Source organism: Lutra lutra, chromosome 10 (assembly GCF_902655055.1).
Source record: "Lutra lutra chromosome 10, mLutLut1.2, whole genome shotgun sequence".
Taxonomy (NCBI): Eukaryota; Metazoa; Chordata; class Mammalia; order Carnivora; family Mustelidae; genus Lutra; species Lutra lutra.
Window position 1 is genome coordinate 48,923,092 of NC_062287.1, and position 144,179 is coordinate 49,067,270.

At 36.0% G+C, this 144,179-nt stretch overlaps 1 long non-coding RNA gene across 1 annotated transcript; it reads left to right on the plus strand.

The window, feature by feature from the left end:
* The first annotated feature begins 5,529 nt into the window (after window positions 1–5,529).
* Window positions 5,530–116,676, plus strand: LOC125080005 (uncharacterized). The gene is made up of 3 exons (XR_007121191.1): window positions 5,530–5,708; window positions 104,258–104,348; window positions 116,554–116,676. It is a non-coding gene; the product is annotated as an uncharacterized LOC125080005 (long non-coding RNA).
* Window positions 116,677–144,179: the final 27,503 nt, after the last annotated feature.

A 144,179-nucleotide genomic window follows, 5' to 3' on the forward strand; every position in this document is an offset into this window, starting at 1 on the left:
CTTATTAAAGAGGTATTATTCAACAAATGGGGGGAAAAACAACAAAAATTCAGACTCGATATAATAAATGGGTTAATAAAAATATATCTCTGATAACAAAATTAAGGATAACATATTGTACCAAGTGAACTAGATGTAACTTAAAAAGGACTAGAAGCCAGTTTTCTAAGTACAAACCCAGCAACTGTACTTTCTAAAATGGCATGACACCTCCAAAACTATCCTCAATTTTTGTTAGTTTCATTGCAGTAATGACCTGTGTGTGCGCATGTCTATGTGTAAAATGTAAGACTTGATTATTCTCGTATAGTTCATATAGTTTCCTTCTTTTCTTCCTACATTGGATATTGGAAATGCAGTTAGATTGAACACTCAAAATCATATTCAGTTGGTGTTTAATACGAATTTATTTTTTTAAAAAAGATTTAATTTATTAATTTGAGAGAGAGTAAGCGAGAGAACACAAGCAGGGGGAGACAGAGAAGGAGAAGCAAGCTCCCACTGAGCAGGGGGCCCAATGTGGGGCTCCATTCCAGGACCCTGAGATCATGACCTGAGTAGAAGGAAGAGGCTTAACCAACTGATCCACCCATGCTCCCCTCACTTCATTTTTTTTTAATATGTGAAGAAGAAAGTCCAATAACATAAATACACAGATAGATAATATGTAACTATTGTCCTCATGGATTTTATCATCTTATAGCAATAGGGTGAGTAAGGAGGAATTGTTGAGAAAAATAGTTATAAAGAAGTATACTACTAGGAAAATTAGACATTCAGCAGAAGATAGTCATATGAACAATATCTAGTCATAATAACAATACCTAACTTTATGGTTTAAAAGGTTTTGACATATATTACCTTATCATTTCATCTTCGAATTAAAAACGAAAGTTATATGGACATTCAGGGTCTAAAATAACCCCATTCGACTGGGACAATCAAATAGGTCTAGGTGTGTCTATAAATGGATAAAGTTTGGAGAGCTACAAATGTGGGCTTGTGTGATAGTTTCCCAAAAATGCCTTTGATTAGATCATTTCTTTAAAAAAATTTTTAAGTTTTTCATTTAAATATTTCCAACAACCTGGCAGTTAGGCAAAGTGATTCATATATGGATCAATAAGGGAGAAAGTGAAAACTATGAGAACTTGAGCATACACCCTACCCTAAGATATTTAAGTACATTCTAAAAAAGAGGAAGTTGTTTACTGAATGGAAGCTTGCACTCTGTTTGAGATAAGTTGAAATTCCCTAAACCTCTATTCTTTTTTGTCAATTTTACCTCTTAGTATGTTTCAAAGATATAGTAAGAAACTAACTGGTTTTGGTTTTCGGTCTGGTTTTGACTTTAAACTGCTGTATGATCTGAGATCAGTCATGCAAATTCTTTGGGCTTTGGGAAAGCATGATGTTTCTTTCCCAGCAATTAGTACAAGGTTATTACCAGTGAATGATTACGGAATTAATATTGTACATGAAGATTCCATTCTAGGTAAGCTTTTCAAAAAATTAGCAACTTACAATTCTTTATGTAAGACATAAATTAGTTACCTAATATATATTTGCTATTGGGTAATAGCAAAAATAAGTAAGAAAGCCAAGGCCTCCAGGTCTTAAACATAATCATGTAAAATCAGCCAACAAGTCTCAAGTTTTTCCCTTCTTAGTGAAAAATGTACTTTAAGGCTCTTATCAAGCAGATAAAAAAGAAACTTTCAGGTGCTTTATTTTTTTTATTTTTTTTTTTTAAGATTTTATTTATTTGTCAGAGAGAGGGAGAGAGAGCGAGCACAGGCGGACAGAATGGCAGGCAGAGGCAGAGGGAGAAGCAGGCTCCCCGCCAAGCAAGGAGCCCGATGTGGGACTCGATCCCAGGATGCTGGGATCATGACCTGAGCCGAAGGCAGCTGCTTAACCAACTGAGCCACCCAGGCGTCCCTTTCAGGTGCTTTAAAAGCTGAAACCTGACAAGATTAGATGAAAGTTGTTTATGTGATTCCTGAATTTTAAAAATTCTTCCTATCAAGAACTGGAGATGGTGTATATAAATTTTTCATATATATAACATACATAATTTCTGTCTAAATTTCTGTTTTATTCACTCCTAGTCCTACTTTCCTAGCAAGACAATTGCTGATAATATTTGCTATCTACTCTTACAGTTTACTCATTCTGAAAAATCAATGATAAAAATCAATCCATGAGCAAACTGGATAGAGTAGAACACACAATTAGCCTAAATAGTAAGCTAACTTTCTCAGATCTACACTTTCTATATTCCTTTGAATTCTTCTTCCTCTTGATCACAAGAAGTCCAAATATGCATTTAAAATGGAACAAAGGGGCACCTGGGTGGCTCAGTGGGTTGAGCCTCTGCTTTCAGCTCAGGTCATGATCTCAGGGTCCTAGGATCGAGCCCTACATCGGGCTCTCTGCTCAGTGGGGAGCCTGCCCCCACCGTCTGCCTCTCTGCCTACTTGTGATCTCTTTTTCTTTCTGTCAAATAAATAAATAACATCTTTAAAAAATAATAAAATGAAACAAATATTAACTTAAAAAGTGAAAGCTAAATATTGAGTGGGAAGTTACCAAGGGTCCAATTTTGAGCTGATCTTATATAATTATATGTTTCCATTTTTTGAGTTAACTTGCAGTGTAAGTTTGATTTCTGTGAGGCAATTCTTTAAGTCTGTGGAAATATAAAAACAAAAAATATTTATTTTTCTCAAAATGTAGTTTCTCTATAAGCCCCCAAATTAGAAATCAGGATGATCAGACTCTACTCTTACACAATTACTATGTACTTTTTAGAGCCTGGGGAACTTAGGCAAATAAAAATATAAATATAATTTTAAGTAGGTTATGTGTAAAGAATGCATGTTTATGATAATAATCATATTTGATAAATAACCATTGGCAAAAATGTGACTTTAGGCCATGGTTATGTTTGCATACATAAAAGGAGGGCAATGCTAAATTGAGGTAAATAGTTAATTCATTTGAAAACTGCCATGTAAATTAGATCATTTAATTATTTAATATTAAGTTGACCTATTTACACAAAGGTATTTACAAATATTTCTAATAATGTGTATTTAATGTCCAAAATCTAGCTTTTAAATTAAATTTCACATGGAAAACATGCATACGCATACACATTTTCCAGATATGTAACTCATTTCAAATTATTGATACTCACTTATTTAATCTGACATTTATTAACCATTTGCTGTGGATATTCTCGTATATCATGTTTTATATAGATTCATTTACCATGCCAGTATCCTATTTCCCTAGGTGTTTTTTTTTTTAAGATTTTATTTATTTATTTGATAGAGAGAAAAATCACAAGTAGGCAGAGAGGCAGGCAGTGGGGGCGGGGGGAGCAGGCTCCCTGCTGAGCAGAGAGTCCACTGTGGGGCTCAATCCTAGGACCCTGGGATCATTACCTGAGCCCAAGGCAGAAGCTTAACCCACTGAGCCACCCAGGTGCCCCTCCCTAGGTGTTTTTATTGCTATTATCCTCACTGTACAAATAAGGGAATTGAAGTTTACAGATGTGAAGTCATGTGTCCCAATATCATGTAGATAGAGTGTCTTAGAGCTGGGGATTGAAATGTAAGAATATTTGGCTTCAAAAGTTTAATTTTGACTGAACTTACTATATACATATAACATTTTAAAAGTTAGATTTATAGCTAGCTTAAGAGTGGGTTTCAAGTGTCTATAATATATTATAAAAAAATTTAACAGAAGTCAAAATCTTACAAAGTTGAATGTGTCAATTATTTTTTCTTTTATTTAATGCAAGTGTTTTTCAGCAAATTCTATAGTGTTGCCCATCTGATCCAATTTCTTTATTCCTATCATGAAGAAATATGCCAAATGGAACAGGTTCCTCATTGGCCATCACTAACATGCCTTCCATAAGCTCTTTCTTGCCGTCAATATACTTAAATATTTTAAGTAGATCTACATTTAGGTAACGGGATATAAGTTACTAGCTTTCATGGCTTGAATTCTTAACGACTACTTCCTTGCAAAGAGGTTGATAAATTCTCCAACCCCCATGTGTCTTAACAGCTGGGTATTTCTCCATGTTCTACCTCTAGCACTCTCGAATATCATGAGTGTGGGACAGGTGTCAGGCAGCCTAGATTTGTAATCCTGTTTCTGCACTTGCCAATATTTAAAGGCTAGTTGCTCTGTTCATCACTTCGTCTTTGTTATATCATTGAGTGTTGAGAGCTTGTTTGGAGATTTTGGCACGGGAGCACACCTACGTATACTTTTGACCAAAGAACCATCCTTCTTTATCTGGGAAGGTCGTCGTCTTTGACCAATCATGTGGCTTCAGGAGGAATCCACATGGAGCCTAGCCAGCCAGATCAGCGGAATCAACCTTGGTGATTCGTGAGGTTACAGATGTGGCAGCCAGATGGACCTCACATCCATCTCACTGGTTTTTTTATGCCCACCCTATGATGGACATATTATTGTTAAATCTAGTTTACAGGTTAGGCTACTGTGAAGAGGTTATGGTTTCACCACTGATAGCTAGCATGCCTTCGAATCTGGGTATAGTGTTGTTCTTTCTACTAAAACATATATTACATCTTAATTTCCTGTCAGAAAGTAAAAACCATCCTTCCCAGTTTGGCTAACAGTCATAAAGTAGCTATAGCATCCCAGTCATAGAATCAGAGGGATGTGAGTGAGCAGCAGGACTGTGGATCTCTGCTTTACCTTACTTAGGTTTTGCCTTGGATTTGCCAAGTCCATTTTAGAAGAGTGGAATAAAGACCAGCTTTGTAATCAGACAGACAGAATCACTTTCCAACTCTTTGCCTTTGTTAGCTATGTGACCGAAGCACAGTTATGGAGGGTTTTTTACTAGTTTATTTCTTAATGGAAATTTCTATTTGAAAGGGTTTTGTGAAGATTAAAGAACACATATTTAAAGAACCAAATGCAGTTTCTGGTGCATAGAAAACACTTTTCATGTTGTGTCTATTAACGTATTATCAAACACACATTTTTGTTATAATGGGTTCCTTGAAGTTTAAAATTAATGAAATATTTTGTTGATAGTGATAAATATCTCTTTAAAAGGTACAGTTTAAATAGTCCACAAAAAGTTAGTTTAATCCTTATATACTGATTCATATTGAGATATTAAATTTCATAGTTTATTACAAAATTCTTTGGCCTTCAGTATAGTTTCATGTTGAGAGATGCAAAGCTTTTAGCTTAGGAAAATGAACACATCATTTAACTCCTGTAAACCTCACTTTCCACGCCTGCAAAATTATGTAAATAATAATATCTACATTAAGGGAGACTTGTGAGGATTAAATAAGAAGTTACTTGATGTACAGTAAAAAGACCTCTTTTTAAAATCCTATTTTACCCATGTTTGAATCTAATAGGTTACAAGAAACAATTGTCTCACCCTAACAACCAAAGTAAGGTAGATAATCTAGAAAATTATACCTTTTATTTGTTTGTTTGTTGACATCCGGATAGAAACCTGAATGAAATAATCGACTAAGCTCCCGGAAGAGACAAGCCCATTGTATGAGATAGTAAGTCCATACCTGCTGTTATCCCTGGCTGAAGAAGGAAGAAGGATCTGTCAAAGATAAAGAGAATCTAACCTATCCTGTGACAACTTTTAGCAGCGATTTATTGACAAGGCATGACAGGTGAGGATCCAAAAGAGTAGAGAGCTAAAGACTGAATTACTCTCCTAGATTTTCTTCAACAGTATTTACCAAAGTCTGGAAATAATATCTAGGAAGCAGGGATAGAAAGGAGAACAAGATGATTCACTTGGAATTTCAGCTTTAAAAGATGGGGAAGGAAAGTTAAGAACAAATCTTTGTGCACTCAAGACGTTGAGTTAAGTAGAAGTGTGTGAGGGAAAGGAGAGATGAGATATACGGCCCCCCTATCCCCATCAGATACTTCAGACTTTCAATTCCTGATGATGTGGAACAGGGAAGAAGAACTGAGAGAAATTCCTACAAAGTAACCTCAGTCTTCATGGAAAGCAGGGAAGTGGCACCCAGAAGAACAAGACAGAACACTGGAGATAGGATGAGGGAGAGAGAGAGAGGGGGAGAGAGAGGGAGAGAGAGAGATACAGAGAGAGAAAGAGAGAACTCCAAAAAATGGTGCCCTAGATATAAGGCAAGGAGAGATCTTCTGTGGGATGGAGACTAGGCAGCTGGGATCTGAAATAGATGCAGACCTCAAAAACCTTGCCAATGCTGAGATCACAGGCTTTGCTGAAAGGAAATTTTTGGTCCCACTTTTGAAACTGAATCAACCTAAATTTGCAGCAGTTCTCAAACAGTTCAGCCTGGCTCTGCATCAACTGAGCCTCTACTCCAGCAAACAGTCGAAAAAGAAATAGCACTTTCTGAGAACTGAAATTATGTACTTCAATATCTACTGAGTTGTAATAAAAATTTCCAGGCCTCAATTAAGAATCATCGTACATAGAAATGTAATAAATTATGACCCACAGTCATAAAGGGAAACGGTCAACAGAATAGACAAAGAGATGACCCAGATGTTATGATGATTACAGGATAAAACCAAACAATGAAAACACTACTGTAAAACTCCTTAGGGATGTAGTGGAAAAGAAGGTGGATAACATGAATAAAGATACATGAGAATTTTAGCAGAGACATGGACACTTCCTTCTCAAGCATTGTAGTTTGCATCTCTAGTTTTTATATAGTTCATGTTTATTTTTTTACCCTTTAAACATGTTTAATACAGTTATGTTATTGTTTTAATGTCTTTATCTAAAATTTCTAACATATGTGTTAGTTTTTAGTAGATTTCTTCTTGATTTTATATCATATTTATCTGTTTCTTTGCATGCCTAATACTATTTTTATTGAACACCAGATGTTGTGGATTTTATTTTATTCACTGCCTGATATTTTTGTGTTCCTAATTTTATTTTCTGAGGTGCAGTTATTTGAAAACAGGTTGAAAACAGGTTTTTTTTAATATGTGGGATCAGGACTATCATTAGTCTAGGGATAGACTAGTCTAGGGATAATCATCCTGTATCCTGTACAGGATCCTCTATATAAACTATCATAGTCTAGGGATACTTATCCTCTAAAACTGCAGCAAGACCTTTCTGAGTACTCTAACCAATGCCCTGTAAACCATGTAGTTTCCTGTCTGGGTAATGCCTGGTGCTATTCCTGGTCCTGTGTGAATGCTAGGTACTATTCCCTTTAATTATGTATAGTGGTTATTTGCTTTCACTTGGACGTTTTTCATTCAGACACATGCTTTGATTAGTACTCTGCTAAATAAATGAGGGAAACCCTGTGTAGATCTCCCAAATCCTGTCTCTGTGCAGCTCTATCCTTTCTGTTACTATGCCCTAAAAACTCTAGCCACTTTCATCTTCCTGGACTCAACACTTTGTCCTTCATTCAAGGAGACTTTCCAGCTCTGCCTGGGTTCCCCAGCTCTGTGCAGCATCCACATTTCACTTATGACCATAAGCTAGGGCAGTTCTAAGACTTACCTCATTTGTTTCCTATAGCTCAGGGATCACTGATCTTCATTGCCAGATGTCCACTGTCATATACCTCCCCTTCTCTCCCATATATTTTATGTGACTTTTTACTTCCTTCAAGTGGGAAGGTAGATCCAATCCTAATTCTTCTTCTTTTTTTTTTTTAATTTTTATTTTAAAAGATTTTATTTATTTATTTGACAGAGAGAGATCACAAGTAGACAGAGAGGCAGGTAGAGAAAGGGAGGGAAGCAGGCTACCTGCTGAGCAGAGAGCCTGATGTGGGACTCGATCCCAGGACCCTGAGATCACGACCTGAGCCGAAGGCAGCGGCTTAACCCACTGAGCCACCCAGGCGCCCCCAATCCTAATTCTTCTTGACTAGAAACAGAAGTCTGTGTGATTATGTTTTATGAAATGTTTGGATGACAAAACAAATCTATTTGAAATAAATTAGGACAAGACTACCTGTGGGTGCAGACTGACTGAAAGGGCACAAGTAATTATTCTGTAGTGATGTAAAGGTTCTATACCTTCTGTGGGTTGTTGCCAAAACTCATGGAAATTAACCCCTAAGATATGTGTTTTGGTTTTCTATAAAGTTCACCACCAATATATAGAATAAAAAGCCCTATATTTGATCTTACCTGAACTATCTCTGACCTTCAAAGAAATGGGCCAAGCTGACTTCTAATTCAGGAACTCATTTCTTTTCCTCTATTCCCCTATCACCCTCCAAACACCTTGTCCCAGTTTTGGGCTCATTGACATCACAAAAGAAGCTTGCCTCTTTAATTTCTACAGAGACCTGAGCTCTTCAGGTAAACACTAACATAGTTTTAGGTTATATAGAAATAACAGTATTGGGCCCCTGGGTGGCTCAGTGGGTTAGAGCCTCTGCCTTCAGCTCAGGTCACAGTCTCAGGGTCCTGGGATAGAGCCCCACATTGGGCTCTCTGCTCAGCAGGGAGCCTGCTTCCTCCTCTCTCTCTGCCTGCCTCTCTGCCTACTTGTGATCTCTCTCTGTCAAATAAATAAATAAGATCTTAAAAAAAAAGAAATAAAGAATGGTATTCACTCATGTTTTTAAGAAGGGTTAGCTCAGTTAGCCTAGTCTTTTTTCTGGATAACAGGTAAATATGTTCCTTTTCCTCCACCTGTTTATTTTAAGTATCTTAGCAGTGACTTCCACAAAGTTGGCCTTTTTGAAAATAGTATTAACCAACTCCCTGGTTTTTATGGGATAGATTTATTACCACATTAGTTTTAATGGTTTCTGAGTTGTTGTGATTTTTTGTTTCAGGGCTACTGCCCCTCAATTGGGTTTCAGAGCTTGGCGGTTAGGGCTCCTTAATTTATTATTATGAAAGTTATGGTTTGCAGACTTGTTTTCAATCCATTACCCCCCCCCCTGCTAAAATATCTTACAACCTGTCATTATGATAAACAAGGTAGAGTAGTAAAGACAGCCTGAGTTTTTAGAAGATTCCTTGCTTGCTCATATGCATTTTAAAAGGTGATATAAAATAAAGTCAATTATATACATTGGCTATGGGTTTGATTTCTAGGGTGATGGTCAGCTAGTATCTGGAAAATATTTATATTTATATTTTGGGATTGGGAGCTAATATGACAAATAAAATCTTTCATTTGGTAGAGTGACACTGAAATTTTGATCAAAATGTAGAGGCCTGAAACCAATGCCTCTAGCAAGATAGAACACATTACAAGGAATTAGGAGACCAGGCTCTGGTTTTTCTGCTTTTCTTTGCTAATATCCAGCTGGAGCAAAATATATCTTCCTGTGGCACCAAAGGAAATAAGGTAGCATTTATAAAATTGCCTAGTAGCATTAATTGTGCAATATGTACTTCATTTGTAATTAAAGTACAGCACTGAAGCATTGGCTATCCCTTCTTCAAGGGATATCTTGCTTTCATGAAGACTGCAGGCTCTCCAAAGGATCATCATGCAATATTTTTTGAGGACTCCCTGTGACCCAGACACTATGCAAAACGCTAAGGATGCAGATAAAACAGATAGTTTGTCTGAGAATTAAATGTAATTCAGGCTGCAGGATTCCTTCCCAAAGATCTTGGGAGAATGATAGAAAGAAGCATGGAATCAAGGAAGTAATATCAACATCAAAAGCAGCATCAGTAGAAGCAAAATAAACCCTAGAAACACCGGTAAGACAGAAAGCTGTTGGAACTCAGGAGTTTGTAGGGTGGGGAGGAACTGCTACCTCCTGAAACAGTGAGACAATTACCTAGAGAAGAGCGCTTGGAGTCCTGCTCTTTCTTGTCTCTGTTGCTTTTGAGCTAGCATTATTTACCTCCCTAGTGGTTCAGACTTCTGATGTTGATAGTCACAAAGATAGGATAAAAGCAGTCAAGAAGGCCTTTGGTATGAAAAATTAGGAAAAATGATAAGAAACATGTTTATCCATCCTTGTCATTCGCTCTTCTACCTCACTCTTCGAAATATTCAGGGCTGTTGGATTACATTCTATGTAGCCAGCAACTTCTCAGTGCTTCTTACATCTGTAAAACCAAAGGTGATACAATTACTCTCATTAAAAATGAAAAAGAACATTAAAAATGAAAGAGAACAATTATAACGATATACTGTAATGAAAGCTATGTGAATGGGGTCTTTCTCTCTCAAAATATATTATTGTACTGTATTCACCCTTCATCTGATGATGCGAAATGATAAAATGTCTGAGTAGTAAGAAAGATATGAAGTGCATGGCATGGGCATTATGATATAGCGTCAGGCTACTATTGACCTTCTGATGTATCATGGATCATGGAGGATAATCTGCTTCCAAACTGTGGCTAACCACAGGTGATTGAACTGTGGAAAGCAAAATCATGGGTAAGCAGGGAGTCCTGTATTAACTTGTCATGTTGGACATATTGAACACACTGGTAAACTTTTACATTTCTATTGTAGGTTTTTTAAGGCTCTAAGTTTCCTTTGATTTAGAGACAGCCTGTTATATATATATATATATATATATATATATATATATATATATATATATATATATATGGAATCTTACAGAAAATGGTATATAATCCATGAATCCATTTACATATAGTTCTAGAATAAGCAAAACTTATCTATGGTGAGAGACATGAAATCAGTGATTGCTTCTGTGAGAATCTGCCTAAAAAGGGGTACAAGAAAAATTTTTAGGCAATGGAAGTGTTCAGTATATTGATGAAGTATATGCATTTGTCATATCTAATCAACCCATATTCTTTAAAATCTATACATTTTACTGTATAGAAATTTTAAGAAAAAATGGAAAAATAATAAGAGAATGGAGTGTAGAGCATGGAGATATGTATCTACCAACGTATGTAGAGCCTGTTTCCTCCCTAACATTTCAAAAGTCCACCCAAAATGTGAAGAGGAAATACATAGTTCAGAAATGTGACAGAATACAGTATTGAAAAAAATGCTCTGTACAAGTAAAATAAATCACCTGTTAATTGTTAAAACTAAATGATGACTCTAGGTGGTCTCTAATGATAGAAAACACATTTTAGTAGTCTAGTTCTATAATTTCCTTCCATTTTCAACTACCAGTTCTCACAGTCACTTATAAACCTATCTCCATTCTTAACAACAACTGTAGAAGGCAGAGAAGTACTGTTTTCATTTTGTGATTCATGTACTGAGAATCAACATAGTTAACCTAGAGATAGTGACAGATCCAGGTTCGAATCCAGGTCTTCAAAGTGAGAACTCTATTCTCTTTACATTTCATGGTTCCAGATAGTAATCCTCACCAGTCCTCTCACTTCTTTAGTTCTGATGGCTAGAACCCAGTTTCTTCCTAGGGTCCAGCCTTCTTCATTTAACTTTATAGGCCTGATGATTCTTATTCCATATCCTTCTCTCTTTTCTTCTTAGAAGTGGGCCTTTTGCATCCAAACATAACCCAATGCTTTGAAATTTACCACCGGTTCAAACATCTTGCCTTGTAGACCTCAGTGTTCTTTCAGACTCACAGAGTTATTCATTCTGTTCTTATTGTACTTTCTCCTGGCCTGTGTCCTGGGCATTGCCACTCCTTCATTTGTTCAATCTACTTCCAAATTTTGGTCCCGTCTCCTTTTTCTGAAGCATAACCACAAGAATATACTTTAGGGGTTATGCATATTAACTTCCAAATACCCATTTTGCCAATAACTGTAGGTATTTAACTTCTTTGAGCTTCAGTTTCTCATTGTTAATTAGAGGTAACATGTCTGCTGTATACTTCTATTTGAAAGGTTACATTCAGGGGAATTAGGTTAAGAAAATTTCCTAGCAGAATGCCAGTACCACAGTAGATGCAGAATAAGTTGTGACTATTACCCTCATTGTTACAGTATGATTTTATTCACGTATGATTTGAAGTTGCTTAGGAGAAAAATTAAGTGTCCCTTGACCGATGTGTTTTAGCATCCCTTCTTTGATATAAAAGTAATGTAGGCATATTAATGGTATTGAGATATTCTTTGGTAAGTTTACTTATTCATATTTCACATAACACAGTATAAACTTTGAGAAACCTTGTCCTCAGAGAAGTCATTCATTGTCTTCCATTTGCTCTTCTGAATATGGAATTCATGCCACAGTCACCAATATTCTATTAATTTATAGTGGCACTAGAAGTGACCATAAAATAAGTGCTATGGGTCATACTAGTAAGACATGTCTGTTCAAAGTCAAGAACACTGACTAATGATGAAATGCCTAAAGCAAACATGTATCGATAAAAATCATTTCAATTTTAGAACATGACAAGTTTCTTAAATATTAAATGAGGTATTGCTGGAAGGTAGAAAGTCAAGTTTTATTAACATTTATTTTTCCACTGGAAAATTTTCTGATGCTGACAGTACTGAACCAATTGATAGGGACATAAACTTGTTTAGCTTCAGATTCAAAGACAAAACTACTAAATTTTCTATTATCTTTCTTTGTAGGAAGACAGAGAAATTTCCCTAAATACAAATTAGACCAAGTTTCTCTCCTACTTGAAAATATCCAATAGATTTTTTTTTTTTTAGTTTAGCGTAAGACTCATATTCTAGAATTTGTTCCTTATTTACCTCTTCAGCTGAAAATCCAATATGACCCTTTATTTTTATTTACTATGAACACTTAATGTTTTTCTGGGGTAATACATCTGGCTATACAATACCTTCATATCTTTCTATAGGATTTCCCCCCACTATTTGGAATGTCCTTTTCCCTCTTTATTTCCCAGCAATATTATTTTACTTCAAGCTCTACTTCCATTAAACCCTCTACAATTGCTGAAAGGCTTTAGTATAATGTCTGACATGTAGAAAGTATAGTGAAGTGACAAAACACAAGGTTTTGTTTTGTTTTTTTTAATAAGAATATGAGAGAAGAGAATAGGAATCTCAGCTCTTGCCTCTTCTATGTGAACATGAATAAGCGGATTAATGTCTTTGAGCCTTGTTTTCCTATTTAAAAAAAAGTGATCTATGGGAACAATGCCTACCTTAAGGATCTTTGTGGTGGTTAAATGAGATGAGCAAATGTCCCACATACACAACTTCACTCTGATCTCTTGGGTGACAAATGTTACCTCTATTCATATTATGCTTTGGGGTTGAATATAATGTTTGGCATACTTTTGTCATTTTAAAATGGCTATTTTTAATGAAAATCATGGTGCTTTTGATAGCAGTAGTAGTTGTCATCACCATCATAGTTATCATTTATATGAGAATAGGATGGAAACTGAAAGAAAGTGACTAGAATCCAGTTTTTCTAAAATGTGCTAGGATATTGGTGTATTTTATTTACCCTTCTTGGAATTCCTTGTACTTACTACATTTAATAAAATATTGTCTCTATTAAATATGGAATATTTTCAATAAATACCTTTCTAGATATTTCTTGGGCTACATTATCACTACTTATTTTTTCTAAGACTTCAATGAGTTATATGTTAGATTTTTTTCACTCTATTCACCCTATCTTTTTTTTTTTTTTTTTTACGATTTTATTTTATTTATTTGACAGAGAGAGAGATCACAAGTAGGCAGAGAGCCAGGCAGAGAGCCAGGCAGAGAGAAAGGGGGGAAGACCTATGCAGGGCTCAATCCTAGGACCCTGAGATCATGACTGAGCCGAAGGCAGAGGTTTAATGCACTGAGCCACCCAGGCATCCCATAATGTCCCTATCTTTTAAGTCTTGTTAAACATTTTGATATGCCTAGGACTTTCCAAAACATCTTACTACTTCTTAATTTTAATTTTTTTTTAATTTTTTAAAATCTTAAATACATTTACTTCAGATTCAATATATACTAATTATCTGCAACAACAGTAGTTTGTTTTTTCCAGTCATTTTGCTAATAGTGACTATTGTGATTTGTGATTTTTTTTTTTAATTGTTAACTAATATTCCATGGAATTTGTGTTTGGGAGTAATTTCAGTCCTGAGTTTAATGTATAGTCAGAGATGTGCATTTACTCTTTTCATGTGTAGGAGGACATTACCATTCTGAGATCCCTTTAAACAAATTTTTATTTTTTTTATCAGGCCACACAGGTAGTACAGATTTCAGCCAAAATCTCATCTGTAGGTTAGTTAATGGTTCGAAATTCTTGGAAGGAATTTTTTTTTCTCTACCCAATTGAGGCCTTAACAAGCATGTTTCTTTATAGTCTTCCTCTACAGAGGAGAACGAATCAGGTTAGAAATTCCTGTAATGTGTTATGTCTTACTATAACCTGGAGGTCATTTTAAAGTGCCACGTACATGACTACATACCTGAACTATTGCATCAGACAATTTTAGAAAAGGGAGTTGGAGAGCTATATTTGTTTTTGTTTGTTTTTGGTTTTTGTTGTTTTTAAAAGATTTATTTATTTGAGAGAGAGAGAAAGAAAGAGAGAGCGAAGGCACAGTTAGGAGGGGCAGAGGGAGAGGGTGGGAGGACCTCAAGAAGATTCCTTCCTGAGTGCGGAGCCCAACAATGTGAGCCTCCATCCCAGGACTGGGAAATCACAACCTGAGCTGAAACCAAGAGTCAGAAGCCCACCCAGGTGCCCCTTTCTTTGTTTGTTTTTAAGTAAACTTCTTATATAATTTTGAAACAGCTAACATTTAGATTATAGTTATAAATAGTCTAACATTTTCATTGTAATGGATCTCTTATTCTGTTACTTTAGATTTGATCATGTCTCAGGATTTTAAACTGCTTTTGATCTATTAAATCTTAACATGCATCGTGTGCCATTTTCCATAATATCTGGTTAACCTTTAAGACAAAGGCTGGTTTTGATTCTCTCAACTTTTTCAAACTGTATGGAAGTACTGGGGTTAGTATAGGTTTTCTTGTTTGTTTTTAGAGTGAAGACCTACATGAGATGGATGAAGGCAAGATTTTTTTTTTTTCTAAGAATATAATGGGAAATTTACCTTGAAAAACAGATGTTACATTATCATCTTTTTATATTCGTAGGTTAAAGGTATCTAAAATTGTTTCTGTAACATCTGTGTATGAAAGTGATCTGAAGGGCGCCTGGGTGGCTCAGTGGGTTAAGCCGCTGCCTTCAGCTCAGGTCATGATCCCAGGGTCCTGGGATCAAGTCCCGCATCAGGCTCACTGCTCAGCAGGGAGCCTGCTTCCCTTCCTCTCTCTCTGCCTGCCTCTCTGCCTACTTGTGATCTCTCTCTGTCAAATAAATAAAATCTTAAAAAAAAAAAAAAAGAAAGTGATCTGAAAATAGAGTCAGTATTTTGAAGAAGTCTTAGAAAGTTCAAGGCTTCTGTGTTAGATGATGAGTGTCACTTGGCCACTCACCACTAATACTCCAACAGACAACCAGCCAGCCAACTATCATAAATGCCATTGAGTACACCCAGCACTAGCTAATCCTCTTCCAACTCACTGACTTATTCACAAACTCAACTAAGACCAGCTAAGACTGTCCTAGACCAGAAAAATTGCCAAGCAGAATTATGAACCACATAGATGACTGCTGGTTTAAGATATTAAACTTCAGGGGTGTTTGGGTGGCTCAGTGGGTTCAGCCTCTGTCTTTGGCTCACGTAATAATCCCAGGGTCCTGGGATTGAGCCCCACATCAAGACCCACATTGGGCTCTCTGCTCAGTAGGGAGCCTGCTTCCCCTTCTCTCTCTCTGCCTGCTTCTCTACTTGTGATTTCTGTCAAATAAATAAATAAAATCTTTTTAAAAAAATTAAAAAAAATAAGATACTAAATTTCAGGGTTATTTGTTTTGTAGAAATAGGTTAACTTATATGCCAAGCTTCATTACTTTTTAATTACTGTTTGCTATAATTCTGGCTATATTAATTTGGGTTCTGCAGAAACATTATCTGTTCATAGTATACCTGGTAACTTTGCTAAAATTGCTCATTAATACCAGGACTTTTTTTAGTCAATACTTTCAAATTTTCCACATAGATAATCATTTCATCTACGAACAAAAACAGTTTTATTTATTTCTTCTCAATCATATACATCTTATTTTTTTTTAATCTGGTCTTATTGCCCTAGCTAATAACTTTCAGTACCATGTTGAAAGGAGTGTTGAGAAGGTCCATCCTTGCTTTGTTCCCAATCTTTCTGGGAAAGGTTTGAGTTTCTCATCATTAAGTATGATGTTAGCTGTAGGGTTTTGTACATATTCTTATCAAGTTGAGGAAGTTCCTCTTCATTTCTAACGTACTGATAGTTTTTATCATTAACAGTGTTGAATTTTGTCAATGCTTTTTCTGTATCTGTTGATATGCTCATGTGATGTTTTTGTTTGTATCCTGTTGATATGATGGACTACATTAATTGATGTTTAATTGATAAACTAATCTTGTATACCTAAGATAAATAGAACTTGGTCTTGATGTATAATTCATTTGATTAACCTTTTATTAATTTTATTTTATTATTTGTTGGACTCAATTTTCAATATTTTATTAAGGATTTTTACATTTATGTTCATGAGAGATATGGGTTTGTAGCTTTCTTCTAATGCCTTTGTCCGCTTTTGGTATTAGGGTAATGCTAGCCTCTTCTAGACCTCTAAGGAAGACATGGGAAGTAAATCCCCTGCTTCTGTACTCTGAAAGAGATTATAGAGAATGGGTATAAGTTCTTTCTTCTTCTTTTTTTAAAGATTTTATTTATTTATTTGACAGACAGAGATCACAAGTAGGCAGAGAGAGGGGGAAGCAGGCTCCCCACCAAGCAGGGAGCCTGATGCGGGACTCAATCCCAGGACCCTGAGATCATTACCTGAGCTGAAGACAGAGGGTTAACCCACTGAGCCACCCAGGTATCCTGGTATAAGTTCTTTCTTAAATGTTTGGAGGAAGTCAACAGTGAACACATCTGGACCTGGTGCTTACTGTTTTGGGAGATTACTGACTATTGATATAATTTCTTTCATATACATAGGCCTATTTAAATTGTTTATTTCTTGTTGTGTGAGTTTGGGCAATTTTGTCATTCAAGGAATTCATCCATTTCACCTAGGTTATTAGATTTGTGGGGATAGTATTTCTTTATTAGTCTATTAATGTCCATAGGATCTGTAGTGATGTCCCCTCTTTCATTTCTAGTTGTGTCCTCTCATTGTTTTTCTTAGTTAGCCTGGCCAAAGGCTTATCAATTTTATTGGTCATTTCAAAGAACCAGCTTTTCAAAGAACCAGCTCTAGGTTCCATTGATTTTCTTTATTGATTTCCTATATCAAATTTAACTGAAATTAAAGGATTGTTTCTACTCTAGTATTTCTATGCTAATTCTTATTATTTATTTTATTCTGCTTCCTTTGGATTTAATTTGCTCTTCTTTGTCTAATTTTTTAAGTGGAAACTTAGATTATTGATCTTAGATCTATCTTTTTTCAAATATATGCATTTAATGCTATAAATTTTTCTATAAGTATTTCTTAGCTGCATCCTACTCGTTTTGATAGTTGTGTTTTCATTTTCATTTGTTCAGCATATTTGTTAAGTTCTGTAGTGATTTCTTTTTTGACCAATGTGATATTTGAAGTGTGTTGTTTAATCTCCATGTAAAGAGAATAAAAAAGAATAAAGAGAGTAAAAGAGTAAATGGCATAAGAATTCATTTGCTTTTATTTGGCAGAATCTAGGAAACTTTCTGAAGGAAGTGACACCTATGCTAAGCCTTGATGAATACATACAATTTGAATAGGAAGAGAAGTACAGAAAATACATACCTCATTGAGTGCATATCTCAGCTCTTTTTATGTGTATCTGAGAAAAATTAACTATTTTTCTCTACTCACACTCAAAACACTTTTGATACCAGATGTGTGGATTTTCCACACTGAGTAATTCTGATACTAACTTCCTAGAGTTAACTCATACTTCCATAAGAGTAAGAGCTTAATCCCACAAGACTGCCTTCCACTCACTACAGATGTCAATTACAAGTAGTGGGTTCCCAGGTTACCCACAATTTCTGCTGAACCTGGCTACAAACTGGAGACTTCCACAACCTCCTCCTCAGGTCCAATATTTTGCTAGAGAGACTCAGGGAATATAAGAAAAAAGTTTATTTACCATTGTGGATTTAATACAAAGGATTTTTTAAATTAATTATTTTTATTAACATATAATGTATTTTTTGCCTCGGGGTACAGGTTTGTGAATCATCACACACTTCACAACACTCACCATATCGCATATCCTCCCCAGTGTCCATTACCCAACCACCCTCTCCACACCCCCCTACCCCAGCAACCCTCAGTTTGTTTTATGAGATTAAGAGTCTCTTAAGGTTTTTCTCCCTCCCAATCCCATCTTGTTTAATTTTTGCCTTCCCTATCCCACAAACCTCCCACTCTGCCTCACAAATTCCTCATATCAGAGAGATCGTATGATAATTGTCTTTCTCTGATTGAGTTATTTCGCTCAGCATAACATCCTCTAGTACCATTCATGCCATTGCAAAAGGCAAGATTTCATTTCTTTTGATGGCTGCATAGTATTCCACTGTGTATGTGTGTGTGCATATATATTATAAACACACATACACATACATACACACACACCACATCTTCTTTATCCATTCATCTGTTGATGGACATCTAGGTTCTTTCCATAGTTTGGTTATTGTGGACATTGTTGCTATAAACATTGGGGTGAGTGTGCCCCTTTGGATCACTGCATTTGTATCTTTAGGGTAAATACCCAGTAGTGTGATTGCTGGGTTGTAGGGTAGTTCTATTTTCAACTTTATTTTTTTTTTGAGATTTTTATTTATTTATTTGACAGAGAGCACAAGTAGGCAGAGAGGCAGGCAGAGATAGAGGAGGAAGCAGGCTCCCTGCTGAGCAGAAAGCCCATTGTGGGGCTCTATCCCAGGACCCTGAGATCATGACCTGAGCCAAAGGCAGAGGCTTTAACCCACTGAGCCATCCAGGTGCCCCTATTTTCAACTTTTTGAGGAACCTCCATGCTGTTTTCCAGAATGGCTGCACCAGCTTGCATTCCTACCAAGAGTACAGGAGGGTTCCCCTTTCTCCCTATCCTCTCCAACATCTGTCGTTTCCTGACTGGTTAATTTTAGCCATTCTGACTGCTGTGAGGTGGTATCTCACTGTTTTGTTTTGTTTTGTTTAATATTTTATTTATTTATTTATTTGACAGACAGAGATCACAAGCAGGCAGAGAGGCAGGCAGAGAGAGAGGAGGAAGAAGGCTTCTTGTCACGCAGAGAGCCCGATGCAGGGCTCCACCCCAGGACCCTGGGATCATGACCCAAGCCAAAGGCAGAGACTTTAACCCACTGAGCCACCCAGGCGCCCCTCACTGTGGTTTTGATTTATATTTCCCTGATGCCGAGTGATGTTGAACATTTTTTCATGTGTCTGTTAGCCATCTGGATGTCTTCTAGGCAGAAATGTCTGTTCATGTCCTCTACCCATTTCTTGATTGGATTCTTTGTTCTTTGGTGTTGAGCTTGATAAGTTCTTTATAGATTTTAGATACTAGCCCTTTATCTGATATGTCATTTGCAAATATCTTCTCCCATTCCGTCAGTTGTCTTTTGGTTTTGTTGACTGTTTCTTTTGCTGGGCAAAAGCTTTTGATCTTCATGAAGTCCCAATAGTTCATTTTTGCCCTTGCTTCCCTTGCCTTGGGTGCTGTTTCTAGGAAGAAGTTGCTGTGGCTGAGGTTGAAGAGGTTGCTGCCTGTGTTCTCCTCAAGGGTTTGGTGGATTCCTGTCTCACCATGAGGTCTTTCATCCATTTTGACTCTATTTTTGTGTGTAGTGTAAGGAAGTGGTCCAGTTCCATTTTTCTGCATGTGTCTGTCCAATTTTCCCAACACTGTTTGTTGACGAGACTGTCTTTTTTCCTTTCGACATTCTCTCCTGCTTTGTCAAAGATTAGTTGACCATAGAGTTGAGGGTCTATTTCTGGGCTCCGTATTCTTTTCAATTGATCTGTGTGTCTGTTTTTGTGCCAGTGCCATACTGTCTTGACAATGACAGCTTTGTAATAGAGCTTGAAATCTGGAATTGTGATGCCAACTTTGGCTTTCTTTTTCAACATTCCTCTGGCTATTCAGGGTCTTTTCTGGTTCCATATAAATTTTAGGATGATTTGTTACATTTCTTTGAAAAAAACTGATGGTATTTTGATAGGGATTGCATTAAATGTGCAGATTGCTTTAGGTAGCATAGACAATTTCACAATGTTTGTTCTTCCAATCCATGAGCATGGAATGCTTTTCCATTTCTTTGTGTCTTCCTCATTTTTTTCATGAGTACTTTATAGTTTTCTGAGTACAGATTTTTTGCTTCTTTGGTTAGGTTTATTCCTAGGTATCTTATGGTTTTGGGTTACAAAGGATATTTTAAATGATACAAATAAATAGCCAAATGAAGAGATGCATAGTGCAAGGTCTGGAATGTTCCCAAGTCCAAGAACTTCTGTTTGTATGGAGCTGGGGCATGCCATCCTCCTTGTACCTGAAGTTGTTCACCAACCTGGAAGCTTTCTGAACCCTATACTTATGGAATTTTTATGGAGACTTCATCACCTAAGCATGATTGATTATTAACTATTTTAGCCCGCCCCGCATTCTGTGGAATAAGTTTCTAATCATGGCTTGATCTTTAGATTGACCAGCTCCTATCCAAGAACCCACCACCAAGAGTCACCTCATTAATACTAAAGATACTCCTAAAGCCCAGAATCTCTGTGTTAGACACTTTTATCACTTACGATATTAAAAAGGCTTTAGGAGCACTCTACCAGAACTGGGGTCAAAGACCAAATAGAAGTAGGAATGGGGGCAGGGAAAATATATTTCTTATTATTGCACAACAGAGTATTCATTAAATAACTTTTAAAAGTGAATTGGAAAATAATCCCAATTTTTTAAAAGTAAGAAATACCAATGCTTATTCTAAAATGATTGTCTCATATGTATCTCCTTAACTTCTATGTGTTTTTTGACATCAGTAGGACATTAAAATATAATGAATTATTCTGCCAGGCATGAGTATGACTGAACACTAAATAAGACAAAGAAAAAGCAAAATTTCTTCTATTTATAATGGCCCACTGCTGATAACTTCAGATTCAGCCTTTTTCAACTTTAAGACATCCAACATGGCTTACCAACAGACAGATATGCATAATTTCTTCAGTTACTCTGGCTACCTACTGCTTGATATTATACATAACTGACAATGACTCAAGGCATTGAAATTTTTTCAGGCTATAATTTTTTAAAGGAGTTTTTAGAAGAAAAACATGTCAACTAATCATCTTCTCATTCATCTTTTAACATGCCAGAAAATCATTTGGAAGAAAAAATAATTGTAAAATCCCCAGGATCTCTAATTTCAGTTGAAGATATTTTTCATACTGCTTAAATGTTTGTCACTGGGAATTTCTCTAACAGTTCACATATTTAGGGCAGAAACTCTAGTATGGATTACAAAAAAAAAAAATCTGACTAAAACAATAATTAAACAATATAGTGGGATGTGAACGTTAAATTTTAGAATAATAATAGTAGATAATATTTGGATATTGTCTTTGCCTATTATGCTGTTGCGAAACATCCAAGACTTTAATTTTCACAATAAGGAAGTAAAATATGTAAAGGAGATGTTAGATTTTCATTTAAAAATGAGGGAATTGAAGCGCAGCATAACAAATACAAAGGCCAATTTCACACACAATGTTAAGGTCTTTTTGTCACTAGAGTGATAAGGTTGAAAGCCCAGTTTTTGGGTTCTCTATAGAGACTTAATTTTGAAATCTGAATCTGCCACTTGCTAGCTGTGTGACCTTAGTTAGCTTTGTTTACTTCTACATTCAATTACTATATGTGTAAAATGGGAAATATAGAATTTAGTTTGTAGGTTTCTATCTGTAGGTTTTTATCAATGTTCATTATTTTCAGTTGTCATTGTTACATACAATTTCACTAAAAGTATAGCTATGTATTTTCTGTATATGTGTTTACATAGAAGAGATGAATATAGAGAACTGTTAATAAGCCTGAAATAAGTTAAAACTCTAGCAAGAACAAGAAGGACCCATCAGAGTTACTGTTAACAGACGGAAGTCACAAAAGTTGGATTAAGCAGGTGTGAGGAAGTGCTGATTGTAAATTAGATCAGCTGTTTCTTGAAAAACAAATCTTCTGCATGACCCTACTAATTATAACAGGATAGTAATAAAGTATAATGAAGGAAGTAAATCAAGGAACGACAGTCTGTGACCCAGATTTGAGGAGGAAGGATAGGAATGGCTCTGGTTCAGGAAGAAGAGATGAAGAGGTCTTGGAGTAATGGAAGAAATAATATTCTTTGGATGTAAGTCATAATTTTCTTTCAAGCTTTGAGCCATGCCCAGGATTAAGCTAGTTCTCTTGAGAGGAATGAAATGAAGAAAGTTTGTTATTGGGGAAGATTTCATATGACAGGTGAGGCGCCGAAAGAACCTTTCTGAAAATATTTGATGGGATATGAATAGCTTCATTCCATGAACCAGTGAGATATTTGGCTCAAGATTATTTGCCAGAGTATAAGGTAGAGATACTCAATATATTGTGAGAATAAGATAATGCATTTAAAGTACCTGACACATGTTAAGAACTCCTTAAATAATGGTCCTTTAATTATACTTTTCTCCTAAATTTATGTTCCTTCTAGCACACTTCTGCTTCTTGCTTGTATGAACTCCTTGCCTATACATCAACCTGGCATATCTTTTCACCAATCCTCTAGAAGTTAATAAATACATCTATAGATACCCTAATAGTGTTTTACGTGAGATATAGAGATAGAGAAAAAAATGAGGTTAGGTCATAAAAAGTCTTAGTCATTTTATAGAGTGAAGATTTCACAAAATAAAAGGACAATGAATCATAATCAATGAAAAGGTCCATTCCTGAACCCAAAAGAGGTCTTATCCTCTTTAAGCAGTTTGGACCAACTTCTTCAGATGTCATCAGTCCACTGAAATAGGTCATGTACCCCCACTGCAAGGTGTCATGAGCCCTTCTTTGGGACCCTGAAAGAAACAAACTGACATAAAAACAAACTGGTGTAAACAGACAGGAATCTTCCAGTGCCACTCTTATTACCATTTTTTGAAATAGAAGTAAGATTATTGTTAGAATTGGAGAGCCTGATTTTAATAGCTAGTTACTTAAATACCACAAGCTTCCATTTTCTCATTTTGAAAGGATAAGAAGTATCACCTTAAATATTTACTATTAGAATTCAATAGAAGGGGTTTAAATCAGAAATTTTTAAAAAGATTTTATTATTTATTTGAGAGAGAGAGAGTGAGAGAGAGCATGAGAGGGGAGAAGGTCAGAGGAAGAAACAGACTCCCCATGACCAGGGAGCCCAATGCAGGACTCGATCCCAGGACTCCAGGATCATGACCTGAGCTGAAGGCAGTTGCCCAACCAAATGAGCCACCCAGGTACCTAAATCAGAAAAATTTTACCACATTACTTGCTGTTCATAACTGTTTGCTGATTTTGAATATTAAACCCAACAACTGTATAAAACCAACTAATGCCAAGTGTCAACTTAAAAGAAATAACATTTGAAACTGTGTTTGTAAATTAACTAGAACCAGACAGAAATAAATTCTTTTGCATCTTTGTTACTGATGTTTTGGAAAGAGAGTAATGAGTATAAGTCTTAATAACCTAAGTGTGACTCCCTTGGGTATGTCTTTGGAATTTTGGATAAGATTTATTTATTAAGTACTTATATGAATAAATTATCTATCTTTTGAATCCAAAAATTTTTTTCCAAATGTCTGTAGACCAGGACTCACTAGGTAATGTTCTGTCTAAAAATATTTTTCCCTTCCATTTTATGCAGTTTGGTTAAAGGTTAATATACAAAGCACAAAAGCACAAATTACGTATGAATAGCTGAGTGAATTTTCACAAAGGAAAAATGCCCATATAGTAAGCACCCAAACAAAGAAGTAGAAAATCAGCAGGACCCTAGAAGTCATACTCTTCTTTCAGTCATTTACCCCATCCCTTTTATGGGCTGTTTGTCTTTAAGTAATCAATTGTATAGTTTTTCATATATTATAGAAAATCCCACTTTGTCAGACATTTTTTTTCAAATATTTTCTCCCTCACTATGACTTACCTGATGTTTATATCATCTGCAGTTGTCAGATTATAGAATCAGAGAAAAATGCCTGAAGGCTGCTGAAACTTTAGTTGATTCCTTGAGCCATGAAGCCAGAACAGAAAGGGAGAGACAAATGGGCTCAGGACAGAAAGAGGCCATTCCAGCAATCAGGAGAAAGAACAATAGTGGTGAAGAGTATAATTTACCTGCAGAATGGGTTGGACAGGAAGTAAAGAGCTTTGAGACACCAGAGATGTGACAAGTGCCCTCAGGAAGAGCATGTTACTGCTGGGGGTAAGCAGGTACAAAGTGCCACTTCTGATGGGTCTCACCTAACTTAGCCTGATTTTCCACTCTTCCCGTTCTTTGATGACATACTCAATTGCCACTTTTTGGGCCTCTACTCTGAATGAGATGCAGCCCTTGCCCTCTAGCAGCCTGTGGTCCAGTGGGGGTGGCAAATGTCAAAAGAGATGGTGATTTTAATGCAATGTGGAATGTTCTGTAATAGAGGTTCAGACTGAATATAAAGAGGAAGGAGCGTGTAGACAACATCATCTGCCAAAAAGGATAGATCGGGTTAGTTGTTGTCAGGGATCAGAATGTTTGGAATTAAGGACAACTTAATTTAATAGTGCAGCTCAAGGACTCTGGATATAGACTACTTAGATCTCACATATCCACCTCAATACAGAAATCATATAACAGAGATGCTGTCAGGAGAACATGGCTTCACATGTTAATGAGTAGGCTTTTAGTACAGTATAAATATAGACAAATATCCTGATGGAATTGTCCACTCTGTTAGCTCACAACTTATAAATTAGAGTTTGTTAGACTAGAATTCCAAAGCCAATTAGGTAAAGGTGTAGCAACTGGCTTCGCTGAAATCTCTGGAGCACTGATGTAGGTCTATAATTTTCTTTTTCAAGTGTGGTAATAGATCTGTATTTGTGTACTCTTAATGTCAGAGTGTGTTCAAGAGGCTTCTTAGCAGTCATTACAGTGGATTTCTCCAAATGGTGAATCTGAGTTCACTCCTGCTTTATGAAGGTTCTGAAAGCAAAGCCCCAGAATTAGGGAGAGGGATGGGTTTATTTAGGGAAGTTCCTTATCCTATCCCTCCCATGTCCTGTTGAAATCTGAGCTGATGACAAGACACTGTGAAACTACAACATCCCACTGGTTTTGAGAAACCCAACTCTCCTGATTAAAATAATTAAAAGACTTCCTTCCATATTGCTCTTGGAATAAAAATGAAATGCTTTATCTAGGATTACAAATTTCTTTGTGATCTAGTCCCTGCTCATTCCTCATCTTCCCCTAAAACCAATTTCTTCCTCATCTATATGCCTTCATCAAATTAAACTATTTTTTACTTTCAGTATGGATCCAGGATTTGTCCTGTCTGTCTGTGTATTTGCTGTTCGTGCTTAGCCATTTCTGCCTTTGCCATCTTCATCTTGCTCACTCCTGCTGTTTTGTTCAAGCCTCACCTTGGGCATCACCTCTTCTGAAAAACTTGTATAAAATTCTGAGAAGAGTTGAGGTTTCTCTCCTTGTAAGTCCATAGTGCCACCTCATTGATTATTTTATGATACCGCTTATCTGTGCTAGAATTGAGAGCCCTTATTTACATGATTCTCCAGTGTACTAACTACTTGAAACCAGCAACCTTAGTCTTCTAACCAGTTAACCTCCCCAACTCCTGAAACATTACATGGCTCAGCATAGATGCTCAATAAATACTGAAATATCAAAGAGATGAATGAATGAAAAAGTCCTATTTCAAGCAAATTTCTGTCCCTAGCTTTTGTAGTTATTTACCCACTGCTTACCTAGGAACTTAACCTCTTTGTAACTGATGACTGACTTCTTTGTAAACAGGCATTGTTCATTTTGTAGACTGAATGCATTTCTGATAAGATTTATTTTAATAATTCTTTGTGTGTGTAATTTGAATTCTAGTTTCCCTGAGATGTTTCAGATTGTTCAAAAATCTCCCACTACTTTTTATATTTTATATTTTGCTGAAATGTTGCCACTACTCTCCTCACTCCTTACTTTTCCCTAAACTTTGAAGTCAGGAAATGAGTCCTTATATGCATAAAGAAAACACATTTTTAAAGAAAGTAAAGGATGAGTAAATGCCTAATACATATGCATTCCATATAATTTCTTGCTGTATTTGGTGATTTATGAATTTGCCTTTCTAACATATTTGATTTAATTAATGGGAAGCTTAACTAAAAGAAAAGAAAGAAACAAGTGTGTTTTTCATTGTGTAAGTTTAAGCCTGAAACTCATTTGTATTAAAAGTTAAAAGGGAATACTTGAAAAATAAAACTATCAGAGTTATGGAATAAATAATGACCACTTTTCTTCTTTTCCTTTTTGGCCATTTAGTTCCATTTGTGCATAATGGGTAAAGAATTTTCTTCAAAAGTAAATTGAAAAAATAAAATCATTGTATTTCATTATAGACAATTCAAACTTCCTTGGGTTGGTATATTTGTGAGCCTTCTCTTTCCTCTGGAGACTGCTCTTTAGCATCAGGGGCTGAGAAATCAATCGAATGGGGACTGTGACATTCACACTGTCTGTCTCTTCTGTCCTGTTCTTGGAACTTAAAAGAAAGTCATTTATTCTCTTGTGACTCTTCTGCCAGTACATGATGAAGGCTTTGAAAAGCATCATTTAAGTGGGACATCCATCACTTAACAGCCTGACTCCTTTGCTTGCGGAAGACTCTCACACTCCAGTACCTGGGATGTAAACAAAGATAATGCATTTGATTTTCACATTGATCTTGTCTGTCTTAGAGCCTGGCTCACTCCATGCGGGCTCTTTCAGACCAAATGGCCTTCCACTGACCTCACCTGCCACAGCCCTCGATCTGATCTCTACTTTCCTAGTGTTTCCTCTATGGGTGAAAGTATAGCCCCTCATACCTTCCCTCCTCCTCTTCCTTGTCCTTCTTATCTCAGAAAATACAATGAATAATGACTCCTTAATTTGGATGACATCTTACAGTTCATAAAGAGACTTTATGAAAGAATACAATACATTTAGTAGGTAGAGTGGGGTGATACAAAGAACTCAGATTCTAGAACCAAAAGTCTTAGATATTTGCAACCAGTTTCTAACATTTTGTTCCATACCCAGGGAAGGCTATTTAAATTTTTATTTTCTTATTTATAAAATGAAAATAAATTACTTAATATTCTTGATGTGAACACTTATTTGTTTGTTGGTTGGTTTGCTTATTTATTTAGCAAGTGTTTATTAAGTGCCAGATCCCCTTCTGAACACCAGAAATACAGACAACACTGAGCACGTTCCTCTCTTGCATAACTTTCCTTCGAATTGATGAATCAGACAAAATAGTTATAAATATTTTATAATATTGGATAAGTGACATTGTACATGTCAAATAACTGGGACAGAGTAGGTCCCAATAACTCGTGTCTTCTTTTTAATTTCTATTACTATTATAGATACTAACATTTTAATCAGTTTGTTTTCCTTTTTCCTTTTATAAAGGGAATGTGATAGCTTTCTGAAGTGTCAACATGGTTGCTCTGAAATACAGTCTCCAGCATTCTTTTTCTAGCACAAATCCAGTTTGAGTTGGTTACAGTGATATTTTTCCAAGAGAGATAGAAGATGGAAGGGAGGCAGTCACATTTTGTACCCAACACATAGCTTCTCCAGTTATTCAATCAAATACTAACTTAGGTACTGCTGTGAGGGGATCTAAAGATATAATTAAAATCCTAAATCAATACCGTTTAAGTTATCAAAAGAGAGAGTATCTGGGGTGGGCCTGATTTAATCCATTGGAAGCTCTTTGAAGAATTCATAGGCCTTTCCTGAGTTGATAGACCTCAAACAGAAGCTGTATATGCAATTTCCCTCCCTTCCCCCTGACTCTTCCTTCCTGCCTGCCTTCTGTTAACAACAAGATTCAGTTCATGCCTGTGGGGTACTAGTCTGCTCTGTCTTCCCTCCTTGCAACCTATCCTAAGGGCTTTAGGCTTTAAATAGAGAATTTTAAATATATTTAATATTATTGGAATGTGCCAAATATATATAGTACTAGTTCTGCTTATTGAACTCTGATAAAGAAATACATGCTCATTTTCAAAAATTTGCTAAAATTCCAAATAGAAATAAATAGAAATTATCATTGTAAATATTTAAATTCATTTTGTTTCACTAAAAATATGACATGTGTTTTTCTATAACATTACAAACTTGTTGGAAACAGAATTGTATTTGCTTCATAATCATTATTAGGTCAATACCTTTAGAATAATTAGTCTATTGCATTACTGTAAACCATGTTGTAATAAATACCTTTGTGTATAAAGCTCATTTAGTATTTTGTATGGTTATTTAAGCACAAAGTCCCAGAGGTGGAATTGTTAGGCTAAGTGGCATGTGTGTTTTGTGGTTATCAATAAATAACAGTTTCTGAAAAGACTATAACTTTTGTATTCCCACCAATGATATATAAGAAGCAATTGAGATTTTTGCCTTAAATAATAGCATGCACAACCAAGTTAGCTAGTTCTCCTTAAATGGCCAAAATCTGCAAGTAGCATATAGTGGAGTTCTGGTACAGTTTCAATTCCTGTTTTTTACTGTGAAGTTTGTGAAAGCCTTATCAAAGTTTATGTACGTATATTTTCCTGGCTTTGGTACTGTTTGGTGTCTGTTATTTTCTTTATTATTTTTTTAAAAAATGTACTACAGTACATATTAAATGTATTAGATGAGTTCTTCATCTAATTTTTACTTCTCTGTACTAAAAGAAAATTGCTCTGTTTTTTGCTATAATCGCTCAAAATTCATATGGCCAGTATATGTTCTTTCTTGATTATATACTACTCCTATGACTAATTTGTTAACTGAAAACTGTTCTACTTCTCTGTAGAGCATTGATAAAATATTACTATACCTCTCTATCATTTCCCTTCCTTTTCCTTCACGCAAAAAACATTTCTTGGGCACTTAGAGAAGCAAGCTCGGTCTCTATTAAGAAGGTGATTAAAAATGTAGCTAGGGAGACAGATAATACACAAGTAAACAAATATAATTAAAGTTTGGAAGCACAATAATGGAAAGAATTGCCATGCAATCATAGAGAATTATGAATTCATATGTATTTAGGACACATCTCACCTAAGCTGGGTGACCAGGGAAGGCTCTCTGTGGAGGTAACATTAAGTAAAGGACCTGAAGACTAAAAAAGGTTGTATGGAATTTACTGACAGAGGAAATGTCTATGGCAGAAAATATGAGATCCTGAAATTATCTGTTTAACTGACTAAATGTAGGTCAGTGTGAAACACAAGGGGCTAAGTGTAAAGAGACATAGGGTAAGGCTAGAGACATCACAAGAGATGAGCCTGAGGAAACCAGAGAGCCACGTATGAGTTTGGATTTGTTTTTGCACATAATGGAAAACCAGAAAAGGGCTTTTAGCAAGTGAGTAATGGGATCAGATTTTCCTTAAAATGGGATTTTTAAAAAAATCTGATTTATTAAAAAGTCCATTTTCTAAGTGCTTTACATGTATTTGCACCCCAAAGTGATATTATCAATCTAAATTTGTGCATGAGTAATTGGAAGCTAAAGTAGCTGAGTAATTCACTTATGGTCATAGCTACTAAGGGAGAGAGCCATGATTTAAGCTACTATTCTTCCTACTACCCTAAACTGTCCAGGTTTCTGAAACCAATAGCAGTGCTTGGGAGTAAATATCTGTTGAAGAAGTTTTATTTATTTTATCTGTCTTTCTTTCTAACACCTTCTATCCCTTTCTTCATTTTCTCCTCCCACACACTTATCTGTTTATTTCAGCTCCTGTAATTAGGTCTTGGTTTTAATGTCTAGCTTTTAAGTGATTAACGTGGCAATTCTAACACTATTATAAAACTACAGAAGGGAAACATGAATCTTCATTTAGAGCTATTGTTTGGACTTTTTGTTTAGTTTTGAAACTCTGGATTTAGATATTTATCTAAAACCAATTTACATGCTGGGAATCCTTTCTTAAGGCTCAGATACATGAAAAGAGTGGAACTTGTCTATTACCTTTTATAAGCCATTCCACTAGACAGAAATTAGTTACTTTTAGCCCAATTGATAACACTGAAAGTACAAACCTATTTCCCTAAGACTGAATCTCATCTTAGCTATCTTGACTTCCTATAACAATTACTTCTATCTCCATGATTAGGCACATACAGGCATTTCTATTTAATTAGCAGTAGGTTGTAATACAAATGACTGAGCAAATGCATCTTTAGTATGTGCATTACGCTTTTGAAGTAAGCCTTCCATGAGATTTAATCTGAGATATTCTGAATTGGACATTCTCTGCTTAATACCCAGAATGAACCTTTAATAAAATTGCCTGCCATGACTTTGCTATAATTTAAGACACAAATCTGCACATTATAATATTGTATTTCAGTGTCTGAAACTATCCTAAGAATTTTAAATTATCAGCTTTATATGTAGCCATAAAGAAGCAATTTTATTATTTCATTTATCTTCTGTTCGATTTTGTTGTTGTTAATAATCACTCAACAAAAAAAGTACTAAAATCTGAATAATGTGGTAGGAGCTAAGGATACCTAGAAATCTAAGAGAAGTTTTTCATTCTCCAAGGTTAACAGTTTGGAGAGAAAACAAATCACAATCACTACAGTGACACTTTAGCAGAAGTTTCTAATACCAGATGCTGTAGGGCTCACAGAAGAGGTTAAAGACTTCATTAAGATATTGAGCTCTGAGCTGAGTCTTGAGATGGGGTCTTCTAGCTATAGAAGAGAGGCTAAGGGAAGTCCCGATAGAAGGAAGAACATGAGCCCTAAAGAACCATGACTTATTCATGGAATTGGTAGCATTTCCTTCAGAATATTAATTGAAGCCCAGAACATAGGAAGGAAACAAGAATTTGAAACTTGAAACTAAGGCAGGACCACATGAAGACGTTTGGCATTGAACACTCAGGGAACAGGAAACAATTAGAGTTAACAAGGGAATAAAATGTCATTTGTCCTTTTGGAAAATTGAGTTGTAGTTTACAGTACAGGTTATGCACATTATTTTACCCAATGAATATTACTTTCTGCAAAGAAAATACCCATTCAGAAACTAATTTATACATTGATTTATATGTGCCACAATCACTTGGGTATTGTGGTACGGTACAATTGTAAGATCATTCAAAATTGACCCTATATATCTCAACCTCTTGGATTCCTGGACAAGTAGTAGATGGACTCCCTGAAAGCTCCCTCACTTTTCACAGGATTTCAGTAATACGTAAACTCAGCTTCCCACAGCAACCAGAGGTCTAGATGACAGGCAGCTGTCACTCCCAGAATACTCCTATAACAACTGACATCTAAACTCAGAAAGACAAACTGGGCTTAGGTAGTATTAAGAGAAGCTGCTTGAAGAATATCAAGAAAATATAATATAACTGCTTAAAGAATATAAAGTTTTGTTAGCATGAGTAGAAGAAAAGAGAGGTGGCTCATTTTAGGCAGAGATGGCATTTCCATCAAAGTCATGGAGGCAATAAGGATTGTGATAAATTTACATGATTTGAAAGCATATGTAAATGGAGACTATCCAATTGATACATTGAAAAAGAAGTTATGCACATCAATATTAATTTTTATATAATATAACACTTAGAAATCTGCTTCTCTGAAGATACTTCTTAGTAGCTTTAGACACATTAAATACCCAAGTTACATAGATAAATTTTGCATCTTTTTGTAAATTGATCATTTTAGTTCTTTATGTGTTTTCATATTTTCACTCAAGTATTTGTTGAATGTCTATTATGTTTCATAGTCTATGAAAATTAAAAGATAAATCAGATAAATCAGAAAATTGAAAGATAAACCTGAAAGGTTCAAGGTTCATTAGACTAAAATAAGAAATTCATAAATAAATATATTTAACTTATTGTAATCATTAAAGCAAGAAAGTCACGAAAAATAAGAGTGTCTAAGTCATTACAGAATAAAAGAGGAAAAAATTATCACCTATTTGGAAGGTTGTCAGGACTTCATAGAGCAGGTTACTTTTCAGTCAGGTCTAGGAAGATCAGTGGAAATTTCAAAGGTAGATCATAGAAAGGAAGGTCATTACAGATAGAGAATAATTTTAGACAGGTCTGGAAGATATTTATTTTTAATAATTGAAACTTGCTAGATTCAACCTGTAGTCTTTTTTGTTTTCACCATACCATAATGTTAAAAGTAGAGGGAATACTGAGGTAGGCCCTAAAATAATATGCTGTGAAGAATGGAAGCCCATGACTTGAATCTTATTTCTTTTTGAATTAGGCGTTGAAGAGTATGTCTGTATTCTAGATTCAGTTTCCCTGGATGTAAAATAAAGTTAATAATGTCACCTATTTTATAGGGCTATTGTAAATATTAAGAAAGAGGATACAAAGCTCAAAGCACAATGCTTAATACCTGTTAGCTCTTTTCAGTATACTTGTCCTACATATTCTTGGTTTAATCTAGCTTCCTAACAACCAACCAGTTTGTTATGTTTTCCTTTGGTATAATTATTAAGCCATAGATATGACTTTTAAATGAGGAAATGAGGTCCATTGGCAAAGTTTTGGGCTACATCACTAGAAAACTTACTTTAGAGGACACTGATTAGCTAATAAAATTTTATTTTAATTATTCAATCTGTTCCTAATCAGACATCATTTTAGATTCTGCTCCATGCATTTCTTTGCCTCTTCTACAGGGTGGTCAAAAGAGGTTACTTCAATGGTCTTGCTAATGTCCAGTTACTCTAGGCTCCTCCTCCGTCCCAAATGCCTCTGCTTCACCAGTTGTCAAGAAAGAATCATTAGGCCTTGGGAATATTGCTTTGTAAGATATGGTATGCAACCATTTAGAAATACATCATTTCCCTCTAATACTGGTAGGTATTCTTTCTTTCTGACAGTCCCCAAATCTTGATGTCTACAAGTAAGATTCCTTTCAAAATATGCAGAAACACCAGAATTTTGGGAATGATTTCAAAGAAAAAACGAATAACATATCGATTGTCTATAAACCTTTATTAAGCCAAGCTACATTTCATTATTTTCTTTATGTCTTCAAATATTTTCTAACTCAACTATTTTATTTCATGATATCACCATTCTGATATTTTGGAAAGGTGTCATTTTGTCTATAATGTAAAAGTAATTTTTGTTTATATTTATGGTCCATAACATAACATAAATATAAACATTTTGCTGTAGAAGTTTTGTAGTTGTTGTTGTCGTCACTGTTGTTGTTTTTAAGATTTTATTCATGTATTAGAGGGAAAAAGTACAAGCTGGGGGAGTTGCAGGCAGAGAGAGAGGGAGAAGCAGGCTCCCCATGGAGCAGGGAATCCAATGCTGGGCTGGATCCCAGGACCCCAGGATCATGACCTGAGCCAAAAGGAAGATCCTTAACAACTGAGCCCTCCAGCTATAAAAGTTTAATAGGTAGTATTTAATAAACAAATATAAACAAAAAACCCTAAAATCATTCTCTGATGAGAACTCAAAAAAATTTAAAGTTATATTACCTGTGGACCAATTAACTAATTTGTCTTTCTCTTTTCCATATAAAATTCAATGAAGGCAGTATATATTTTTAAAGACAAGTTGACTTTATTCTCCCTTCTTTTTGCACAAGAATCATCTAGATTACATTAGCATTTCATACAATAGAATTTGGGACTTAAGACTCACAGAAAGAAATGTAGATAAATTATTCACATCTGAGAGGAAAGTCAATTGGAGAAATAAACATTAAAATGATTTGCAATCTGCAGTTATTCAAGACAGGCAGAATCATCAAGTGCAAGAGAAAGATGAGAACACGAGGAAATAAATGGCTCAATTGATTTAAGGAATGTTTTCACAGTACCCAAATTTTGAGAAAAGGCCTGGATCGATCAAAAAGTCCCATTAATGTCTTTCATATCTAAGACGGTGAAATTACATTTTATTACCATTTTGACTTATTATTGAATCAGATTTTCTCAGGGGCTAAAATCATTCTCTGATTAAAACTCAGAAAAAAATTTAAAATTATATTAACTTTGGAATAGCTAAGATACAATTTAAGAAATTATCTTTCTGGTTTCCTAAATCACAAGGAACTAAGGTCCCAAGAGTCTCAACTATGTTCAAAATGGCCCAAGAAAACCAAGGAATTGTCTGCGAATGACAAGAACATGACTTTGTATGTCTACAACATAACCTTCATTTCCAGAAGGAAGTGAAGCTGCTAAGTATAGCAAAAAGTATGTTGGCCTTGAAAAATCAAAAGAATGTGATCTAATTCTGGCTGGATCCTTGGCCCATGAGCAAGTTAGTAAACTACACTAACCCTGACTCAAGAAGCACAATGAAAAGTAAGCTTTCTGATATTGAGCTGTATGTAAAGTATCTAGGACTTTGCCTGGAGCAAAGCAAACACAATCAATATTTGTTTCCTTTTTTTTTCCCCTACCTCTCACTAAATGTAGTAGTAGATCAACCTCGCAAGTAAGATCACATTTCCCCTTAGCATTCCCAGTCAACATGAATTAAAACACCTAAATGCATGATTATCTTAGCATTCCCAGTCAACATGAATTAAAACACATAAATGCATGATTATATGGGAAAAAAGCTGTTTATATGGATTTCCAAATTGGCTAAATCAGACCAAAATGAGCCTACATGAAGAAATACAATTTAAATTACAAAATGGTGTATACATGACAGTTATTGTTTCATGATGGTGGTGGTAGAAACAAAGTGACGAATCTGATTCAAATCTCATTTTCCTACCATTAGAACAAATATTAAAATGCCACAAGGAATTTATGTCAAAAACTTGCCATCCTTGGGTTCTTCCACTGGGAGAGCAGATCTTATAGAGGAATCTTGTAGGAAGTGATTTCACTCCTTCCATAATGGTGATCTTCCTAAAGAACATTAGTTTTTTACAGCTTCTAATCAGCAGAAATCAGGAATGAAGTCAGTTATAGAGCAACAGGGTTACTGTGGTCTGTGGAACTTGTATAGTAGCATGGAAATAACGTGTAATTAGGAAGAGCAGATTTAATGATGGTGCAGCAGGAGATGGCATGGAAGAAAGAGATAGGAGGGAGAGTAAAGGGGGAGAGAGGGAGAATTACTCTGAGAAAAATCCACAAGCAATGGATAAGATGGATAGAGGGGAGAGTCTCGATTCTGTGTGTGGTAATATTATCTTTATGAGGATATGGTGAATATTGATTGAAATAAGGCATGCAAAGTGCTTTGAACAATGGCTGACACATAATGAGTATTTAGGAAACACTAGGTATTACACTTACCATCAATGTTGCTGCTGTTGTTGTTATGATTATAATTAGAAAAGACATGAGGCTCCTGGGTGGCTAATTGGGTTAAGGTCTGACTCTTGATTTTGGCTTCGGGTTGTGAGATTGAGTCCCCATGGCAGGTTTCATGCTGGTCATGAAGCTGCTTGAAATTCTCTCTCTCCTTTACCCTCTGCCCCTCCCAGCCTCTAAAAAAAAAATAAATAGGGGCGCTTGGGTGTCTCAGTGGCTTAAAGCCTCTGACTTCAGCTCAGGTCATGATCCCAGGGTCCTGGGATGGAGCTCCACATCAGGCTCTCTGCTCAGCAGGGAGCCTGCTTCCTCCTCTCTCTCTGCCTGCCTCTCTGCCTACTTGTGATCTCTATCTGTCAAATAAATAAATAAAATCTAAAAAAAAGAAAAGAAAAGAAAAAAAAGTACATGAATAATTTTAAAAAATAAATTAAATAAAATTTAAAAAACAGGTTATGTGAAAGGCTATTTATGTAGAAGACAAAACAAAAGAAGGGAGGAAGGAGAGGTAGAGAGTGAGGCAGGGAGGGAGGCAAGAACTCCAGAGAGGAGAGCATTCAACACTAAAAGGAAAACAAACAAACAAAGAAAGTCTTTCAGGAAGGGCAGACTTGAAAGAGTAGGTCTTAAGTACTTGCAACAATGGTAAAGTTTAGTCCAAACGAACTTGCATACCCTGAATATCAGGGCCTTTGCAATTTGCAAGCAAGTATTCTCAAATACATTTTCTCATCAAGATCTTCCAATGGATCTAAAAGTAGGACTGAAACACTATCCTCATTTTACAGATAAGGAAAAGCATGAGGATGGGAATGGTATTTTTCTGAAGTTTGCATAATTAATAAGAGTTGGACCTTAGACTGAAACTCAGCCTTAAGGCTCAACCTCCACAATGCTGTCCATCATGGTGTCCATGCCATGTTTCCAAATTGCACAGAAGGGATGTGTATAGAGTGTAGAATAGTTTCTCAGATGCAGAGGACATGAAAGTAGGTTTGATTTTGTCAAAAACTGTGAAGGGAAATTAATATTTTCTATGCAAAACTTCCACCTGCAAAAAATATCCACAATTTTTAGTTCATGCAGAATGTAATCATTGATCTGATGTTTATAAATTCTGTGATAGTATAAACATATTATTTTCACATTACCACTTTGATTTCAATTTCTAATTAACAAAATTTAATTAGTTCTGGTAGAAAAAGTAGGGACATTAATTACAAGACTAGTGTCCAGGAGATTTTAATTTCTACTGAGGTCAATCAAAATGATCAATTATGGGTGTACAGGTATTTGTTCATGTTATCGTCTGTTGAATAGCAAGCCAGTAATTTGGGAAGGAATAATTGGGTATGGTATTGCTCTTTTCATATTCTTAATTTTCCTAGACTTCTAATTTTTAAAAATTATATCTATCTTCATTACAGGAAAATAGTGTTTCAGAAATTAGAAGTCAAGAGTTACAAAATTTCTGGAAAAAGAAGGGTCCTTGATGGCAACCGTATCTGAAGTCCATACTTTACTAAATGTCTCAACCTGAGCATGTTATAATTTAACTTCTCTAGAAACCTTGTTTCCTCCACTGTGATATGAGGATAATAATACAGAGAGTTATTGTGAGAATTTAAGATAAAATATAAAGCATCTACTACAGCATTAGCTATTGTTATGCTCCTTCTTCTCATTATTATTATTTATATTTATATAAATGAGAATAACAGTCATTGCTGTTACATTCTAAGATATATTACCTACATTGCTTATAAAATATTTTTCTGGTGAATATTTTTATTAGGACTTTTTAATTGTAGTTTTTTTCTTAGAAACAAGTGTAGAAAGCTATAGACAGACATTTTCCATTGCATTGTCTTTATTCTCAGTAGCTAATAAAGGAAATAGGAAAATTATAAAGCAATTAGTGTATGCCTACTGTATGCCAGGCATTCAATTTTCATTACATTACATGAAACAGGTATCATCCCTGCTTACCAGATGATGAACTCAAATGTCAGAGGCATTGGTTATATATACAGCATTGGAAGAGTTGGGATTGGTACATACTCAGATTCCAACATCCAGGCCCTTTTCTAACACTTTCCTGTCTCCTAGAAAAAGTGTCCCTCTCTACAAGAGTGGTAGAGAGACAAAAAAAATACTTATTGGTCACCCATTTAGAGCCAGACTCTAAAGAAGATATTTTATTTTCTTTATTTTATTTTTTTTAAGTTTTTTTTTAATTTATTTGACAGAGAGAGATCACAAGTAGGCAGAGAGACAGGCAAGGGCGGCAGGGGAGGAAGCAGGCTCCCCACGGAGCAGAGAACCCCATGCAGGGCTCCATCCCAGGACCCTGAGATCATGACCTGAGCCAAAGGTGGAGGCTTAACCCACTGAGCCACCCAGGCACCCCTAAAGAAGATATTTTAAACAAAGACTTGGTTTGTTCCTCAGAGTAAGCTTACATTTCTATTATATATTCCTTGGAAAACTAAGACTTTGTTAGATTAATTTTTGTGATTATCACATCACTAAAAAAAAGTGACAGGCAGAATTCAAATCTAGGAATGTCAAGCATGAAAACCTAGACCCGTAGTAAGGCATGATGTTGCCACTCTCTGTGGCTGATTCTCATAACATTGAGTGGTGCATTTAAGAGATGATGTCCACATTCTCATCATAAGAACAGTCAGTATAGAACTCCCTACACGGTTAGCAATATACTGTTCATTTTAGTATAGGAGAGAAAGTTCTGGACTTAGAATCTGAGGTCATGGTTTATTTCTAACACTGCTACTTATTGCCTTCATTGTCCTTTTTATAAATTGCTGATCATGTCTAAATCGATTTCTTTATTAAGTAAAGCATGAGAGGTGGACTGAATGATATATAGAGCCCATTCCAAATTTACTATTGTATCATTCTAATTTCTCAGATGATCTTTTTATTTCTGATAAATATCTTCCATCTACCCAAAACCAATAATATCCTCCCTCCTACTGTGAGTTTCTGATCCAGACATCCATAACAAACCAAAGCCAATATTATAGGGCTGATTCTGTTTATTTTCTATTTTCTATGTCCTTCCTATAAGAGCAGAATAGATATGAGTATTTCCTAGTATTATAATTAATAATAATGATCACAATAATAATAAAAAGGCTATCATTAAGCAGGGAAACTATATAAACACAGTTCTAAATCCTTTCTTCATGAAATCTTCACAGAATCACTGAGTCTTGATATAAAATTAATGTTTGAATAGAAAATATTTGTTGAGCACCTAAGGCATTGTGTTAAGTAACATAGTAGATATAAAGACAAAAAAAAAAAAAAGCAGTATACCAGTCTTTGTAACTTTTCAGCAAATTTAAAAATTTTCAAAGTAAAATTTGCCTAAAGAAGACAGCATACCAATTGTTAAGAAATGTATTTCCTAAGGATGCCTGGGTGGCTCAGGCAGTTGGGTGTCTGACTCTTGGTTTCCACTAGGGTTAATAATCTCAGGTGGTGGAATCAAGCCCCATATTGGAATCTGTGCCAATACAGAGTCGGCCTGAGAGAGTTTCTCTCTCTGTCCCTCTCCCCTTCTACCCCTCTTCCCCACTCAATCACTCTGTCTCAAATAATCTTTTTTTTTAAAAGAAATGTGTTTCCTAATATGTATACACAAATTATATGCAGTAATAAAGGCAATCTATAATGAATTCTGTGTGAAAGCATAATAAAGATTTTTAAACCTTGAATATTTGATATTACAATTTCTGAAAGGTGAATCTGAGACAGAAAAGGGAGAATGGGGGGTGGGGAAATTAAGAAAACCATGATTAAGGTTTGGATCTCGACCAAGCTTTGTTCCTCTTAATTCTTCTCATAATTCTCTGTTTTGTTTAATAGTGTCATGCTGTAGCATTCAGAGCTCTGTAAGAGAGTCTCTTTCTCATAGGTACTCATTGTATTTGGGGGAAGATAGTTACATAAATCAGTAATCCAAAACCTGGATAAGAAGTCTCATAATAGAAGTTAACACAAGAGAGTAACATGGAATAATATGAAAATTTTTTTTTGTAAAGGTAGGCAAATGTAAAAGCATTTTGTGTTTGTAGAAGAGTAGGAGGTTTATAAAGCATACAAAGCAGGTACGGTAGTGCTATTGAAGTTACATGTGACAGGAAAAATTGATAATAATAGGACTTCCATTTCTCTTAAGAGCTTAAACTTTGAACTTTTACTTAAACTTCATGTAGAAATTCTTAGAAGAAGATTTTGGAACTTTTTTTCTTTTGTTTTATTTTGACTCTCATTCTTTAAAATAAAAATTAAATTAATATGAAACTTTGTGCTTATTTTGATAACAATAATCTATTAAAAAATTAAACAAATTTATCAAAATGTTCCTGACATTGGCATTTTTAGATATCTGGATGTTAGGTTAGATGCTCTGGTACAAGTGTCCTAGTAAATAAACTATATACTTTAGAAAAACTATGGCGACCCTTTACATTCTGCCAATATCAAGAAAACTTTGAAAGCCAATGGAAGAATGGTAAATAATAACAGTGATAGCATATCCTGTAAAATTCTAAGAATTCTATAGATGCTTTATTCAGTGTTACTGCAGTATGTGTTTCTCAGTATTGGAGGCGTGCACATGCATACCAATGCCCACAGTTCCAGGAGACCACAAGCTTCCTGAGAGCAGGCTCTGTGCTTGGTTCATGTTTGTGTGCTCATTACTTAGGGTTGAAATTGACACTGGATGGAGATTCGTGGCATTTAGTATTGATGTGTGGAAACTTTTTTTTTTTTTTTTTAACAAGAAAATGTTTTTAACAGAGGTAAACATGTTTCTGGATCAGAAAACCTCTCTCTGTCACCAGGGATATGTCCCTTATTTTCCTTGATTTTCTTCTTCTGATCCTTCTCCTGAACAGTCTCACTGTCTCCCTAGTGTATAAACTTGGAAACATGTTGCTTCTTGTTCTTGTTAAGTTGTTGTGAGGACTAGAAATATACGGAGATACATAGTATTTAGGTATATCTTTTATATACATATAAAAGAGCAAATACTAATCTCAGTGCCCGCCATAAAGTATATGTTTCATAAATATTTATTAAATAAATAAATAGTAATAAATAAAAATAAGACATTTTCAAAACGGGAAATTTGAAAATAAATATAAAGAAATTATGGTACCTAATGGCATATGAGGGACAGAGTAAAAATCAGATACTGAAACTACTAGGAAACAATGAAGACAAAATGAAGACAAAAATATTTTTTGTTTTACTTCTTCTTAAAGATTCATTTATTCAAGGGAGAGAGAGAAAAAGAGAGTGTGCATGTGCGTACACGCATGAGAGTTGGGGAAGGAGGGGGAGAGGGAGTGAGAATCCCAAATAGACTCTATCCTGAGTGTGCAGCCCCACATGGGGCTCGATGCCATGACTCTGAGAGCTTAACCCAAGCCAAAACCAAAAGTCCAATGCTTAACCAACTGCCCCTAAGACACCCCCCCAAAATTTTAATTTTTTAATTTAAATTTAATTAACCAACATATAATACATATTTTTTATGTAATAGTCAATGATTCATTAGTTGCCCAAAACACCCACTGCTTATCACATCACGTGCCCTCCTTACTACCCATCACCCAGTCACCCCAGCCCCCCATCCACCTCCTGTTCCCAAAAATTATTTTTAAAAAATAAGTAAAAAATTATGCTATACCAAACTTCAGAGATGGGCCAGTGCAGTTGAAGGAAAGCATGAGAGAAGCAAGAAGAGAAAGATGGAATGTGACAGATAAGCTGCTTTTTCCTGTTCAACATCTTTTTCTATTAGGGAGAGGCAACTGCAGCCTGTTTCCATCTGATTTGGATGGAGCTGGGCTACCACATTCTTTGTCCCATGGGTGACACATTGATCTTTGTTTGGTAAATCTGAGAACCCATTTCCCTAGGCATTTCCTTTTCAATGTTCCACAGGGCTATTCAGGCCTAGGGCTGTCCTCCTGAGCAGGAGAAAAAGGGAGTCTTTGATTTTGCTAGCTGTGAAGATGTAAACCTGGGGCAATTCCTGGCCACCTCCGCCTGAACCTACTTGAAAGTGAAGGCAAGCTAGAGCAAAGCAGAGCCCAGAGAGGAAGTTCAGGAGTCCAGGTGATGTCATTTGAACTCTGACCCAGTTGTGTCTTTTAGAAAAGACAATGAGTTTAAATTTGTTTTTAGTTTGAGTTAAGTTTCTGCCTAACTGAAAGAAAGATGTAGAAAATGATACGTGTTTACTGTCTTGTACTGAGTTGACATAAACTTACAGCACATTCAAGGATCTGAAAAAGGGCCATGTGGCTAGAATAAGAGACTCTGATAGGCTGTAAGTCAGGAGCCAGGCAAGGGCCTGTGTTAAAAATGTTCTTCTTTATCCTAAGAGTGATGGAGAGTCATCATGAAGTTTTATGAGGAAGAGCAAGATGGTCAAATTAAATGTTTTTTATTAATAAGCTAAGGGTCAGAATAGATATTTCTGCCACTGAAAAGCAATGGAATCTGGGAATATTTGGGACACTTACACCATTGATCCTGTATCCATGTTCTAATGCATCCATTCCCCAATGGTCACTAGGTTGATTGTGATAATTGTCTGCACTGATTTTAAAAAGATACAATAATACAGGCCGCTTTTATCTGGAAAGGTATGAAGAGAGGAATACAAGTGGCAAACGACAGATGAGTGGGGGAAACTCATGTCAGTTCCCACCCAAGGACCCAGAAGTTCAACCTGGGCCCTTTCTAGGGGTGAGGGTGGGCAGTCTTTTGCCCCCAAGGTCATTATCAACTGTTGTATATAGCCAGTATATCTATGAAATAACCTGCTGGTCTGACATACCCAGGTACAAACTATAAACTGGAGATTCTAATTTACAAGTGCATGAGGCCTAGGAATAACCATAGTTATTTTTAAGTGTTTATTTGTGCCAGAAATTGTTCTAAGTTATTTATATGTGTAATTCATTTAATCCTGACAAAGACCCTATAAGATAGGAGACATGATCATTTTCCATTATACAGATGAAGAAACTGAGGCACGGAAATGTAAATGACTTGCCCAGGATCCCATGGATTGAATACAAGCAATTGGGCCTTAGGATCTGAGCTCTTAATCAGCAAGAGTTACTGTCTCTTGTCACTCTCACCAGCAAGGGAGATAATGTGAGCCATTCCCAAAACATTGTTTAGTGACTAATATAGAGGGTCAATATCAGATTATCTCAGGAAGAACTAAACTTCATACTGACCTTGGAATTATCTAAAAATGGACTGTAAAACCATATAGCTTCAAATGAGAAGCACTATACACAGTTTAGCTGTGTATAGTGTATATATATATGTACATATACGTATATATATAAATATTTCATTTCAGGTCATTCTCACCAGAGAACAAAGCAGTTGTTACAATTAACCCACTTTCCAGATGCGGTCCTTTAATCCTCTGAAAATGCTTTATTTTGAGTCATATTTTATCTCCAGCCCATTTGTGGCCTGAGTAAGTTTATTATTTCATACAACAGGAATTTACTTGCATGTCTTTCTTCTCATTAATGGAATTAAAAACAGTGGAGAATACATTATATTTGAGCAAGAACACAGAGCACAATAGTTCTTGGGTCATTTGAAATATATAGGTTCTGACAGCTTTCTTTATAGTAATTTCATTTCCAATTTTGAAAGAACAGGGAAAATGCCTTGGTAAATAAGACTTCTTGCAATTTCCATCTGTAGTTATGCAATTGCTTCTCTCAAAGGAATGAAGACTGTTCCTGTGTGCTTGATTCCTTTTGCTTTCTAGTAATTTCAACATCACATTACTTTACATCATTTGAAAGGTATTAGTTTAGAGCCAAGAGCAATTGTATGAAAACAGCTAAAATTTTAGGGAGGAAAAACAAAAACAGAACAGCTTCAGGTAGATGAGTCCTGATCTTTGTGACTATTTTCTTTACACAATTTCTAGTTTTGTTTTAACTTTTTGTTTTCATGTTTGCAAATTAAATGTTATGATCTACTTTTATAAAAAATAGAATTTAAGGAGTAGAATAAATACTTTTTCTATATTTGTAGATGCACCCTCACAAATACCTTTTTCCTGCATTTTCCTAATTATCTTAGAAATTAAATATTAGTGTTCCCATTTTATAGATATGAGATTTGGAAAAAGTTTGGTAATTTATAAGGTCATGCAATCATTAAATGATAAAATCTGAATTCCTTCATCTGACCCAAAGCAAACTTTTATGAACTCTAAGCCCTCATTATAGATCATCAAGAAGTTAAACTTTTGGGCACCTGGGTGGCTCAGTGGGTTAAGCCTCTGCCTTCAGTTCAGGTCATGGTCTCAGGGTCCTGGGATCAAGCCCCACATCGGGCTCTCTGCTCGGCAGGGACCCCGCTTCCCCTTCTCTCTCTGCCTGCCTCTCTGTCTACTTGTGATCTCTCTCTCTGTCAAATAAATAAATAATGTAAAAAAAAAAAAAAGAAGAAGAAGAAGTTAAATTTTTCTAAGTTCATTGACATAGGGCAGAAAATTTGTAGAAATTGGTTCTATGGTTTAAGCTGTGTCTCATATATGATTTTCCTTTCTCTAGTTACTCATCAGTCATTACTTTGACTATTAAAAAAAATGTTGATTTTATAGCATTCTACTCTCCTTTATGGTGTTTGTTTATCTATACCCAGATATAAGGAAACTCTTAACTATGTTTTTATTAGTCATGTTGTAAAAGAAAATGTAATTCTGGTAGACAAATTAACAACTACTCAAGTATATCAATAAATGTTGCTCTCTGCTTTAGCAAGGAAAGAGATCTGGAGGAGGGGCCTCAGTGGAACACTCTAATTAGTGATGCCTCACAATCCGTGATGACGAAGCTTTGGCCATATCCTTGGTCCGCTAGAGAGGGCTTTAATGATTTGGTAGTAGGGCATGTAGATAACTTCACTGCAACAGAATATGGGATAAATTGTCTCTTTCTTCCTAAGGTACAGGGATCAGAGCATAGGAAAAGAATAAAAAAGAAATAAAGAAGTGAGAGGTGGGTGGGTGGATGAATGGATGGATGGGGAGAGAGAGAGAGAGAATATCCCAGGACTTCAGATATTGGATGTATCAGAGCCAGAACTGAATAGATAGTTAAGGAATTTCTTTCTTTCTTTCGTTTTAGGTTTTTTATGTTTGTTTCTATAAAAGGGATAGCTATATTTGATATTGAAAGGTAAGATTTTATTGTTGAGAAAAGCCCTCTATTTCCCTAAATCCAGTCAAATTTATTTCACACTAGGATAAGCAGCATCAAGACTGAAGAAATAAATCAAAGTCTGGGTTTCTAAGCTGGACCAATTTGGTGGAGAACAGAGATACCCCATATAGAATGGTCAGGCCATCCTTTCAGTGAACTGTCTCCGTGGAAAGCAAGTGTTGAGCTGGAGTTGAGGTCAAAAACCAAATTGAAGGGATTTAAATTTCCTATGCATTGAATTTTTGCAATGTATGGTCAACCAAAAGATGCTATAAGTGAAATAGATCAACCAGTGAAATCACTCCTTTTCTGACTTCCTTTGCCCCTTGGGAATCCGAACCAGGTCATCTAACCCTTTGTCAGTGGAATCTTTAGCTCAGTAATTGTCTAGTCTTTCTGCCACGCCATCCTTAAAGCACCCACGTATGAAGCAATCTGCTCTCTCTGGTCCTCTCTGTTGACACTATAAATTGATGACTTGCAGTGTCAACTACAACTTGCTTATATGTTTCTGGACACTTCCTTTTTTTTTTTTTTTTTTTAAATTCCTGGTGGCTTCCTACAAGGTGATAGGAGTTTTTCATTGAACTGAGGGATAATAGAAGAATAAAGGGAAGTAAACATACAAAGTAGGTGAGAGAATGTCTAAGTCAGAAGAAGCACAGAGCAATATCCAAAACTCAACTTAGAATTCTATAAGCTGCCAAATAGAAATGAAAGGAAAAGAAGACGTTTTCTTATGTACCAAGACTAGTTGGCTTTAACACCCACAGTCCCTCACTAAAAGAGTTACTAAAGAATATACAATGACAACAAGAGAAAAATGCAGAAATAAGGTGTGGGGGGAAATGAGGGCCACATAACTTAATAATATGCTAGTAAAGTCAACTAGAGGCTTCATAAAAAAGTAATAGCTATTTTTTAATAATAGCTATTTTAATGAGAAAAATTAAATTAAATTAAAATTAAAATTAAAATTTTATATATCAATAACAGAGGGTGTTTTAAATGTGTAATCAAAACATATAAACCTCTCATATTTGGGAATGTGGTAGAAACATTGACTTTCATAAAATTTGTTAGAAAAGTTTGAAGGCAATTTATATCTTCATAATTTCAGGGGAGAAAATCTAATACAAAGGTAGGGAAGAAGAAAGAGAGAAAGAGAAAGAGAAGGGAGAGAAGGAAACATACAAAGCAACCTAGTTTAAAAATAAATCTGAATGTGTATAAGTTATCAAAATATATTTAAATTAATTTGAAAAGAGAGAGTAGGTAGGAATATATGTTGAAAATCCAATTTTATTATGTGTAAAAAAATAAATAAAAGTAAAATCCAATTTGTTATTATGTGTATAATTTATCAAAATATATTTAAATTAATTTGAAAAGAGAGTAGGTAGGAATATATGTTGAAAATCCAATTTTATTATGTGTAAAAAAAATAAATAAAAGTAAAATCCAATTTGTTATTATGTGTAAAAGACACATTTAAACACCAGCAAAGCAAAAGACAAAGACAGAGATAGAGAGAGATTAAAAATATAATAAAAGTATATCACAATACTACTAATTAAAAGAAACCTAGTATCTGGCTTTGGAATAGCATCATCAGGCAAATACAGTTTAAAACCAAACTCTTCAGTAGGCAATAAATAACACTAAAAAGAATAATTAACCAAAAAATAATGGACTTATAGGCATGGAATAATGTCACTGGAAAATAAATATTGGTAAATAATCAGAAAATTATAAGCAAAAAAACAAATTCACAGTGATAGTGGAAATTTTAATATACTATAACCAAAATTGATAAGTAAATTGATAAAAAGAAATTAGAATAGCTGTAGAAATGTGAGTGCAAAATTAGCCTCGTAGTCAAACCAAAACAATAGACAAAAATATGTTCTTCAAGGATACCTAGGACATTTTAATTAATATTTCATGCAGTAAGCCATGTAAGATAATACCACGCTTCAAAGAATCAACATATTACAGAAATCCATGACTCAAACAAATTATAAATTGAAATGATAATATGGAAAAATAAATAGAAACATTTTTTTCAGAAAAAAAATCACTTCTAAGTAATTCATGACAGAAAAGCCACATTTGAATTAAAAATGCTTTTATTAGTAAGGAGATAATAAAATTACTATATATCAGAAACACAGCTAAATTAGGGAAGGACTAAAAATAAAATAAATATGGTAAAAGAAAGAAAAGGCATCCAAATTGGAAAGGAAGAAGTTAAGTAATCTCTGTTTGCAGATGATGTAAACTTATATGTGGAAAACTCTAATGACCCCCCCCCCCCGACACACACACTGTTAGAACTGATAAGCAAGTTTAGTAAAGTTGCAGTATGCAAAGTCTACATATAAAAATCAGTTGTGTTTCTATACATTAACAAATAACTAACCACAAAGGAAATTATGAAAACAATTTCTTTTACCACAGCATAAAAAAAAAGAATAAAATACTTATGAAGAAACTTAATTTTTAATGAGAGACCTGTATACTGAAAACTGTGATGCATTGATAAAAGAAATTAAAGAAGTCACAAATAAATATAAAGGTATCCTGTGCTCATGGATTGCAAGACACTATTATTAAAATGTCTATACTATCGAATTCATGGAATCCCTATCAAAATTCCCTCACAGGCATACAAAGAACAATACTAAAAATTATATGGAATTACAGAGGACCCAAAATAACCAAAGAGTAGACTAGAGAAAAAAACTAGAGAGAAAAAAAAGAATCCTGATTTCAAACCATGTTACAAAGTTATAGTAATCAAAACAGTATACTACTGACATAAAGACAGATACGGAGACCTGTGGAACAGAACAAAGAGTGTACAAATAAACCTAAACATTTATAGTCAGCTGATCTTCAACAAGGGGCCAAGATTACATAAGGGACGAGGTCTTGCGCCTATTTTAAAGCAGCTCCTTCAACTCAAAGCAAAATGGCAGTTACCAAAAAAGGTGCTCAACATTGCTGATCATCAGGGAAATGCAAATAAAAACCACAATGAGACATCACCCCACAGCAGGCAGAATGGCTATTATTAAAAAGACAAGATAACAAAAGTTGGTGAGAATGTAGAGATAACAGAACCCTGTGTACTCTTGGTAAGAATTTAAGTTGATAGTCATTATGGAAAAACTCAGAGAGATTTCTCAGAAAATTGAAACTAGAACTACCATTTGATCCATCAATCCCATTTCTGGGTATATATCCAGGGGAAATAAAATCAATATCTCAAAAAGATATCTACACTCTCATGTTCATTTCAGCATTGTTTATAGTAGTCAAGATGGAGACAATCTAATTGTCTTTTGATACATGAATGAATTAAAATGTGTAATTTTAATTAAAATTTAAAATCCTATATAAATAATGGAATATATATCTTATAAAATTATATAATGAAATATATTTCAAATAAGCAAACTGAGAAAGAAAAATACTGTATGATCTCCTTTAAAGGTGGAATCTAAATTAATTTAAAAAGTTGAACTCATAGAGACAGAAATTCTAAGGGTGGTTGCTAGTGGCTGCAAACGAGGGGTAGGGGAGGTATTAGTAAATGGGTACAAACTTTCAGTTATAAGATGAATAAGTTTCTAGGACCTAATCTACAGCATCGTAACTATAGTAAATAACATTGTATTGTATGCTTGAAATTTGCTGAGTGTAGAACTTAAATGTTCCCATCACACACAAAAAGATAATAACTATGTTAGGTGGTACCTTGTTAATTTACTTGATTGAGGTAATCATTTCACAACATGTATGTATATGAAATCATCATGTTGTACATTTTAAAAATACACAATTTCATTTGTCAATTACACCTCGATGAAGATAGAAATAATTAAAAATAAAAAGGTGATGGAATATAGGGGTTGCGGATGACCTGTTAAGTCCAAGAGTTTCAGTAGAACAAGATTTAGTTGTCTTTGGGACTCCTTGTCCCTAATTCTCAAGTTTTGTGGTTGAATGAGGAGGAAGATTAACGTAGTTGGGAGCCAGGTTAAAATCTGGGTATGTTGTGGGTTACTCTGCCCTCTAGGAGAAGAAAGAACCTAGATGCACTAGCAGGTTCTGCCCAGTCAGTGTGGAGCCCTTTGGTGCTGAGTCTGCTGCCAGAGGACACATTGTTAACAGACAGACACATTCCAGCTTCCTAAATTAGGCCAGAGGCAGGTTCTCAGAGACTGGAGTTGGTTCACTTAAAAGGCAGGCTAGCCATTAGCCTAGAGATGCCCCTGAGGCTCAAAGAGAGGCTAAGAAGGAGTCAATTTGTCCCTAACCCCCTTGGCATGTTTTACATTTTGACAAAAAGGGCTGACATTGGGGCACCTGGGTGGCTCAGTCAGTTGAGCAGCCGACTCTTGGTTTCCACTCAGGTCATGATCTCAGGTTTCCTGAAATCGATTCCTGTGCCCAGCTCTGTGCTCAGTGAGGGGTCTGCTAGAGATTCTCTCTCTCCCTCTCCATCTGCCCCTCCCCCCACTCATGAGTGTTCTCTCTAAACAAACAAACAAATAAGATCTTAAATAACAATAATAATAAGTGCTGACATTTCCAGGGTGAGTTCCTCTCATGGCAATAACACCCATATGCTGTTTGGAAAAGGACTTCCTGGACAGCCATCTGGGTTCATAGGACCAGCTTTGGGGAAGAGAGACAATTCCATTATATAAAAGGATGAGATAAGAAAGTCTTTTGGAAGCCTAGGCTGGCTTTGAAGGAGGGACACATGTGTCCACTAGGAAGGGCACTGGCTTGCAGAAGAAGGGCCCTCAGATTTGCAAGCAGTGGACTTTGAGGCCATCCTGGAAAGGTGGAGGCCACAGAAGGTCCTGGCTGTGGGGTGGGAGGTCTAATTGCTATGGCAGGTACTCTGGATTCCCATGCAAGAGTGGTTCAGATTTCCTTGAACAGGGTATCTTAATGACATGACCTGTCCTTTTTAAGAAAAGCCATTCTTTTTTTTTTTTTAAGATTTTTTTATTTATTCATTTGAGAGAGAGATAGCAAGGAGGACTATGAGCAGGGGTAGAGGCGGAGAGGGATGTGGACTCCCCATTGAGTAGGGATCTCAGTGGGGGACTGGATGCAGGACTTGATGTAGGACTCGATCCCAGGACCCTAGATGCTTAACCCACTGAGCCACCCAGGCGTCCCAACCGAAGTCATTAAAGAACCTGCTTCTCCCATCCTTCACATCTCTCATTGTCTACTGAATCTGTGACCCCTCCACTGGACAAATTTTTTCAGAAGTAAAACATAGGGCAGATATCTCTGGACATATAAAGAGGAGGGGGAAAAGAAATTAGTAACACAACACACACAAAGAAAATTAAATACAGAAATACAAAAGAAAATAATATAATATAAAAAGGGGATGCCTGGGTGGCTCAGTTGGTTAAGTGGCTGCCTTCGACTCAGGTCATAATCCCAGCATCCTGGGATAGAGTCCCACATCGGGCTCCTTGCTCCTCAAGGAGCCTGCTTCTCCCACTGCCTCTGTCTGCCACTCTGCCTGCCTATACTCTTTCTATCTCTCTGAGAAATAAATAAATAAAATCTTTAAAAATATATATATAATATAAAATGAAGAAACTAAAAAAAAAAAAACTGACCAACAAAATCTTGTAGCTAGTATTTCTTATTTTTAGGAAAAGCTAGACTAGTCTAAGGGGAAAAAAAAAAGTTAAAGTCAGTAATAATATCAAAACTAAAAGGAAAAGTAAATACATTTAAGAGATTTTTTTAAGCATAAAACAAAACATTGTAGACTTACTTGAATTTATAATTTCCACAGAAATCTAAAAATGTCATAACTGCTATATAATAAAAGTAAAGCTGAACCAATGATGCTTTAATGAATTGAAGTAATGAATCTGTTGCTTCCAAAAGAAAATCTCTGCGATATTTAAAAATTTATTTTAGAATATAGGGGCACCTAGGTGGCTCAATTGTTAAGTGGCTACCTTCGGCTCAGGTTATGATCCCAGAGTCCTGAGATCAAACCCCACATCAGGCTCCCTGCTCAGTGGGAAGCAGGCTTCTCCCTCTCCTGCTCTACCTGCTTGTGTTCCCTCTCTCTTTGTGTCTGTCTCTGTCAAATAAATAAGTAAATTCTTTAAAAAAGAATTTATTTTAGAAAATAGGAAATTTCTAAATTTCCTATTTAGAAAATAGGAAACTGCTACTCTGATTTTATAAGGCTAGTAAAATTCGATAGCTATACCAGATAAGATGAACACCAGAAATATCATTTATAATTATAAGAAAAAATGAAACTATCTAGGAATAAATTTATCAAATATTTGCAAGCCTTTGTAGACATATATACATAATATTATAAAACATGTCAGTGGATTATGAATCAATATTATAAAGACACAAATTTTCCCTAAATTAATCTAAATATCCAATATAATTCTAGACACAACTCCCTATAGAGTGTCTCAGAGAATTTGATAAATTGCTCCTGAGATTAATATTGAAAATGTGGGACAGGAGTAGTGCAGCTAATTTTGAAAGACCTTTTAAGAAGCAAGAGATATACTAACATGATATTGATGTGGTATAAATCTAGAGTAAGTAAAAGAGTGTAGAATTGGCCCAAGGATTACAAAGGATTAATGGAATAGAGTTGAGGTTTGATGAGAATTCGAATAAACAGGAAAACTCATACACTACTTATGAGAATGTAGGTTTTTACACTTTGTTCAGTAAGGTAGGAATGAATATAAGAATCTATAAAAGTTGGGCGCCTGGGTGGCTCAGTGGGTTAAGCCGCTGCCTTCGGCTCAGGTCATGATCTCAGAGTCCTGGGATCGAGTCCCACATCGGGTTCTCTGCTCAGCGGAGATCCTGCTTCCCTCTCTCTCTGCCTGCCTCTCCATCTACTTGTGATCTCTCTCTGTCAAATAAATAAATAAAATCTTAAAAAAAAAAAGAATCTATAAAAGTTGAAGATGTACATATTCAATGCATAAAAAATTCCAGTTCTCTGTGTAAATTCTAAAGATATTCTAGGACTTATGCAGAAGGAAACACACAAAAAGACCAATCATCATTTTAATAATAGCAACCATTTGGATTCTTCTAAAACATCCATCAGTAATAGAATTAATAATGTGTTTTATTCATAGACATTAAATAGAATGTATAATAGAGTTTATGTAGTCATTAGCATAATTTTTTAAAGCATAATGCAGAGTAAAAAATTCAGGTTGGAAAAAAGTCATAGACTATATCACCACTGATGTTTAATAAAATTAAAATAATATTATATGTTGTTTAGGGAACTCTACATTAGAAGTTGAAATATAAAAATGTGGGAAAGAAGATTAAACATCAACTTCAAGAATATGTTTGCTTTTGAGGACAGAGAAGGGGAAACGAGATCAGGAGAGATACTAAGAAGGCCCCATATGTAATATTTTATTTCTATTAAGAATCTATCAATGATGGTAGAAAAAATTTACATTTTTAAGTTTGAGGGTGGGAATATATTCTCAAACTGTTTGGAATATTTTATAATAGAAAAGCAAATATGTATTCACAAATTACTCTTGATTCACTCATTCATTGATTCATTCATTCATTCTTATATCTGCTCATTTATTCATCCTACATTTCCACACTTTGGTCCAGGCCTGGTGCCAGGAACAAATGATAGATAAGAGACTGTCTCTCCTTTCTAGGCAGTTTCTCTAGGCGAGTCACATTGCAAGTTCTTACTGGAGTCCAGGGGGAATATTTGAAGTATACAATCTACTAGAGGTAATTTAGGTTAAGAAGATAATCTTGGAGATAAGGCTTGAAGAATTTCGACAAGTGAAGATGAAGGAAGAGCATTATAGCCACAACTTGCTTAGGATCTCTAGTCATCTAAAAAGAAGGAACTGTGTAATACACAATTTTATTCCAAAACCCTGGCCCTACTGGACAAATGTTTAGCTTATCTATTACTGTATTGCATGTACCTAACAGCATCCTTGGCTCATGAGAAGCATTCAATGAATAGTCTGTTTACTGAGTATAAGCGCTTTGTGCTCACTCTTGAAATGTTTCAGCACTGAGCAACAACAGTTGGAATATTTACCTTGTATATGGACTTCAAGAGTGATTCTGTAAGTTTCTTACCTGTGCCTTATGGAGGCTAGACCAAAAATCAGACAGTTTGTTACCCTATGAGCATTTCAAAAGACTATGACTTTCCACTCATTTGTGCCATCTTGGAGAAACATGCAGTACACAGCATTATCTTTCCTTTCATCTCAATCTGGGCAACTGTGACATGAAAATATAAAGTTCTGACCTCTTATATGACTTCCAATCTTAGTGGTCCTAAAGCTGTGATGCATTCAGAAGTCAGGAATGGAGTCATGTTAAACTTTAGGTGTCTAATGGAATTACATAATTTCTGATGCCATTGATATATTTTAATCAACAATTAAAAAAAAAACAACATCTGATTAAGTTCCACAAATCCCTAAAAAAAAAAGCACATTATTTACTGAAATCATTTTTATTGAAATGAGAAAAAATCAGGGCTTAGATATACACACTTATCTATCTATCAGCTATCAATCTATAGTATATCTATATCCATATCATCTATATCTATATCTATATCTAGGCAAATACTAGAAATGTTAGGAAAAAAATAATACCAGGCTAAACAGTGTCACGCTATTCCTTATGTAAAGAGAGCATATAATTGTGCTTTCTGGTGTTCTCTAAGTGCAGTGTGTAAAGATAATAAGACAAAGACAGAGCCTGAAAAAGCTAACAAGAAATGTACAGACAGAGAAACAGTATAGATACATGAAGGTGGGAAACACTGACTCTACCGGAAAATACACTTGTTTGTATTCAGAGGTCTCAGGCTAGAATATACAAGGCCTTGTGGGTCATGCAAACGATTCCAAATTTACTATAAAGATAACTAAAAACATAAAGCAACTTTTTTTTTATTTAGTCATACAGAGAATACAGCTTTAGTTGCAATTCTTGATCAAAATTGGTCACATTGACTACAGCAAATTCAAGCCTAATTGCCTTAGTTGTTCAGTCATATTCAATTATAATACAGCTTTGGATAAAACCTTCTATCACTGCTGCCTTCTTCTAAAGCTGACTCATTTTTTTTTTCCTAACATGCACTGTTTCTTTATTGTTTTCACTACAATTATTGATTTAAAGAACATTCTTTGCATTTCAAATAATATTTAAGAATCTCTCAGAAGCTGTGATAAGAAAATAGATCTTTGTTTCCATAGAAATGCACTTGTACCTGTTGTTCTCTTGATTCACTGTGTGTGCTAAGCAAGATTCCAGAACATTTGGTTAAAATATGCATCCACAAAGCAGAACAAATGCAAAATGCTGCCCTCTGTTGAAAAATGCCTGGGACACAAATCAGTCCTCGAAAGATAGATCAAAATATTACATCTACATCAGTCTGAGATGATTTGAAGAGCTAAAAAAATTGGATAGGATCTGTGAAGAAATGATAACTTTCTCATATTTGAATCAAAAAGAACAATATCCAAGGAAAACATGACAAATTAAATATTAAAAAATATCACCAGCATTGAAAAATATTAAGCTAAAAGAGAGTAACAGCCTGTATAGAAACATATTTTCTCTGCATATGACAGATGAAATGATCATTTCTTATATAAAACATCAAGATGCCAAAAGACATTTGAAAATAATATTAGAGCCTTCACATAGGAAGGAGGTCCATTGTAATTATAATAATGTGTGACAAAATGTTTATATTATCTAGAAATTTTAGATTTGAAATATGTATCTATAAATGTTCACACTTAAGGCTGAGCTTTATAAATTGCTATTAAACCTATTATAACTTCATGCAGGTAATCCCTGACTTACGATGTTTCAACCTATGATTTTTCAAGTTTACAATGGCGTGAAAGCAATATACATTCAGTAGAAACTGTACTTCAGATTTTAAATGTTGATCTTTCCTGGGCTAGCAATTTGTGGTATGATACTCTCTCATGTAGCTGGGCAGCAACAGTGAACCACAGCGTCCATGATTGTGAGGGTGAACAACTGATACGCTTGCAACTATTCCATACCCATACAACCATTCTGTTTTCCACTTTCAGTACAGTCTTCAATCAATTACAGGAAACGTTCAACTCTGTTTTAAACTGGTTTTGTGCTAGAGGATTTTGCTCAGCTGTGGACTAATGTAAGTATTCTGAGCCCATTTAAGATAGGCTAGGCTAAGATATGATGTTCGGTAGGTTAGGTGTACTAAATGCATTTCAACTTAATCATATTTTCAACTTACAGTGGGTTTATTGGGATCTGGCCCCCTCATAAGTCAAGGAAGATCTGTATAACAGGAAGCTAAAAAGGCAATAAGCTGAAAATAACTTACCCACGATACACTGATACTCTTCCTTGTATTTGATTAAAGGAAATCATCCAAGAGCTCTAGGTAAGAAGGTATCATTTGTAATTGCAAAATACAAAAATAAATATGAATATACATCCTCAGAAATTGTTCTCTAACATAATGATACATCAAAGTGATGAAACTGTTAAGGATGATATGTACTGTGATTGGATGAATAATAGTCCTCCGAAGGTGTCCATATCCTAGTCAGTGAAACCAGTGAATATGCTGCTTACATGGCAAAATGGATTCTGCATATGTAAATAATGACAGTTTAAGATAGGGAGATTATCTTGCATTACCTGGGTGGACCAAACCTAATCATTTGAGCCTTTAAAATCAGAGGACACCCTTTAGGTAAGTGATGGTGGGAACAGGAGAAGCAGAAGATTTGTAGCAAAGGGGAAAATAAGAGAGACTGCATGTGTGAGAAGGATTGATATGCTATTGTTGCTTCTATGATCCAGGAAGATCCCCCCAAGGACCAGAGAGCTCTCTAGGAACTAAGGATGGCCCCCCAGTGGCGGTCAGCAAGGACTGCAGGACTCAGTCCTTCAATCGCAAGGTACTGAATTCAGCCAATAATCTGAAAGAGTTTGGATGTAGATTCTTCCACAGTCTCTCCAGTGAGGAATACAGCCCTTGTCAATCACCTTGATTTCACCCCCATGAGACCTAGAGCTGAGGAATCAACCCAGCTCTAGATTTGTGAGCTACAGACCTGGGACACGATAAATTTATGTGATGTGAAGTCCTAAATTTATAGTGCTTTAATATGGAAATATAGAAAACTAACACACATATGAAGATTATATGGCTTTAAAAGAAAGAAAAAAATTAAAATATTCATGCCAACATGCTTAATGAAAAAGCAGAATACTAACACACACATGGACTCTCCTTTTCTCATTTTAATGTGCCTGAACACACAGAAAAGCAAAAAAAAAAAAAAAAAAAAAAAAAATGCACAAGCTATATACAGACCATTTTGTTACTACCTAAAAAAGAGAAAAATACCTGAAAAGGAAAAATGTGTTTAAGTTTAATATTGGGAGTATTTTAAATGATTATTTGAAATTATCAATGTTTTATTGTTACATTGTCCCTGCATTATAAATAAATATAATGCAATAGATAGATAATAAAAAATATACAAAAAAAAAAGTTTCCCTAAACTAGTATCTTTGATGAGAGTTTGTGTTATTTGTCTTTCCAAGACCACATGCCCTCCTGCGGAAGAATTTAAGGCAGCCACACACAGGTCTGGGTAAACTAACTTGTTTTGTTTCCCACCTTCTAAATTGTCCAACTCTCCATAAGGGCCACCATGTAAATCAGATACAAATTTAATCCCTATCCTAATTTTATAACCAGTTCTTTGCTCTGCCTATGAAAGAGATCATTCAGAGCTCATTTAGCCTGAAGCATACTCATTTTCTGATTTTATGCCTCAACTTTAGTGATTAGATTCACTATGTTCTCTTGAGAAATACTCTTCCTAAAGCCAATTCAAAAAATAAGTTACGTGGGTTTTTTTTTTTTTTTCTTTTCCCTTTTTTCCTTTTCTGTTTCTTTCTTTGGTACCTACATCCTAATATCTGAATCCCATTTTCTCCCTGAATAAGAATTAGGGAGCAAACAAGAATGCTGATCAATTATAGATAAGAGGAATCACATCTGGAGAGAGTCTGCTCTGGCAGGAATACGAATTATGATTCCTCAAGGTAGGAAAAGCCAATGATAATTTAAATCTAGTGTCTTTGAAGAGGACTTTAGGTGAAGGATTAACATTAAGGATTAAATTAAAGATCTGAAACAAACTATGTAAATCCAGGGTGATATCCACAAACAACAGATTTAGGGATCAATTGTGTGTTAATGGCATTTAGGTATACTAGTGGGGTCAAGTTACATGTCAAGTTTTTTTGTTTTTTTTTTTTTTTAAGATTTTATTTATTTATTTGACAGAGAGAGATCACAAGCAGGCAGAGAGAGAGGAGGAAGCAGGCTCCCCGCTGAGCAGAGAGCCCGATGTGGGGCTCGATCCCAGGACCCTGAGATCATGACCTGAGCCGAAGGCAGCGGCCTAACCCACTGAGCCACCCAGGCGCCCCTCAAGTTAAGTTTTTGTCCCAACAACCTTCCAGGCCCTCCAGCTCCTCCACTCCTGACCTTTCTTTGTTTTCCTCTGTTAACTGAGGTTATGGAGTTGTGTTCTCAGTCGTTGATCCCATGGTCAAACATCGATGCCTGTTGAGATTGCCTGTGTATGGCTTGTCCCCCCATGTCCTAGTCAGCTGTAAATGAATGCCGGAAAATTGTATTTGAATCAAAGCAAACAAAGACAGAAGGGATGCTTGAGAAGTCTTCAGTCTTCCCCACTCTGCCAGACTCTCCTCTGATCTGTGTTATGTATTTCCAACTCCCTTTCATTTTTACCATTTCAACATGCAGTTCTCATCTTTCTTTCCCACTCTGTATCTGTCAGAATTTGAAAGTAAATAACTCAAAAATTAGCACAGGCAAAGATATAAAAAATCAAAAGAACTTTCTTGGGGGACATAGAGAGAAACCCATCTTCCATATATATGAGTAGGGTAGAAGAGGGCTGTCAGGAGGGAACAGACTGAACAAGGGCAGCCCAGGAGCACTCGTGTGTCCCTTCATGCTCAGCTCAAGGATCAGAAGTTGGCAACAGATTTTGAGGGAATGACTTCATCACAGCCATAAAGAGCCCAACTTCTCCATACTTGAATTTTCTAGGAAAAAAGAATAATACAGAAACTTCTGTAATTATAAAGAATTTATAGCTACTGCTACTATCTTAGCACAAACCACTATCTTTGGTTGTCTGAATAACATAATAGATTCCTGAATGATGTATCTGCATTGCTTCTGCCCCTTCTGATTTATTTGTACACAATAATCAAAGCAATATATTAAAATCTAAATTAGATGATAGCATTCCCCTAAAACTTCCTAATTACATTTAGAAAAAAAATCCAGACTTCTTACTGTGACCTACAAGACCTAAAAGATATGACCCAGACTATGCTCAGACCTCATCTTTTATTATTCATTTCTTACTCACTAAACTCTAGGAAATTATATCTCTATCTCCCTTGATCCTCCATAATGCTTTATGAGATTACACTTTAAAATGTGTCATTTTTCTCCATAAAATTATTTATAATAATACACCTTAATGTGTGTCATTTCTCTATGAATGTATCATTTGAATTTATTTATTTACTTACTTTATTGCTGGTTTCTGTCTCTCCCATTTTATTCTTCCTCAATTCCACTTCAAGTTAAACCCCCTGAGAGCAAGAAATTCTGTCCCCCAAACCCACTACAATATCCGGAGCACAGATGATGCTCAATAAATATTTGTTAATTAAAGGAATAGAATTATAGGATGTGAAGGTCTAGAAAACTTAAGGGATCATTCAGATGCTGTAAAATAACCTTAACATGTGGAGTGCAAACACTTGGATTATAATCCCAGTTCCACTTCAGCTGTCTATCATTTCTTCTGAGTGGACCTCCCTTTTCACATTTACAAAATGAAAACAATATTCTTATATTCAAAGGTAGTAAAGACAAAAAATAAAAATAAATCCATGTCAACTAGTAGTGGCTAAGTGTTTAAAAACTCTATAGTTCTATGTAGATGGGAAATCTGTCAGCACATAGATATATTTCTAAACGTTTGAATATAAACATATTTTTATACCTCAATTTCCATGATTTGTGTAGCTACATTTACTTTAATACTGTATCAATCTTGTTATGGTATGGCTAGTTCAAGTACCTGGGTTTTTTTTAAAGTTCTATTTAAAGTCTTATTTAAGATCTACATACACGTATAGATCCATTTAGAAGTGCAATATATAAAGACTATAAGAATAGGTTTTAAGATTACAGATACCAATTGGTCTCAGAAGTAGGGAACTATGATAATGAACAAGGACCTCAGTAGAAACACTGCTACCAACAATCAGTCAGCAGAGTCCTTATGTTAACATGATAGAGTAATAAATAACTTTACTGGTTTGCCAACAGCTTGACAAGTGACTGCTTTTTCCGAACTTAGAGGTTAGCATTTTGGATTTTGCAAAGATCTATCCTGAACTTTGGGACTGTTTTCCTCTGTGGAAAATAGTGTTTCAGGGAACACTCAGAACAGCAGAAAGGGCTGGTACTCTGACATTCACATTGGCTCAGATTCTTCATATGCAAAATGAGAATAATAATACCTGTTTCATCCCCTTGTTGTTATGGGATAAAGCGTGAACATCCATGTGCAAGAATATTATAAATTACTAGAACTGTATTTTTCCATTTAAAATCTTTTTTTCAACAAGAACTGTAGGAAACTGGGACATCATAATCACTGATTCAGAACACATCTTATGGGTTAGGGGATGCGGTATTTTCTCACATAGCACAACTGCGTACTGTATAGCTGTGGAGTGGTATGGGTGTAGAACTCCAACTTCGAGAGGGCCCTCAGCAAAGTGCTCCCCAGTCGATACCTATTAACAGAGCAATGGTACCATTGTGAAGAGAATATTTTTCATGAGCTCATGTGAGAAATCCTCTGAGAACTCCTAGAAAAGCTGGGACTCTGCAAAGGCTGAGATCCTGCATGGCAAAGTGGGAAAGAGCCAGTGAGATTATTGTTGTTGTTGTTTTTAATATTATTCTTTTTGTGTTATTCATTTTTTAATTTTTATTGCTTCCCAGAGTCCCTTCTCCTACAGCTATAGCTGTTGATTGAACCAAAGCACTTTGAGAACCAAGGGAGATGCCAGCACATTCCTTTTTTTATATTTATCTTCCCACAAAGGATAGAAGAAAGCCCACTTGAAACTAATATCACTTTTCCCTTAATGAAGGATGCATACTTGTTTCCCAAGAGCAAGATTTCTCGGAAATGGATTTATTTGTAGACTGGAGAGTGACTGGTTACCCAGGTGCATAATTAGCTGAAATCAGGCAAGATTTAAAGGACTTCCGAAGAGCTGAAACGGGCAGAACAATGTTGTCATCTGGGTTGGAAAGCTAGCAAGAGAAGAACTGTATTATAATGAAATCCAGCAAACATTCTGAACTGACCGCTGTGTGAAAGTGATCACGTGCGGAAGCTTATATTTCTCATGTGCCAGATGACCAGGGGTCCAGAATCAGCATCATCCAGGAGTTTTTTGTTTTGTTTGTTTTGTTTTGGAAAGCTTTGCCCTAAGAAATGCTACCCAGAAAAGGATATTACACACACACACACACACACACACACAAAGAAAAAAAAAAAGAAAAGGATATTACAATATTTTTCAAAACATTTTACATTCCGTCACTAGCTTGAGAAATTTCAAGTACTGTTATTGAAGAAACAACTCTGAGAAGGTAAATCCCAAATTGTGTTTCTTTGTTTACCTTATTTAAGTATTTGCCTAATCTATCTAGAAAAGGCCTTTTTAAAATACCACACAAAGCAATTGTTCTGAGAGATCCACTTTGCAAAACTTCACATGAATAGTCCAATTTCACATAAAATTATTATTTACCAGGTACCCTCCAATATCTGTTTTCAATGCTTGGTTGGTCATCTTTCAAAATTGAGAGCCTTTTGGGGTTGACAGCGTAGCGCAGTTGGTTGAGTGACCGACTCTTGGTTTCCGCTCAGGTCGTGATCTCAGGGTTGTGAGATCTGGCCCCCCTGGGCTCCACACTCAGCGTGAGTTTGCTTGGGATTCTCTCCCTCTGCCCTCTTATTTGCACTCTCTCTCTCATTTTTTCCTCTCCCTCCACTAATAGGAGAGCCAAGAATTCTCTCCTTTGCATTCCCACTATAACCAACATATTATTTGACTATGGGCTCTATAACAATTTATGACACATGTATTTCCATTTATTGTTGGTTATGGCCATATTTAAAGTATCTTTGTTTCTGCTTTTCGTGCATCAATCTTAAGTGACTTGCTATTTTTACTGTATCAGGGAAGTGTGTGAGTGTGTGTGTGTTTGTGTTTGTGCACATAAGTGTATTTGAAGGCGTTGTGCAGCAGGTAGGGTGGGTTGAAATTTGAATCTGATGTATTCTTTACAGCAAAACAAGTGAGTACAAACCATGGAACTACACTATTTGTTTTAAATTCCAACTCCACCTGCCATGAGTTGTGCAAGTTGGCTGATGACCTCTTTAGACCTCAGTTTCCATATCTACAAAATAGGATTAATAATAACCATCTGCTAGGCATTTACTGTCTGCCTTCCCCTAGACATTCCTTTCTCAGTTTTTAAAGAAAGTACCTCCTGATTATGTCTGAAAACATGCTAGACAATTTCTGTGTCCCCAGGTGGGAGAGGGGGTATGCAAGCAAATGAACCATAGCCTTTGTCCTCTGAGTCACTGTTCCCTTGATGAGAGCAAATGTACATGCATGTCTATAACACAAAGCAGAATACAACAAACCCTTGTTGTTGTTCTATTTACTAAGGGCCAATGATAGAATGTAGCCAGGTATTTCTCTCCATGGGAAAAAATGGAATCACAATAATTAAGGCCATATATCCTGGGCTCCATATATAACATGCATTATCACATTTCATCTTCTCAACAATTAAGCAAAGTGGGTTTTATACCCTCATTCTGTAGAGAAAAGTAGTTTCAGGAAGCTGAACTGAGAAAGTTAGACTCTCAACAAGGTTATAAAGTAGAGACTGGTCCTGGAAAGAGAGTCTACTGATCCCCAAATCCATGTTTGTTCTCATGTCATACTCCTTACCTGTGATTTTACTGAGTCTGGGAGAAAAATCCACATGAAAGAACAGGAGGACACATAAGAAATTGCGTGGGTCAGGATCCATTTCCTACTCTGTGTGCTTAAGTGTACAATAAATGTTGGTTTCTTTTTCCCTCCTAGAGAGCAGGGATTAAGGCATTTTTGTAACCTTCCTTTAACTTTGCCTGTGCATGCACTTGAGAGGCATTTAAAGCCCAAGTCTCTCATATGTTAGTGTATGCTTTGGAGCTGGCTATTTATTCCACCCAGAATCAGTTTCCCATCTGTAAAGTGAAATGATACACACAGAGAGTTTTTGCAAAACTAACATCATCTGCATATCTTACACATTAAATTGCCTATTAATTTTTTATCATCATTGTTTTTCTATTAGTAGTTCAAGGTCATTAGGCACTGACGTGTCTTGGCCCACATGAGTCAAGGAAATCAGGCCAATGTGCTTGGCAGGCCCCTGATAATTCTTTCCCCTAATCCTTTGTTAGGCTACTTTCCTCCAAAAGAACTATGACCTTCCCATCCTTCCTAATTCTACCCGTGTTTAAAAGATTGAAAAATAGTGTCTACGCTTACTCAACACTGCCCCCCCCCACACCACACACACACACACACACACACACACACACACACACACACACAGTTTCTTCCCAGGCAACATTCTCTGACTTCTGTAGCTCACATTCACTAATCCTCCCACTAAATGCTACTTACATTGTATTCTCCAAAGAGGATGCACTTACATTTTTATCATTTCACCTACCTTTGTTCTGTTCCCCGAGTTCACCTTAAAGTCAGGGAGCTTTTTTTCTAGCCTCCATAATATTCCCCACTGAGCTTAGATGGGTACAGAAAGAGCCCTCCACAAATACTATGCTTACTGAATTCATTCTCATGATGCATAAGACATTGATAGAATCTAAGTTCTTTTCCCAGTTTGAATTCATCAAATGGCTAATGCTTCCAGCTTCTAGGACCCATATGAACTCAGAGTATTTCTATGTTTAACTATGTATCTGTTTAATCTGTTATCCATTTCTGAAAACATTTTGACAGTTTCCCAGTGTGAAGAAAAAGGATTTTTGTTTAATTAATGAAGCTTTTCTCAGGTCCAGATTTTAGTCTTCTAAAGCACTTTCAGCTGTTAGAAAGATACTATTAAAATGCCTTAGCTATTGACTAATGCTTAATTATCCTCTTTCTGGAGTAAATCACATTTTTAATGTAGATCAATCCTTGGCTTTCTTAGCAGGAAATCCTTTAGCTTAGTAATATATCAATGACCTGTGTTTCTTTCTCATTTCTCCTTGTCTTATTTTAAATGGGAGGTTTGCTATGGGTTGCACTTACAGAAATGCATTAGGTAAGCTTGTGCTTATTTAGAGTTTGTGGTGGGGGGTGGGCAGGGAAATGGGTTATATGCCATATGGTTTACTAAATGTAGCAAGACCACTCTCCTCATCAAAGGTATGTATATTTATTCATAAAATTGTTAATAATATATTATTATATGTAACATATAATAATATTATACCATATTATATATATAAATACCTCATCCAAAGGTATATATACATATACAGGTATATGTATACATACATATACCTTTTTATATATTTCATTTGATAAGTCCAAATTTGCTAAGGTTTTTAGTTAAATCAGCTTTTATTCAAATGGATCATGAAACTAGTAATTTGATTGTTTGATATACCTGGATTTAGCAAAAGCATAGATATTAATGTAACAGAAAACTTAATGATTAGGAGGAAAATAAGTATATAATAATAACCCAAAGTAAATATACCCCAAAATAATCTCTTAAATATTCCTCATGTCAAAAATTTTTCACTTTTCAAATATGCATTTAGACCATAAAAAGAGGAGACTTTTGGATCTAGTTAAGTAGGTCCCTTTTTTTTTTTTAAGATTTATTTATTTACTTAAGAAAGAGAGTGTGTGTGCATGGGTGGAAAGGGGCAGGAGAGGCAGAGAGAATCTTAAATGGATGCCTGCTGAGCACAGAGCTGAACACAGATCCCTATGCAGGATGCAGGCTTGATCTTATCACCCGGAGAACTGGACCTGAGCTGAAACCAAAAGTCTGTCGCTTAACTGACTGTGCCATCCATGTGCCCCTGGTTTAGTAGATTTCTAACAATTTATAATGCAACTGACAAAAATCCTTCCTTGATTTGTGTGCTGAAGCCAGTTATAGGTCTCTTCCCGAAGTTGCATTTAGTGATATCCAGTTAGTAGTTCAAAATCTGCCATCATGGGAGCATTTGTACTATGCTGTAACTAAGACTTTTTTTGTCCACAAAGATCCAAGTGCAGAGATACAACAGCATACAAGGTTAAAATGTCCATAATCTCATGAAATTTACCTTTTAACCTTCTAGTGGAGGAACTAGGCTTTAAATAAATCATTCAAATAAAAGATACTACTAATTTACAATAAGCTATTTGATTAAAAGCATATTGTGCAATTGGATATGAGCACAGGGTTAATTTTTTTATTTGTTTTGTTTTGTTTTAATTAGGGGTTTAGTTTGAGGGAAGAGTGTGTTAGGATAGGTTACTCTGAGAAAGTAGACTTAACACTAAACACTAAAGTGATAAACAGAAACGAGTTTGATGAATCCCAAATGAGTGGAGAGTTTCTGTCAGAAGTTCTTCGATATTGTTAAGGATGAAGGTAAAAGTAACTACCTTGATAAGAAAAGTAGCATGTTGAAATTGTCAGGATAACCACTGAAAGATTAATAAATGATTTTTTATCTTCAAAACAAAGAGGAATAGTGAAATAATGAAAAAAAATATGAAAGAAGATAGGAAATGGGAGAAACAAAGAACAAATGCTAGGCAGGATAAATAGAAAAAAATACACTAAAATACAGGTTTAAACCTATATATACTAATAATTACATGAAATATAAGTGCCTAGCTACATGTTTTAATTAAAAGATAATTGCTTAATTGATTTCTCAAGCCAATTATATGTCTAAAAAAACACAAATGTTTTAAAAATATATATAGGGTTTGAAAGTAAAAAAGATGGAGAAATATATACCAAACAAATATGGAAAGAACGTGAGTCTAGCCCTTTCATTACTGGTGAAAGCAGACAAGAGAAAAGGAAACAATTAGGATCACTGAATAAGTATAATCACAGAATGTTTTAAATATATCTAATGAAATTAAAATATTAAAGTTAAATTGATAACTACCACAATCCATTTTAAAAATACATGAACAGCTTTTTTACCCATTTTTCTCCCTGATAATATCATAAGCTCATTTCCTTTTGAGAATTTTATCCAAATGTAATATATTTTTATATTTGAATCTTTTTATCTTTTATGGGTCACCGTATCATACTTCTAAAACAGAAGCGTGTACTCAATTTTTTTTATTTCCTGCAAATTTTTATAATTTAAAAAAAGTTTTTTTGTGCATTATAGCTATAGTTATTAGTAGGACACAGTTAAGCCAAACAACTTAAATTCTGGTAATTATTAACATAACAATTTAAATTTTATTGGAAATATATCTTGCATTGTTATGGTGATTGAATTATAGAGCTTTGATTAAAGGAATCATCTCTGGCACCAATATTTTGGATTTTTTATGTACATGATATCCCACAGTTTTTGTTTGTTTTATTTTGTTTGCCATTTCTGTTCAGTGCAGTATGGTAACTCTAGATGTATCAGTTTTATATACTTCTCTTCTGTAGCATGAGAGAAGGGCAATTGTGGAAAAAGAGTTTAAAAAAAAGAACCACAGGAAGTTCTCAGGCAAGTCAGCTGAGGACCTAGAAACTGGGTTTCTTGGGATAACTCCATGTACCACCAAGACACATGTCCAGTTTGAGACCATCAGCCTAGACCAGTGCATTTGATACTTTAATCCCCTCTTATCCACCCCTAAGAGTTAAATCAGCAGTTACATATATGTGCAGTATTCCTCCCACTGGACTGTAAGAAAACTGGAGGCTTATATTATCCATAGCTTGAGGCACAGGTATGATGTTAAAATGATATATTGAATAAATTCAATAAACATGGGTTGGAATGAATTAGAAGTCCGATGCTCTATCCATTGCACCACAGAGCCTTTTGGAATGAATTAGGATTATAAGGAATTTGCAACAAACTGTGGTGGAAAAAATAAATGCATTTCATTTAAAAAGAGGTTAGATGGCAAAATGTTAAAGCCAATACATTGTTTAGAAACTTACATTAAATTTTTAAATTTCAAACAACACTTGGTGTTGACTAGGAATGAGTCAGTCAGTCTCTGAAGCAGAGGAAATGCCAAAAAAAAAAAAGGGTGGGGGTACAAAACAAACAGCAGATGGCGATTTAGGCCAGACTCCCACACTCCCCACAAACCCTTTTGAAATCACAGCAACTCCTTCTTAGATTCCATGTTCTGGGACTGATTCTGCCGCTTTAGAGATACGTTCCTGGTTGGATCAACTGTATCAAAATCCAGATCAAAGGAAAATAACAGAGAAATACTGGATGACTTAGGGAAATTAGTCTTGAAATATTATTAAACCATACTTCTGTTTCCCCTTTGATTCTCTATGTTTAAGCTTTGCCTCATTTATCTAATTTCCTAACTGTTCTGGTAATCAGTTTGATGAATCCTGTATCTCTGTCTCCTCTACTCTCCTGCTTACTTTGCTGACTACGACTTTTCTCCCTCTTATAGAGAATCTTATCTCCCATTCTCATATAGATAACCAATCTTCTGGGATCCCTGTCTCTAAATAAGGTTGACTGTCCCATCCAGCACTTAAGCCATCACAGGAAACTAAGGAAATGTGGTCAGGGTCGGGGTGCGGGGGGAGTTAAATGTTTCCTGATGCTTTTGATCACCAACTGAGGGATTTTTCTCCAACTCTGCAAACCCCCTGTTTTTTCAATTTACTTTTATTTTTAAAATTTTTTTTTGGCCTATGGATGTTAACTTTGTGCAACTTCTCATACTCTACAAGTAAAATGGAAGCCAAGTTCATTGTAATGGTGTCACTGCATGAGACTATTGAACACTCATGATGGCCTAATCACTGAATCATTCTTATTCTTTTCTGAAGTAAATTAATTCTTTCACAAATACTTATTTGTATCCCTGTGTTAATACTTTCATTTTCACTGACTTCAAAGTGAATAGTTTTGTTGTCACAAAATTAATGAATTCTGATTGGACACAGGCTTAGATGTCTTCCTCCTTTCAGTTTCTATACTTAAGCAATCAAGATGAAACTATTTCTCAGTCGAGTAGTGAATGTATTTCCTTTGATTGGTCCCCGACCATGATGTGATTGATAAATATCACATTTGCTGTCTCTTTTCCCTTGTGTCTTCATGGCATGAAGTTTCAAATAAGAGGCATGTATACTGAACCAAATGAATACATTTGGTCTGAGCTTAACTTAAAAACAGTCTTTCTGTCAAACAGCTCCATTTCTGTGCCCAAGTGCTGCTATGTGTCAAAAGCTTCACGTTGTTTATTAAAGTTACAATAATGCTTTAAGTTACATACTATTTTCCCCATTTTACCTCACAGAGGTAAGTACTTGTGTGAAGAAGATCCAGTTACTGGTAAGTGACAGAGTTGAGGCTTTGAATTTTGTCTGTCTGCCTCCACAGAGGCCTCAATTTCCTCTTACTAAAGAAGTGCAACTATCTTACGTTTGTACTCCACTCCAAACACTTACTAATATATTTGTTCATTCAACACATGTTTATTATAATACCTTCTTGAATTAATGGTAAAAAAAAAACACACATAATTACTAAATTAATGAATGGGGGAAAAAGTATAAAGGTGTATATGTCAGCTCCTGTTCTTTTCAATCTGGCTCAAAAACACCTACTCCTTTCAAAGATGCATATCTGAAACTTTAGTATTAGCCCTTGGAGCAATCCCTTATATGCAGTAGTAACTTAATGAATAAGAAGTTTTAGATAGGTGAATGAATACTGTCGATGATATCAGAAAGCCTAACGAATTAAACCACTTTTCTCTGCCAGGATTCCTGCACAATTTTAGCAATAGTATAAAAAAAATGGAAGATGAAACTTTGATATTACCTTTATTATTAGAAAGAAACCAAGTGGGACTCCCTGGCTTTTGGTCATTGCACTCCTGGATTTTGAAATCTTCTGAACATTGGCAAAACCTTCTCTAAGGGCAGCTCACTCCTGCAAAAGGGAGAACAAGAGTGCTAAGTCTCTTCAGTAGGTGTGTGCTTGGGGTAAAATCCCTCTTCATGGAAGTAAACAATGTCGCTCTTGCAGCAAATGACAAAGTTGAGCTTGGAAAATCAGCTGCTGAAGCTCCCAAGGCCATACCTGGAAGGAACAGAGGGCTTGCCCAGCACAAGCCATGCAGACAAGAGTTTATTCACCGTGTGCAATGCAGAATGAAGGTAGGGTACATGTCAATATTATTTGCTAAGATTTCTCTCAAAATTTTGTTTTTTCCATGTGAGATAAATCTCTCAAGCTCAGTCTTTTCTTCCTCTCTACTTGCAATATCCAAAATACTGCTTCTCACAGCCCCGCACCATCATTAGCCGACCCTCCAATAAAACATCTCCTCTTCTGAAGTTATGGATTTCAGTATGTAGGGACTTATTCTGCACCAGGGGAAAGGCAAACCTGATATTGCAGAATCTAAACCTTTCTAAACGAGAGATGGATGCCAGACTAGTAAGACAAGACAGACAAAGGCATTTCTTTCATTCTTTCTTTCTTAGTCTTTGATAGCAACAAAGATGTACATACACTACCTCCTTAATTAAATTGCCCTACCATATGTGAAAAAAATCTGACACAAAGAAGTTATTGAAAATTATTCATATCACTTCATTATTATGATCATGGGCAACGACTCAGGCCAGAGTAATGCTTATTAGTCCATTAGTACCGGACTTTGTGGGCAATACCTGGGGGTAAGTCTCCAAACTGAACTTCTACTGTCACCCAGGATAAGGGCCTCTGAGTGATAAAAATACTGCATTTGGGCAAATATATACTTTCTGAAGTGGTTCCAACTTCTTCAGTTTTACTTCTACCCAGGAAGATAAAGGACTTCTCTGACTTAGCAAAGAGATAAACCAAAAAACTGATAAGCCAAAAAACTGATTTCACAGAATCCATACAGATCTGAAATCAGTATTTATTGTTTCTGTCAATCCCCCAAGGAAGATTTCTTCCTTTACTCTGAAAAGATAATATAGCACCACACATTTGTCAAGAAGAGGGTAAGGAAAAGAAAAAGAAAAAAAAGGAAAACAAAGAAAAAGGAAGAGAAAGAAAAGAAAAAAGGCAAAGACAAATGATAAAATTTTGGAGATAGTAAAATAGTTCAAAGATGATAGATATTGATTAATTGACTTAAGTTTTGGGGAAAATGATTTTACCTTAAAGTTATATACTTACATCTGTATTTTTAAAATAGTTTATTTAGAATTAAAGGTATCTTCAATGAAATATAAACATTCATTTAAGTAATTTGTTGCACAATGGCTTAAAATACTAAATCCCTATTCTTTTTTTTTTAAGATTTTATTTATTGTTTGACAGACAGAGATCACAAGTAGGCAGAGGCAGTCAGAGAGAGAGAAGGAGGCAGGCTCCGTGCCGAGCAGAGAGCCTGATGTGGGGCTCGATCCCAGGACCCTGAGATCATGACCTGAGCTGAAGGCAGAAGCTTTAACCCACTGAGCCACCCAGGCATGCCCTAAATCCTTATTCTTGATGTAGAGAAAAGATTACTAAACTGAAAACCTAAATTCTAGTCTTAACTTGACCATTTACCAGTAATTTGTCTTATAAAAGCCTTTTAACGTCTCTGAGATTCAGTTTACTATCAAAACCAGGTTTAGAAATTTTACTTATATCAAGAGTTGTGGTGAAGATTAGGGATAGTAATGTTTCCTTCACTGTAGCAAATGCACACCTTTTTGCAGTTTCTTTTAAATTATACCATTAAGAGGAGTGCCTGGTGGCACAGTTGGTTAAACAGCTGACCCTCAGTTTCAGCTTAGGTCATGATCTTAGGGTCACGAGATCAAGCCCTGCATCCCACTTCATGCTCAGCACAAAGTCTGCTTGAGATTCTCTCTCCCTTTCCTTCTGCCCCTCCCTGACCTTGCATGCTCTCTCTCTCAAATAAATAAATAAATATTTAGGGGTGCCTGGGTGGCTCAGTGGGTTAAAGCCTCTGTCTTAGGCTCAGGTCATGATCCCAGGGTCCTAGGATTGAGCCCTGCGTCGGGCTCTCTGCTCAGTGGGGAGCCTGCTTCCTCCTCTCTCTCTCTCTGCCTGCCTCTCTGCCTACTGTGATCTCTGTCAAATAAATAAATAAAATCTTTTTTAAAAAAATTATAAATAAATAAATAAATAAAGCCATTAAGAGGCTCACCTTTAATATTCTTAACTTTTGGGGCAAGAGTACAAAAGTATAAATATTAATATTTCTAATATTTAAGTTTGTAACTAAGCTACTAGATGGCATGTATTTGCATTCTTGACAAATATTACTTCAAAATAATAAGATATAAAAAAAATATAAAATTATGGTCCTTATATAACCAAAAGCCAACTCAATATGAGGGACATCTGAATGCAGTTATTGTTGCACATGCCTGGATAGACTTTTGGGGCTAATAATGTTTGTATTAGTAATGAAATAGACACAATAATATTGTTTTAGTACATTTTTTCACTTTATTTGTGTTTCATTAAGAGGGATGATCTAAAGGATTTAAAATAAAATATAAGCTTTCAAAGATTCCTAAAGTCATCGTGAAAGGACTCAGGAGACAACTAAATAAGACTCCCACTGACCAAATATTGGAAATTATAAGCATCTTTAAGAATAATAACTACAGTGGATGAAAGCCTATTAAGTATTAATAAATGCACGAGTTTAAATTATGCTAAAATAATGTTTATGGAAGATGTTAGGGATTTAAATCACTATTTGCAAATTGGCAAATAAAGGGAAGGAATCACAATTTATCCTGCCATTAATCTCCACATAGATGTATTAAGTAAAGAAGAAATGGTAGAATTTGAATATTCCCATTTTGCAAACTCTGATGAACTAATAACACACTAAGATTTTGAACATCCAGGATAGCTAATATCATAATTAGAAAGACTGCCAAGGTTTTTAGGCTCTTGGAAAGAAGAGCAAAAAAGCATCTGTGAAGGGTCACCTGGGTGGCTCAGTTGGTTAAGCATCTACCTTCAGCTCAGGTCATGATCTCAGAGTCCTAGGATCAAGCCTCACATTAGGCTCCCTGCTCAGCAGCTCTCCCTCTCCCTCTGTGATCTCTCTCCCTTTCACTCTCTCTCAAATAAATAAATAAAAATCTTTAAATTAAAAAAAAACTGTGAAGAATTCTTGCAAACCAAGAAAAAAAGGAAAAAAATTGAATCCGATTAAGCCTCTAGTTTGGATTCAGCCACTTGTTCAGAAGAAATGCAAAGAACACACCACAGTGATGCGGTCTGCAAAATCCAGAGCTGTGCTCAGTGTGGTAAGTATAAGGCATCAGCCATACATAGTTTTTTAAATTTAACCTTAACAGTAAAAGAAAAAAAAAAAAAAAACTTATTTCAATTCCTGGGGCACACTCTACACATTTCTCAAGAACTCAATAACTCTATGTGTCTAGTGGCTACCATATTGAATGCCCTAGAACATTTCCATCATTGCAGAAAACTTCTTTTGAACAGGACTGATCTAAACTGTGCAAGACACTGTAGGACCAATAATCAGTTTCTACAACTGATTGTAGAGAGTGAAGAAAGAGAGAGTCAAGAGAGAGTGAGGGAGGGCAAGAGAAAGAAAGAGAAAAAAAATTCGTAGATATTCATGACATACTTAACACTTATGTGCGACTTATTGGAATCCCAATTCAAGAGAATCTTTTAAAAATAGTACATTTTAATATTTATGAGGTCACTGGGATTTTGAAAATTAGCTGGATATTCAATGATACAAGTAAATACCATTATTTATTTTTAGATGTAATAATGCTAAAAATAGTTCTTATAATTTAATATCACAAACCAAAATATTGATGAGTGAAAAGATAGCATCTTAAAACTTCAGAAATGACAATAAATGATGAAAAGTTGCACAAAATACAAATATACGTTTTGTTTCTAGGAAATGAATGAATAGGAATAATTGATTGAATTACTCTTTGTTGGTCCACCCAAGAAATGTTCCAACCCTGGAGACAGGTTAAAAAAATAAATAAATAAACTAATATGATCATGATCATGACGTTCCTATTCGTCCTCCTTTTCCTCTTCCTTATCATAATCAGCTTCACAATTTTTATCTTAGTGTTTAAAGAAACAATTAATATCTACATAATCTCTTTAAAGCAGACTTTTCCTGCGAAGGACTGAATACTAAATATTTTAGGATTTGCATTCCATACAGTCTTTATCACAGCTATTCAACTCAGCTGTTGTAATATGAAAACAGCCATAGACAAGCCACAAACAAATGCATATGGCTATATTTCAATAAAACATTATTAGTGAGCACTAATTGGAATTTCATATAGTGTGTGTGTTAAGAAATAGTTTCCATTATTTCACTGGAGTACAAGATCTTGAGAGTGAGGTGATTTATTAACTTATCTTTATGTCTCACAAACTGACATTAAATAGACACAGAACGCATTTCGTTTCTTGAATGGAGAGGAGAAAATAAGTATAATTCTAGTTCTCTAGGAATGCGTAGTCAACATCTGGAGACAGGATCCTTTTAGTTACTCTCTTCTCTCTTACCATGTTGTCTCTATGCAAAGTAAGTCAGTGTGTCCTGAATCCACCCTCCCACCAAAGCACTTAGGCCTTTGCTTATACATGGTATAAATATTTAATTATCTGTTAATTACCTCTTTAAAGCCATTGTGTATCAATTTATGCCAGCAGCAAACTCTCGGGGATAGGATTAGGGTTTAAAATCTGTTTTGGGATTGATCGCTTGCATGTCTAATGAAGACGATTGGCACCTCTAGCTGCAATGTCATTGATTTGCACAATACAGCATGAAAAAAAATCTGCTTTTCAGGAAACAAAATTCTCTCATACAATGGAAAGTTTTTCTGTTGATCATACTTTTTGCATAATACAGGTGATTTTTTAAAAAGATTTTATTTATTTATTTGACAGACAGAGATCACAAGTAGGCAGAGAAGCAGGCAGAGAAAGAGGAGAAGCAGGATCCCCGCTGAGCACAGAGCCAGATGCGGGGCTCCATCCCAGGACCCTGGCATCATGACCTGAGCCGAAGACAGAAGCTTTAACCCACTGAGCCACCCAGGCGCCCCAAAACGGGTGATTTAATAGCAAGAATATCAGGAGGAGAATAATGGTTGGTAAAAGCAATCAACAAAGCAAGGAAACATTATCACTCTGCATTAGCATAATATGAGAAGCAGCAAGAGAAGCAATGTAAAATGAATAAATTATTTTTTTCCAGTATGGCACTCAGTTGGAAAACTGTAAGCAAAACCACATAGGATTCTTGACACAAATAATAATATGCTATGTGACTCCACTAGACTCAAAGTTCTATGAGTGTCAGGCATGCATATGTCTCTCACAACTACACATTTAGCTCCTGAAAAATTCTCGAAATAAAGCCCTTACTAGGTATTGTAACTGAATGAATGATCATGCCCCATTGTGTGGTTAACACATATTGTTTCTGCTAGATTTCATAATAACCCTGAAAAAGAAGTTTTATCATCCCCATTGTATAGATGCAGTAACTGATGTTCAGTTGTTTGCCGTTGACAACATAAACTATAAGTGATAAATTCAGTATTCAAGAATAGGTCTGTGTGATTCTAGGGCTCTTTACAATAAACCTAGATAACTCTCCAAAATGCCTTTTTTGAAGATTTTTGGTCTTATGGTAAATTAAAAACTTGTTTCAAGAACTCAATAGCTATATGTGGCTATGGCTATAATAAGTCCTTTATTGTTTTATATTGGTACACTGGTAAAATAATAAAGGATTTCTTATACAGTAATGGAATATGCTGCCTTGGAGAGGGTTGTGTTCTCCATCATGGGTGATGAATAGATGAAGGACCACTTACCAAAGGAATAGTTATAACAATAATACAAATAATAATATAATGAAAAAGATAAAATAATAGAAATAGTTCAACTAATGTGTTAAATGATAAGCACTCTCCCCATTTAATCATTACACCAACTATTTGAGAAGATACCACTTGTATCTGCTTCTTCAGGAGCTTTTAAATATGAGAAAGTTGAGGTTAAATAATAGTGAATAACTTGCCTAAATTACAAACATCACATGGTTAATCCTAGGATAGGAAGGCAATTATTGCCAAGTGGTAAAGGTGGGTGTACTTTAGACTTTGGAACTCCGATTTAAAATCATGTTCACATAATTTTAACTGTACATATCCCTAGAAAAAGTATTCTTATCATCACAGTGTTGATTTGAGTCATTTGAATCATGTCTGAGTCTTCTAAAATTATCTTTATGATGCATGTGTGTGTGTGTATTCCAGAGCTTGACAAATACTTTTGATATATTCTTATCTTAGAGCAGTAGTTTAACATTTTATCTCAGTACATGTTTACACTCTTAAAAATTATTGGGAACTATGAAGTGCTGTTGTATAGGTGATATATATGTATATACTATATATAATTACAAATAACATTGGAAATTTTTGAAATATTTTATTTATTTATATAATATTTATTATTTATTATTTTATTTATTTAGGAATAGCAAAAGTAAATGCACTGCATGTTAACATAACTCATTTTTTTTTTTAAGATTTTTTTTTATTTATTTATTTGACAGAGAGAGATCACAAGTAGACAGGCAGGCAGAGAGAGAGAGAGAGAGAGAGGGAAGCAGGCTTCTTGCTGAGCAGAGAGCCCGATGCGGGACTCGATCCCAGGACCCTGAGATCATGACCTGAGCCGAAGGCAGCGGCTTAACCCACTGAGCCACCCAGGCGCCCACATAACTCATTTTTAATAAAAATCACAGTATTATCTAAAATGAAAGAACATACTAACAATAGTGGCATTGTTTTATATTTTGATAACGTACATTTTTGTATCTATTAAAGTTTCTATTAAACTGTACTAGTGTACAGTTTAATAGAAAACAGTTAAATTCCTCTGACTTTTGCCTTCAAATTCTGGTTTACGTCGTTTTTGTTGAAAAACATGAAGAAAATCTGAATTCACACATGTATGTAGTTGTAGAAGGGAGAAAAAACCTCGGATAATTATGGATACCTTTTTTAGATACTACACCAAAACTTAACCAGTAGAAATTTCTTAAAGATTAGTGGCAGTGTAGAATCTAGTTCCATATCAGTAAACTTTTAGTTATCGGTTACATTAAAGTTAATTAAGCTACCTTGCATTTTGAATGGATCTTTTACCCATTTATTATTTTATAACAATAAGCACTTGTCATTTGGAAAACAATGGTTCCCTGATCTTCCAAATATTGACAAGTGTTCTTATAATATGTGAAAAATTTACATTCCTTAATTTCATTAGCTATCTCATCAGAAAAGTCTTAAGTATTATGGAACTATCAAGTTCATGGTAATATACACAACATTTCTAATATTTTAATTTTTCGTGAGAGCTCAAATTGTATCATTGGCGACAAATGATGTTATTTGCTTTTTAAAAAAATGACACTGCACTTCATACATTTCCGAGATAGTTTTGATGTGTTATTTTGAGGTGAACAACCATAGTTTGTCAGTTGTTCTTTCAAGGAAAGGGGTTTCTGTGAATAAAAGTAGCTATTACTATGAATTAGTGGCATTGAAGTACACAAAGATTGATGATAGTACAGTGTGGTGCCACTGCTTTGAGCTGTGTTAGAGCATTTGCACATTGTAAATGCTCCAGCAGCCATAGAGTTATTGGATATTATAATCCAAATTAAGAAAAACGTAAGATTTTTCAAGCAAATGTTCAAGAATGTTACTCTTGTGTGATCTGAAGTGGCACCCAAAAAATGTGGTACCACTCAATGAAACTGCCACATGTTATGAATATATGTACAAAGAAAGTCAATGGACTATTTGGATCTTTATGAAGTTCACTGGAGGATGTACTATGAGGATGTACCTTGTGCCCGAATCTCTAGATTTATTTCATTTCAGTGGAGTCCTTTTATCAGAGAGTGGTGCAAATATCTTCAACCTCAGTTTACTTAGTATTTTGAAATCTGGCCTAAGTGAAGTAAGGAGGTAGAAATAAAATAACAAAATAAAGTGCATCTGACTAGAAATTAACTCCCAATAGGAAAGATCTGTTGTTTGGATACTTTGGACGTGTCATTAAGATTCTTGTCCTTGAAAAAAATCATATATCTAATTCATATCTTGAGGGATCGTTCATTGAGTTAAATAATCCATGAAAAAATAGATATACATTTGGGATGTATGATCTTTCCTGTGTACAAGTGGAATTCCATTTCTAAATGGGAAGTTTTGCTTTATATATATGATATAATATTTGTTACTTATTTTTTTAAAGATTTTATTTATTTATTAGTCAGAAAGAGAGAGACGGAGAGACCAAGCGCACAAGCAGTGGGAGCGTCAGGCAGAGGGAGAAACAAGCCTTCCTGCTGAGCAAGGAGCCCAATGCAGGACTAGATCCGGAGACCCTGGGATCATGACCTGAGCCAAAGGCAAATTCCTAATGGACCAAGCCACCCAAGTGTCCCATTTGTTACTTATTTTAAAAGATGCTCTGGACACCTGGGTGGCTCAATCACTTAAGTGTCTGCCTTCAGCTTAGTTCATGATCACAGGGCCCTGGCATCAGGTCCTGCATCAGACTTGTACTTGCTGCTTACCTCAGCTTGTACTCTCTCTCTCACTAAGTAAATAAAAAAATCTTAAAAAAAAAAAAAAATAGGGGCGCCTGCGTGGTTCAGTGGGTTAAAGCCTCTGCCTTTGGCTCAGGTCATGATCCCGGGGTCCTGGGATGGAGCCCTGCATCGGGCTCTCTGCTCAGCAGGGAGCCTGCTTCCCTTCCTCTCTCTCTGCCTGCCTCTCTGCCTACTTGTGATCTCTGTCTGTCAAATAAATAAGTAAAAAATCTTTTCCTGCTGAGCAGAGAGCCCTGATGCGGGGCTCGATCCCAGGACCCCGGGATCATGACCTGAGCCAAAGGCAGAGGCTTAACCCACGGAGCCACCCAGGCGCCCCAAAGTAAAAAATCTTTTTAAAAAAATAAAAAATAAAAATAAAAATAAATATAAGTAAATAAATAGATAAAAGATGCTGTCAAAAAGAACAAAAGGATGCCATTATGTTATTACTACAAATATCTAGACAATAAAAAGCAAATAGCATTGCAAAAATGATTACTGAAGTAGTTGGTTTCATTAACCCCCTGAAAGGGAGTTGGGCCCCTAAGGGTTTGGTGGAACACACTTTGAGAATTGTTTTCATGGAGGAATGACCTTAATTAAGCCTTTTTGGATGGTGATATTTTATGATTTTGTTGATGTTCAATCTGATGCTTCTTTTGCTTTGGTTAATTATGATAATATCCTTTGGATGCTTCCATTGGTGTACTAAATTTGAGTTATACTGGCTTTAAAAAGCTAATTGTGTGTATCTTTCCACAATTTTGAATTCTGAAGTTAAGTCATCTCATGTAAGTGGCTTAAAATCAGTCATTGTGAGAGTATTTATACCTGAAAATTGAGAGATACTACAAATCAGAGCATTTTGCCCCTGGGGAGTTGGTTGTTAAACATTTCCTTGTATACTTTGCTTTTATTTATTTATCTTTAATGTATCCTATATCTTCACTACTAACATCGTATCACTCTCGTGTCAGAGGACTCTAATAGAGATGCATGTAAACTGTTCATGGATTTGTCTACTACAGGAGAATTGAGATGATCACGACTTGGGAAAACCCTTATCCCTCAATCATATTTATCTCTTTATGCCTTTGATATTTAACCAAATGCACACTGCATACCCTCCCATTCTGTATAGTATTTAATTAATTATAAAATAAACACACAAATAGAAACATTTCCATATGTTATGCCTCACCCAACTGGGATGAGTGGTGGTTGAGAATTAAAAATCAAATAAAAAATAATCTCCTCCAAGATAATCCCCCAAATATAGAATAATGGCTTTAGTAATTTAACTATTTATCAGTAAAATTTGTAAACAAATAATTACAAGAGTATAATTGTTAGTAATAATTTTTGGTTAGAAATCTATGTGTTTATATATGTACGTGAAAAATACAGAAGGTGCAATCAGTGGGACCACTCTTGCCTGTTGTAGGTTGAATCACAGAATGACCTTATTTCAGTTGTTTAACTTTTCTGAGATACTGTATTCTCATTTTTAAAATGATAGGGGATTATATGAGTTAGGCTAGATTAACCTGAATATAATTCTTGTCTTCTGTTTTCACCTACTCAGTGCCTAGTCATTTTTCAAAACCCTTCCCATATGCTACCTGATTGGAAAAACATTTCTTCATTTCTTCTGAACTAGAAGTGCACACCTCTATCTATCTTGTGTTCTGGTTACCACATGGTAATGTCTACTTAACTATAAGCTACTTGAGGACAGAGGCTTGCCTTTCATTTCTGAATTTTCATTTCCGAACACTGGAGGTGTTCAGAAAATGTCTGAGGAATATATAAGTGAACAGATATTTTGATGAAAAATAGTCCATGATTCTGAGGCCCAAGTCCTTTGTTTAATGCTCTGCAAGACTGTAGATGAAACAGCAAGAGAGATTCATCCTATTACCAAATTAGGCATAGTTTCCCATTTTAAAAGATTCGTGCCTTTTACAAATGGCTGTAGGATAAACATGGTTGGGCTCTGAGCAACAAGTGAATAGAAACTGAGATGTCAGACCCACAGCAGCTCATCATTAACAGGTCTTGAATATGTTTAAATGCTTTTAGAAGCCCTTTATTAGAAGAATTTTTTTAGCACATTTTAAGATTAATGGTTGCTTTCCTGTATTCATGTTCTGTTTGCGGAAACAGATGGAATTTTAAGCATTAGGCTATAATAAAATTTGTTCCTTGTTATGACAAAATATTCATTATATGCTGTCAGAGGAATACAGATTCTGAAAAGTTGGCTTTTAAGTAGTTTTCAGGCATAAAAGCTTGATTTACTTATTGAGGTAAAAAGTAATGGTGTGAGCTATTGCGACTGTAAACTACATTTCTATTTGCCTGATAATCCTTTTTATTAGCAATAGAACTATGAATGTGTGGGGAGGCACATTAGTTCAGCCATAGGAGAGATTCTTCTTTATTAAACGCATGTTTCCAAAGAGGGAAGATTATTTACCTTTCAATGGAAACAACCACAACATCCACTCAAAAGCAAATTGTGTTCTCGGGGTAAAGATATTAAATTGATATTAATAGGCATTCTACTCTAGAGCAACTGATTCTGTTGGTTCAGTTATTGTACCACCTTTGGAAGATTGCAGAATCAATGAGCCTAGAGGTTTCTTAGTCTCCAATATTTATGGTTTGGATTTTTAATGCCTTAAAAAAAAAAAGGTAATTTTGTTCCCTTTAAAAGTTTTACTCTGTCTTTGTTTCACAGCTTGGAAAAAGCTTTGCATTGATAAAAACAACGAGAAAATCATAGGCTTATGTAATCAAGTATATCAGAAAATTCAAACAGCCTGGAGCTACCCGATTTTAGAGAAGATAATGCTAAGATTTTGAAAGAATTTTTTTGTAAAAGGATGGCCACTATTGTATGACTCACCATCCATTTTTTAGGCTCCTTTATCTAAAGATTCTGAGTGATGAAGTAGAATAGAATACACTGGGATCTCCACCCAGAGATGACGTATTTTGAGCTCTTTAGCTTAGAGGGCATGCTAATTATTACTGTTCCTGTGGATCTAATTACTGATGATCTCAAAGCTATAAGATTAGAGAAGTTACCTCAAATTCCAAACCTAGACAACACCTTCTCAGAAGGAAAAGAGAGGAAGAGAAGGACAAAGAATAATATAATGTAATATTTATAATATTAATATTTATATAATTGTTTAAGTCACAAAGTTGCCCAACACATTAGTGGAAGAAAAGTCTACAGGGGTGTGTGTTTATGCTCTGAATTACATCTTCAAACACTGTGAGGTTCTTCTTGCGGTTTATCAGTTCCCTCCAGCTTCAACTATCTATCCTTTGGTATCTTGGAACCTCTTAAATCCTTAAGATTTACAAATGCTCCAATTAGAAAAAGATCTAAAGAATCTTGTTTTGGAGTTGGTAGGCATCCCACAAGTCCCACCACTTGTGCTGGTGGACAAGAAACCCGACTGTTACTCTATAGTTCTTTGTCTTCTCTTCTGTAAAATAAAAATAATATTAACTGGGTCTGAAGTTGATGATAAACTTTTTGTGAGATGTATATAATGTGCATAATATTAATTGGCACATAGCCATTCAATAAATATGTAATTCCCCATGACCATGATAAAAATCAGGGTAAGTCATTCTGATAACTGGCCCACATTCTCAGCCTTATTGTCTACTTCTAGCATCGTTGTTTTTCTTTTTTTCTTTTCCCCCTCTTTCCTCCCTTTCTCCGTCTTTCTTCCTTCCTTCACTCCTCCCTCCCTTCTTTCCTTTTTTCCTTCCTTCCTTCCCATGTTGCTGTTGTTTAAATCATAAGCAAATGTGTGAAAACAGGTTACAGCAGGTCAGGGAAGAAATGACTTGGTCACATGGGTGACCAAGAGGTTTAATTTCATAAACTGCTGGATTGGGAAATGGTAGATCAGAAGATTTGGTCTTCAGCCCAACTTAACAGATACTCTTGGATAATAAAATTGCTCCATAAACACTGATCATGTCTAGTGTGTAATGCATGCATATTCTACGTATATGGTATTTCCCTTCTTTTCTACACAGGACGTCTTCAGGGCAGAGCAATGTCTTATTCATCTGGGCTTCTCTAGAATAGTACCTACTACATTTTATCTCTCAATAAATGTTGCAAGAATTCTGTTTCCTGAAGGAAAAATCAAAGTGATCTGATATGCAAGGAAGAAAAGGGTGGGGTTAGGACTTGTGAAATATGAAGATATCCACAGAAGCTAAGGCTCTGTGAATGGTAAATGAAAGCAACCAGAGGAGATAAAAAGCATCAGGACCACCACAAGGGTTTACCTGTGATCTGGTAACATGGGTCTATATTGTAGTCATGGTGCTGGTTTATGTGGTTCGTGCTATGCCCAAGAAAACTGAGGGTACCGAGGAAAGACTTGGAACTAATACCTGCACTGTCCCTAATTTAACAATCATAGTGATGGCTTTCTGTATCTGTAAAGTCATTTTTGAATATGAAGTATTATTATGTAGAGCCGTGTAATTTCAACCTGTAAGCTAAAGCTATTTAACTCCCCCTGCCAGGTAAATTTTATTTTTTCTAATTTAAAAAAAATTTTTTATTAACATGTAATGTATTATTTGTTTCAGGAGTATAGGTCTGTGATTCATCATTCTTACACAATTCACAGCACTCACTATAGCTCATACCCTCCCCAATGTCCATCACTCAGCCACTCCATTCCTCCTACCCCCCTCCACTCCAGCAACCCTCAGCTGGTTTCCTGAGATTAAGAGGCTCTTTTGGTTTGTCTCCCTCTCTGATTTCATCTGGTTTCATTTTTCCCTCCTTTCCCCTATGATCCTCTGTCTTGTTTCTCAAATTCCTCATATCAGTGTAGCTTTAATAGACTTTTAAACATGGAAGGCAGGATGAGATGGTACTGTTAAAAAGCAAAAAAACAAACAAAAATGCCTTTTATAAAATTATTAAATCATTAACAAGACAAAGCCACATACTAAATTTTAGCAATTAATGAACAATTTCATGTGGCTAAAGGCAGTTTTGATTTCCATATTTAAAGACAGGTTCGTATTTTGTGAGTAACAGCAAAATCTCAAAAAACCCCTGCAAAACCCTTTTTGTGTGATAGAATTTGTATTAGCTTGGGGAAGAACTGCCATGGCATATACTTAGGGACCAATTCCATTATTTTATTTTACTTTAGAACTTAAGTATTTTTTGTTAGAATGTATGCATATTTTCATTCATTTTTGTGAATTAGAACACTGTTGAATCTTGGCATGCAATGACACAGTATTCAGTTTTTCTAAATGCATTTAAAGAAAGCTTATTTGTAATTCTGGCCAGGAAAATATACCGTGAGCTTCTAAGACAAGATACAGGAGGGATTCAGCTAATTGGTGAAAAAGCCAAGCATCCCATCTTAAGAGCTTCCTTGTTCTTACTTTATATTAAATCATATACTTCTCACAGCAAGCCTGTTTTACCCTCATTTATGAGGTAAAGAATAAGTGAACTGTATGCTCTAGAGTACTTAATACATATTTGCTGAATAAATGAATGAATGGATAAATAAATAATATACAACATACAGAGTTCTTGGGACAAAGTCATAAGAAAATCTTTGCATTTTCTCTGTTTAAAACTACTTCCAGCATTGCTGTTATTTTTCACTTTATTAAGTGAAGACTTTGGGGAATCTACTGGCAAGCCCAGAGAGGAATAGGTCAGCCCAAAAGATGTGCTTGAGTTTTAAGAACTGTAAAAAAAAGAATTTATAATAGGGATTTTTCAAAATGTGGAATTCCTGGCAAAATAAGGAACAACAAGATGAGAAAGTGTGGATTAAAAATACTAAATAATTACATTTTATATGGTTTTTATTTCATTTTTAAATGAAAAGCACAAAAGAACTAATATTTTCAATAGCATATTCTATCATACTATATTGATTTCCATGTCTCTGAATTTTAGTAATGCCTTTTACAAAAACATATTTAAATGTTATTTAAAAAGGAAGAGTATTAGGATAAATTTGCTTATATACATTACCCAAAGGTCTCATGGATAAGATTTATATTTTTCTCTTAAGAAAATCTTTCAGATAATATACAGGAGAGAAGATTGGTGTCTTTAATATATGAAAATTCTAAAAAATGTAAAAAGCACATATGTGAGTAAATCACTTAAAGAAATATAAAGTCAGTAAACTTAAAAAATATTCAGTAGCCAAAGAAATTCAAATCAGATGCCAAGACATGAATTCTTTTTTATAAAGTTTCAAAAGGGTTAAAAGTAAAACTAATGCAGGGGTGTGGAAGACATAAAAAAATAATAATCCAAAGAGCAAAGAATTATTAATGGAAGAACCCATTAAGAAATATGTATTAGAAGCATAGAATTCTTCACACCTTTTCTCAGATTCTCATTCTAATAATACTAATAATTATGAATATCTGTACAATATAGTTTTAAAGATATTTACTTTGCTCTTATAGTAAACAACTGGAGGGGAACAGAATGTATAACAATAGAAGAATGATGATTGCATATCCATTTAATGAATTGCAATAACTAACTATATTACAGAACCTTTGTTTTTCTAATGGCAATGAGAAGTTTGGAGATATGGATGGCTTAGAATCTCCTGCTGTTATTTTTCAAAACACATGTCCTTCTAGAGTTGTCCGGCAAGATCATACTCCTTGCATACTGGTTGTTTCCAAGAACGTAGCTCCAGGTTATTCTGGGAAGTGCTTTTCATTTCTTACTCTTAAAGAACCACTGTTCTAGAAGAATATGTTAATGACAGAAAGATATTTGTAAAACAGTAGTAAGATGAAAAAGTCGTTCTTAGGATGGTGTTTCATTTTTATAAAAGTGATAGAATATCTTCCTGTTTATATTTTTAAAAAACAGAAAAGATACATACTAGAATGTTCATGGTGTCCATCTTGTTAGTAAGATTATATATAATTTCATTTTACTTTATTTCTGTATTAACCAAATTTTCAATAATGGATACATATTCTTTTATAGCCCAGGCTTTCCTATTTAAAATTGTCACGTCAACATACACACTTTTCCTTTAATCTTTCCGCCTTATTTTTTCTCCATATCTCATACAATATATTTTACTTATTTTTGTTTATTGTCTGAGTCCTTTGACTACATTGAAAACTTCCCATACAGAGATATCTATAACCTCAGCTGGACATATAGCGATGGTCAATTAAATATTTTTGAATGTATAAATATTCTATACTTATACAATCCTCCTTGAACTAAATAGTGAACTTTTCTTTTTTTTAATTTTAATTCCAATGTAGTTAACATACAGTGTACGATACAGTCATTCAACAATTCCATACATCAGCCAGTGTCCATCACGGTAAGTGCACTCCTCAATCCCCATCACCTATTGAAACATAATTTTCTCAGCCAATGTGAATATTTTACATTATATATTGTTGTCACATTAGTTTTAATGAATCTATTAGTCTGAATAAATTACTGGTAACTTTTCTTTATGAAGAGAGGAGAAATGGATCAATATCTAGCCGTTGTTCAGCATATCTCCTTTCTCCCCGGTCCATTAGTCTTTCCCTGCTGATCACTGGGGCCCAAAGAAATATGTTTCTTTTGGATTGACTATGTATCCAAATAATCATTGTCACTTAATTTAATGTATTTATATATACTTCTAATTTATATATTCTAACCTGTGATCATATTTCATTTGAAAATAGTTTGTGGTAATCACCTGACACCAGGCTATAAATCTTTGAAGGCAGGATTATATCTTTGCACCTCCAGAAGAACCTGGAATTACCCAATTATGGAGTCTAGAACAATGCCTGACATTTAAAAATTACTGAATACTTGTAGTGCCTGGGTGGCTCAGCCAGTTAAGCCTATGACTCTTGATTTCAGCTCAGGTCATTAGAATGAGCCCACATCAGGCTTGCACTGGACATGGAACCTGCTTAAGATTCTCTCTCTCCCTCTCCTTCTGCCCCTCGCCCCACCCCTTGCAAGTGCGCTCACAGTCTTTCTCCCTCCCTCCCTCTCTCTCTCTCGAAAAAAAAAGAAAAAGTGTTGAGACACCTGGGTGGCTTAGTTAGTTAAATACCTGCCTTGGCTCAGGTCATGAGCCAGGATCAAAGCCCTAGGCTGTGCTCTGCTCAGCGGGCAGGCAGTTCTCCCTCTCCCATTGCTCCTCTTTCCTGCTTGTGCTCTCTCTTTCTCTCACAAATAAATAAACAAAATCTTTTTTAAATTTTTAAAAAAATTTTAAAATGTTAAAATTACCATATGCTAAATGAATAAATAATAATTATTTATGCTAATATAGAGGGGCAAATAAACCGAAGCCAGATGGCCTGAGTTTTTAATTTAAATCTCTGCTCCATTACTTATCAGCTGTGCCACTTGGAGCATCAATTTATCCTTCTATTCCTGAATTGCCTCGTCTATAAAACAGAGTACTTAATGTACATACAGTATCAGGAGGAACAGGTTACACCACACACACATATATCCCCCCACCCACACACAAACCTCATTTGGAAAATGAATAGCTGGCATGTAATAAACACAATATAAGGGTTAGTTGCTACTTTAATTCATTGTGGATGTTGATATCATTATTTGTTTTTATTATAGAGGATGGGTCATTGAGGCAGAAGTTTGAATCCTGATGATTCACTGTCACTGGGCTTTATTTTGTCTAGCTATAAATCAGGCATAAAACAAAAAGGTGATTCCTACTTCACAGGAATCAAGACATTAGGATCAAGAAAAACGTATGTGAAAGCAATTTTAGAACTATAATGTTTTATGTAGATACCAGAAGTTATTGTTATTTTTACTGTAAGTAATGACTAATAAAAATGAAATAAAGATAGTTTTCATTTTTGTTCATTACAAAGAAAAGGCTCTCAAATATATACATATATGAATATATTTATACCAGAAGAACCCAACTATTTATAAATGCTTCTTGTATTTTTCAAAAAAAAATTAGCCATTCACATTAGTCTTAATTTTTCTTATTTCAGAGCTCTGAGATAAAGACCTATTTTTAATTGAAAATAAAAGATAATATAATTCTCACATCATAAATTTAGACACCTAAAAGTACTTTAGAGTACAAAGTTGGGTTTATATAACTAAATGCATAAATATATCATAGTATCAGCTTTAGGAAGATTTTAGTGATGATTTTTTACTAGATTTTAGGATAACTCACTTACTTTAGGATAACTCACTTGTTTTACAGGTGGGGACATAGAGGATCCAAAATGAATGACTTTAAGGTCACTGAATGGATGCCAATGTCAGGACATTTTATCCTGACAGGTGCAATGGTAATGAACTCTGTGAATTTATTAAAGTTATCAAACTTCTGTCTTATTTTTTCCAAACTAAGTCATAATGGTATTTACTGGATAGAGACAATGCAAGGGTCAGCTTAGGTCTGTGCTTTGAAGATGTAACATTCTCCCCCAAATGATACATATTTAATGCTCTGCACCTAAACCCAGCATTTCTTTTATTTTAATATAACATGGTACTTGATGTAAAAACAAGAACACAATGATAATATGACATTTCCTTTTTAATCCAGGGGAATTATAATCATGCTTTCTAAAGTTTCTAGTCATGAAACATTTATGGATGGACATGCATATACCATAAAATTTTAATGTGTACATGCATATCTTAAATTTAAAACAAAAAAAATTAAAGGACATTAATTTAGTAACATTAAGGATCTTAAATATCTCAATTTAAAGCTCAGAGTTGTACAGATTCTACTGAATTTATTTGAGTGTTAGGTTTGCACTGATTTAATACTTGCTTGTTTTGAAAGTGTAGAATGAAAACAATGAGGTAGTAAATATATACTGAAGGTCATGATGATAATAGGATTTCCCTTGAAGTTCATTTTTTATATATTTTTGTCCTATTATTTTTTCCTGATTAAAAAAAATCTTACTCAACTTGTATAATTTTACTTCCAGACCATCCCCCATGCACATGGTTCCCACTGAGTATTTATGAATCAATGAATGACTTTAAGTGTCTCTCAGTCTAATCATAATACAGTTGACCCTTGAACTACAGAGGTTTGAACTGCCCAGGTCCACTTACACATGGGGCGTTTTGTTTTGTCTCGTTTTGTTTTAAGAGGTGACAGCAGAAGCCATAAGGCATTTATTTACAATTGCCTATCTCAGTCTCCACAGGACTGAATCCAAGGCGACAGATGGAGAGGTTGTGCCTACTGCCCTCTGAGTATCTGGGGAGGCCCTCCGATGCTATCAGGAGCCACCATGGTCCTGGGACTGGGCAGGGCTGCAGGGCCCCCAGTGTGCCAATGGGTGGTAGTGAGTGGAGCACTGGGGGGCTAGTGGTGAAGAAGCTGGGCTGAAGTGGAAGAAGGCACCCAGTAGGCAGGGATGGCACAGAGCAGGGGGTGTAGTGCCCCAGGTAACCCCCACCTCATGGGTTCTTCATGCACCCAGCCAGGCTCATGGGTGGCTGTGGGCTTCAGTCCCTCCTTACAGTGGTGCCCTGGCCTCAGCCCCCCTGGGGGCTGGTATACTCATGTGGGGCCACAGCTGCCAAAAGCCATGGACCAGTGGTACAACTTCAGGCAAATGAGTATCTGTATGCCGCTGCAGGCCACTGTCACTGCCAGAGGGCATGTCCTGCAGCTGCCAGTGCAGAACTGAGGCCACCTGCCACAGAATATTGCCACCCCAGGTCCAGACCCTATGATGCTGCCCTTGTCCCAGAGGCTGCCTGAAGGCTGATTTCATATAATAAATATACCATACAGTACTGTAAATGTATTTTCTCTTCCTTATGATTTTCTTAATAACCTTTATAAGAATATAGTGTATTATGCATATACATGCAAAAGATGTGTTAATCGACTGTTTATGTTAGTGGTAGGGCTCCTTGTCAATAGTAAGCTATTAATAGTTAAGTTCTGGGGGATCCACGGTTATACTTGGATTTCAACTGTCCATAGAGTCAGCATCTATAATCCCACGTTGTTCAAGGGTCCACAGTTTTTCAAAATTCAGTACAAATTCACTTTCATCATGAAGTAGTCAAAAAATTATCTTTCCCTCTTGGCTGAGCTCTAAAAATATCCACGTTCTATATTCCTTACTTGTCATTCTAGTCATTTATTTGCTGAATTATTACTTCAGACTTAAAGTTGTACTCTTAGGCTGACAGTCAAATGGAGAGCAGCAGTTGGAATGCAGTTTAGCAGATACTTGTATAGGTATGTCCAAAGTACTGTGGAAAAGATGATGAGACAAGAAATACTGATAAATTTATGGAAGCTCCATAGAGGAGAGGCCATGTGCACAGTAGTACCTAGTTGTTGAATAAGAAGAATTTTGACAAATGAAAACTGATGGGAAATCCATTTTATTCAGGAGCCCACATCAAAATGTCATTAAGGGAAAGCAGCCTGGGGATACTGCAGATCTTTTGTATTTCCTGCTAATTTTATAATTTCCTTATATGCAATATGAAGACATATTCTCTCTCTCTCTCTCTTTCTCTCTTAATTCCCCCCTTCCTTATTTTTTCCCTTTTTTTTCTTATTTTAAAGCAACATCTGAATCTGTTTTTGAAGCACAACCCTGTGCTGTACAGTAATGAATTTGGGAGAGTATTGGTGGTATGGATTTAGTGGACTATTTTCTCTTCTTTTCTGTCACCTACAATATTGTACATTCTCAAAAACAAGGCAGGAACTATGTCACAATTTTAACCTTACAATATATTGCTATTATCCTCTCCCCCACACCCCTCCCATTCCCAGCCCCCCCACCCCTGCTTCTCTTGTGGAGTTTGACCTGACAGGAAGTACTTACAGCATCTCTTTGCTTCATACTTTTCCTGATCAAAACAGGCACTTGACATTTGCTGATTGAAGGACTTATTTTATTCTTACATCGTACCCAACAGCTTATCAGCAACAAATTTGTGATTGGTTGAAATTTTAAAAGAAGTAGGAGAGGAGTTGCAAAGTCATGTCAATTATACTGAGGAGGAACCAGATCAAATTAGCCAAAATTGCAAAAACAATTTTAAGAAGTGTTTTATCAATTAACAACTTATTTATCTCCATGTAAGTTTTCTAGGGCTACTGTATTGAAGTATCACAGAGTTGGTGGCTTAAACAACAGAAAGCTATTTTCGCATAGTTCAGGAGGCTAGAAGTATGAGATCAGGGGTAGTTTCTTCTGAGGACATTTCCTTGGCTTGTACATGGCCATCTTCTCCCTCTGTCTTCATGTGGTTATTTCTCTTTGTGTCTGTGTCCTCATCTCTTCTTAGGAAGACACTAGTTACATTTTTAAGACAAATACTTGCTAAGGTACCACCAACTTTAACTATAAGGAGCAGCTCTTTAGGCCCTCAATTTTTTTTTTATGGGCAAGAAACAGGTTGAAAGAACATTTTCTAATGAGTGAGAATGACAAGAGGGAAGAGTGAAGAATACAGAAAACAAGTTAAAAAAAAAAAAAAGGACATCAGTCATACTGGTTTAGGTTCTAACCCAGTGACCTCACTGAATCTTAATTATGTCTCTAAAGATCTTCTTTCCAAGCAAATCCATGTTAGAAAGTACTAGGGGTTAGAACTTCAACACATGAATTTTAAGATGTCAGAATTCAGCCCTTTACACTCTGATTCAGAGGAAAGAGAACTCTTGAACTTGCTAGAAACCACCTTGAGAGGAGAGTGAAAGTGATTGACTCTCCTGGAATTTCTGAAAAGAAGGCGTATGTCCAATAATGGTGTTATCTGATAATTACTTTTAGGAGTATTAAAGGAGAAGGTGAGAGCCAGAATACTTCTACTTATTTGGTAAAAACATGATCTCTACTCCTTCTCTCAGTTAAGGCTTCAATTGTGTTAGTTTCCCCCTTATCTTCTCCTTCCCTACTGTACCTTTAAGTCAATGTCTTGTGCTTTGTAAGTTATTTTAAGAGTAATTTTTTGTCATTCATGTAGTTGGTCTGAAAGTTAATAAATGTGGTGATAACCGAATGAGAGCTGGAGGATGTTGTCACTAAGGGCAATGGCAGGATGAGAGCTAAACCAGTCATCTACAGGATTAAAGAAAAATAAAACTCAGGGTTATGAAACAGCAGCTAAGAATGTAAAGAAAAGAACATTTTATTGTCACAATTTGAACAGAGAAAGAGTTTGGAAGTGGTGAACATGTGGTCATCCACTCCACTTACACCAATACTGAAAGGATGAACATTTAGAAATTAGAAAGGATGAACCAGATTTGGGGAACTGCTTGGAAAGAGCCTTAATTATATTTGTTGTATTCTCTGTGATGGTTCACCATGTCTTATGATTAGTTTGTATACTAGCTAAAAATATTCAATAATCTGTAGTAATACAGTCAGCAGCAGTATTCATAAATTTATTAGAGATCAACTTGGATATATAGAGATTTGAAAATTAAAACATAAAATAACTATAAAATCTCCAAGATTTCCAACTAGTGTTTTTTATGTGTTGTTTAGCTTCAGTGTCAGCATAATAATAGCTCTGAAAAATCTATTTTGTGCTTCATTCTCATGCAAAATATGAAATGGGAAAAAGTGTGGGCTTTTTAAAAAAAGAGTTTAAATGGATCACCATGCAGCACTAAAAATCACTGTAACATTGAAGTGTTTCTAGGTCTGGGTGCATATTGTTAGAGGGGAATGAGAGAGATTAATATTATTCCTAGCTTTCATTTTTGGTAACCATGTTAGCTTATTTCAAACTTTCAAACAGTCATTCTTTCAGTATATACTAATTGGTAATCTCTATGTGCCAAGCTTTGAGAAACACAAAGGCAAACCAAAGAGTCAAAATTTAAAGAAACAAAGTGTTACAAAATTCCATGGGAAAACTATAAAGGAAGATATGAATTCTACATTTGGGAAGAAAGGTAAAATAGTTTGTACAGAACAGGACATAAAATCTGTGCCTTAAAGTAGGAGCAGTTCACAGAAAGGTAAGTTGAAGAAAAATATCCTAACAAGTTCAGAGGTCTGAGAAATCTTTTTCCTTTTTCCTTTCTTTATTGTTATGCTAAGGGAATTTAATCTTGCCTATAGGTAGTGGAGGAACCAGTGGTAATATTTTTTTTTTAAAGATTTATTTATTTATTTGTCTATTTGCCTGAGAGTGACTTTTGTGTGTGGGCCTGGGGGAAAGTGAGGGAGGGGGGAGGAGGGAGAGTGAGAATCCCAAGCAGGCTCCCCACTGAGCATGAATCCAGAGGCTGATTGATCTCAAGACCCTGAGATCATGACCTCAGCCAAAACCAAGACTCAGAGGCTCAAACAACTGGACCACGTAAATGTCCCCAGTAATGATCTTTAAATAGGAACATGACATGGCATGATCTCATGGAGTTAACCTGGAGATGTTGGAAAGTGGGAAACCTGCTGGGAATTTGCTGTCATTGTCTAGGCAGAGGATGATCTGTCATGAGAGAAAATTATAGTGAGGAAGGGGAGGAAGAAACCAGTACAGGTTGCTGGATTCAGATCCAGAAAAGATCCTTTTTGCTCAATAGCACCAAAGGTTTCTGGGGTGAAAATGGATCAATACTGTAAAACAAACAAACAAACAGAAATACATACTTTAAAATTATCTACTGCAAATATTTTGAGTGGGATTTTCCATTTTCATGGAAAAATGTTACCTATGTAAGCAGAAACCTGAAAAAGCAATGGAATGTGTCCTGGAGCTCAAGTTGTTTCAACCGGTATTTACTGGGCCCTGTTGTGGGCACTAGATACTAAAGACATTAAACAGTGATTCCTGACTCTAAGAATTTATAGTTTGATGGATTTTATCAGTTTATTTTAGTGTCCTGAGTTTTTATACCATTTTTCTTTCCCACCTTCAAATACTGGAAAGATATTTCTTACTATAAATTTGGTCTTTAATCAGAATGCACGGGGAAAAGTGTGGTGCTAATCACATTACCTCTGCAGTCCGTCTGCAGAAGTAGATTATAGATTATAAACAAAGATTATAGATTATAATCTATATATAGATTATAAACAAAGATTATAAACAAAGATTTATAGATTATAAACAAAGATTATAAAAATTATTTTGTCAAACTGTTCCTCCATGCAGCAATCATTTGAGGAATGATTGATAGCTCCCATGGTAATTTATTCAACTTGGGGCAAATTTGTTTGGGATCAAAGTCAAAAGAAGAATATGGATATGCTTTGTTTCTGCTTTTCCTGCTCCCTCTGGGATTTGAAAAATGGAAAAACAAGAAGAATTCCCATGGACTCCAAGCTTTTTCTTCCAGTAAAATAAACCCAGAGTTTCCAACTGCTCCCTAAATGGGTAAGATAGCTACCTGGTTACTCTTGTCCAGACTACTTACACTACAATTACTTATTCTGTGCGTTGTTTTGAAAGTATGGTTTTTAAAATCAACCCAACCTCCATGCATTTCATGAAGTAAAGCTATCCTCTCATCTCTATATTATAGATGACACTGTGGGTGCAGTTTTGCTCTTCTTCCAACTACTATAACTCACAGTCTGCTTTGGAAATACAGATAAAGTTCAATGTATCAGGGGTGCCTGGGTTAAGTCTCTGCCTTCGGCTCAGGTCATGATCTCAGGGTCCTGGGATCAAGCCCCACATCAGGGATCTCTGCTCAGCAGGGAGCCTGCTTCCTCCACTCTCTCTCTCTGCCTATTTGTGATCTCTGTCTGTCAAACAAATAGATAAAAATCTTAAAAAAAAAAATTTCAGTGTTATCAATTCTTCTCTCAAACATGATGCTGATCTAGGTGTAAACATCAACATTTTGTGGCTTTTAAGAGTTATTTATTTATTTTAGAGAAAGGGAAGGGGCAAGGGAGAGAGGGAGAGAAGCAGACTCCCTGTTGAGCATGGAGCCAGAAGTGGGGCCCCATCTCACAACCCTTAGATCATTACCTGGGCCAAAATCAAGAGTCAGATGCTTAACTGACTAAGCCACCCAAGCACCTCTAAACATCAACATTTTTTTTTAAAGATTTTATTTATTTATTTGACAGAGAGAGATCACAAGTAGGTAGATAGGCAGGCAGAGAGAGAGAGAGAGGAGAAAGCAGGCTCCCTGCCAAGCAGAGAGCCTGATGCCAGACTCGATCCCAGGACCCTGAGATCATGACCTGAGCTGAAGTCAGAGGCTCAACCCACTTAGCCATCCAGGTGCCCCTAAACATCAACATTTTAAATTCACTGTCACTGATTCCAGATTTCTTGAGAATGTACAAAGGTTGAAAATATGAAAGACAAGTCTGTGTGATAGAACTTAAAAAAAGAAAACATCCAAATAATTACATTTACATAGGTCTCCTATATTTGAAAAACAAAAATCAATGTTGTAGTCTAATTTAGTAGCTTGAACATATCAGGGATTCAATAAATGATGGCTTATTTATTTATATTTCTTATTTTAGTAAGACAATATCACTATAGGTATGGGCATTTTAATAATTATGGTGTCAAATTATAGAGAATCTTTCTTTTGTTTCTCCTATTCTCTTTCTTGCTCCCATCTTCTCCTTTTTCCAGATTTCATTCTTACTTTTCTTTCTTTGCTATTTGGGGTGGGGGGTTGGGTGTGTGTGTGTGTGTGTGTAAGGAGTATGTGTATGTGTGTTTATGTGTATGTGGATATATATTATGCAAGGTTATTTTTAGCATTTAAGGATTTAGATTTTTTTTAATTTATTTTTTTATTTGAGAGAGAGAGTGAGAGAGAGTATGAGAGGGGAGAAGGTCAGAGGGAGAAGCAGACTCCCCATGTAGCTGGGAGCCCAATGCAGGACTCGGGATTCTGGGATTCTGGGATTCTGGGATTCTGCGATCATGACCTGAGCCAAAGGCAGTCGCTTAACCAACTGAGCCACCCAGGCGCCCAAGGATTTAATATAGCATGATTAGATGTGATAGCCCATGTAAAACATACATAGCTAAAAATACATTAGCAAGTATCCATATCACAGCTGGAAATACTGAATTGAGGTGGCAGGGTTGTCCTAAATTGTACAGAATTCCAACTTTAAAGATGAAATCCAGACTAAAGGGCAGAAATTATGTTTTAGATGGTAAAGTGATGAAGATGAGTGATGCTTGCAGACTGTTCCAGATGGCAGCAGCTCCAGAAGGCTCTCTTGACTTTCCTTTCACTTTCTTTTTCAAAGAAAAGGGCCAAAGTTTTAGAAAATACAGGCAGAAAATTAAGGGAGATCAAAGTCAGTTAGATTGAACATATATACCAGTTAAATTTTTGTTCCTGAATTTGAGTTCAGTAGTTTTAAGTCAATAGAATTCTGAAGAAATTTTTGTCAGCTGCTTTACCTCTTAACACTCTATGAAAGGGTTAATAAAGGACTCTAGAATTGTTTACCAGGCTGTTATAAAGTTGTTACTTACTGGTATTGTAAAGTTTTACTAACAGAGAGCTATGGTCAGCAAATGGACTTTAGAAAAAGAAGTAATTTTTAAAAAGATTTTATTTATTTATTTGTCAGATAGAGAACACAAGCAGGGGGAGAAGCAGGCAGAGAGAGAAGCAGGCTCCCCGCTGAGCAAAGAGCCTGCCAGGGGACTCGATCACAGGACACTGGGATCATAACCAGAGCTGTAGGCAGATGCTCAACCAACTGAGCCACCCAGGTATCCCCCCAAAAAAGTAATTTTAATAAAAAGATTACCATATTGCCTCTCTTAAGAGTATACAAAGTAATAGAAATGTTTATTTTAGGGGCACCTGGGCAACCCAGTCAGTTAAGTGCCTGACTCTTGGGTTTGGTTCAGGTCATGATCTCAGGGTTCTGGAATCCAGCCCAGTTGCTGGCTCAGCAGGGAGTCTACTAGAGGAATCTCTTCCTCTCCCTCCGCCCCTCCCTAACTCTCCTTCTAAAAAAAAAATAAATGTTAAAAAAAGAAAAGAAATGTGTGTTTTAAAAAGCACTGGGAACATTTTGGAAGGAGAAATTAGAGAGATTATTTCTAACAGGAGAGTGTAGAAGTTGGAAAAAGGGCTAGGAAAAGATGACGGGGTCTCGAGAGTTGTTCAGCTGTTAATACTTGCACAGAAGATGGGTGCGCATTTCAAGCAAGACCAAGTTAAAGACACGTTCAGGTGTGTCATGTGACTCTAGAAAGCAAAGCAGTGTTATCATTGAAGGTGTGGACATATTCTGGAAGGGACAGGATGCAAATATAAATAAAATGGTTTCTATATTGGAGAAGTCACAGCAAGGCTCACTGTCAAAGGTTGGGCTCTTCATTGTATGCCAATGGCTGGATAGAAAAGGAAGGAAAGAGTGGATTTAGATAAATAGAGAGGGGGTATAGTGTAGAATAGGAAAGTTCAACAGATTGAGCCAACTTTTAAGAAAAGCAATTTTCCAGTTTCTTGATCTGGGGCAATGAAACTGGCCTGGTTGGAATGGACATGGTGGAAAATAAGGGCATAGAGGTTTATAACAGAAGATGATGTCCATTTCACCTCTTACTTACGTGATTTTAGGTTATCAGAACAGTAGGATTTCAGAGCTAGAAGAAAATTAATAAATAATTCAAACTGATTTCCCCATTTTCAAAAGTGAGATCGGTTGTTCAGAGGAATGGAGTTGAGAAGAAAGACACGCTTACCGAAGACAGCCGGCCGTTTCATTTAGCTGGAATGTGTAGAGTGCACTGTGCATTCACAGGCAGGCAAGCTCTAGATCTTGAAGCCCTTGAATGCCTTGTCCTATAGTTGTTGTTGTTTTTAATTAAGTTTTTTATTTTAATTGTAGTAGTGTAGTTAACATATAGTTTGTATTAGTTAAAGATGTACTAAGTACTCTTAATTCCCTTCCCCTATTTCACCCATTTCCCTGCCCCTTCCCACCTCCCTACCTTCCCTCTGGCACCCACCCGTTTGTTCCCCACAGTTCTAAGTCTGTTTCTTGGTTTGGTTTTTATTCCATAGGGGATAAGGAGCTCCTGAAAACAGGGAGGGGGTGACTCGTGCCTGCTCTAGCTGAGGAGTATGGTACAGCGTCACACAGCTCTAGGCAAGTCTTGTAGAAATACACATGAGTATCATTCCTCAATCTGTTTAAAACCCAAGAGTTATTTGATTACCCTCACTGGTTTGATAAACTTCTCAGACTTTCCAGTCAATCTAATTTATCAAAATCTTTATTTATTGACATTAGATTTTTATCTTCTCTTTTAATTTAAAGAAAAAAAATAATATAAAGGGTCAGATAACTGAAAATGTGCTGATGACCCCCTGGCCCACATTCTCTTTCCAAGTCTGGTTTTTGGCGACTGAAGCTTTATAATGTTAATCGAAGGTCAAAGCAAGACCCCGTGGACTGAAGCTTGACAAGTGAAACATATGTTCACACAAATGCTGCTGATTTTCCAAGATGTGCAGCTGAGGGAAAAAAGAAGTTGGAAGGTGTTAAATTGCCTCCTTAACACATTCATTGTCTCAGCTTTGAATTTAGATGCTAATATGCCAACACTAAAGTGATCAGGGAAATTGTTGCAGTTTTGAGTACACAGCATAATGTGAAAAATAACATCATGTATTTTGAGCTGAAAAGTAAGTCTAATCAGAGAAGGAAGTATAGAAATGAATACAGGTAGTTTTTAAATAATCCTCAAAAATCTTCTTTGGTGAAATTATTCATTGATATCGTTCGAAATCCAAATTAAACATGCCTGGGCATTTTTAAAGAACCATTTGTGTGTGACTTGATTTTGTCCAAAAATAAGACTTTGTTTGCCTGTGAAATAATCAGCAGAAATGAAAGAAGTACAGTTTAGTAATTAAAGTTGTCCGTAGCTTGTGGTGTTTCTTTACAGAAAAGGTGGGAGGACATCCTAGGAGTTACAATCCTTTTGCCTTGAGGTTAAAAAAAAAAGGAAATTCTGAATATTGACCAAAGAATGACAGATGATTCATTCATTCCTTTGTTCTTTCGCCTACTTACTCTCTATCAAAGTGTGGTAACTTAGCTTATTGATAAGAGAGCCTGTGTTGAAGATATGAGATATCGTCAAATCTACCTGTTATCTCGGTTGTCATCCTCCATTCCTCCTTCTTCCTTCCTGTCATCCTTCTATCAATAACCACCTAATCCTAAGAGTGGATTGGGAATACAAACATAAAAAGGTCAAATTCCCTGAACTACTGATGAAATAGAGCAGAGGGTCAGCAATTTTTTCCCCCCACAAAGGACCAAAGAGTAAATATTGTAAGCTTTGCCCGTCACGAGATCTCTGTCATAGCTACTCAGTGATGCTACAGTGAAAAAGCAGCCCTATCCAGTATTTCAACAGAGGGGTGTGTCTGTGCCCCAGTGAAATTGTGTTTATAAAAACAGGCAACAGGTCGGCTGGACTGATAAATCTCATATTCCAGCAAATCATCATGGTGGGGAAGACGGTGAGGTACGCCGAAGGTTCGGGGCTTGAATCTCAGCTCCTTCTCTTTTTAGCCTTGCTATTGATTCATTTACCTTGTCTGTACTTGCGGATATTGCTATTTGTTTGCCAGATTTGAGATAAAATGAGGACCAAAATATATGAATGTACGTATTTCAATTTAAAACTAACCATCTCTCTTCAGAGTTCTTTTTTTTTCTTTTTTTAAAGATTTTATTTATTTATTTGACAGAGAGAGACACAGTGAGAGAGGGAACACAAGCAGCGGAAGTGGGAGAGGGAGAAGTAGGCTTCCCGCCGAGCAGGGAGCCCCATGTGGGGCTCGATCCCAGGACCCTGGGATCATGACGTGAGCTGAAGGCAGAGGCTTGAGGACTGAGCCACCCAGCCACCCCTCTTTATAGTTCTTCATAAGTATATTATATACTATCACCTCTAATCTTTGGGGGGATGTTATATTTGTGTAGAGCGGTAGCAAGAGTGATCAGAGAGCAGAGACCACCTTTTAGTAGCGTATGTCCCCCGTTATGCACTGTTTTGTAGTGCACATATATCAGTCTTCAATTTGATTTATTTTCCCCTTTTCTATCATTTTTGTGACAGAGAAAATGTGGCACAGGATCACTAAAATGACTGATCTAACACTAAACATTGGTACTGGTGGAGTCAAAATAAGAAACTATTTTCATATCACCTGAGCCATTACAAGAGCAAAATTTCTTAAAAAAAAAAAAAAAGAAAGAAAGAAAGAAAGAAAGAAAGAAAGAAGAGTAAAAATGTAGACACCCAAACTGTAAGCATGTGTAGTTAGAGGACCTACTTGCTTAAAGTGATAGGAATTTTACAGTACATAGGAATGCTTCTATAATTTGCTAAGTGAATAAATTCAGTGAGTGAGAAATATTTTAAGTCTGTTAATAAGATCATTCAAGACAGGAAAGATAGTCTTTTGGATGGATTTCTTTCCTTACAGTTTACTCCAGATAACAAGATGTTTGGAGCCTTTTGCAAAAAGTACCTATGCCCCTTTATCTAAATTTCCCATTTTCTAAGGCAATCAGAAAAAGACAATTATCATATGATCTCATTGATATGAGGAATTTGAGAGGCAGGAGTGGGGGGTTGGCAAGGGACGAAGGGAAGGAAAACTGAAACAAGATGGGACCTGGGAGGGGGACAAACTGTAAGACTCTTAATCCCAGGAAACAAACTGAGAGTTGCTGGAGGGGAGGGTGTGGAAGGGGTAGGGTAGCTGGGGGATAAACATTGGGGAGGGTATGTGCTATAGTGAGTGCTGTGAATTGGGTAAGGCTGATGAATCACAGACCTATACCCCTGAAAGAAATAAACATTATATATTAATAAAAATAATTAAAAATTTAAAACATAAAAATAAATAAATAAATCTCCATTTACTTTATTTTTCAAATTTTTTTAAAGATCTTATATTTATGTAGTTATTTGAAAGAGAGAGCACAAGCAAGAGGAGTGGGAGGGGTAAAGGGAGAAGCAGATTCTCCCTTGAGCAGGGAGCCCCATGTGGGGCTTGATCCCAGGACTCTGGGATCATGACCTGAGCTGAAGGCAGCCCACTTGACCAGCTAAGCCACTAAGGCACCAAGGCACCCCTTCCATTTTCTTTATATATTATGGTATAGCTCATTCAGTAGTGTTATTGCTGTGGGTTTTTTGTTTTTGTTTTTAGTGGAATCCGCAGTGTGTACCAATAGTCTCTTGATTTGCAAGCTGCTTTTAAAACCACATTAATCTTGAGGCCATTGTACATTCATCTTGGCTTCTCTGATATAGCTTCTGGGCTATAATTTAACCTTCCTTCTGTATAACTGATGGTTACAAAGCTTCCAAAATAGCCATATTTTATTACTTGAAGATTTTTGCAAGATTGGGTACATCAAGTATACACTCTGGAGAAGGGTACTTGCTCATACTCTGCTTTATTGATGTTTATTCAGAAAATGTTCTTTTTGGATTTTTCCCTGCTGTCCTGCTGTAGCACCATACACAGACTCTGAATGTAGACAATGTGATAATGAGGAAGAGATTAGGAATAACAGCTCTGTATCCTCATGGAGAACATGATTTTTAGATTCTAATCTTATAAACGTTGAGGAATCTCTACAGTGTCACCCCACATCACTGGATCCATCCTGTCTTCTTTTAGTTCTCTTGTGAAGAAGATCCACCCCAGCCATCAGTTATCCCAATGGAATAACAGCTCCCACTAAGGCCAACACTTCCCAAACTCTGTTATTCACTTTAGTTTAGTTTTAGAGAATGACCAAGAGGAGACAGGGATGAGGCTTTGTCTTGAAAAACCCTGAAGGGCCTCAACTTCAACCAGTTGAAGTCGGCTTTTTAGTTGTTGATCATCCAGTTCCAGCCAACCAGGAATAAATTAAATTTAGTTTTGTCACCTCAGCTGATAGCAACAGGAGGGGCTTTCCAGAACGTGGGCCTAGTTTGTACCAGCTGCCAAAATCACCAACAATTTCAGAACAGCTCACTTGGCTCAATGGGAGGCCCAGGCTTCACCCCACAGGAACAAGCAGGCTTCAGTTATGCTTCTTTTCCTGTGTGCTGGTGAACCAAGAGTCTAGGAGCTTCTTGCTGTAGCACAACCACCAGGCATGTACTTGAACCGCCAGCACCAACACCAGACACATGACAGACACAGCAGTGTGAACTTTGACTTTTGGTAGAAAAGTCTGGAGAAGTCATGTTCCAGTGCCCCATGGTAATGTGTATGTTCTAAGAGACTGGAAGTGTGAAAGGCCCTAATTTGAGAAGATCTAGGAACCCGAGATTCTTTAACTAGGGGGCATAAATTGACATGTTCTGCTATTTAATATACTTCTTAATATATGGTAATGAATTAAGCTACATTCTATACAGTGATTACCCTGAGCTGAGGCATCATACATGGAATTGAGTTTAGTTTTTTCAAGCTTTCTCTATGAATTGTGAAATTAGATGATCTAGAATAATAAAATGGGCCAAGTGTCTAAGACTAAGCTAGTTGCTCCCAGCTATCTCCTGTTAGGAGAGGTTGAAGAGAGCTTTGAAATATTGGATAGAGTCTGAGTATTCAAATTTGGCCTCCTGTAGTGCATCTGTGTTCCTCTAAATGAGCTGCAATGATGCTCTAAGACTCATTTGCTATCTACGAAAAGTGGGTAAGATGATAAAATAAGGCAGGTAATATGTGGGCCATTTACATTTAAGAACTATAATACGTGTATTTGCTCAAACTCTGGTCCTACAAAAGCACATTCTGGGTTTTCTAGGCAACTAGGGTTCATCCCCTTTGCCATTTAATGTTCAGTTAATTAATATTAAAAAAAAAAAACCTCATGGCCTCTCTACACATACCATAAAGAGGTACCATAGAGACTACTTTTCTCAGAAAGTGCCAAATATTATTAGAAGGCATTTTAAAACTTTATAGCCTATCCAGTGGATTCAAATGTGCACTTTCTTATGCCATAGGATACATGACTCTAAAGCAATATATCTCTGACATTTTGTTCTGCCAAGTATATTCCCCTTGACTTCTAGGCCATCCCCTTATATCTTTCTGTTAAATGTGTATTTCTAGTTAAAGAACATTTAGCTGGAATGTCAAAGCCCTAACTCTTGCACCAAGCGAGAGACTATTTATGCAAATATTCACTTTATTGCCAATTAGGGTTTTGGTCTCTCAACTTCATGTAGACTCTTATCTACTGAGCTAAAAATCCTTGAGTGGCTAGGTTCTTTCTATATACATCACACATAGCTTTAAGTGGTCACGTTCACGCTTTATCTTTCTGAACAATGCTTTGATTCTTACTTCATCAGCTAGGGGGCTTTTGAGGAGAGAGGAGGACTATCTCTCAGAGGCAGACCTGAGCATTTTTCTCTAACTCACCATCTTAAGCTCTAAGTAGCCTTTGGATCCTCATACACTTCATGAACCAGTCCTCTTGACCAATTAACTTAAAGTCATCACATCTAAACCTTTCTTAATGTGCTATAGGTAGAGAGAGACCTATATTAAAAACACTTAACAAAATTATATGAGCAGAAAGAGTCAGGAAGTGTTGAAAATCCTCCTATAATAAATTCTTTTTTTTTTAAGATTTTATTTATTTATTTGACACAGAGAGAGATCATAAGTAGGCAGAGAGGCAGGCAGAGAGAGAGGGGGAAGCAGGCTCCCCACTGAGCAGGGAGGCAGATGTAGAGCTGGATCCCAGGACCCTGAGATCATTACCTGAGCTGAAGGCAGAGACTTAACACTCTGACCACCCAGGTGCCCCCTATAATAAATTATTATGCCATCTTCACAACAGTCTGTTTTTCAGTGATCATGGTGTGACTTTGTCAAATATTTATTTTTCCACTTTTTCCCCTGATTAAGAAGCAGAAGAGACTAAAGTCCACATTAACCATCTTCTTCCTAATGACTTCCAGGCAATTCTTATAGCTCACAGGTCCAAATTTACCCAGACTCCTTGCACACAGAAGTGATTATTTGTTACAAAGAAAAAAAATGTGAGGTACAATGGAGTAAGAGGAAACTATTTATTATCCATGGATCCAGGTTCAATAGGTCCTAAGCCATTTGCCTTATGAGACTTGTACAAGGTAATCTAAAGATGAAATTGACTTAGGCGAGTTGATTTTTACAGATGGAGAAATCTCAGAAAAGCATATTACTCTCAAAAAGGCATTTATAATCAATCTGATTCGAAATCTAGCAAAACTCCTTAGTCTTAAATCACAGTTTTATGGTTTAAAAATATCTTCATCTATAAATTCTGCTTTTCTCAATACCCTGATTGTAATATAGCCTACGAAAACCCTTTAAGACTAAGCAACTGTAACAAATTACATGGAATGGCATATTGTGGAATGACATACCTGGCCCCACACATTTCCTTAGGTATACACTGGATAGTGTTTGCTAAATAAGAGAAAAAAAATCATCATATTGCATGTTTTTGACTCCACACTCATGACGTTTTCTGCACCTCTAATAGGATTTGTAGCCAAGAAATTTATAGCCCTCTGAGTGTCACTGTTGTCTCCTCTTTGTAATTTGTAGTGATGCCACATCCTGCCTCCAAGGCTAGCCTTCACTCTTGTTATCACAATTATTTCAGCAGCAGAATCACAAGTTGGAAGTTCTCCAAAATGTGGATGAGATTTAGAGAATCTGGAGTTTGGGGCCCAGGGAGGTCATATTGAGCACAAGGAGGGCTGCACTCTTCATGGTAAGATTCTCAAAATCTTGCCCTTATTCATCTTTTTGAACTCTACAGTTCTTGAGGGGCTTGTACTAATTTAATGGTAGTGTCCCTGTACTTTGGTGTCACTTTATTTTCTAGAGCAATAGGGACATAATTCTAGATTTCCTTGGTTTTCTCTTTGCCTGCTTTGTTCAGTAGGGCCTAGATAGGTTTTATTTTTTTTTTTAAAGGTTTTATTTATTTATTTGACAGACAGAGATCACATGTAGGCAGAGAGGCAGGGCAGAGAGAGAGAGAGAGAGAGAGAGAGAGAGAGGGAGGAGGAAGCAGGCTCTCCACTGAGCAGAGAGCCCGATGCGGGGCTCGATCCCAGGACCCTGAGATCATGACCTGAGCCGAAAGCAGAGGCTTTAACCCACTGAGCCACCCAGGTGCCCCCTAGATAGGTTTTAATTCGAAAATTCCTTCTTCACTAAGTTGGATTTTTGCATCCTCCACCATCTGAAGGGTAACCGTGTTTGCCAGACCACAGGCTGTCTTCTAAGAATTTCCCTTTTGTTTTAAGTACAGGTATTTATTTTTATGATATAGTCAAATACGGGAGGACTCACTCTGAATGGAAAATATAAATTACCACGTTGTCTAGGGCACCCATTTTACAAAAATATGTTAAGCTTCATGGGGAATTAGTTCCCCATTTTATTCAAGTCTTTATCCAAACTATGAGTTCCCTTCCTGTATTCTTATTAAGTGTATTATATTGCTTGTGCTTTTTCTGAGAATCTTTTATCTTCATCATTGTCTGAGCATGCTTCTCAGTGCATGGAACACAGCAATCATGCCATTCTCAAATTGTCGTGAAATTAATAAACGAATTCACTTTTATCTATTTGGAATTCTCTTCCCAATCACTATTATCCAAACAAAAAACCTTACTTTTCATCTTCTGATATAAACCTCTGAGCCATAGTTACTTTCCATGATTTTCAAAACAAATTGCTTCTATGACTTCTGATCAAACTTGATTCCCAGAATAATGTGTTGAGTGAGACCTTCTGTTGATTCTCTCTCTTCATATGCCTTATCCAACAATTTCCATATTCTTCTGGGTCTTGGGATCTGGAAACGTCAGAGCTATATTGAATGTATTTCTGTCCATTGATAGAGATTCCTTCCCCTTTTGAGAGACCAACCATTCTGCAAAGAAAAAAAGGGAAAAAAATATGTCCCATTTTTTTTAGCTTCACCCTTATAAAATTGCTCTGTTTCTCCATTTTCAACAGAATCCAAAGGGGTATCTATTTTTGTGGTGGAGAAGCTACAGCTGCTGCTTCCTGCATGGTATTCTTTGGAAATATGCACCCTGTTTTCTAGGTTAGGATTTTTTTTTTCTTTCTTTTCCTATCCTTACCTTGTTATACATTTTTACAATAAATATTTTTTTTTGATGTTCTGTGTCTCTGTAAAATCAGGAGGGACTGTTCACATCTTTTGCACTGTGTTCCTCAAAAGACTTTTTGTTCATGGATAGTTTTGCTAAAGGTATTGCTTTCTCATTGGGATTCTTTTTATTTATTTATTTATTTATTATTATTTTTAAAAATAATTTGTTTATTTTTATTAACATAAAATGTATGATTTTTTTCAGGGGTACAGGTCTCTGATTCATCATGCTTACACAATTCACAGCATTCACCATAGCACATACCCTCTCCAATGTCCATCACCCAGCCACCCCATTCCTCATAACCTCCACCCCTTGCACATGGATTCTCTTAAAATAGATTGCTTGATTAATAATTGTTTTGCTCAGCTTGAGAGAGGATAAATCCAAAGTATAATTCCATTTTCCCACTCAAGCCTTGCATTTCTGAGCTGTGAGAGATGTCTGGGGTACATTTGGGGACAACACTCCCCTGGCTAACCATCTTTTATTTTTAATTAAATTTTTAATTTGTTATTAATATATAATGTATTATTACCCCCATAGGTACAGGTCTGTGAATTGCCAGGTTTACACACTACACAGCACTCATCATAGCACATACCCTCCCCAATGTCCATAACCCAACCACCCTCTCCCTCCCCACCAACCCTCAGTTTGTTTTGTGAGATTAAGAGTCTCTTATCCTTTGTCTCCCTCCTGATCCCATCTTCTTATATTTATTCCTTTACTATGGATACTAGCCCTTTATCTGATATGTTGTTTGTGAATATCTTCTCCCATTCTGTCAATTGCTTTTGGTTCTGTTGACTGTTTCCTTTGCTGTGCAAAAGCTTTTGATCTTGATGAAGTCCCAATAGTCCATTTTTGCTCTTGCTTCCCTTGCCTTTGGTGATGTTTCTAGGAAGAAGTTGCTGCGGCTGAGGTCAAAGAGGTTACTGCCTTTGTTCTCCTCAAGGATTTTGTTGGATTCCTTTCTCACATTGAGGTCCTTCATCCATTTTGAGTCTATTTTTGTGTGTGGTGTAAAAAAATGGTCCAGTATCATTTTTCTGCATGTGGCTGTCCAGTTTTCCCAGCACCATTTGTTGAAGAGACTGTCTTTTTTCCATTAGATATTCTTTCCTGCTTTGTTGAAGATTAGTTGACCATAGAGTTGAGGGTTTATTTCTGGACTCTCCTATTCTGTTCCATTGGTCTGTGTGTCCGTTTTTGTGTCAGTACCATACTGTCTTGATGATTACAGCTTTGTAATAGAGCTTGAAGTCTGGAATTGTGATGCCACCAACTTTGCCTTTCTTTTTCAACATTCCTCTGGCTAATCAGGGTCTTTTCTGGTTCCATATAAATTTTAGGATTATTTGTTCCATTTCTTTGAAAAAAGGTGATGGTATTTTGATAGAAATCACATTAAACATGTAGGTTGCTTTAGGTAGCATAGACATTTTAACAATATTTGTTCTTCCATTCCATGGGCGTGGAATGTTTTTCCATTTCTTTGCCTCTTCCTCAATTTCTTTCATGAGTACTTTATAGTTTTCTGAGTATAGGTTCTTTGCCTCTTTGGTTAGGTTTATTCCTAGGTATCTTATGGTTTTGGGTGCAATTGTAAATGGGATTGACTCCTTAATTTCTCGTTCTTCTGTCTTGTTGCTGGTGTATAGAAATGCAACGGATTGCTGTGCACTGATTTTATATCTTGACACTTTACTGAATTCCCATATGAGTTCTAGCAGTTTTGGAGTGGAGTCTTTTGGGTTTTCCACATAAAATATCATATCATCTGCAAAGAGTGAGAGTTTGACTTCTTCTTTGCTGATTCAGATGTCTTTTATTTCTTTTTGTTGTCTGACTGCTGAGGCTAGGGCTTCAGCAATATGTTGAAGATCAGTGGTGATAGTGGACACCCCTGCTGTGTTCCTGACCTTAGCAGAAAAACTGTTTTCCCCATTGAGAATGATATTCACTGTGGGTTTTTCATAGGTGGCTTTGATGGAATTGAGGTATGTACCCTCTATCCCTACACTTTGAAGAGTTTTGATCAAGAAAGGATGCTGTACATTGTCAAATGCTTTTTCAGAATCTATTGAGAGTATCATATGGTTCTTATTCTTTCTTTTATTAATGTATTATATCACATTGATTGATTGCAGATGTTGAACGAACCTTGCAGCCCAGGAATAAATCCCACTTGGTTGTGGTGAATAATCCTTTTCATGTACTGTTGGATCCTATTTACTTGTATTTTGGTGAGAATTTTTGCATCTGTGTTCATCAAGGATATTGGTTCGTAATTCTGTTTTTTGATGGGGTCTTTGTCTGGTTTTAGGATCAAGGTAATGCTGGGCTCATAAAATGAGTTTGAAAGTTTTCCTTCCGTTTCTATTTTTTGGAAGAGTTTCAGGAGAATAGGTATTAATTCTTCTTTAAATGTTTGGTAAAATTGCCTGGCAAACCATCTGGCCCTGGGCTCTTGTTTCTTGGGAGATTTTTGATGACTGCTTCAATCTCCTTACTGATTATGGTTCTGTTCAGGTTTTCCATTTCTTCCAGGTTCAGTTCTGGTAGTTTATCCATCTCTAAAATGCTTCCATTTCTTCCAGATTGTCAAATTTGCTGGTGTATAGTTTCTCATAATATGTTCTTACAATTATTTGTATTTCTTTGGTGTTGGTTGTGATCTCTCCTCTTTCATTCACAATTTTATTTATTTGGGTCCTTTCTCTTTTCTTTTTGTAAGTCTGGCCAGGAGTTTATCAATCTTATTATTTCTTTCAATATCAATCTTATTATTTAAGAACCAGCTCCTAGATTCGTTGATTTGTTCTACCATTTGTTTGTTTGTTTGTTTCTATTTCACTGATTTCTTCTCTGATCTTTATTATTTCTCTTCTTCTGCTGGGTTTAGGCTTTCTTTGTTGTTCTTTCTCCAGCTCCTTTAGGTGTAGGGTTGGGTTGTGAATATGAGACCTTTCTTGTTTCTTGAGAAAGGTTTGTATCACTATATATTTTCCCTTTCAGGACTGCCTTTGCTGTGTCCTACAGATTTTGAACCGTTGTGTTTTCATTATTATTCGTTTCCATGAATTTTTTCAATTCTTCTTTAATTTCCGGGTTGGCTCATTCTTTTTTTAGTAGGATGCTCTTTAGCCTCCATGTATTGGGTTCTTTCCAAATTTCCTCTTGCAATTGAGTTCTAGCTTCAGAGCTTTGTGGTCTGAAAATATGTAGGGAATGATACCAATCTTTTGGTACTGGTTGATAACTGATTTGTGACCCAGAATGTGATCTATTCTGGGGAATGTTCCATGTGCACTAGAGAGGAATGTGTCTTCTGTTGTTTTGGGATGGAATGTTCTGAATATATCTGTCATGTCCATCTGGTCCAGTGTGTTATTTAAGGCTTTTATTTCCTTGTTGATCTTTTGCTTGGATGATCTGTCCATTTCATTGGGGGGGGGGGGTTAAAGTCTCCTGCTATTATTGAATTATTATCAATGTGTTTCTTTGATTTTGTTATTAATTGGTTTATGTAGCTGTCTGGTCCCATGTTAGGGGCATAGATATTTAAAATTGTTAGATCTTCTTGTCAGACAGATCCTTTGAGTACGATATAATGTCCTTCCTCATCTCTTATTATAGTCTTTGGCTTAAAATCTAATTTATCTGATATAAGGATTGCCACCCCAGCTTTCTTTTGATGTCCATTAGCATGGTAAATTGTTTTCTACCCCCTCACTTTAAATCTGGAGATGTCCTTGGGTCTAAAATGAGTTTCTTATAGACAGCATATTGATGGGTTTTGTTTTTTTATCCATTCTGATACCCTGTGTCTTTTGATTGGGACATTTAGCCCATTTACATTCAGGGTAACTACTGAGAGATAAGAATTTAGTGCCATTGTATTGCCTGTAAGGTGACTGTTACTGTATATTGTCTCTGTCTCTTTCTGATCTACCACTTTTAGGCCTTCTCTTTGCTTAGAGGACCCCTTTCAATATTTCCTGTAGAGCTGGTTTGGTGTTTACAAATTCTTTTAGTTTTTGTTTGTCTTGGAAGCTTTTTATCTCTCCTATTTTCAATGATAGCGTAGCTGGATATAGTATTCTTGGCTGCATGTTTTTCTCATTTAGTGCTCTAAATATATCATGCCAGTTCTTTCTGACCTGCCTGGTCTCTGTGGATAAGTCTGCTGCCAATCTAATATTTTTACCATTTTATGTTACAAACTTCTTCCCCCAGGCTGCTTTCAGGATTTTCTCTTTGCCACTAAGACTTGTAAGCTTTACTATTAGATGATGGGTTGTGGACCTATTCTTATTGATTTTGAGGGGCATTGTCTGTGCCTCCTGGATTTTGATGTTTGTTCCCTTTGCCATATTAGGGAAATTCCCTATAATAATTTACTCCAATATACCTTCTGCCCCCTTCTCTCTTTCTTCTTCTTCTGGAATCCCAATTATTCTAAAATTGTTTCATCTTATGGTATCACTTATCTGTCAAATTCTCCCCTCTTGGTCCAGTAGTCATTTGTCTCTCTTTTGTTCAGCTTCTTTATTCTCTGTCATTTGGTCTTCTATATCACTAATTCTCTTTCTGCCTCATTTATCCTAGCAGTAAGAGCCTCCATTTTTTACTGCACCTCATTAATAGCTTTTTTGATTTCAGCTTGGTTAGATTTTAATTCTTTTATTTCTCCAGAAAGGGCTTCTATTTCTCCAGATAAGGTTTCTCTAATATCTCCCATGCCTTTTTTGAGCCCAGCTAGCACCTTGAGAATCATTCTGAACTCTAGATCTGATATATTACCAATGTCTGTATTGATTAGGTCCCTAGCCTTTGGTACTGCCTCTTGTTCTTTTTTTTTGTGGTGAGTTTTTCTGCCATATCATTTTATCCAGATAAGAATATATGAACAAGAGAATAAAATACTAAAAGGGTGGCAAAGACCCCAGAAAAATGTATGTTAACCAAATCAGGAGAGACCCCAAATCATGGGGAGAAGGAAGAGGGTAAAACGAAGTTCAAAGAAAAAAAAAAAAAAAAAAAAAAAAAATATATATATATATATATATATATATATATATATATATTACACTGGCGAATAGAACAGAGCCACCCACTTGATTTTGGGTGTATATTGATCTCTTAGAAGAAACTACCTCCCAAAATTTTAAAGAAATATATATATATATATACACACAAAAATAAGGGTAAACACGATGAAGGCATGGAATATGATTGTAAAGATGAAAAATTTTAAAAAATTATAAAAAAAAAGAGTTGACATGGTTGGTTGGAAAAGGAAAGAAAAAGAAAGTGGAGAGAATTTGCTCATGCTGGAAACTAGAACAAAGCCCTGTGCTATATTTAGGGTACATTTTGATCTATTAGAAGAAGTTGTGTAACAAAATTTTTTAGAAGAAAATACCCTATATGTATACAAAAAAATAAAGCTAGATACAACAAAGGGTAAAATATGGCTATAAAATGAAGGTTCAAAAAGATTTTTTATTTTAAGAAAGGTCTTGTTAAATGGGATTGGGAGGGAGACAAACCATAAGTGACTCTTAATCTCACAAAACAAACTGAGGGTTGATGGGGGAGGGGGTTGGGAGAGGGGGGGTGGGCATATGGATATTGGGGAGGGTATGTGCTATGGTGAGTGCTGTGAAGTGTGTAAACCTGGTGATTCGCAGACCTGTACCCCTGGGGATAAAAATATATGTTTATAGATTAAAAAAAAAAAAAAAAAGTTCAAGGCAAAAAAAAAAAAAAAAAAAGAAAGGTCTTGTTAAGATAAATTAGTTAAAAACATTAAAAGAGGAAAGAGTAAAAGTTTAAAAAATTAGAATAAGTAAAAAATAAAATTTAAAAAGTTTAATTAACTTTTCAAGACTAAAGAATCATGGAGAGAAAGCCATGAATTCCATGCTTTGCTTTCCCCTCCTCTGGAATTCCGCTGTTCTCTCCTCTCAGTGAGCTTGGTCTTGGCTGGATATTCTTGCTGATCTTCTCAGGGAGGGGCCTGTTGTAGTGATTCTCAAGTGTCTTTGCCCAAGGTGGAATTGCACCACTCTTGCCAGGAGCTGGGCTAAGTAATCCATTCAGGTTCACTCTCAGGAGCTTTTGTTCCCTGAACGCTTTTCTGTAGAGCTCTAGAGGATAGGAATGAAAATGGTGGCCTCCCAATTTCTAGCCTGGAGGAGCCAAGAGCTCGGGCCCCCACTTCTCAGTGTACTCTCGAGAAAAGTGCTCAATCACTCCCATCTCTCTGTTCTCTGGCCACGCTCTGAGCTCACCTGGCTTGTGACTGAGTGTTCCTGTCTCTGGCACACAGCCCCATCTGGAGTCTCCAAACCCAGCAGATTCTTGCTGCTCTGCCTTTCCAGGGGGGTCTCCCTAGATCTGCCACCTTTGGGGTCCCTGCTCTAAGAACAGTGGTCTGACTGTGCCACAGATCACAGTTTAAGGTAACCCCGAGGTGAGAACACACTCTCTCTGTAGCCTGCTTCCCCACTCTAATACCTGGGAACTCTGCTACACTCAGACACCCCCAATCCTTCTGTGACCCCGTGGGACCTGAGACCATGCTGTCCCCACAAGGGATCCACTCCTGCTTAGCCTCTGGATCCATGTCCCTCAGTGGAATAGACTTTTAAAAGTTCTGATTTTGTGCTCCACTTACCACCACTTACCAGGAGCCGGCCCCTCCTGCTGCAGTCTAACTTCCCATCCCTTCACATTCACTTCTCCGCATGTCCTACCTTGCAGAAAGTGGTCGATTTTCTGTTTCTAGAATTGCTGCTCTTCTTCTCTTTGATCTCCTGTTGGATTTGTAGGTGTTCGGAATGGTTTGATAACTATCTAACTGAACTCTTGTGACCTGATGTCATCTCAGCCTGCTACTCCTCCACCATCTTGACTCCTCCCTCTGGCTAACCATCTTGAGAAAGGATCCCACAGTGGTAGTAAGCCATGTTTGATAAACAATGTATTGCTACTTTCAGTGTCAGCTCTGACAAATTAAGAGCTTAGAAGCCATCACTCAGGTCCTTACATTAAGGAAAGAGCAGAACAAACTGAAAATCAATGTCTTGTGTTGTCTTTTTTTCTTTTCTTTTCTTTTCTTTTTTAAAGAATTGAGGTCATAAGGTAATCACCATTTTAAAATCTGGAGAGACAAGTGAACGTAGAGAACCACAGTTTAGAACTTACCTGGGGCAAAAACCATTGGAGCCAAAGCTCATAAAAGAGTTAAGTGGTTATTTTAATAAATTGTTGGAGGCGGAGTGTGGACTGCACTAGCTCATGAGTAAGAAACTGCTGAGGGCTGCTGTCTTAGAAAAGTCTTCAAGATTTCTTGGAGTTTATATCCAAGAACCCCACCAGGTTCTCATGGTGCAGAACTAAAGAAAAGCTCCTCACATAGACAACTGAGAAAAGTAAACTTACTGAATTACTTCCAAAGTGTTTACCATAACAAAGGCTTACTCTCCTTTGGAAAGACTTTGCCAGAGAATAACCTCCCCTAAACAAAAACTCACTTACCCAATTCTAGTCCCCCTTAGCCTTCCTGTCTCCTCTTAGTGGGAAAAAAACCAAAACCAAAAACAAAGAAATATTTGTGAAGGTCACAGCCCAAAGACACAGACCACTAAAAGACTGATGTTTGGTCACAGGATTATAGAATTCTTCCCATTCCCAATACCTTACCAACACACCAACAGGGCTTCAGTGAAATAACTGTGATTATAGTTGAAAGAGTTGTAAAAAAGTTTAAATAAGTGTATTTGTGAAAATCTAAAGAAGAGAAGTGACAAAAAAATGAAGACATAGAGAAACGTAAAGCTTCTGGCCCCTATAGTTACAGCAAACATAAAACAAAGCCCAACTCTTAGCCAGAGTAATAAAACCTTACTCTAAAGGTCAGTTTACCTGCATTCCTACAATCCATTACATCATGTCCAGTTTTTTACAAGGAATTAGAAGGCATGCTTAAGGACAAAATGAAAATATAGCCTAGGGAGACAAAGTGAAAATCAGAGCCAGTCTCAGGCATGGCACATATTTCTGAATTACAGACAGGGAATTTAAAATAATTGTGATAAATATGTTAAGGGAGCTAATGGAAAAAGTAAACAACACAGAGTAATGGGTAGGTAACATAAGGAAAAAAAAGAAGTTTTTAGAAAGATTCAAAATGAAATAGTGTAACATAAATGAAGAATATTATTGATGGGTTCTTTAGTTGACAGGAACCAATAGACAATGCAGTAGAATATTATAATAATGGCCTAGAATTTTCTAAAATTAATGACAGATAACAAACCACAAAGATCCAGGAATACCAAGGAAGATAAATACTAAAATTTGAGAAATAAGGTGGGGGATCATAGGGGAAGGGAGGGAAAATGAAACAAGATGAAACCAGAGAGGGAGAAAAACCATAAGAGACTCTTAATCTCAGGAAACAAATGAGGGTTGCTGGAGTGGAGGGAGGTAGAGGGATGGGGTGGCTGAGTGATGGACATTGGGGAGGGTAGGTACTATGGTGAATGCTGTGAATTGGTTGAGACTGATGAATCACAGGCTTATACCCCTGAAACAAATAATACATTATATGTTAATTTAAAAAAAAGACAACAACAAAAACCTGCACCTACCTCTTATAAAAAAAAAAAAAAATCACCTAAGCATACCATGTTCAAACTTCGAAAACCCAAAACCAAGAGAAAAATCTTAAAAAAAAATTACAAAAAAGTTTTAACTTAGATTTATAGCATATTTCTTTCTTGCTTGCTTTTCTTTCTCTCTCTCTTTTGTAGCATGTTTCTCATCAGTACCCATGTACACAGTAAAAGAGTTAATCAAAATACTTTAAATGTTGAGAGAAAAAAAAAATAACTGGAAACCAAGGATCTTATACATAGAAAATTACCCATCAAAAGTGAAGGAGGTATTGGTGAGGATATAGAGAAAAAGGAATATATATAAATATGTATATGGATACATATATACATATATATATTATTCAGCCATAAAAAAGAATGAAATTTTGCCATTTGCAATGACATGGATGGAGCTATAGAGTATAATGCTATGCAAAATAAGCCAGTCAGAGAAAGACAAATGTCATATGATTTCACTCATATGTGGAACTTAAGAAAGAAAATAACAAGCAAAGGGAAAGATAGAGTGAGAGGTAAACCAAGAAACAGACTCTTAACTATTGAGAACAAACTGGTGGTTACCAGAGGGGAGGGGACGGGTAAAACAGGGGATGGGTTTAAGGACTGCACTTGTGAGGAACACCTGGTGATGTAAGGAATTGCTGAATCATTATATGGTACACCTGAAACTAATATAATGCTGACTGGGATTAAAATAAGTACTTAAAGAAATTTAAAAAAAATGCACAAACACAAAAAAAGACAAAGAAATAAAAGCTCTCCTAACAAAATTGGAGGAATTCATCACCACCAAAACTTCTTTCCAAGAAACATTTAAAGAAGTTCTTTAGGTAGAAAGAAAACCATCTACGTCAGAAACACAAATCTACATTTAAAAAGGAACAATGTTGAAGAAGAGATAAAGTAAAATATTTTATTTTAATTTCTTATTCTTCATTGATTTCATAGATAACTGTTCCAAGTCATAATAGTAACAATATATAGCATATGGATAAGTGAATAAATTATAGTGATGTTATAAATGATTAGAGGAGTTAAGAATACTGAATAAGGGGCACCTGGGTGGCTCAGTGGGTTAAAGCCTCTGCCTTGCTCAGGTCATGATCTCAAGGTTCTGGGATCGAGCCCCACATCAGACTCTCTGTTCAGCGGGGAGCCTGCTTCCTCCTCTCTCTCTGACTGCCTCTCTGCCTACTTGTGATCTGTCTGTCAAATAAATAAATAAAATCTTTAAAAAAAAAAAAGAATACTGAATAATAATTATAAGACACCTGAACTATCCATGAAGCAGAATATGGTTATTCAAAAGCCAATTTAGATTAGTTGAAAATGTATATTGTAAACTCCGCAGCAATCATTAAAAAAAAATTAAAATTTTAAAATGAAGTAAAATTGATATACCAAGAAAGGTAGAAAAATAAAATCATATAAAATATACAATCAAAACCAGAGAAGGTAGAAAAAGAGAGGAAGAAATCAAAGTACCCAAGACCAAGTGAAATTCATAGAAAGCATTTATACACATAACTTCTATTATTTATTATATCAATAATCACTCTAAATGTGAATGATCTGAATTTGGCAATTAAAACACAGATATGGCTACTGAATTTACAATATTTAACTAGATGTTGTTTATAAGAAATCTACAAAGAAATTTTAAGAGTAAAGAACACAGACCCGGGGGCGCCTGAGTGGCTCAGTGGGTTAAAACCTCTACCTTTGGCCCAGGTCATGATCCCAGGGTCCTGGGATTGAGCCCCGCATAGGGGCTCTCTGCCCAGCAGGGAGCCTGCTTCCTCCTCTCTCTCTCTCTGCCTGCCTCACTGCCTACTTGTGATCTCTGTCTGTCAAATAAAAAAAAAAAAAATCTTAAAAAAAAAACCACAGACCCATTGAAAGTAAAGATAAGGGAAAATATACCATGTTAACACAGACACGGATACACACACACACACAGAGTTGCTATGCTAATTTCAGACAGAAATTTTCAAAACAAGAAAAAACATGGGCAGAGAGAGGAGCATTACATAGTGATAAAGTGGTCGATTCTTTGTGAGATGTAACAATCTAAAACATATGCACATAACCACAGAGTCAAAATATGTGTAGAGACTGATTGATTTAAAAGGAAAAATAGACAATTAGCTATTAAAAAGTGGTGTTGGATTATAATCCAAAATATAACATAGTGATCTTCTTCTAAATAGTATAGAATGGAATCAGGGGGTGAGGGAGGGAATATAAGTAGCATTACAATAAGGATATCTGACAAACACAAACTTGGCCAGATGACCAAAGTTAATGTCAGCAGTGATAGTCATGTTGATAATACGTACCCCTAATATGATGGGATGAAATGCCACTATACCTCTGTGAACTTTCTTCCTAACTTTGGTCTGTCTAATCAGAAAACCATCAGACAGATCACAACTGAGGAACATGGTACAAAATACTTTACCAGTCCTACTGAAAAATTTCAAGGAAAAAAAAGTCTGAGAAACTGTCACAGGCAGAGGAGCCTAAGGAGACAGGACTAAATGTGTCACATATGAAATACTGAATCTGAAACAGAACATTAAGGAAAAGCTAAACAAGTTTACACTGACAATTATATCATCTGCAAATACACACAGTTGTACTTATCACTTTCCATGTATAACTTTTACTTTTTTTCATGTCTATTGCCTTAGCTAGGTCTTTTGCAATCATGTTTAATAGGAGTAAAAAGAGAGGATGTTCTTGCGTTGTTCATGATCTAAGGGGAAATTGTTCTTTCTTCTGACAATTAAATATGATGTTAGCTGTCGTTTTTTTGGTAGGTGTTTTTTTTCAATTCGTGGAAGATGAATTCTTTTCCTGGTGTGGTAAGAGTATAAAGAATTGAAGTCAGATTTTTTTTCCCAACTTCTATTATTCTGTGCCAATTAATATAATCATATGGTTTTTCTTTATCTGTTGATATTATGGATGATATTGATTGGTTTTTGAATATTGACCAGGCCTTGGATACCTGGAGTAAGTTGTATTTTGTCATGGTGTAGAATTCCATTTATACATTGATATATTTGATTTGCTAATATCAGTTTCCCTTATCTATATGCTATTATTACTCAATACATTGCTACTCTTACTATTTTAAGTTATCTTTTATATTGACTAAGAATAAGACAATGTAGATTTTGTTTTACCTTTTTTTCCAGTGTTCTTTCTTTCTTTATGTAGGTCCAAGTTTCTGACCTATATATAGTTTCTTTTTGCCTAAGAACATTTTTAATATTTCTTGAAGGACAGGTCTTCTGGTGAACAATTTTTGTTTTCTGAAAATGTCTGAATACCTCATATATTTTTGGAAGCCAATTTCAGTAGATTCTTACCTTTAGGTTGTTTTTGTTTTAATCTCAACTCTTACATTTCCATTTTACTCTTCTTTTATTTTCAGGGTTTCTGATAAGAAGACTACTTAATTTTTACCTTTGTTCCTTTATCAGTGAAGAGTTTTGGTTTTGTTTATTTTTTCCTCTCTGGTTTCTTTCAGTATTTTCCATCTGTTTTTGATTTTTTTTTCAGTTTAATATGACATACCAGGTACACTTTTTTTTAAAGATTTTATTTATTTATTTGACAGAGAGAGAGAGAGAGATCATAAGTAGGCAGTCAGAAGAGAGAGAGAAGGAAGAAGCTCTCTGCTGAACATAGTGCCTGATGTGGGACTTGATCCCAGGACCCTGACATCATGACCTGAGCCAAAAGCAGAGGTTTAACCCACTGAGCCACTCAGGCATCCCATCTATTGACTTATCTTCTATCTCACCAAGTCCTTCCTTGGCCATGTCCAATCTAGAGATGAGGAAAATCAAAGGCATTTTGTATGTCTGTAATATTGTTTTCAATTCATTGCATTTTTCTTTTCATTCTTTCTTAGCTTTGTTTTCATTTGTATGCTTCTATTATTTATCTGTTCTTTCACTGTTGTCTACCTCTTCTATTAGAAAGTACAGCATTCTATAAGCTTTAATTTAATCTCATTATTTTAGTAGGGGCCCTCCATTACTGGACACTGGAAGTCTAGATAAAACTGAAGTGAAATGAATGTTCTTCCCTTAGGACTCTGGGCTAAGATTGTGTATTGTCTTTGTCCCTGGAAAGGAAGACTGGTAAACTCTGGTAATGTCTTCTCCTGTGTTTCAAAGATGGTGGGTCTCACAAAAATTGCTATCTACCCTCTCCCTGCCACAACTTTGCAAGTGTCTGTCTCAGATTTCCACCATAAGAGTCTGATGGGATTACTGGAAGAAAAGTCCATGAAACCAAAGGATCACAGGATCTAAGATTGTGGCCCCTAGCAGTTTCTAGCTCTCAAGCTTGTCCACAGTCAGCCTCCAGTAACTATTCATCAAAATTACCATTTACATGTTCCTACCAGTTTAAGGCTCCAGATGCTCTCTCCAAGTGAGCAGATTTCTGCTGAGACCTTTTGGATTTGCCTCCCTCTCAAGATTCTGGGTAGTGCCTTGCCCTGAAAATTCAGATCCCAAATGAATCTGAGAAAGTTCATAAATCTTTTTTAGTTTTTCCTTTTATAGTTATGGGCATTATGACTTATAAACTCTTTAAATATGGGTGCTGAAACTGGAATTGTGAGTCTTTGGTTCCAAGCTTTTTAAATCATCAACCAAAGTCACTATATCTTTGGAGTCTTCCTGGAAAATAATACCCATCTGTCTCCTAGTGACTGCTACTATGATCAATATGTAGGCAGTATGATTTTATTCTGCTAACAGTTTGCAGTACTTTGATCAACTTCATCTGTTTGAGTTGGTTATATACTAGTGGAAATACTCTGAATTCAGTCCATTTCTTAATTAGAACTAAAATCTATGTACTGCTGTATAGGAAAATTTTCAAGGGATGTTTCCTTTAACATGTATAATCCATAATATAAGACTCTTTCTTTGGTGTTCATCAAATATACTTTAAATACATTTGAATGGTATCTAACTTCCTCATATTAAATTTTCTAAATCATATTTAACAATCATAATTCTGAGTTTTCAAGGAATGGTTTCCTATTTTCTTGCTATTGACATCCTTTGTAGTTTTAAAAATTAGTTTTAGAGAAATTATTTTGATAGGGTTCTCCTAGGGATGTCGTTGTATTCTGTCCCCACAGATTATGACTTCTTTTTATCTTCAGTTTTCAGTTACAACCGATTTAGTAACAACCTGTTTTAAACAACCACAACATCCTATTTGCTAGTTCTGTCTTCAAAAGATTTATGTGCAGGTATACTCCATTTCTGTTTTCATATATTTTATTCTGCCCTCTGTGTTTGCGACTTTCTTCAAAGGAAACTAGTGGTAAATAAAAATAACCACCCTCCTCAAGATGTTGAAGTTCTAATTCTCAGAAATATATAAGGCTAAATGATGAAGACAAATTAAAGTTGCTAATCGATTTACTTTAAAATGGAGATTATCTTGAATTATTTATGTAGGCCCGTTGCAATCACAAAGGTCCTTAGAAGTGAAAAAGGGTGTCAGAAAAACACAGAGGGAGATGTGATGGAAGAATGGTCAGAGAGATGCAATGTTGCTGGCTTTGAGATGGAGGAAGGGGCCATGAGCCAAGGAATGTGGGGTGTTCTCAAGAAAGTGGAAAAGACCAGGATGGATTTCCCTAGAGTTTCCAGGAAAAATAAAACAAAACAAAACATCTCCTTTAAACCCCGAGTTTAGGCCACTGAGATCCACTGAGACTTTCCTACAGAACTATAAGCAGTATTTTAGTATTTAAGCCACTAAGTTTAATGGCAATTTGTCATAGTAGCAATTGTAAACAAATGAAGTCACCCCCACAATCATCCCCTTTTAATTTCCCTTACTCTACTATTTCCTTACTGGCTTCAAGATACATATATCTCCACAAAACCAGTCTGAGTCCTGTTATCTGACTCTATGAGCAAGCCCAATTACTAGAAATAATGTTTCAGGCCCAAGGTTTAAAAAACTCTATTTTAAAATATTCGTTAATAAAATCTACTATCACTCTGGGGTGGACCTACATTCTGGACTCTAAAACCTAGTCATAATCAGAAGTTGCTTAGCATTCCAATTCTTGACTAAATAGTACTGTTAGGAGTAGAATTATATCCCCCAATATTCATATGTTGAAGCCTTAAGCTCCAGTACCTCAAAATGTGACCTTATTAGGAAATAGGGTCATTGCAGATATAGTTAGCTAAGCTGAGTTCATACAGGAGTAGGGTGGGCCCCCAACCTAACATAAAAAGAAGATATCTGGGCACAGATATGCACATAGGGATAACGTCATAGGAAGATGAAGTCAGAGATTGAGGTAATGCTTCTGCAAGTCCAGGAAGGCCCAAGATTGTCAGCAACCAACTAGAAGCTAGAGGAGAGAGAAAATGATCAGATTCTTCCTCACAGCTCTCAGAAGGAACCAACCATTGACATGATGACCTCCGATTTGTGGCCTGGTAAGATAATAAATTTTTGTTGTTATTTAAGCCACCCAGTTTGTGGTACCCTTTTATGGGAACCCTAGCAAAGTAATAGTAGTACTAAAGTGATCTGCTGACATATCACCATTGAACATGACTTCTAGACCAATCACAGTGATACCTGCAACAACACACAAAGTCCAATGACCTCCCCAGTCTAAGGTCACTAAAGTCAGAATTTCTATTGTTTGTTTATTGAATCTCAAGTGACTACTTCTCATTTGCAGGGGCTTTTGCTTTATGACCAGAAATTGAACATTTTGAGGATGACCTTTAATAAAACTCTTTTTTCCTTCTGCATTCAGAAGCACAGTAAAATACAAATATATACATATATATATATATATATATATATATAGTAATCTAATGAAGATTAAATGTTAGTGTCTGCTTTATTAATAGCAAAGCTAGATTTGAGCTGGCAGCTAGAGCTCATGACCCAATTTGAGCCTTTCCATGTCCTCCTAAATTTAGACATGCATCTAGTCACCACATGGAGTTCTGATTCATACTCACTCAATCCTGGCAGACAGAAATCTTCATGGAGTGTGGGGCCAATCTACACTTTCTTCCCTATCTCACTGATCAGATAAGTCAGCTCTTCTTTCATATGGAGGGTTTTTAGAGGGTGGTGGAACTGGTGCAGAAGTCTCCTCAGTCCCTCCCTATATTTGGTGTAGAAAGAAAAAAATCCATGGTTAATAAAAGAATATTGACAGAATTGAAATACAAACTTATGTTCTTAGTCCATTAAGGTTTCTATAACAAAAGTACCATAGCCTGGGTAGTTTATAAGCAACAGAACTTTTTTTCTACTCCACAGTTCTGGAGGCTGAGAAATCTAAGACATAGTCCTCACCAAATTCCATGTCTGGTGAGAGCATGCTTCCTGGATCACAGATGGCTTTCTTCTCTCTGTTATCTCACATGGTGAAGGGGCAAGAGGACTCTCTCAGGTCTCTTTTATAAGGGCAGTAATATAATTCATGAAGACTCTAGTTTCATGACCAACACACTGGGGATGAGGTTCAAATACATAAATTATCAGGGATACAAATATTCGGTATATACCACATGAAAACAAATGAATGAAACAAGACTGCTTGAATTTAACATTTAAAGTAAGGTTAGTTCCTATCCTAAACATCCTTACCACAATATTTTTTTTTTTTTTTTTTTTTTTTTAGAGAGAGAGAGATCACAAGTAGGCAGAGAGAGAGAGGAGGAAGCAGGCTCCCTGCTGAGCAGAGCGCCTGTTGCAGGGCTCAATCCCAGGATCCTGAGATCATGACCTGAGCTGAAGGCAAAGTCTTAACCCACTAGAGCCACCCAGGCACCCCAATTCTTACCACAATATTATGCGATACGATACATATTACATACCCCACTGAAATTTTGCCAATTGTACAAATTATATCCTTTATAGGAAAATAAAGTGTGATTCAGTTCTGAATCACACATTGCATTGAGTTGTCATGTCTCTTTTATGAGTACAGAGTACTTCTTCATTCCTTATTTCTTATTCCTTAATTCTTCATTCCTCATTCCTTATTTAAGTGATTATAGATAACTTATTTTATAGAAAGTCACTCAATTTAGTTTTCTCTGATGTTTTCCTGTACTATTTAGTTTTTGCATCTTTTCAGGAGAGAACTCTTAAATGTTGCTCTGTATTCTCATTACATTCTATAATATTACACACACTTTTGTTTTTTTCCCGTTATAGTTGATATTCATTTCGACCTCTTGATGAAAGGGATATCCTTTGGTCTTTATTTTAAGATTACTCTTTTCCTCTTTATAATTAGTTAAGTGGGGGTTTTTTTTTTTGTTTTTTTTTTTTTTATAGATTTTATTTATTTATTTGACAGAGATCACAACTAGGCAGAGAGGCAGGCAGAGATAGAGAGGGAGAAGCAGGCTCCCCACCGAGCAGAGAGCCTGATGCAGGACTCAACCCCAGGACTATAGGATCATGACCTGAGCCAAAGGCAGAGGCTTAACCCACTGAGCCACCCAGGTGCCCCTAGTTAAGTGGATTTTGATAGACTTAGTAGCTGAATTTCCCACTTCGTATCAAACATTTAACTTGTGTTGTAATACCCTATGCTGATCTTTCTTCTGCAAAAAAATCTTCCTCATCCTGCATTTTGCACCTATACTTTGTACCATATAAACATCATCTCCCCTTATGGACACTCTTTGCCTTTGATTGTGCTTCAATACTTTGTAGAAGCATAGCTCCCTACTCTCACCTGACATAAACAGCTACCTTAGTCCCCCTAATGGTCTGGACACCAAATTGTTAAGAAAAGGGGAGGTGTTAGAGGAAGTAATCAAGAGAATATAACCACCAGTTGACCTGTGAGCTGGACCCAGGCAATTGGAGGCCCTTATCCCCTCCCCACCCTTAAAAATGTATGTTTTGCCCACCATTCCCATGGTGAGAGCCATTTTTTCAAGGACATAATCTTGGGAAAACAATGTGTTGTTGAGACCATCTGGACAGTGTATGCAATTAAACCCAGTTAAGGTCTCTATATAAACGTTTCAGATTCTGGCAGCTTAGTGTGCAGATTTACTCATCTTGAAGCTGCCCACGATAGGCCTTGTATGTTTGTTCCCCTGATTATTAAACCTGCCCCCTACCAATCTGGAGTGGCCTGCTTTCTTCATTCTCTCTTTGTTCACTGTGTATAGGGGGGCAGTTTGTGAACCAACTAAGGGAAAGAACAGGAATAATCACTCTATTGTAAAGATGAAGGACAACATAGCATGATGGAGGAAAATTGAGATATACATACTTGACTCAAGGTTTTTTACTCCTTTGTTCAACAAATTCATTGACTGCTGAGGAGACCACAACGAAGAATGGACCCTTTATGCTGGTGGATAAAAATGTGATAAATTTAATTCCTTCTTTGTCATGTACAGGGTTCTTTATCTAGATAATTTCCTGACCTTCTCCCAGGAACTGTTGCCTTAGTTGAAAAGAAAGTTGTTCCAGAGGATTCTCCATAGTCTTTTGTTGTTTTGATGTTCTTTGTTTTACTGAAGGTCAGTGAAAAGGTCCTTGATGTAGAAGCTGTGTTTCTCCTGACCAGCATTTATGGCTTTCATTGTGCTTTTTAAAGAGCCATCTCATTTCATATCCAAATTAAGTTACCGATAACATTGAAAATAAAATCAATTTTTCTTTATCATTATTCTTGCAATTGGATACCTCTGTGACTTTTATGACTTCATTATATCAACTAGAAGTAGGACTTGTTATTAGATTTTCAGCCTGTAGTGGGAGGAAAGTCTAGGATATATGTTGATTCAGTTATAAATTCAGCAAGTAAGAAAATAACTACAGTACTGGTCTTTGGATCCACTGTGGCCTGAACTTAGGCATAAAACTCCACTTACTATCTGGCTGCCAGAAGACCACCTATTAACTAATGGACCATGATGGCATCTTGGGTTTGCAATGTTTGTCTATCTAGTGCCAATTTAAGTTCTTCTTTTTCTCGGTGCATAATAACTGCAGTAAATGGCTGTGTTCTGTTTGGAGAATTCTTAGAAGAAGAAAACTTAAAGTACATACTTATGACATTTTTGTAAGGTCCTTTCTCAGTGGATCCCAGCTTTCAAACAAGGTATTCTCGTCTACAAACTGAGTTAAAAGCCAGAAACCTCCATGTTGGCCACCATGTGATAGATCTAAATAATGAAGTAACAATCGTGAGAGGTCTAAATCATAAACAAAATGCTGGTTGAAATATAGACGTTCAGAAATAAATGGAGACTGTGTTATTGGAAATTGAAAGAAAGAAGTTGCTTGTTATATAGTGGCAGAAATCTTAGCAGAATTTTGTCCTACAATTATGTGAAAAGTCGAATATGTCAGTGTTTACCTTGGATATTTAGCATAGAAGATTTTCATGTAAAATGTTGAGGAAGTGGTCTGGATTATTATTGCTGCTTGTAGTAAAATAAGAGACTGAACAAAGAACAGTTAAGCAATTAAAAAACAAAAACAAAACAAGATCTTGATGATTTGGGAAATTCTCAGTCTATCCAGATTGCAAAACATACTAAAATTAAGAGATTCACTGTTAGTAAATTCTGTTCTGTAGAGAGAGCCAAGTGTGTGCCTGAACAATCCTTTGCTAGTGCCTTAGAAGAATCAGTAAGTCAAAGCATTCAATTACAAACAGGGCTTTTTAAAGAGATTAGGTTGCAATTCGGGTATACCCAAAGCTATCTCAGCAGGATCCAGGAATAGAGATTAAATTATCCGGAATGATCTGTGGAGGAGACTCATGTCTAATGGCATGAACCTTATGACATACATGGGAGAACTGACAGAGTTCTTGAGACTCTTCTAACAGCAGTAACACCGCCAGTTTGAACTGAAAGGATAAAGAGAGAATAAAATGAAAACAGGATGCCAGACTCATAAAATTATACAGGCGGTAAACAGGCTGATAAAATTACTCAGCTTCAAACATGTACTACCCTTCATTAAATAGGAAAAACGACTTTGAGATTGGAGCCACAGACTCGGATGGAGGAGCCCTGATCTACAAAAGATTATCTCCAGACCTTGAAAGCTAATGGAGTTTGCCCAGCTCAATTTCAAAATTACTTGGGACTAGTGTCATCTTTTGGCCTTCCATTCTCTCCCCTTTGAACAAGAATGATTTATCCTATGGCTGTCCTGCTACTATAGCTGGGAGACAGATGACTTTTCTGATTTTATAGCTCCACATGTGGAGAAGAATTTTGTTTCAGGATGGATCATACCCAGAATCTCAACCATACCTGATTTTGAAGATTTAGTTGATGAGATTTGAGACATTAGAGTTAATGAGATTTAGATGAGATTTCGAGCTTTGAATTGACACTGTTAAATGTTGGAACTTGTGAGGATGCTGGGATGGTGTGGATGTATTTTGCATGTGGTGGAGTAAAAAGATCTGTGCCAGTCAGAGTATTGACTCTGATAGGGTAAACAATACTCTCTAAAAAATGGTCATGTCTTAATCCATTAAACCTGTGAATATGTTAGCTTACATGGCAAAAAGGGACTTGCATATATGGTTATATTAAGATAAGAATGTTGGGAGAGACACATTCTTCTGTATTTTCCATGCAAATTCAATATAATTACACCGGTCCTTATAGGAGAGGGAAAAGGGGCAGAGTCAAAGAAGGACATATCACTATGGAATCAAAGGGAGATAAGATGTAGTGATCGAAGCAGAGGTCATGGAAGAGAAAAAGTAAGAGAGATTTGAAGATGTTTTTCTGCTGGCTTTGAAGATGGAGGATGGGTCCCTGAGCCAAGAAACAACAGTGGACTTTAAACATTGGAAAAGGCAAGGAAGAGATTCTCCACAGAGGCTCTGAGAGAAATACAGCCCCACCAAATCTTGGTTTTAGGACTTTTGACCTCTAAGACTGCAATATAATAAATATATATTGCTTAAAGTCACTAAGTTTGTGGTAATTTATTAAAGTAACAAACTAATTCACACTTCAAGTAATATTTTAAAAAGTTGTCCATTTTTTCACTTCTAGGAGCATTGTGATTGGTTGACTATTTCAGAACATCTCAGTGGGTCAAGACATTCTCATTGCACTTTGTCACTGCTGCCTGTTATATTAAATGTGACAACCCTGTCATTGTCACTGATGCAATCCCTGTCACTCAGTCTCTACTATCAGCACCACTGACATCAAGGAGAACATCTCTATGGTGATACCTCCTGTCATACCCATCCTACAGAAGTCACTCTCAAAGAGCTTTTCAGAATATTAGTGCTCCTTTCATTAAGTATTTTTTAATGCCTTAGTGAAAGGAATGTTCTCTACACCCTCTTGGAAGCTGTAATGGAGATGGGGTTGTATAGTTTATCTATGATGAATGAACTCAAATATTCCCATTTCCCAAAGCTTGGGATTTTATCCTCTACAGTATGACATGGAGTTCTGGTACTCAACTTCAGTAAATGAAGACCACTGTTGAATTCTAACTTTAGTCAACTGACTGTCAAAAATTTTAAACTTATGTCCTCATAATCTAGCACACAAAATCTAGAATCTCTTGTAAATACTATCATGAGTAAATTTCATCCAATTCATTGTAAATATTCTATTTTCCTTGGTCTAATGGCCTTAGAATCTGTTCCCAAATATAGTTGATGTATTTTGTACCATGTATTTTATGACAATATAAATTAGAAAAAAAATTACTTTTTAATATAAGCTACTTCTAGAGTCAGATTTTGAATTTTTTTCCCCCTGAAACATACTTAAATCTGATTCTAGATAAGAGTTTAATGTCAGGAATTAATTGTGTTGAGTTTTGCAGAGGATAAGAACCTCCTTATAATATACTCATCCCAGGGTAAGTTATTGAAGGGTATCTAAGGAAAGAAAACCAAATATACTGAGTCACAAGAAGTGGGTATACTTCTAATTGTAAAGGAGACTCAGAGAAGCCTGTGGATTCCAGATTATCAGTTTCATCTTAATTCATCTGGATGATCTTCTTCAAAGTCTCATGGTGTCAGTAATTAGTAACAAGTATTTTACAGTATTTTTCACATTAGGGAATTTGTAGGGCTGTGAATTGGTCACAAGTTAGGTTCCATAGGAAGCAAAGTTTCAGATGACTATAAGTATGCAGTACAGTTATTAGAGAATGCCTAATAATATACCACATCACCATGTGTGGACGGTAGAGGAAAGAAGCCAGATGGGGCCTCAACCAACCCATGGGGAGCTTTGGACCTATGACACCTCTTCAGTATTATACCAAGTGAAGATAAGAGGACCTGGTCTTCATACACAGGCATCAATCAGTCATTGGATATGCAGCTTTCTTTAAAATGAGGCCTGACCTTGGGAGAGGCATTTTTTCAGTCTTCAAAGAGAAGGACACAGATGATGTCCCTCCTCTAGCACTGAGAGCACCTGGGAGAATAAGATCTTTATTCCTCAAGGGAGGTCTTGGGTGGCACATCAAATCCACCACCACAAAAATCAACTTATATAACAATTCTGCAACACATATAATTACAATTTCAGTGAGATCAGCCTTGAAGCTACAAAACCAAGAGATTCTCAGGATAGAAGCTGTCTAATTTTCTGACCAAGATTTAAGCTCTGAGTTTAAAGACCTAAGCTTACTCTTTTTATTTTCCTCCATTTGATTTCAGTGCAGTCAAGAGCAGTATCTCACTTTACTGTCCTTGTAGTCATTGTTGCTGCCACAATAGCTAATAACATAGTGGCTTTTTGGTCCCTCCAGGAACTTGTTTCAGTGAGGACATTGTCACAATCAACCATAGATGATAATTTGATTAATTATGATGCCACTGCATGACATGATTCTTAACATCCTATTTCCCATTTTCAAGGAGCTTGCTTTTGTGTTCAGGCCCAAGGACACAATCAAACCAATCACAAAAAGCCTATCTTTGAGTGTCTGGGTCCCAGAGCCTTCCTGGTACTAATTTTTATTTCACTCAGGATTTCTGTCAGGAGAGAGAGAGATTTAATTTAAAATAGATAATTTAATATAAATAATTGCTTTCCAGGACTGGAGAAGTGGAAAAACAAAGAGAAAACACTAAGTTAGTATAGAAGGAGTAACTTCAGAAAGCAGCTTTTGTGTTCCCGGTCAGGGAAGTTGAGGGGAAAAAACTAGGATCGTTAGAATTTAGAAACATAGAGGATGGTTACCACAAAGTTGGGATTCAAAAACAGAGGAGAACTCCTGCTCTACCAGGGCCAGGAGCATAGGATCTTGGGCAAGGTCCACTGCTGAGCTGGGCCATAGCCAGCTGCTGCTAGATGTGGCTTATCCTGCAATGAGGGGGGGGGGACCCTGTAAAATGGATACAGCTATTGTTGCCAGAGTAAAGGACTACCTGATTGATACTAATAGGAAACAAAATAGCAAGTACCAAAACCCATCTCTTTAGGCCTTCCAGTCTCCCTCTAGCACCGCCCAGGGCAAACCCTAACAGGGAATGAGCTGGCAAAATGGAAATGTGATTTGCGGAATCTCAGCTCTAGCATCACAAAGAAGAGAACAGAGGTAAGTCTGAAGCTAAGAGACAACATATGATTCATGAAGAAATCATGGAAAAGTTAAAATAGAGACAATGTGTTTATGTATGCAAGAAATATTTCTAAGGCAGCTTTTATAGGATGTGGAAATTGTGGACTCAGCACCTTTCTCCCTTGCCTCCTACTCCTATAAAGGCTAGAAATCAAAATACTTGGCTCTCACTCTCCCTTGTAATTCCAAGATATTTTACTTAGTTCTGACCAATGAGGACAAAATAACATACATTTAAAAATGCAGTCTTACTTTTTGCTCTTCATTACTTCCTTCCATCCTTTGAAATTCAGGTATAAATCTCCAGTGTCATTTAGGGACTATAAATTCACCAACTTGTAAATGAGATTTAAATGACTGGCAGAGCAGAAGATAGAGTTGGGTCCCTGATAGTACCTTTGAGCCACTGTACTACCTAAATCCCAATTTCTTGTTTTGCCAGATAATAAACCTACATTTTATTTAAGCTGCTTTGGTCAAGTTTTCTATTATTACCTACAAACCTTAAGGAATCCAAATCTTAATTAATGCATTGGGAAAGGCTCCAGTAATTTAGAGGTAATTGATTTATAGTCTATTCTTGGAAACATATATTTTACATGGTACGATTTTAAGAAATTCAAGGTGGGGGAGTTGTTTTGTTTTTGTTTTTGTTTTTTGTTGTTTTTTGCTTGTTTGTTCTAAGTCATAAATTAACCCAGTTTATCTTGGAAAAATCTAAATCTTTCTAGTCCAAAATCTTCCCATCTATAAAGTTTGATGTAAATTTGATGAAGTCAGATTATCAATTATAGATTAAATTCAAGTTTCTTCTAGAGTAGGAAAGGATGGAATAAACAAATGCTGAGTAACAGAGCTGAGGACCCTAAAGCATTGTTGAAATCCATAAAATGGCATGAAAAGTATAAAAACAACATGGAATTAAGCATACAGAAAGCACTACAATACTCGTGTGTTCGTGTCAGTGACAACCAAATTGAAAGGTCAACCCTAGAATTCTGGCTTCAGGTCCAACATGTAAAGTGTTAGAAGTCCTCACTTCCCACCTTGCAACAACAACCAAAAAAGACAAAATCTAACTACTTTTCTTGGACACAACAGAGAATTGAGGTCACAGGGCAAACGGACACCTGAAATCTGGAAAAACAAGTGTTTCCATACAGAGAAAGTAACTGAGGCCTCCTGGAAAAGAAATTGCTAGAGGAACAGACAAATGATCATTTTTTTTAAACTTTATTAATTTTTTTTATAAACATATAATGTATTTTTATCCCTAGGGGTACGGGTCTGTGAATCTCCAGGTTTACACACTTCACAGCACTCACCACAGCACATACTCCCCAATGTCCATAACCCCCCCCCCCCCGGACACCCCTCAATCTGGCAACCCTTAGTTTGTTTTGTGAGATTAAGAGTCACTTATGGTTTGTCTCCCTCCTGATCCCATCTTGTTTCATTTATTCTTTTCCTACCCCCCAAACCCCCCATGTTGCATCTCCACTTCCTCATTTTAACTGGGTAATGGATATTAAGGAGGGCAGGTGTTGTAATGAGCATGGGGTATCATGAAAGACCTGTACCTCTGAAACCAATAATACATTATATGTTAACTTTAAAAATACAGTAAAAGAAATAAATTTGTTGTATTAAAAAAAAAAAAACAATAATTTTAATGAATTTCTGGAAACTGATTGCGGGCTTGTATGAGAGTAAGTAAGAAAATCCTGGGAGAGCCACTATTTTGGGGTCCTCTACACCAACATAGTTTTTTCATCCAGAAACATCAGTTCCTCATACTGAGGATATGAGAAAGATTCCCTCATGGGCTTGGGATAAGGAGGGAAAGAGTAAACACTGTGAACGGACACAACCTTATTTAAAAAAAAAAAAAAAAAAAATTAAAAAGCCTATGCGCCGGGATGCCTGGGTGGCTCAGTGGTTTAAGCCTCCGCCTTCGGCTCAGGTCATGATCTCAGGGTCCTGGAATCGAGCCCCAAATCAGGTTCTCTAATCAGCAGGGAGCCTGCTTCCCCCTCTCTCTCTGCCTGCCTTTCTGCCTACTTGTGATCTCTCTCTGTCAAATAAATAAATAAAAATCCTAAAAAAATTAAATTAAATTAAATAAAAAGCCTATGATCCAGTTCAAGGCAAACCACCACTAAATTCTGGATACAAAGGCTAACAGAAAATCACAGCTGAGATCTGTTTACACAGAGTAGGGCCAGTGACTGGCATCATAAACTGGTAGGAATGTTTAAATAGTGATTTTGTTGAATTTCTGGAGGCTGACTGTGGAGTGGTGTTAAGAATAAAAATTGGGGGCACCCTCAGTCTCAGGATAGCCCTCACTTTCATGGCTTTTACCTCCAGAAACCTCACCAGGTTCTTAAGGTAAAAAGCCAAAAATGAAACCTTTGGGGCTCTGGCCTGGGGAGGGGAAAAATAGCCATTGTGCAATACTTAGGGCATTCTCCATAACAAAGACCAACTCTCAAGGTAAAAACACTGTACCAGAGCCTTATCCTACCTGAGGGACTACCAATCTTTTGTCCAAGGTCTCTTTAGCCTTTCTGCCTTACCTATGGGGGAAAAATGTAAGGTAACATACCCTGGTTAAGGTCACAGCCCAGGTACACAGACCCACTATGAAACTGAGATCCAGTTGTAACATTATAAAATAACATGCCTCTCTAACACCTTACCACCACCACCAAAACTCCAGTATAATAACAGAGGATTAAAGCTGATAGATCTGTAAGAGGCAGACTCTATTTTTTTATAGATTTTTTTTTTCATTTATTTGACAGACAGACCACAAGTAGGCAGAGAGGCAGGCAGAGAGAGAGAGGAGGAGGAGGCAGGCTCCCTGCTGAGCAGAGAGCCTGATGTGGGACTCGATCCCAGGACCCTGAGATCATGACCTGAGTCGAAGGCAGAGGATTCAACCACTGAGCCACCCAGGCGCCCAAGGCAGACTCTATTTTAAAGGGTTTTCAAGGAAGGAAGTGCAAAGATAACTGGTGGGAAAAAAACAAAGGCAAGGACTCAAGAGGAATTTGAAGCCTCTAGAATCTATGTAGGTATAGAAAAAAAAAAAAAAAACTAAATACAGCCCAGCTTTAGCCAGGTTAACATTAAATTTTATAATAAAGTTTTATTTACTTCAATTTCTATTACCTGAGATATTATGTCTAGTTTTAAAACGATTAATTTAAATAAAAAATGGCAAGAAAAAAAAACAGTTTTAAAGTCCAAAGAAAAGCATCAGATCTGACTCAGATATAATGAAGATTTTGGAATTATCAGGCAGGTATTTACAATAACTAGTGTTTAGTAGGTTAGGAATGCTAATAGGAAAAAGTAGACCACATGCCTGCTTGGAAGAATTCCCAATGGCCAATGCTGGAACAATTTGAGACAGAAAATTAATAATGTATAGATTATATTATGAGGTATAAAATACCCACAAGTCTAGCTTGATATAAATAAATGATTGAATAAATACATAAATGGGGAGAATAGATAAATCTGCCATACAGGGAGTTCCAAATAATTTTATGTATGTGCTTTCCCCTCAGGGAGGTGGACCGTAAGTCCCATCTCACAAGTATGAGCTGTGAATAATGATTTTATTCAAGGAATACCACACTAATAGGGAAAAAAGAGTAACCATACAGTGGAGACACTAAAAAACATTACCTCGACCAGATGATCAAAGCTAACATCAATAATGGTAAGGCAAGTTAATAGAATGTACCTTTGACATGATGTTTTGAAAATGGCATTTTACTTCTGTGGTCTTCAAAAAAAGACTCATACCCCAGTCTAATCATGAAAAGAATTTCAGAAAATCCCACTTAAAGGATATTCTACAAAATACCTGACCAATAACCTTCAAAACTGTCAAGGTCATCAAAAACCATTAAAAAAACCCATCAAAACCAACCAAAAAAAGTAAAGCCAACACAGATAGGCAAAGGGAACATGACAACTAATTTTAATATGGTATCCTGTAACAGAGAAAAGACATTAGGTAAAAAGTAAGAGAATGTGAATGAATTATGGCCTTCAGTTAACAATAACATACTGATATTATTTACTTAGTATGACAAATATACCACACTAAGATATTAACAATTAGGAAAACTGGGTGTGGTTGCATGGAAATTCTGTTTTCATGAGTGACTCTTTTTTTGTAAATCTAAAACTATTCTAAAATTGGAAGTTCATTTTAAAAAGTCAATCAACCTAAAGATTATCATAATCTGAAATATTCTACAGTCTATTGATAAGGTTGTTAGGAATTTTATTCCTTTAAGATTTTTGTTTGTTTAAGTAATTTGCAAAGAAATTTTCTCAGCTCTGAAGAGAAAAAGAAGATGAAAGAAGTTGATATCCCCATGAAACTAACATTTTATGTAGTAGAGGATAGTGAGGAGAAGGGATCAAGTAGAAAATATGTTAATAATGGTAATACATACTCAGACAAATACTTCATATAAATGCAAAAACTATGTTGCATTTAAAATTCAGTGAGATGATACAGTAAGACTGAGTATCTTTTTTTTTTTAAAGATTTTATTTATTTATTTGACAGACAGAGATCACAAGTAGGCAGAGAGGCAGGCAGAGAGAGGAGGAAGCAGGCTCCCTGCTGAGTAGAGAGCCAGATGTGGGGCTGGATCCCAGGATCCTGGGATCATGACCTGAGCTGAAGGCAGAGGCTGTAACCCACTGAGCCACGCAGGCACCCCCCCCCCCGCTTTTTTTTAAATAGGTACATGCCATTTCCTCAGAGTACTATTTCTTATGTTTATTAACAAACCCAAATATATTTAGCTTTTCTATACTGTATTATTTTTGTGTTTCTTTTGTAATGGCAGCAAACATAGTGCCAAATTTTAAGAGCCTAGGGGCTTCAAATGCGTATATGAGTGAAATCATATGGCATTTGTTTTTGACTTCTTTCACTTAACAATACCTTCTAGGTCCATCCATGAGTCTCTGTGATGTACACCTGAAACTAATGTGAATATTCAAATTTAAATCAATCAATCAATAAATGCTACTCCATAAACTATAATTTGAATCATACATGCAAAAAAAAAAAAAATGTAGGGTACTAGAGTTCAAAAAGTTTGAGGACTATTGGCCTAAATAATTTCTTAAATATCTTCTAAAAGACAAATTTTGTTATCTCTCAAAACTCTGTGCTTGTTCAAGCAGCCTATTTTATTTTTAATAATTCCCAGTAGTCGAGGATGTGCTGAAACCTGTCTGTGTTCCCAAGGGGAGGATCTCAGCATGTAGATTCAGGCTGTTTGGAAGCCAAAGCCTCAGGCAGCAACTTTTAAAGATATGCAAAGTCGGGGTGCCTGGGTGGCTCAGTGGGTTAAGCGTCTGCCTTAGACTCAGGTCATGATCCCAGCATCCTGGGATCCAGCCCTGAGTCAGGCTCCTTGCTCAGCAGGAAGTCTGCTTCTCCCTCTGCCTCTGCTGGTCCCCCTGCTTGTTCTCTCTCTATGTCAAATAAATAAAATCTTAAAAAAAAAAAGCATGTAAAATCCTAAGTCCTATGGGACTGCAAGTTTAAGACCCATTGGCCTGGAGATCTGATAGTGTCCATTGGGTGGTGGTCACAAAACTCAGAGGCTCTGGATGAGTATGCAAGTGTTCTTCTGGGAGCTACCAGTGAGCTGGAGTAAGGCAGAGGGAGAGAGAAGCAGAGGGAGATGATGTTCACAGCCTGCGTTCCTTGACAGCAGCTCCATAGTCTATTAATATGTGCCAAGCATGAAGCCTGCCTCTCAGACCAAGGATCTAAGATGAGCCAAGAGGCCCCCTTCACAGAGAGACTGGGGGAATGCCTCTATGTACTGTCTGCAAAGTGCCCTGGGGTTGGCAATTTGTCAAGAACCATTGCTCAGTTTAGCACAGTCCTGTGGGACCCAGGAATGTAGCCCTCCTGGTCACCAGAGCCAGGCAATCAAGTCATGTCCCCTGTTTGGCAGTTGCAAAATCTAGACTGCCAGATGTAAAAACCATGGCCCCAGCTGCATGTAACGCTCCCCTCCAGGAGACACTGTGGATTCTGGCATATTGCAGAAAGACAGCAGAAGATCCATTCTTCCTCCCAGTCCTGTGGAAAAGGTATCATCGGCTCCTACATGTGTATTTAATTAGAAGCCTGCCTCTCATGCTGCAGGGATCATGGTTAACTACTAGACAACAGCCACAGAAAGATTGAGTTCCTGGCCCTCTTGCCTCCTGATGTGCCCTGAGGATGGTAGCTGTTTCTGAGCTCTTTGTCGTTTGGTTACATCCTATGAGAACCACCAGCATAAGCCCCACCAGCGGCAGCTGCAAATATTGGGGCACCAGACAGGTGTGTGTAATCTCCTTTCTTTTCACAATGATTATGCAGTCCCATGGAACCAGGACCCCAAGCTTCCCTGGCCTTCAGAGCTAGGTAGTCAAGAAGAGTCTCCTGAGCAGCAGCCACAAAGGTTGCTCAGCGGCTGCAAAAGTCAGGGCAGTAGCCATAAAGGTCAGGGCATCAGGCACACGCATAAAAGCTTCCTTCTGGAAGATACTGGTGTTCTGGAGCATGAGAGCATGGAAATGGCACTTGCCAGCCTCCATCCCTGCGGGGTGCTCCAGGAAGCTCCTACCCGTGGTGTTAGATTAGATGCCTGCCTCTCAGGCCAACGCTTTCACAAAAACTGAGGAGCCTCCTTCGCTTCAAGTCTGGGCACCATCAGCTGCCTCTGAGTGAGATCCTGGAGCAGTAAGTGCTGGCTTCAGTGCCGTTTGGAGCGCCATTTTGGAGTTGTCTCCCAGGTACAGCTTGTGGGGCTTGAGACACACGAACTTTGGTTTTCCAAGTTAGATGTTTGGGGGCCTGTTTCTCAGGGGCAGGTCCTAAAAGTTGAGCTCCCTGATGTGGAGATCTAACCCTTCACTCCTCAGGGAGAGGTTCTAGCTTTTAAATTTTCTCTTGGTTGTGGGGTGCTGCTAGGAGTGTGGTTTAGGATGAGATTGTGTCCCAGGTTCTCTGATTTCCTTCAGTGGAGTTGTTCTTTTTTGCTGGAGGTGTAGTTGTTGCTCAGCCAGACTTTAGGGTTTTCTAAGAGGAAATTATTCCGTATGTGGCTGTAGATTCAGTGTATCTGTGTGGGAGGAGGTGAGTTACGGATCTTCCTATGTTGCCATTTTCAACCAGAACCTCTAGGTGTCTGTTTTGATAGAGTGATCGTGAAAGTTCTCTGTGACACTGAACTGCTTTCAGAAAGGTTAAAAAAAAAAAAAAAGCCAGTCATGCAAAAATTACCATAAGGAGTAATTTCAGGCAATAGGAAGAGATACTACATGAGTCCTAGGGTGACCATGAGCTTCTATTGTTTGAAAAAGAATAAGAAGTATACTGTGGTTGGAGAAAACTGGGAGGGACAGAGACCTGGGAGGGAGAAGGAAACCTGGAGGGAGGTGAGGAAGGTACAGGTGGAGAGAAGAAGAGAAATATGAATGAGCTCAAAGATGTGAGCTGAAGGTATGTCTTGTTAAAGTATGAAAGTAATATCTGAATTTCATTCTTGAGGGCAATAGGTAACTTTTTAAGAATTTTAGGTGGGTATATTAAGTAGCTCCAAACCAGTACATTTTGGGCTGTTGTACCTTTTTAAAAAAAAACAAAAACTCATTATGTTTCATATTTTTTGATAGTTGTCAGTGCTTACCATGCTCTTTGTATTTTCACCCCTTTGGAGGCAATGAAATATCAAAGTTGATTAGAATTATATGTATGGCAAGAGTAAATAGGCTTTAAATGAGCTCTTAAGTGCATGAAGTTTGATGAATTGATTTTGATACCAGTTTGGCCACTTATAAATCTCTTTTTAATTTTCTTTCTGCGTGATCTCATTTTTTTTTTTAAATAAGATTCACATAGTGGGGTGCTTCCATATCAAAGTCAAGTATTATTATTTTTAAATTGCTTCTTTGAAAAATGTGCATAATAATTTCTCCTAAGGCTGTATATATTACCCATTATTTTCCTTATTTCACTCTTGGACTAGTGGAAACTGGATTTAGCCACGGGCGTTAAGGACTTTTAGCAAGATGTAAATTACCAAAAATAGTGGTAAGATACTGCGTAGGGATCACTAGTTGAATATCATTGGGAATCAAAATTGAGGTGGAAAACCAAGGTTCCAAAATAAAAATAGATAGTGAGATTTAGTTGGAAGAAATAAAGCAAGGCAGACCACTAGGAAAATTGGAAAAGTATAATGAATCAGATTCTTTGTTAAATGAGCCATAGTTTTTGGCTCATATAATAATGTTATTATAATGTGATACTGTTTGGCTCTAAATGGCGTATTTTTTTGTGATATTAAGTGCTTGTCAGTACCATGGCAAGAGTTAGTTAGATGCTGACCTTAATATGGTAACCCCTCCTGGGTTCCTGGAAAGACTATTTCAGAGACTCTGTTTCTTAAATGTAATTGAATCTAACTTCACTCAAGTGAGTCTTGTTTAAATGCAACTTCATGATAAAAACATCACTATAGAAAAATGGTGTTTTCTTTGCTAAGAAATTTCCTTTTCTAAAGGAAATACTTTATTTCCTTTCAGCTTTGAGCATTTAGTAAATAGGTTACAATAGTATATTCTACAGGATTGCCTTATGTTAATTTTGTCTAGAAAATCATCATATATATAGTTTCTTCTGAAGAGTTAGGCAACATCTTCAATTCTTCTAAAGCTTCGGAACTTTGCATTGTTTTCTTTTGACATCTACATTTTTTAAATCCTTAGGAAAGATGACTATGGTATGTTATTCTTTATAAGGGATACACATTCTGCCAAATGCTTCATGATCTCTCTAATGCCCAAAATGCGGGTTAAATATCTTAATATCTATCAAGAGATTCTTTCACAATAACATTATATTTGGCATAATATATGGCTGTTTCTATAATATTGCTATTGCTGATCTACCATTCTCTGGAGAGTTGCACATGAAATCACAGACTGCTAGACTGACTGAGTCTAGCCCAGGCTGGATAAGTTATTTCTGCATCCCTCTAATAGTAGAAAACTAGTGGTAACTAAGCTACTCACGCTGCCTTTGAGTGGAACTTATTGTTAACAAATAATACTTTCCAAATTTTCTTCTGATCTCTTAAAGCCTCGTTCCCCTAGGTCAGTATTAATGTTGCCATGTTGGGTGTTCTGATGATTTTTTTGTTTTTGTTTTTGTTTTTTTCTTTTTCTTTTCCCTAGGCTAATAATCACTTTGATTCAACAATCCCCACTATGATATGGTATAAAGTCCTCATGCAACTGAGAATAAATTATTTGTAAAGGAAATGTATATGTTAATGGTACATGCCTATAATATCTCAACAGAATGGAATTTATGGACACAGGGTTCAGTTTTATACCTGAAATCATCATGAATGTTCTTTTAAGTGTAGTCTGATTTCTCTTGCTTAATACTTACATCTAGGCATTTTTTACTAATCTTTCCATTGGCTCAACCTAAATCTAGTAGCTCAGTATTAGCATGTTTGTGGTTGAATTTTTGGAAAAATTTCTGTTAAATAATTTCCTGAAACAATTTAGAGAATGTGTGGTCATCTTTCAGCACATTTGATCTCATCATGTGTTTAAGCTGAGCGTCAGATATCTTTAATGAGTTGCATGGGAAGGTTGTACTCTGGCTTGGTAACTGCCTCTGTGCTTCAGCAGCATAAATTATACTGAAAGGTAGAACAAAAATCCAGGAGTCAGCACTGACCAGAATTCTCTTATAAAAAGGGTAATCTTCAGTCAGTTAGTCTGAATTATAAGCATGAAATACTGAGTATCTCATTTTATGAGTTTCAGCAAGACTCTGATAGTAAATTTTAAATTGATTTTGAAGATTTACTCTAAGGAATATAAAGTGCCTTTAGTATCACACAGTTCAAATGTTACAAAATATGATAATGTCTGTGTTCAAACAGAAATTTTTGGAAATGAATTCTATCTTTACCAACTTCTAGAGAGAGTCTATATAAGAACTGGTGTTCATTAACCTTGTATGTTATGCTAGACACTGTGTTCACTACTGAACGTATCATCAAATACATATACACATGCAGATCCACATGTGTATGTATTAACTTTTTTCTATTAATTCTCAAAACAATTTTACAGAGGAGACTCGCACCCAGACCTAGTATGTTTTCTGCCCAAGGTAAAACAATAGTTACTGTATTATTTCATGGAAATAATGCCATCTTAAGACACCAGATATTTCCAAGCATGTACAAAGAACTTGTATTTCATCAAGTAAGTTTTTGTGTCATTACCAAGAAACACTTCATTAAAAAATGATGTACCAAAATGGGCCACATTGTTAGTTTTATTAGTATTTATTATAAAACCAAATGTTCATTCCAGTTGTAGTGGAGAAAAAAATCTAACTTTGTCAGCTTTCCACATTTTCTCACACACTAGTATTTACATGGTGCTCTGTTTTTCTGACCAAAAATTCCCATTGCTAAGTATTCATTTTGGTATGTGATGGCCTTTTTTTGGTGACAGAGAAGTTATCACTGGTCTCGATAGGGTGAAATTTTGTGCTCCCTCCTTAACCAACCTCTCAGATAATATGCTGCTGAACATCAATCTAGAAAAGAGACAAACTGTCAACTAGAATGAGGGCTGTAGTTTTCTAAAATAAAAAAATGCTGAAACAAAGGAAGGTTAATTTTGCCTTATATTTACAAAATGATAAATTATTAGACAAAAAGGACAATATAAAAAAATTCTATTTTCTCAAATATTTAAGTGTTGGAAAATAGATAATAAAACTGTCATGCAATTAAGAGAGTTTTTATTTTTATTTTTTGGTTTGGCTATTTCTAAAGAAATATTTCTAGAAATCACACTTATTTATCTGACTTTGCACTAAATTTTCATTTTTTTCAAAATGTATAAAATGATTCTAGGTAAATGCTATCTTCTAGAACTCAATGGTGAAAATTCCTAAATAGTCAATGAAAGATACAAGAATATTGTTGTGTAAGGAGGTTCTAAAAATTAGGAAGGAGTAGTGGGCACATATTTCATGCCCTTAGGAGAAAGATACCACAATTTAAAAATGGTAGACATAAATATAGTCTGTTAAATACTAGATAAAGTAAAATACAAGAACATTAATATACTTAATCTTCGTGATTTCTCTTTGAGGTCATTCTTAAAAATTCTAGTAAGTGTTGAACAAATCTCAGAAGTAAGGGTCACAGTTACTCTTGAAAGGCAACTCGGTGGGAAAGTGTTGTTCTTAATTCAATTTGTTTTATTTAGATTTCTTTCTACAATTTATCTTAACACAGTCATTTGTACACCTTTCTTTAGATTAATCTATGAATTTGGGACAGGTTTACAAACATTTAGTCGCTAACAAGTCCTAATTTCTCCCTTAAACTCCAAATCTACATATCCATCTTCCTGAGTCACCTTCATGCCACCTTCATCAGCAACATTCTGGACCATTGTTGGTATAATTATTGTTCTCCCCCCTTAACTGGTATTCCTGCCTTTGCCCCTGCAGTTTCAACCCAGCAACCACAGTGTTCAGAGAAGAAGCTTCTCCCAGATAAATACCTCATTTCCTCAGATCTTTACTCAGAAGCGACATTTTCTGTGGAGATTTTCCTGGTCACTCTAGATTTTTAATGAATCACTATATAATATCTCCTTCTTTTCTTTGTTTTTTCTCATATGATAGATATGTAGATGTAGATAGATCTCATGTCTATCTATATAGCATGCATGTTATATATAAAATAATTTAACTTAGTGATTGTATTTCTTATCCTCAAAAATATAACCTCAATCGTGGTATGGGTTTTTGTCAGTTTTATCAGTGTATCCTCAGTATATCAAATAGTGCCTGACATAGAGTAAGCAGTCAATACATGTTTGCAGAGCAGATGAATGAACGGATTGATGAATTAAATAAACCAATTTTGGATTCTGTAAGGAAATGGATTTTAGGGGGGCAAGAGATCGGATTATTTTCAGTAGTCCAAGAAGGAGGTGGCTTGTTCTCAGGTGCTCATAATGGCATTGGTGAGAAGTAGAAATTTTGGATTCCATTATGGAGCCCAGGTGACATATAGAGACTGAATCTCTGATGACAAGAAGAAAAGCAAGGAGTATGGATAGTTTGCCGATACTAATAGGTGAACAGTTGATTGAAGTTGATTCATATATACTTCAGTTAAGTATTAGGCAAAATTATTAGCTAAATGAAAAAAGGTAAACTTGAGAAGAAAGGAAAAATTAAAAATTTTTTTAGAAAGTCAGAAATGAAAAAAAAAAGTGAAAAATGGAAAACACTGTCGGCAGAGTAGAATTACTGCTTAGTATGAGGTACCTGAAAGCCCTGAAAATTATTTCCACTATCAGATGATAAACCTTTAATCCATAAGCATTGAGAAAATCTACTCAACATTAACTTTTTATATTTTTAATTACTATTTCTTTCTTTATTCTTTTCTTTCCTTTGCTTATTTGAGAAGATGAAATATTTATTTGGGAACGATGAGCAACTTTAGAGATATATTTACATATTTTCCATTTAGTTTTATGGCTAAGTTCTTCTTTGGTAGTCAGAATATCATGGGTAATAAAAATTAAAAAATGCAGAATGAAAGCCCAAAATTCTTTGGCACTACATTATATTAAATGTTGTAAAGATAGGCACCTCAGAAATGAGCAGTTACACTTATCCAGTAACATTTCTGGCAAATAAATATATATATTGGAATCGGTTTTATTTAGGATGCCAATGAATGCTGTCAATTCATCTTCACTAACTTGATGGAATGGTGTTTCTATACTCTTGATGTTGAATTTCACTTCATTAAATGTTTGCATGTACATATTAATTGCTTTCTTCTTTGCAATAAAGTAATCATGTTTTTATTATGAAGAAATTAGTGTCTTTTTGGGAAAAGACATGTAACTTGATAAAAGAAGACCATGTATAATGAAACAGAGGCATCAATTTAAATGGTTAGCTCTCCAAAGTCTCTGAGATCAGAAAGGAAGAAATCAGAGATGATATGGGAGATAGTTTCACTGAGTCAGTGTGGAAATAGTATGGGGAGGAAGATTTCGTTCAGGTAATGTTATAATGGCTGGTGCAGGAAAGTATTACAAGGGACCTAGTCTATAGACCAATGCTTCTACTACCCACAAACTTGATCAAATTTGTTAAGTCTCTCTTTGCCACATTTTTGTCATCTGTATGTTGGTCTAAATAATAGCAATATCTATTTCACAGAGTCATTCAGAGGCTTATATTATATAAGTGACAGAGGTGTCTTTTGTAGCATATAAGACATTGTATATACATTATTAATTTAATGTGTTTTTCTCTTAAATGAATACATACTTCCAGAAAAAAAAAATCCAAGATTTACTAAGTAGTGACTTTTTTCTAAGTAGGGACTTTCCAAGCATTTGTTCATTTATCTACTGATCTTTTTTGTTTAGTATCTACAACATTCATTCTGATCTATTTTTCAGGGCTGACTTTGTGCTCAGTCACAATACCTGTTCTCAAGGAAAGACCAGGAGCCCACTGACAAAGTTCAGGACACTAAGAGAGTCAGAGCAGAGGCTTTACAAAGAATCTTATAAGATATTCCAGATGAACTTATAGAGTCATGGACCAGCAGATGTCCATGATTATTATCGTTTTTCAAAAATCTTTAGGTAGTAGCAGAAAAAAAAAATGCCAAGCAAAAAAAAAATCAATATAAAATTATTTTTGTCAAATTATGGAGAGTGAGAAAATACTGAAATGTCAGAAATCTTTCAACCAAGAGAGAAATTGTCAAATGAGCACTTTTGTACCTTTTTGTTTTCTACATGAAATATTTTGCACAATTTCAGTAAAGACAGTTGGTTGGAAAGTGAGGCAGCACTGTGGGGTATGTTCAGGTCTATTCTTCATTCCTCAGGAAAGTTATCATCTGGTCAAACTACTGAAAGTTGCAGATCTGTTTTGCTGTGCATACTGCTGTTATCTTTTCATACAAGATCAATTTTATCTGTTTTGTAGAGGATAAAAAAGAAATTTTAAAAGCTATTAATGTCCCTATTTTTTTTTTCAATAATTTTACTTGGGTTGCTTCACAAACGTGTCATGAAGGAGCCTAAACTTTGAGTAGAATCACCAAAAAATAATCTAGAAGTTTTTGTTTTTTTTTCACAAACTTTTTTTTTAATTAATCATTTTTTTAATTTATTTTCAGCATAACAGTATTCATTGTTTTTGTACCATACCCAGTGCTCCATGTTTTTTTTCCACAGACTTTTATCCATTTGACCACATAAGCAGAGGTCCATAGAAAGTAGACTATTATGAATGTTTATTTATGTACCAGTAGGGGTGTTTTTGTAGGCTTTTTCCCAGTTAATTCCAAAACTTTATCCTATAGAGTATACTGTTAATAATATTTCAAAACTGTGTATGAGAAACCGAGTTTCAGATAAATCATTCTATGTCACACAGCCAGTAAGTAGAATAATTCAAATTTGAATCCAATATTTTACCTCCATTTCAATTTCAAATTCTTTCCACCAGGCTATGCTATCTCTCTATAGCTTATATTTGTCATAAAGTGATTATAGTTAAGACACTGTATTACACGTTGTGTGGGGCACCAAAAAATATGAGCTTGACCATATGAGCTTTTGATATGTACAAGCTTTTGATATATACACACACAGACACACACAATATGCAATATGATATACAATATGTATAAATAAATAATAAGAAAAATCTTGCATAATGAGATATAATTATTTAGATCAAGACAAATGTATCTAAGCATGACGTAAGAAATTATATATATATATATATATATATATATATATATATATATATATTTAGTCTCTGCCTTAGCTTCCCGACAAAAAGTTCCTAAAACCCTTGTAATTTCCTGAATGATGATGGTGATAGGAGCATCTTATGTAGAGCTCCTGAATTCTTTGGAATTTCCTGGCTGATAGGAATGTCTTTTATTCTAATGAGGCAGCTTTTGTTGGCCTCCTAGATGGATGCTGGTCACCAGAAATGCCAAGTCATCATTAGAAACTTGAAACCTTGGTCTTACCACTCCCCTCCCCCATCCTGTGGAGACTAATATAATCGTTCATGCTTACATGGTGAAACTTCTGTAAAAATCCCTTAACAGTGGGGTCTGGAGAGCTTTGGGGTTGATGAGCATCCAACTGAGAAAATGGTGGACCTCAGCTCTACCGGGACAGAGCTCCTGTGCTGAGGAGCCTTCCTAGTCTCACACTATGAACCTCTTCATTTGGTAATTTATCTGTATCCTTTATAATATCCTTTACAATAAATCAATAAACATAAGTAAACTGTTATCCTGAATTCTGTGAGCCATTATAGCGAAGTATTGAAACTGAGGATGGGGTTTCGGGAATCTTTGATTGATAGCCGAGTTAGACAGAAGTCTGGGTACCCTGAGGACCCACTACTTGTGTTTTGCATCTGAAGGGGCACATAGTCTGGTGGAATTGAGCCCTTAACCTGTAGGGTCTGTGCTAACTCTGAATAGTAAGTATCAGAATTAAATCAAATTGTAGAGCATCCACTGGTATCCACAGGGAATTAGAAAAATTACTTGCTGTATGAAACCCACATATTTGGTATCAAGTGATATGAGTAGAGAAACAGTTTTCTCCTAATAGGAGTCCAGGTTTGATCTGCAACTTGAAATATAGGCAGGGTCTCAGTAAAAGAGAGTATAAAAATATATGCACTCTTGGTCCAGATATGGGTAAACTCTAAGCATGTTTAGGTGATGACAAACTGAATGAGCATTTATTTATAGCATAGAAGAATTGAGGTAGATACATAGTGGGAGATGTGTTCTGAAAAGTAAATGCTTTAGAAAAATTTCAGGATGAGGAATTTCAGTTAAACTCTTAAAAATATAAAAAGATTTAAATACCAGTATTATTATTTAAGATCAAAATAACAAATTAAAAAGTAAATAAATACATTTAACAATACATTAGAAAGGCTAGATAAAAAATTGAAATGGAATATATGTCATAGAAATTTTCCTAATTAAAATATTGAGTACTCAAATCCTTGGATTTTCTGGAAAATGGTAAAATTATTAATTTATATTAGAATTTAATAAGTCAGGAGTACATGCTCTAAGCCTTAGAGTAGTAACTAAAAGAATAGTTGGACAATGCAACAATAAAGTTGGTAGGAAATATAATTGTTAAAAACTTTTAATAAAGCCAAAAGAAGGGAGAAAAAACAACATAAAAGACAGGGAGTAAATATAAAACAGATAGTAGCAGAGTATATCCATA